The sequence below is a fragment of the Struthio camelus genome, chromosome 9, assembly GCF_040807025.1.
Source record: "Struthio camelus isolate bStrCam1 chromosome 9, bStrCam1.hap1, whole genome shotgun sequence".
NCBI lineage: Eukaryota > Metazoa > Chordata > Aves > Struthioniformes > Struthionidae > Struthio > Struthio camelus.
This window is the reverse complement of record NC_090950.1, coordinates 20,111,260-20,253,453: the sequence shown is the minus strand read 5'-3', so window position 1 is coordinate 20,253,453 and position 142,194 is coordinate 20,111,260. Positions and strand designations below refer to the sequence as shown.

Genomic DNA, 142,194 nt, shown 5'->3' with positions numbered 1-142,194 from the left:
TACCCGTATTGTAGCTCGTCAAAATCTATATCTCTGGAGTAATTAATCTTACAGCCCACTGATAACTATTTCTGTTGATGGGGTGGGTGCCTCTGAGGCCAGATATATGCTTGTGGCTAATCCTCAGAGTGCAGTGCAATGTCCAGCTCCTATGCGGAGGTATGTTCCTCTAGAAGCTGGTAGGTAGTTTCATTGCAATGATACAGAAGTCTTTGCTCGCAGTGCTGTAAAGCAGCTAAAACCCACCTTATGTCACTTAAGCATACAGTGGGGAAGCCCTGCAAACCCATCTGCTTTCTTTCTGTGTCACTAGGATGCAGCTCTTTCGTCTCAGCCCAGGCTTTGGAGTAGGAGCCCAGAGTCGCTTCCTTCTGCAGCAGAACCACCAGCATCATTTCCCTCCCATGCAAATAAGAAAGAAATGCTTGTAAAATGAGCATGCTCCCAGGCTCTCTTCCTTCCCTGCTGGGACAGATCATAAATTTTTTCAATTTTAACTACAGACAAGTGGTTCTGTGATGGGCAGAGACAGTGGAGCTAGATTTCCTAGGGCTTTGTCTTGTGGTTAGTGCATTTTTTTTTTTTTCCTGGAGCTTTTTCTTTTCCCTGCTGCATTATATTAGGGCTGCAGCACAGTAATAGATACTAGAAACCCATACCAGAAAGATCCTGTAACTGAGGAATGGATTTCTTGCAGTCTATTAAAATATCGTGTTGTCGTTTCTCCTCCCCACCCCCTGTACTACTTACACGCAGATTTTACAAACGCTCTCATGTACAGATTCTCTTAAACCTGATAAGAGCTGCACTTATGCAGTATCTTTTCCCAGCCCTTTTGTGAGGGGAGGAGGGAACACAGCATTTGGATGCTGTTACAGTGATCTAGTCCCTGAAAGAGGTACCTTTACCAGCTTTCTCGAGGCTTCTGTACATGTGTTGCAGGGACGTAAAGTGGGAACACTTTCTTCTTTTTACTTATGTTTGAGAAAATGGCTTGGTTCTTGTGCCTTACACTTGTCCTGCTCCCCAAGTTCTCCCATTCCCAGCTAGCACCAGCACATATATATGTTTTAAAGAGAGCTTTCATTCACTGATCCCAGGTGGTCTTCTCAAGCGAGAAGAACTGCAATATCTTTATGTAGATTGTGTAGATGCCCTACCTGAGCCAAGGCATGCTCTCTCTAGCACAGCTATTCTTTTGCCTTTTCCATCTCTGTCTGATACCTCTTAAGGGATGTATGTATGTCTCAGTGCTGGTTGAATCCCGAGCTACAAGCCTTTACAGAACCATCCAAAGCAGTCCAGTAATGTCCCTTTCTTCCATGCTCATCACATGACAATTTTGAATGACTTGAGCTTTTCACATTTTTGTGTAATCCCCTTAATGTGGGGGGCACTTTGGGACCTCTCAGATTGCAGGGAGTTCAGGGTAATTTTAACTTGCTGGAACACAGCAAGTTTGCACAGATCTGAGTGTGGAGCTCTGGTGGGGTTTGGAGCCGCAGTACTTGCCTGTGAAATAAGTGTTGGGGGAGGTAGCAGGTCCATTTGCCTTTCTCCTAGAATAGGCACTTAATGAATGAAAAGTGCCGTTGACTGGCACCTAATAGCCATTGTGGAGGTGGAATCAACACAGAAATAAAGGTGCGAGTGTGCCAGGGAGACGAATGTGTGCTCCTTTACAGAAGTGACCTTTTCAGGTCTGACTAAATCAGTGATGCTGTCTTTGAAACCTGATGTAGCTATTTGCTGGACCATTAGGCTTCATTTTACAATGTTACTATCAGTTATGTTTTATTGGCAGCCCATTGGCACACAGATTATTGTGTAAACTCTGAAATGCTTATCTGTGGCTTACTGCTGCTGACTTCATAGACGTTCTAATCTACCTACCTTAATGTATCTTCTCTCCCTTGCACTTTGTGAAATATTACAGGAGGAAAAAACAGTATTTTGGTGTGGCTGTTACTTGGCCTGAGTTCCTAGGCTATCACATTTCCCAGTGATTTTAAGAAGAGTTCGGACTACTGTGGTAATTCGGTTAAATTTCATAAGAATCAATGGATGATCACAGACATGAAGCAGTCCCCATAAAAGGAGTGACTAAGTAGAAGTCTCATCAGCCTCAAAAAAAAAAATACGAAGGAGAGGGAAAATGTGATAGGAGCCAAATGGTGAGTGTCATGGAAAAGGTGAGTTAGAGTTGTAATGCTGTCTTACTCCCAAAATTCTGAGTATAAAACCAGACTGGTGGGTGCCAAACGCAGAGCAGCCTAAAGACGACAGCATCTGGAAGTTGCCTTTTCCCTTATCCGACCTGCTCATTTTGGCACACTGCAGTTAATGCTGTGAAACTTTTTGCCAGAGGAAGCTGTGGATGCAAACAGCTTGTGCTAGTTTAAAATTAGATAAACTAATAGAATAAAAGCCACTGTGTTACTAGCAATGTTAACGCCTCTGGCCTAGGATCTCCCTGAGCTGGAAGCTGGATGCTGCTGGAATCTGGTGGGGTGCTCTGGGAAGAACACGGTGAGCCTGGCCTGCTGTAATGCTGCTCCCTGGCCGCTGCTACTGGCTGCTCTTGGTCCCTCTGGCTTGAGCCACTCTTCAGGGCCAAAAGAAAGAGCAGTAAATGTAGAAGGTGAATTATCCTGTTTCAGCAGCAGGTTATTGAGACTTGTGGGCTGTGTGGGAGGGTATCTGTGCTGAGGGCTGGCCTACCTCAGGGGAGATTTTGGGTCAGTAACAAGGATGAAAGGGTGATGTGATACATCATCCTTAAAAAGGACGGAAGGGAAAGTTTTTCTGACTAGGCAGAAGCTTTGCCTTCTTCCTCTGGTCCAGAGCATGTTTTTTGCTCACCCTTGACAAGGGTGAGCGCTGAGCCAAGTCTGATCTTTTCCAGCCAAAGGAAAGGAGGATGCAGGGGCACGTGGAGCACCTGGGGCTGAACACAGTACTGATGAAGAGTAAATCACACTGAAATATGGTGCTAAGCACATGTAGCCTTGTTTGCAAGGAGGTTTGGTCTCCCTGATGCATTAGTTTGCCTAATAGAAGACCTGAAGTTGAAGTGATGCAGGCAGGATGATTTGTTTACGGCTAACCAATCACCTGCTCCATCTTCCTGCATGCCCACAGTCCGTAGGCATCCTGGCTATGCTCAGGATCATGGGGCCAGGGCTGCAGGTGGCTGGCAGCTTCCCTGCCTCTGACATCTGTGAGATGCAAGAAGAAGAAGCCAGTTACCTTCAGTAACTAGACTGCAGCTGATTGTCAAAGGCAGCTTAATTTAATTAGAGCTGAACTGGATCATTATTTAATGAGAACTGAGACTAATTAATTTTTGGAGTCACAGTATGAAAGATGCTTTGTTCCCTTTGAATAGATAATTGAGGTGTATGCAGACACCCTATGCCCTGCTGCATTTGCAAAGAGTTTGTTCTGTTTCTTATCTCAGTCTTATTTGTATAAGCATTTTGGAATTAGGGATTGTTTTGTTAATGATGTTGGGTATAATTATCCTGCTTAGAAAGGCAGAATTTGTCTACGAATCAGGGCTTTGCCTACCTAAGTGTAGTGTACCTCAAGACACTAACCAGAATTGTTCCTTGATGGCGGGGACAAGGTTCTGAAACAAAAGACGAGTTATCCAGGGATAATGGGTTGTCCTTGGACTGCTCTGAGCTAAAGTGACTTCTTCCCTGGAGCAGTGTCTGTCCAGGAGCCACTGCAAAGTGGCAGGTGACAGTGTATTTAGCAGTACCAGCTTGTAGACAAGTTAACTCTCATGTGGCTTATTCTCACTTTCTTCTGCCAGAGTAGTACAGTGTCACCATGGTACTTAATCTGCCAGTCACTGGTAGGAAGAGGTTTTTATCTGTTTTTGTTTTCCTAGCGGCCTTGTGTGTACTGCTGGGCTGCATGGGATCAGAGTAGCCTGGCTGTTTTTCTCCTCGCACCCTTAAAAGCCTCAGGGACTCCAACATGTGCAAACACAAGCTAGCATCTCAGTAACTGAAGTGACATTCATTTGCGAACCATGGATTCATATTTTGAGTTTTGGCATTCCTGGAATATTGTTGTGTGGATAGGTCCTGTACACTAGTACATAAACAACAGTGTCCAATACCTAGTAGGTGATTTCCACTAGAAAGAGAAGTTGGTATCTGAGCCCAGCTTTTCTTAAAAAGTTCTTGATGAATCCTTTTCATGTGTAAAGCTCACCATAAAGAGCTTCATTGTTCCTGGGATCTGAGCTAGCATTCAGCCAAGAACAACTTTCTCTGTGCTTTTTCTCAGGATCTTCCTTATTTTGCCCATTTCTTGGGTTCCCTTTGCTCTTTCACCACCCATGTATATATGTGCACATGAATGTGTGTTAACATGTGGCTGCAGGACTTATTGTGTAGCCTTTCTGGTATGAGTCTAAGGAGACTATGTGGTATTTACAGATCTCATCATCCATGTGCCTATACTTTGTGATTGCTCTGGCACATGGATATAATGAATAATGCAAAAGCTCAGCTTTTTATCCAGCACAAGTTTCAGTGACTGCCCCCAAACTTCCAGCATAACCATAGCCCCATCTCAGCTTGTCCAATGAGTCCAGCAGAATTAAAATGGTAACTCCTTACATAACCCAGCCTCAGTGGAAAGAAATGGAATGGTTTACACTGACAATTGCTATAAGATAGTGTCTTTCTGTCAGGGTACTTCCCTGGTGCATCCTAGACTGATTCTGCTCTCCTCTCTTTGGAGATTCCTTCTTGCAGTCCAAGGTCATTTTGGGATGATAGCAAAAAAAATTCTTCAGGGAGCTGTTGCAGAAGGATGGATGTCTTGGATCCATTGTACAGACAGGGAACACTGGTCCATTTCTGCCAGCCCTAGTTCCTACACCTACATTTTCAGCTTTGCAGGAGATATACTGAAACATGTCTTCAGAGTTCCTATACCTTAGCTCTGGATCTCCAGCCTATCTGCTCTGCTGGGGTCTGTCTAGGCTGGAAGCAGTCTCTCCTATAATCATGCTTTCCTATCTTTCATAGCCTCAGGGCTGCCTTTCTATTATCTGACAGTCAATAATTTTCCTTCTTGCTCTTATATGTCTTTCTCACACCTTTCAGATGGTCCAGTCCCCTTGGTTTTCTTCAGAAACTGCTAGCAAGAGGTGTTCTAGTGTTCTTACCTCTAGGGATGCTGGTAACCACAGGTGGTTTCCAATGTTAGCTGGCTGCCAAAATGGCAAAACATTCCTGGCACCACTTGTTCTCTGCTTCTGCTGTTACTAGAGCCCTGGAAAGCCATGCTGGTGGCTGTACCAGCTGTGCTTGTGTTAGGGCGAACTGTGGGTCCTGATGGGCAGGGAACCTTTTTAGAAAAGAGCTATTGCTCTTCTCCTTTCTTGTGTGGCAGCAGGAGCAGCAACCGTGGGGCTCTGCCCTTTCTCTTACCCTTCCCAGGTGTGTCCCTTTCTCCTGCTCATGCTCCTGCACTGCTGGGAATCCTTGTGCTGCCTTGCGTGGTGAAGTGCCGTGATGTGGTGGTGCAGGGAAGGTGAGATGAGGGCACTGAGGGCTGGAGCAAGAGAGCTCAAGAGCAGGTGTACTGTGGTTAGGGCAGATGACTAACTCCATCCAGTTACTCATCTCAGAGCAGGTCTCCACTTCTCTCCTTTGCTGGAAAGTTACAGTAACTTTCCTATTTATGATTCTTTGTGCCCCTGCAGGCAGGATGATTTGTTTACTGCTAACCAGTCACCTGCAAATCACTTGCTCCAGGTGAGCTGCATCATCCAAGAACATACTGGATCTGCTGAACACCTTTCCCAGCCTGGTTTGTACAGTTCTTGGCCAGTGTGAAATGCAAGAAGCTCTCCCACAGTTTGTTGGTGTTCTGGGCTGATCTGAGAAGATGCTGAATGCACTGCTGAGAGGTGAAGAGCACCTTAAGCACAGAGCCTTGCAGGATCACATCTTGCCTGATGGAGATGATGATAACACTCTTTGCAGATAGATGAGGCTCTGCATGCCCTCCTGTCTGGTATGGACAAAAAAACAGCCCTGGCCTGACAGCCATGCAGCTATGGCTATGTTGGTCCTGGACATTACTGAAAATTGGGGTATATTAGCTTGGGCTCTTATCCAGACTTGCATAACTACAGGGTGTTTGGGCCTGAGCTTAGTCTTCTCCGGTCAGGGCAGAGCTTGCTATGTGATTGCTCAGAAGAGCATGGCAGAGCAAACTCAACGTAGTTGCCCACAGACATGCCAAATGTGTGTCTACAGAAACTAGTAATCGATCCCATCCAGGTTCCCTGCCATTAATCTTCATCTCCATCTAGCATCACACATCTTGAGGTCAACAGTGTTGGGATCAACCAAAATCAACAAAAATCGACATTGTTAGTGTATTCTCAGTGTGGTGCAGCTGTCTTTAAGTTATGATCCCTGCATAGCAATCTCCCAGTGCGATGTGCTGAATTTATTGCTTGGCAATGTTTAGTGAATAGAGTGGTGGGTGGGGAAAATCCTGGCTTCTGATTCAGATTTTTTACTACATCTGTGAGTAAAAACACACATCTGGTGCTGACTCAAAGTAAACACTTCCATTTGGGACATTTTTTCATGCTGCTTTCCTTCCTTCTCTGTGCTTAGTATTGATCTGCCTGGTTCTAGGTGGATGCAGAAATTGGGTGGGAAAAAAGGGAGTTCTTGGACATGACCAGAAATGGAAATCATATCCAATAAAACTGATCAGAGGGGGCGGGGGGGAGGGGAGGGAGTAAGTAAATTTTTTAACCTTTTATTTTAAAACAATCATTGAAACAAAGAGAGATTATTTCCCTCTTAACTTACCTCTTGAAAGATGTCACAGTGAATTATTTCATCTCCTTTAAGCAGATCCCCTGATATTGTTCCTGTGAGGAAACCAGGACATCCTCCTTACATAGTGTCTATGTCAGCCTCTGAGCAGAGGGGAAGCTGTTCACAACACTGACTCCAATGCTAAGAGGGATTTCTGAATACCTGTTTCCTCAGGCTACTTGCTTGCTGAATACTCCCCAGGGCATGAAAAATGGGGAAGTACCAGAAAAGGAAAGATATATCTCTAGCATATTATCTAAACTGAAGACAATATCCCAGTGGTAGAAACCTGGAATTTACATCAATGAGATTTTTTTTTTCTTTTTTCTGATTTAAGGACTGAGTTTGGATCTGGATTCTAAATTGTCCTGTTAATCCTGGCTTTGTGCCATATGAAGCTCTACTTAGTTTTGGATTTTTCTCATTCACAGGCTGTCCAGGTGGTAGTTGGCTGTGGTCATCTGGCGGTACTTCCTCAGATGTTTTACTGAATGGAACATCAAAGCTTAAACCAAAAGGGCACAAGAGGGGGAAAGGGAACCCACAGGTTTCCAAGAGATTTGCAGAGATAAGTAAGGCTGTGGCTTGCCTGAGGGCAAAAGGAATTCAGCATATGCCTCTGGACAGCTTAGGAGACCTTTGGAAAATGCTTAGATTTGTTCTGCTTCTCCCAGGGGTAGATAGTATTCTGCTGTTGGTTCCCTAGAGGGTTAAAGTTGAGCTAGAATGATGGAGCAGGACTTTATGCCTTTAACTCTGAGACTAACTTCAAAAGAAAGCATTGGAGAGTCATTTCTTTCCATGCATGGTCTTTCCTGCAAAGTTATTCTCAGTGTGTTTGTTATCACCCGGTGTGATATACAATGATCTGGAGGCCAGGACATGCAAGCACAGTTATGCGTACCCGCATAAACACTGTGATCCCTTACCCTGATGCCAGAGATGAATGCTTTGATTCTGGACCCTATTATATTCTCAGAACCAAACCACTCAGCAAACCTGCTTCGTGATTCCACTCAACCCTGTCATAATGATTTTAGATGAAAACCACAAGAAACGTGGTGGTTTTGGGTCTTTGTCAAAGCACAGAACAACAACAACAGCAGCAGCTGAAGACCCTTTTTTAAAAATTTATTTTAACATTACCTTTAGAGTGAAAATCTGGGTATTTACTGAAATGTAAAGAGGGTCCTGCATATGGTTGTGGTGAGAAACCACTGGATTTCATCTGGAACTTACTAGGAATGCAGGAGACAAGATGGTTTAAATAACTATGTGAAATCCTGCCATGAAAACTGAGTGCTTTTTTGGATTACTTTGCCCTTTTTTATTTTCTCTCTGTCCTTTCTTTGCAAAGCTCCATTGCCCTGGTACACTAACAAATACAAATATTCAAATATCAGCTTCTGTGAGTCCAGTGTGGGATGGTAGGTGTGTGTATGTGTAAATTTTTTTGTTTTTTCCCTCGCTTCTTCCTCCACCCCCTCTTCCCCCTGTCCGCTTCCTTTGTGCTCTTCCTAGATGCACACAAAGCTTCCTGGCTATCACTCACGGCCAAATTCCCCCATACCTGAAAAGAAGATACCTTCCTCTCCGCTGCAGGAGTGGGCACAAACTCAGTTGGAGACAGCCACTGTGGAACAAAGTCTTTTTGTGATGAGTAACAGCTCCAGAGCTCTCTGGGCAGAAGCTGGGTGCCTTGACTATATATTGTTGGTCAAGGGATTGCATGGTATTGTGCATAATTATAAAACATTGGGCAGTTGCCTGGGCTATGCACATCCTCTGGCTATAAGAGTGTGTGTGTGCAGCCCTCCATGGGGCAGTGCTGGGGAAAGGAGTGGAAGGAGGCTGCATGGGCAGGCAGCTGCAGCTGTGCCTTGTGACCCTGGCCAGTGCTGCTGGGAAGGTGGATGAAGGGCTCCAGAGTCCACAGCCCTTTTTTTCCTCCTTGTCTGGCCGCAACCCTACAGTGCACTATGCTCAGATCCTGCTGCCAGACCTAGGCTCTGCATGTTGCAATGCTCATCCTAAGCAAGCTGCGCATGGGATCTCTGGGTAGTTATAGTGTCAGCACCCCTTTATCAGACCCTTTTCCCTGCTCATCCACCATGCCAAAGGGCTGATCCCTGCAGGAGGCAACAGCAGGACAGAATGGGTGCTTCAGCTGCTGCTCACAACAAGATGTCTAAAGACAGATCCACCTTTCTTGGAGGTACTGATCCATGAAGTGATACAAAGCTAAAGCACTTAGCCTTGTCCTAGTAGGATGCCCATGGTGTTAGAATGATCAACATAGCAAGAGAAGCAAGATGGGCAACCAGGAGTGGAAGCACCTTTAGTCTCCACAGCAAAAATTCCCAGGGCTCGTCTGCCCAAGCCCTTTCTGAAATGCCATAACTGGCTCTGCCTGCTGCCTCCTCAGGGCATGAGCCTCTAGCAGGTGATATGAATTGTTCATCCCTCTTGAGCTTGGTCTCATGGTAGCAGCAGCATCTAGGTTAGAGACAACAGTGGGCAGCATGAATGTGGCCCTCTGTGCCTAGGCAGAGGGAAGTCTGCAGTCCTTTCAAGAGGTGTGAGAGCTGCTGTAGTAAAGGCCTATTGGGATTAATAATAACAGTGCACTTCATACAGAACGCATGTCTTCCTTCTCTCCCACGCTTGAAAGAGTGCAAAGGATCCTAATGAAACTAGTTTTGCACACCATAGACTGAGTTCTCTTAGATCTTTTTAACAGTTGGAATTGTGAAATATTTGTTGCATCTATAATTAGGGAGTAGAACAGATGGCTAGAGCTTAGTTATAATTAAAGTATAATGCACAGTAAAATAACCCAATGCAGCCAGTGATTCAGTGGTAACCAAAGAATTTTAATTCTCTCTTTGCTGGGCTTAAGCTTCAATTGCAGGAATTGAGACTTCAGGGAAAATCTGTTGCATCACTTATTACATAGAGACATGGCTCTATATTAAAGGGTTGTGTGGAAATTTTTGATTGCTATGTATTAAGATATATTATGTGGTCTCACCAACCTTAGCAACATGGAATCATGTGTGAAAAGGCAAGTAAATTGTTTTAACAGTGCAGAATCTGCAAGTTGCAGTCTATTGTAGAGGAGTGTTTTTTTTTAAAGCCTCTTTGCCTAATAATTGATTATTAATGCTTTAGGATAAGTTATTTAAAAGAAGGCATTAATTAGGTATTTGTAGATGGGAATATGTCTTATTTATAAAGCAGTTTTAAATGGTATTATCACTAGTAATCATTTAATGCATATTTAATATCACTTTCAAGCATTGGTCATTGGATACCTCATGACACTAGAATGTGAAGCAAGTAAATAAGGTTTCTCATTTCCTGGAAGACAGGAAACAGGGCTAGGAGCTGGCACCAGGTGAAGAAACCTGAAGAGAGATGTTATGGTGAGCAGTGGTCCAGGACAGCTTTGCAGAGCGTGGAAGTGTAGTGTGTGGGGGGTTTTTTGTTTTTTGTTTTTTTTAATTTGGGGAGGAAAGGAAGGAAGGAACTGTAATACAACCTGCCAGAGCACTCTCACAAGGAAAATGAGCACAGTTCTGGGCCTTTCCCAGAGGCTAAGAAGAGACAAGAGAAAATGTTATTATGAACAGACTATGTTAATTCTTTCCCCTGTTTTCTCAGATGATTTACTGACAAGATTCTACTTGGGATATTGTGTGTATGTGGGGGGGGAGGGGGGAGTCCATTAGCAGAGTAATGATGCACTTGCAAGGCCTAAAGATTCCTGAGAGCATCCAGATGAGCCCCCCTGCCCCTGATCCCATCCCTTCCTCCCCAGCAGGTTGGGCAGGATGCTGTAAGGTGGAAGATTTTCTCAGAGGGCTGGAGCACCTCTCCTATGAAGAAAGACTGCAAGAGCTGAGCCTGTTCAGCCTGGAGAAGAGAAGATTGAGAGGCGATCTCATCAACGTGTACAAGTATCTGAAGGGGGAGTGTCAAGAGGATGAGGCCAGCCTCTTCTCCGTAGTGCCCGGTGACAGGACAAGAGGCAACGGGCACAAACTGAACCACAGGAAGTTCCACCTAGACCTGAGAAAAAACTTCTTCGCTGTGAGGGTGACAGAGCATTGGAACAGGTTGCCCAGAGAGGTGGTGGAGTCTCCTTCCCTGGAGCTATTCAAAACCCGTCTGGATGTGATCCTGGGAAACATGCTCTAGGGGACCCTGCTTGAGCAGGGAGGTTGGACTAGATGATCTCCAGAGGTCCCTTCCAACCTAAACGATTCTGTGACCTGCAGCTCTATTCCACCAGGACCTGCCCCAAGAAGACTTGGGTAGCACCTCCCAAGGGTGAAAGGAGTCCTGCTTACCTTATGTCTGCTGTGAATTATAGGCATGCAGGCAGATGGTAGCCGCTATGCGGCTAATGCATGACAGCATGCTGGCCTGTGTAACCTGCATATGTTTGAGTTTGGGTGTTCCTCTGGCACTGTCTCAAGCTGCAGTGGATTTGGGTGCAGTGATGGTCCATGTGGTCAGGAGGTGGGCTCTGTAGTACCTGCCAAGGATGCCGTTTTTTCCTGAGTTAATCAGGACCATGGATACTCCATGGGAACCCTTCAGCAGGAGGTGGGCAGCATTTAAGTCTTCCGGACTGATGCTACATCTGAGTGACTTGTACCACCCTTCAAAGTCCTACCCTTGAGAAGCATGACTTAAAGTCTGGATGCTTTCCAGTTCTGAGTCTGTCTATATCTGTCTCAGGTGTTGGTCTAGAGGCTAAAATATCCTTTTTTGGGGGGGAGTTCTTCAGGGCAAATGAACCCCTGCCACATAGAGCTGGATTCTGTTTTCACAGCCACAGAGACTAGGGTCTCTAAATGAGTTTCATACTGAACCTGGAGAAAGAGACAGAAAACCGGTGGTCTGTAGAGATGATGTGAAGGGCAGGATTTGGCTTCTGAACTTTTTGATGAATGCTCAAAGGACGGAGAATAGAAGAACCTAACATAGCTTAGTTTTCTTGAAGCTCATGCTTGCAGGACCTTTTAAGATAGTTGGCAGGCAGGCAAGAAAAAAACGCACTTGTTCCTATTCCCAGTTTGAGGATATCTGACCTGCCGCACCATGAGATGAAAACAGCGGTGCTCAGCAATGAGACCTGAGGGACAGTTGCATTGGACAAAGATGTGTCCATCAGGTGCCTCGGAGACAGAATCATGAGTGCCAGAAGATTTGGGGAGCACACGCAGGCATCCGGGCTGCTGCCTATGATAAGTACCTAATGACGATAATGCAGTCACAGGAATCACCAGATGGCACTGTTACGCACACTCGCAGCAGTTAGTTTTCTCTGTGTGGGAGGAGTGTGCTGCCTCCAACCAGTTACATCACTTTTTTTTTTTTTTTTTTAAGAGGCGGTTTCTTGCAGAGGGCCGTTGCAAACAGTAAGGGAACAGGTATACTGCATGCTGCACCTTTCACTAGCGTCAGTTCTTGGGAGAGGTTTGATCCGGGATGAGGCAGTAGGGCTTGGGTAAAGGCTTCTGAAGTGTAGGATTGTCTGTTTGCTAAATAACCCTTGTCTTTTTGGGTAAGGAAGTGGAAGACCTCAGACAGTGTTACCTAGATGGTATATCACTTCTTGGTAGTCTGTTTCCTAGTGAAGAGCAACCCTAACTTCTACCATCCTGTGGCAATGGGACAATGTTTTCGTTTTGAAAAGCTGAAGGTTGAGTTGCGAGGTTTGGACAGCGGGTTACTCTTTTTTTTGTGCTTTGAGGGCACAACACCTACTGTCTTCAGGTTGGGTCACTGCAGAAATTAAGTTTCGCTTTGAAAACATGTGAAGTGCAGAATTTTGATCATATCTCACTTTTTTTTTTAAGGTTGCGTATATTGCCTGTTAACATCAAAGTGCAAGGATGGGGGGAATGCAAGAGATGATCTCCTTAAAAGTCATATTATCTACAACATGAAACACTGACTCTTCAGCTTTCTAAAGCTTTGTTCCAAAAGTGAAAAGGCTATATAAAGTTTTATTAACTTGTACATGTTACTTAATTGGCATCAAACTTTTACTGTCCACATACTATCATTGATTAGGTGGATTTTTGTGCTATGTCTGGAGGAGGATGGACGAACTAGCAAAGCAGACCGCGCTCTGTCCTCATTGTTTTGCTAGCTGCAAGCCTTGAAAAGGACTTCAGTGTCCCTCATGCAAGTGTTCTTCGCTCTCTGGGTGTATCTCCAGAACAGTCAGGAGCGCAATTACTACCTATGTGAACACACCCATGTTAATGCTAATCTGGGAGAGCTGGGTACTGCTGGTGGGAAGGTGTGGAAGTGCAGGTTTCAGCAGAGGATGTGCAGGTTTGCAACCAGGGCTTCCATAGCTGTTGGTTAATGCTGTGGGGATTTTTGTTTTAATTGCTACTGGTTCTTGGAACTGGCTTTAATCCCGCTAGCTTGGTTATGCCCGCAGGAGCTGTGCTCACATCTTGGATTGCAATAGAGACTAATGCTGGGAACCAGCGTTCTGCCAGCCAAGCAGTGAGTTTTTGGTACATCTTATTTGGAGATGTGAAATTCTGTTGAAGCCTATGCTTTTGTGTGCAGAGTTTATTTTCCAAAATTGCCGAAAGTACACAGAGGTTGTTCCTTGTGTGTGGAATCTGCAGGAGATGTGAAGCACCAGGGATGACAGCAGTAACAGCAAGATGTTACTAAGATTCATCTTGGCTCTAACTCACAAGGAACAGTTAGAGGGAGTGAAAGATGAGTGATACAGCAATATTCATTCTGCAGCATTTTTGCTTCCTGCATTCCTAAATGCTGGTGACTGTCTCTCAGAGTGAATGTCTCCATACAAACAACTTGCTTTCACCTTGCTTCATGAAAAGCAAACTTTTAATTTGTTTTTGGTTTGGTACTGCTGACTGTGCTGCAGCAGTTCTTCCCTTTCTACTGGTGGGACCATTTGCATACTGCTTGGGACTCTTCCCTTTCCTTGGGGAGCTTGTTCTCCTGAAGCAGCCCTGCTCTCTGCTACAGCCAGGACTTCTGAAGTTGTTAGAAACAGCCCTGACACCCATGCACCAACCTGTGTGGCAGGAAACAAGAGCAAAGTGTGAGAAATTTCTGGGACAGGTCTCGAGCGAGAGAGGCTGATTATGAGTCTCTGCTAGAAAAGTGAAGGAAAAACCACAGGGTTCTTCCAGACCTCCCCTCCTTCATCAGCCATCTACTTGTGCAGTGCCACAACAGAGGGAGGGTGGGACTTCATCTGTAAGGATACTGTCGCTGGGATTCCTGGACCCAACCTGGGCTTGACCCTACAGGCTACAATGACACTGTGTGTATTTGTGGTACGGTTTTCACCAGAATGCCAGACATATTGAACAGCAGCTGTAAAAGGAGGCCAAGCCTTCCACCTACACAGCCACTTCCACAGCTTTGATATGCAATACAAACTGACTCCCCAGAGTGGGGTTACCACCTGTCCCACCCCAGCGGGGCAGTCAAGCTCCCAGCCCAGCTTTAGCCGAGGCCTACGGCCCCGCAATGTCTCAAACGCCCTGAAACAACGGCGCAGCTGCCCTGATGTCAGGGAGGGAAATTCCTTCTGCCTGGTGGATTGTTGCTCCCTCTCAGCCTTGAAGATGGGAGTTTCTTGCAGGCGCAGCAGCTTGTGAGCTCTCAAAGACAAGGCAGGCTCTTTTGAGACTGAAGTGCTGTTAGTGAGCTGAGCATGGGATGGGAGCCTGGTTTTGGCCCTGTTTCTGGTTAATGCCACATTCGCTATTCTCTGTGCCTTACTTTCTTCCCACGCATGCAAGTGAATAGCATAGGTGCTGTTTTTTACTGTCTGGTGTGTCAGGGAGATGGCAGTGTGAATTGGAGCTCCATTACGAGTACAGCATGGGATGGAAGAGTCCTGGTGTTGGCCTCTGAGCTGGTTCCTTCTGCTCCTTTTCCACAGAAAGAAGATTCCCCAGCATTTAGGAACAGCTATGAGAAACTCTTCTAGCATTCACTGCAGTTCTTCATTGACAGCATAAGTCTGGCCTGTGGTTTTGAAGTTTTACAGTTAGAGTTTTGGTAACTCTTCTCAGTGGTGAGAAAACTGAGACTGCAGCTTCTGAAATGCATGTTCAGCTTCAAGCCCACTTTCATACCATCTCTGTTTTGCTAGACGAAAATGAGGGGCAAAACTTCATGTTGTCCACGTGTTGGCAAAAAATGACCCCATGTGGCCCTCTGCAGTGGGAGCCTCTCCAGAGCAAGAGCCATTCCCATAGCCATGCAATCGAACTGTGGTGAAAGAAAGTGTACATCTCTGAGGATCATGTGGGTGTTTGTGCCCAGCATAGACCTGAGGTACAAAGGCTAATGCACAGAAGTGAAGCCAGCCTCAAGCTCTTTGGCTCGGAGCAATCCCAAGGAAGTGTGCAGAGCCGGCACATGTGGGAGGACTCGAGCAGGATCTCATTCAGCTCACTGCCATGTGTGTTCTGGTCTCACTCCTAGCACCAATCCTAGCCTTAGGAAGTGCAAGACTGGAAAGCTGGGACTGAATAAGGGAAGTGGCTAAATCCCTCACTGGAGCTGGAAGTCTCCAGAAACATGCAGGACAACTGGAGAAAACTAAAAAGTGTTTTTCTGGAAGCTCTAAGGTTGGAACAGAAAGAAGACCAGTTGGGAGCTCCTGTTGTAGCTGTTCTGAGTCTCTTAAAGGCTTTAATAGTTTGCATTGCTCAGGCAGAGGGCTATGACAAGTCCTGCCAGATAGGCAGAGACCATACTAAGTGCATGTGGGCAGGGCTATGGACGACTTCAGGTTTTCAGCCTTAAGGTAGTCATAATCTTGGCAATTTCTGTCACCTGAGACCATGCTGAAACAGGGACAAGTGGTCTAGAAGTGGCTTGAGCATCATGAAATTGATTTTATTAGTCCAGCAAAGGATGACATCAGTCTATACCGAAGGTGACTGAGAGTGGATGGTGCTTGGACAATACAGATGTGATGGACTCCAAACTCCATCCTAAGGAGACACCAAAGGCAAGGAAACAGCTCTGAAAGTGGTTCAGCTTGCTCCATGAGGAATGCATTAGTAGTAAAGTCTCATTCATCTTTTCTCAGCTCTGAGTAGCTGTTGACAGTCCACATGAGTACAGTGCAGAGCTCAGTGTCCAGTATCATGTACAGCAAATAGCTGATAGCTGGGGTGAATTTTCAAATCCATAGCATCAGCAGTGATATTTGCAGGTTTAGCTGGAGAAGGAGGATGTGGGGAACTGTACAAAAAACCATCTGTTGGCTACTTTTATGATGTGCCCAAGATTGTGTTAAACTGCTTAACTTGCTGCCAAGTTGTCACTAGTCCTGAGCTCGGACTCTGCCACCACCAGCTCACAGATGGCTACTGACTGACTGCTCCCTGGACCATGACCCTTGTGGATGCAGAGAGCTGTCCCCATGAGGTTGTCTCGCGTGCCCCAGGGCTCAGCCCGGGTGTTCTCCACTAGCTGCTCTGGGCTCACCTGGAGGGGCCAGTGTTTGAGCACTGTGCTGTATGCCAGCACAGCCTGGGGCAAGCAGTGCCCATTGAATAACCTCCTCGCAGCAGGGTTAGGATGTGGGGATGTCTTGAGAGCAGACTGAGCAATGTGTTTTTTTTTTTTTTTAACCTGTTTGTGTTTGCACTGGGGACAAAAAGTATTGGAGAAGAGATTTCGTGTGAAATAGCAGTTTTCTTCTTTTAAGCCACAACATCTTCAGTTCCCTATTCTTCCTGTCCTTTCTCTTTCGATGCAGGGGAAAGAGAAATGTTTGTATGAGCCAAACCTAGAAATTTGATGTTTGTGGAGCAGCGGGACCAGAGAGCTCTGCTGGTTAGAGGATGCCGAGGATTAAAACATGAATTTTGGTGCAATTCCTATCACAGCATTCAGGTAGATCTTCTAACATCTGTGAAGGTCAGACCCCTGTTGCCTCCTCCCTTTCACTGCAGCTACCAAGAGGGTATCTCCTCTGCCTGCTTCTGTTCATAAAAGTCCTAAAACCTTAATATCTTTGAGATCTCTAATTTTCTGTTAAATACGGTTGAAGTTAGAAACTGTGCTCAAAAGCATCACTGACATCATTTAAAAGTTTTCCTTAGATATAATCAAGTTAAAGATATTTTCCTTTTTATTGAAAATATTTTTTTCATTCTCTCTGACTTTTTCTAGCAAAAATCCCCATCACATATCCTGTAGACTTCTTGCTTCTGAAAAGAAATTCATTTTAACTTAAAACAACAACAACAACAAAAACCCCACAATGACCACAGCCACTCCCCTGGAAACCCCAAGCTGTGAATGAAATGATTCATCCCCTGGTCTAAGGGTGGGGCTGATCCCAGGCAAATCCTGAAGCCAGCAGCTGCAAAGGTGGTTCAGAGCATGGCTGGCATCTCCTTTCTCATCCTCCTTCACTCCAAGCTGTCCTGAACTCCAGATACAGAGATCAGAACTGGAGCCCCAGAGAGCTCAGAAAACTCTTCCTCTCCTTTTTGTCTTCATTCAGGGCTGAGACTAGCATGCAGATATCCTGATGCTGAGTTTGCATGGTGGTGGTGATATCATTGTAATTCCCTAACAGCTTCTCCTAAGGCTTTAAATGTTTGCCTCCTTTAAAACATATTCCTGTGGTCATTTCAAGCCTTCACGGGCACTCATATGACACATCTCCAGCCTGCTGCAGTAGAGGAGAGGAGGGTGGTGTGCAGAGAGGGTAATGGGAGAGTGGACCACAGCTGTTTCTCTTCCCCAGACATGAAAACGACGATGGTGGAGTGATGCCCTGCATTCCTACCCACCTACACACATACTTCCTCCACATATCCCTGGGCTGCCTGCTTAATGAGAGTGCTAGAGACTCCGGCTGCAAATCCACTGGCCAGACGGATTTCCAGCATGCTAGCTTCCTTGTTTCTGGGAGGCACGTGCTCACTGCTGTCAGATCAGTACTAGCCTGCATGGGAAACGTCCTTGGTGTTCACTGCCTCTCCTGCAGTATCACAGGCTCCTTTTCCTCTCAAGCTGGCTGTCTTTGAGGTCTGGGCTACTGGGGAAAGACATCTTTTTGTCTACTTTCCCACTCTGCTGGGTTGAAGTTTACCAGCCCATGTGTATCCACTTAGATCCCCTCCAAAATCTTTGCTCTTTTGTGCCTTGGATTCCATCTCCGGATCCACCAAGGAGATCTTCTGTAAGGCAGTGCAAATGGTGTTGGCCGAATGCTTGCCTTGAGAACCTATGCATGGGGTACTGAAAATTGGTGTGCACTCCCACCCACCCACTCTGTTTTGTGTTTCCACTAGAGACTGTGCTATGCACGGAGCACCTTGCAGCTGAAAGGAGTTTAACACAGTCTAATTGCAATGGCTGATAATCTCTGCCTAAATTTATCTTAATCAGTCTTTATTGGGAACTTAAAGCAAAGTATTGGCTTTGAGCACAGGATGAGGAGAGAAGCTGAGGTGGGGGAGAAACAAGAAGAGTTGAAGGCTTTTGCACGAAGTTTCTATGGAGTGGGTTCCCCTAGCTCCATTTGTCCAGCAGGGAAGGGTGAAAGATGGAACTGTTGAGCTATTTCAAAACATGTCGCAGAGTCAAGTTGGAGGCCTGTGGCTAGTGGTGTCCCCCAGGGGTCAGTCCTGGGTCCAGTCTTGTTCAATGTATTCATCAATGACCTGGAGGAAGGGACAGAGTGCACCCTCAGCAAGTTTGCTGATGACACTAAACTGGGGGGAGTGACTGACACAGCAGAAGGCTGTGCTGCCATTCTGAGGGACCTGGGCAGGCTGGAGAGGTGGGTGGAGAGGAACCTCATTGAAGTTCAACAAAGGTAAGTGCAAGGTCCTGCACCTAGGCAGGAATAATCCCATGCACCAGTACAGGCTGGGGGTTGACCTGCTGGAAAGCAGCTCTGCCGAGAAGGACCTGGGAGTGCTGGTGGACAACAAGTTAAACATGAGCCAGCAGTGTGTCCTTGTGGCCAAGAAGGCCAATGGTATGCTGGGGTGCATTAGGCAGAGGGTTGCCAGCAGGTCGAGGGAGGTGATCCTGCCCCTCTCCTCAGCCTTGGGGAGGCCTCACCTGGGGTACTGGGTCCAATTCTGGGCTCCCCAGGACAAGAGAGACATGGCCCTACTGGAGAGAGTCCAGCGGAGGGCTACCAAGATGATTAGAGGGCTGGAGCCCCTCTCCTATGAAGAAAGACTGCGAGAGCTGAGCCTGTTCAGCCTGGAGAAGAGAAGATTGAGAGGCGATCTCATCAACGTGTACAAGTATCTGAAGGGGGAGTGTCAAGAGGATGAGGCCAGCCTCTTCTCCGTAGTGCCCGGTGACAGGACAAGAGGCAACAGGCAGAAACTGAACCACAGGAAGTTCCACCTAGACCTGAGAAAAAACTTCTTCGCTGTGAGGGTGACAGAGCATTGGAACAGGTTGCCCAGAGAGGTAGTGGAGTCTCCTTCCCTGGAGCTATTCAAAACCTGTCTGGATGTGATCCTGGGCAATATGCTCTAGAGGTCCCTGGTTGAGCAGGGAGGTTGGACTAGATGATCTCCAGAGGTCCCTTCCAATCTAAACGATTCTGTGATTCTATGTCCAGATCTCTGTGAGAGACTGAAAATGTCCAGCTCTTTGGGAAACACAGTCAGGTGTTGTGTGCACTGCCAAAATGAGCCAAACAACTGTTTGCATTTGCCCAGCCCCAGGCATGAGGGCTGGTAAGCACCTTGGCCAGTTAATGGCCACTTTTGAAGCTTTTATGGAAGTGTCCTTGCTCGACACTCCCTCCCAGCAGTGCCTTGTGAGTGAGAAGAGAGCCCTGCTTCTTCTCATGACAGTTATGTGGTGCTTTTTTAAAAATATTTTTTGAGAGAAGAGATTCTATTGGTGTGAACTGCAAGCCAGAGACCAACTGCATCTTCTTGGCTGAGGTGCTGCTAGATGTGTTCAGCACTAAAAGTAGGACCACAGGCTCAGTAGTCTGGGCTGTAACAGACTTGTACTTAACGTGTCCAAGGCACCGAGGGGCACATGGAAAGGTGCATTGATGTTGGATGTTCCCTGCAAAATTGCTTTGGATGTTGCTGAGTGCGGCTATGCTTGGGTTTTTTTGCATGTTGGTTGCTGTGCAGCTAGTGCAGTGTAAAACTGGGGGGGGAGGGGGAGGCGCAGGGGGAGGGAGGTGGGGTGCAGGCACCCAGGAGCTGGCTGCTACATTTCACGAAGCCTTTGGGATATGTGATCTGACCACAGTGTTATTCGGTCATGTGCCAGGTGAAGAGACCGGCCAAAACCAGGTCTGAATCTCTGGGTTGAAATTGTCCAACCTTCCTCTGCTCCTGGTGTCCTAGCCGTGGTGTTCATGCAGGGCTGGGAAAGGTACTTCCTGAGCTCCTGTTGAGAAGTGGGTGGCGCAAAATTTCCAGAGGACAGCCACATTCACGTAGAATTTTTTGGTGCGAGTTTTCTGCCTTTTAGGCTGGAAGTCTAGCAGGAAACATGCTCTGCCTTTAACAGCAAGCATGAAGTCTCAGCAATATACCCACACCTATTGCAGCAAGGGTCTGAGCGCAGCCTTTGTACCTCACCAGCTGGGTGGTTTATCCATGTTCATGACAGAGGAGCAGACCGAGTCCTGGGGAGGAAGAGCATGGGTATGCTCAACAGCTCTGCGCAGGCCCAATCTCTTGCTCGTGGGGCCCGAATGGCTTGTGCAGAGAGAGGCCTGCTGATCTGTATCTCCTGTTAAGGACAGCTATTCAAAGACTAGATCAGAGCCAGGCTAGCAATGTGGACCAAAAGCCTATGCTGGACCATTGCCCTCCCCTACTGATATGAGCTGACCTACGTCCCTTCCCTGTGGACATTTTCTGCCTGGGGAGAGGCACAGCTCCAGCAGGAAAAACAACAGAAAGGGAAGGGGATACAGCTGCTCAACAGCCATATTCCTCGGCTGCACTGTGTGTGTGCAAGCCCTGGTGCGATCGTCCTCTCCCTTCCCTAGCAGAGCCTGGTTTGGACATTTCGTGTTTCCTCTCCCTGATCTTGGCTATAAGGCTTGGCGTTTACTCTAGGGGTGAAAGGTGTTTGGTATTACTGATCCTCATGGAGGCTGGGCAGAGGAAGCTGTGCCCAGCAGGGAGGGAGCCCTTAACTTCATTTAATATGGATGTCCCTCATTTCCAGTCCCTTTTCCTTGGTGAATATCACTTATCATAGCAAAAGCTGCTTGGACTTGGCCAGGGCTCAGCCCTACGAGTTTACAGGATTCACAATTCACAGATGTTAGGAACTATCAGGCTGAGTGTGGGTGGAGAATGTCAAGTCTGAAATAGCTTCCCTGCCACCCTGGCACAGGCAGCAAAGAAAATGTTTCCACATGACATTCTTCGAACCAAAATTTCCTCCAAGGAAAAAGCAAAGGGGAGAGGAGAGGGGTGGGGGGGAGGGAAAAAAAAAAAGAGAGACAATCTCTGTCTTCTGAGAGCACTCCTGGCTTTTACTCAGGAGGCTGGTGTTTGTACTGACATCTGCACAAAAGATGCACAGCAGGTGAGGTATAGGTCAGCCCCTTCCCCTCTCCCTATATACATAAACATACACGTCTGCTGGAAGATGCAATCTGGTTGGTGCATAGATACGTGGACGCTATTTTTTCCTGCTGGAATCCATTTTAATTTAGCTCCTGATTCATATTTCATTCATTCTCCAAAACCACAAAACGAGGATAGGTTTACAGCCTGTACTATTTGGATGAGCTGGGGGGGGGGGGGGGAGGACAAGGGGAACAAAACAAGTTGTTTTCTGAAGTTATTATCTCTGTGGTTTTTTTTTTAATTAAAAAAGCTTCTCCCTTTGATTTTTATTTTTTTTCCTGAAGATAAATCTGCTTTTCATCTTTGTTAGTTTGTTTTGGTAGATCTGACTTTGCTCTTGTTTTCAGGCTCCTCTTCAGGCCTGAAAAATACATGATTCTTTTTCTTTTTTTCCCCTCCTACTTTTGTTTCTGTAGTGAAGATTTTTGAAAATATTGTAGCTCTCCATGTGGAAACCATTCAATTGTTTTAATGTTCTGTAAATAAATTAAGAATTTTCATATCTCAATTCTCTTAGGGAAAAAAAGCTCAAAATATTCAGAGGGAAACATTAACAATTACGTCTGATATTTCTTTTCTTGGGGTGGGGGGAAGGGGAGGCAGAGAAGCAAAAGTTCAGAGTTAAATTTAATTGAGGAATTTCCCCACATTTTGTCATTCAGCTTTTGAAACTGTGACCACAACAGACAGTTTGTGAACTGTGGCAACAGAGAGAGAGACTGAAAAATAAAATTTCCCCAAGCAACATCACACAGGTATTAGACACACAATTGACGTGGAAAGCTTTTAAAGTAAGACAAAATTCAGCACAGATACTGCACCCAGCAGAGGAAAGTCCGGCCATCTGGAGATGGTGATGACCAGCGGCTACAGCAGTTTGCAAAATCGCAAGAGCTGCCAAAATTAAACTGTGAAGTCAGGCAGAAAAGCAACCAATGACCAGTGAGATCAGAAGTTCAGAGATGCCCCAGATGAGCTCCCAACAAGAAGTGTGGCTGATGTACACCAAAGTTTATTAAGGATGTTGAGAGGAGGGGGAAATATCCGTGCAGAAGATGCCCAGCTGGCGAGGAGTGACTGGTGGTGATGCTCAGGTCACTTGATGAATCCCATTGGCCAAGTCCCTGGGAGATCCCACCCATTTGCAAGTGTAAAATAAATCTCTAAAGTTGTATCTCGTGTACCACTTGACCTTATTGCTTTTAGCCTGCTAGCTTTATATATATATATTTATTTTGTTTTGTTTGTACCCAAAGAGGGGCTCGAAGGAAATGAATTTTGAAGCGGCACCTTTCACCACCTTGCAGTATTACCCTGATCCCTGCATCCAGCGGTGAGTCTTTGAGCGTGACGTAACTCTCTCCTATCGCAGATTTGATCTGAGCGTCTTGTGTAATTGTTAACTTTTCTGCTATCGTCCAGCGGCAGCTGGGCTGCACGCGGAAAAAATGTGCCACTCTTCATGCTCAGTGGAGCTTATTATTATTTTTGGCTTTCTAACAGGTTACTGTTTAATTATAGGCATCCGTTTAAGATATCACCCTTTTCCTTTTTGGCATTAGAGAAAAATATATGATAAATAACATGAAAGCTGATAGTATCTTTTCCCTGTGTTTTGGAGTAGACTGTTACTCTGTGTGCTTTGGGAAGTGTAAGAATGGCTTTAGCTTTATATAGTGTGTTTGTTTGTATATTTATTTATAATGATCCTTTAAATTAAAAAGCTGCTGGAAAGAATAGGAACTTAATTATAAAGCTTTGAGATTTGGGAACTTAAAGGATAAATAATCATTTAAAGGATTCGGAGAAGAGAAATTTTTTGCCTTCCTTCCAAGATAGGGCATGCAGGGTATTTTTTTAATTCTGCTTAACAGCCAACATCAGAGCTTAACAACCACTCTTATTTTAGCTTTGTTGTTAAGCTGAGTTTTATAACTTTCCAGCAGATAAAAGAGCCTGCCCGCGTGAGGTATCACTGTATCACGTTGTCAGTTTGTTTGTTTCTCCCAATAGGAGATACTATATTTAAGCATGTAAATGACATGTAGATGGTATTTTTCCAGTCGTAAAGTTTGGAGAGGTGAAATCCTTTTAGCACAGTTACTTGTTGTGCTACTTTAAGGCTAGTTTCTAGCGACATTTCAAAAAAGCCCTGGCGAGTCGCAGTTTCTTATGAAGGCAATCGGTCCTCGGAAGGGTTAACTCTTAACTCATCCCTCCTCGCTGGTGCTCAGTGAAGGCTGCTTGTGTTGCATAGCTGTCTGCTGAAGACAGAGTTTGGTTACTGTCACCCAGCCTAGAGGATTACAGGCAGCTTTGTGGTCTCTTTTTCATTAATATTAATTTGTCACAATGCTTTGGGTGGGTTTGTTTTGGTTGTTTTTGTTTTGTTTCTTTTTTCCTCCTTAATCTGCTCACACTGCCATGTGCTCGGTGCCACCCTAGTGTTACAGTCCTTGCGAGTAGCGTGGAAACCTGGCAGCGAGGAGGGGCTGAGTTTGGAGCAAGCAGGGGGTGGAGGGGAAGAAGAGAAGGAGAGCTGGGAAATAGCACACGGTCCTTGACTGCAAGCGCTGCCTTGGCTGAGGAATGCAGGACGGAGCAGGGGTATTGGTTTCCCCTGCGAGACCTGCCACCGCGTGGTCTGCATGGCTACGCAAATGCACAGAGCCAAGCGCTCGTCCCGCTAAATCCCTGCGGCTCAGCTGACTTCAGTGGGGGATGTGCATGCCCCCAGGAGAACAGAAATACAATAGCGGGGCCCACCTGGGAAGGCAGATTTTGCCTGGCAGCAGTAGGCTCTTTTAACAGCCGAAGAAGATCCAATGGCTAGAAGCCAAAGCTAGACAAATTCCAAATGGAAAAGAACAAAACCAAGTAGAAAGCCCAAAGATGTACCGGGAAGGGTAGGGCAACTTCCCAGGCCCTGTGAGTTCCTGCCAGTCCTGTCCTTTGCCTCAGGATGGGACATCTTTGTAAAATACGTGCTGCTGCTCAGGCAGAAAACCTGCCTGATGCAGGAAGCATAGAATGAGATTCCCTTGGCTGTGTTCTGTAGAACTGACTATTGAAATGGCCCTTTCTTGCCTTGAAATCTGTATCCTCCAGCAAATCATGCCTTCCGCTAGAAATGCTGGTCCTTCTTCTATGCCTTAAGAGCATGATGATTTTTTGTTAATGACTATTGTAGTGTGGGAAGCTCCAGGACAGCTTGGAACAGATAGTTTGTGACATCCCTCAATCATAAAAACTGACTGAGATTTGGCTTAGACTAATAATGCGGCTCAGCTGTTATGCATGTCTGTTTACATGAACTGAGAGCGGCATTTGTCCGGTTATTAGTGGCTATGCTTTGCATGGTCGAAATCAGCTGAAAGTTGGTCCCAGAGACACTTTTCTCAGTTTGAAGACAGAGGCTCTTAAGCTTTAACTCCTTCAGCTGAATATCTTTCATGATGTGCTGAGTGATTTTCTGACTGATTTAACAAAATCGAACAGTTTCATAATTGCATTTATTTTACACAGATGATTGAAACATTTTGCTTTGATGTAGTCAAAATGCTTCATTTAGCTAATATCAGTGTGCTTATATTAATAGGGCCAAAGTTGAAAATAACCTTGTTTATATTTATATAGTGATAATCTAAACAGCAAACTGATAACATTGAGCTGAAGCATGTTGACTTTATCTTAAATACCAAGAGTGAAAAGGGTCAGAAGCCCTGTTAAAAAGAAGGGGGTAATAGGGGGTTCACTATATGATGTGTGTGTGGGGGGGGGGGGAAGCACTAGGTTGGGGCTGATACCCAGCTCTAAAACTTTCCTTTTCTATTTAGCACTGAAGGCTGTGGCTTAGACAGGTTTGCCCCCTGCTTTCTTCATTGCTTCATCTATTAATCTCTTCCCCTTGGGAATGTCCTGTAGGCAGAGCGCAGGAGAGACCATCTAAAACGTTTCCCCTCAAAAGAGGTGAACACAGATAACACTTAGTAGTGTTAACCAAAGTACTGTTACAATGCTTGTATACTTGCTGCCTGTCATTTCACAGTAGAGAAACTAACTATGCGCTACTATTATGGTATGTCCAAACACAGCAATTCAGTGCCACAGATGAGAAAAATAGCCAGGCCCTGGATTCTCAGTGTTGTGCTTTATGGCATAGGCCATTCTAGCAACTGTTTCAATAACTTCTGCCCTGTCCTTCTCGTTTAGACTATTTACGTTGTTGTTAATGCGGGCATCAAAACAGAGGCACCCCCTGCATCACACGAAAAGGCAGATAGCTCTGCTAGGATACAGGATAGTAATCTCCTTCCTTGTGGGTCCCAACTCTTGCTGTGGGTGCTGGAGTTTGGTAACTGGACATGGCAATCCAGGTCGTAGAGGGGCTGCTGGGCCCTGAGTGGGATGCACATCCCTGTGCAGAAGCGAGGGACATGCAAGTAGCATATGAATGTCTGAAGTGAGCTTGGAAAGCCATGTTACTGAGTGGGCTCTTTTTTTTTTTTTCCTTCGAAATAGAAAGACCTAAGAGATGCCTACTTTAACAACAAGGGGTTGAACAAAACCAAGTTTTTCTACTTCTCTTTTTGAAAGGATTCATATGAAATCCCCCGAAACAGTGATGAAGCTGGCTCAGCACTCGACTTCTGGAACTGGGAAGGGACAGCTGTAAGGACAAAAGCGCCTTCATTGAAGTGCCGGGTCACATACTCCAGTGAATTACTTGTTTGGACGGTACCGTGTGAGCTGGAGTTCATCCTGCACCACAGAAAACCTAAGCGAGCTCTGAGTCATAAAACGACCTAGCTATCTGAAACAGGCGGGATTTCCACCTTCCAAGAAGGGTCCACCTAGCTGCAGTTGAAAGCCACTAATGTCAAATGAAGGAGGCACTGTAATTATGATCAAAGTCCAACTGCTGAGAGCTATGTAATTAGTCTCTCTCTCTCCAAAGCCCCCTTTTTCAGCTAATGTCTGGTTGGAGGAGTGATGTTTACAGATAAGTTACTTGTGTTTTTGGAAATAATGGTCATTAGGCTATGTTTTACCTAGGAGCTCTGTTTTTGGGGCTGTGAGGAAGGTACCTGTTAATGCAACGGATTAAGGTCCTGCCTGCCTTGTCTGCTTGCACCTCTTCCTGCACCCGGCCTAATTGGTGGCCTCAAAATTTCTAATTGCTGATGTTTTGAAGGCATTCTCTGTGGCTCGCTCCTCCCTTTTGAATGAAAGGCCTCTCGCACAAACTGCTCTTTCCTCTTTCATTTCTGGCTTTATATTCTCAGCATGTGATATGGCCTAGCCTTGCAAATCTCACTAATAACATAGGCTTGAGGAACAACCCTTAAATCCTCCGGTCCCTGTGGGATACGTGCTAGCAACCTGGTTCCTCAGACGTTTCTGTGGGTTTGGGCAACCCCTTCGTCCTCCCCACCCCAACCTAAGAAACAACCAGTTATGTACAAAATCCATTTGTAAAAGAGGATGAGGGAAACTTTCTGTAAGAGATGAGCTGGGAATGAAGGAAGGGGAGGGAAATGGGGGATGGTAACATTGTCTAGGGGATGATGTATCGGAATGGATTTCAGTGATCAGAGCCTACTTCAAGCCACCCAGAACTCCTGGGTTTGGAGGGGGTCTTTCCTTGGGAGTACTGCACGTGTTACTTCATCTTTCTTCTTTGGTTCCCATGCATGTAAACGGGGCTGGCAAAAGAACTGCAATTATCAGATAGGAAAGCTGCCAACATTAATGCTCGCAATGCAGCGCGAAGGTGAAAAATCCATTGAACAAAGTGCTCATTATTACTATTAGGTAGCAATAAAACTGCAGTATTTTGGAAGGGGGCATGTTCAGGTGAAATATGCTGGCTACCCCTCCTGACTGGGCAGTGGCAAGCAGTGAGCTGCTTCCCTTCACACTCGTGAGCCAGTCGTTGTCTGGTAGGAATTCTGGTGTAAGCAGCTCTCTTCTCACTCTGATATTAGCTAGGTGGTATCGGGACAGCATTATTTAAGCTGCAATTCAGTGTAACATCTTACAGAAAAGCCAATGTTTCACCCTGTCTGCAGGGCTCTGCAGAATCCTTGCTTTCAAGCATCTGCACTCTTTTTCTCTTTCCTTATATTTCCTGTGCTGAATAGTAACCTAACTCCTGCCATGACAGAGTTGACATGTCTAATCTGCCTTCATCTTCATGATGGGAGCCCAGACTTGACATGCTAGCAGAAAGACCTGAACCCAAGAGGAGAGCCAGGTGACTTGATGTATAGAACAGAAACAGCCAGTGATACAGCAGGTACTTTCCCAAGACTCAGAGAAAGGCCAGAAATTGTTCTGAGCTGCTCATGGCATGCTCAGAGCTGCCCCTGACTTCTGGAGAAGCAGGGCTAGCTTTGCTCTGAAAAAAGGAAAAATGGAGGGGAGTAGAGCGGATGCCTTTTTTTTTTTTTTCTTGGCCTCAGAGCTCTTTCCTGTCTTCCTTCTCCTCTGAACTTTGCACCCTCCCCAGCCCAGCACAGCCCTGTGGGTGTCCAGTGTGCTGCCTGTGCTCAAGGCTGCCCACTCTGCTCCTTGCTAGGGAAACATGCTCCTTGGGGCAAGGAGCCCCAGGGGACAGCGTGAATGCTGCAGGCCAAGTCACGGCATCTGCGTTTCCCGAGCTGTGTGTTTATTTTACTTTTGAGGTCTGTTCTTTGGTCACTCTCCTGCTCTTGTAGCTCAATCTCATGAGAAGATAAGAAGAGAAGATAGGAGCTTTGCAAAACACTGCTCAGTCTCTTCTTAGTAATTCATTAAATCGTTTTTAGCTCTTAACTTCTCTTTTTGTGGCAGATTCCCTGCAGTCTGCCTGTCCCCTTACTGCCCTCTTCAGTCTGTCCCCACTGGACCTCTCTGTTCTGTGTCAGAGAGATGTGGTTTTGCCAAGGATGCTGCTATCCTTTCACAGTCAATGCAGAGGATGGTGCATTTCTCTTTTCCTCTGTGAGACTGCATAGACTCCTCTGAGTCTATGATATTATCTTCTTATGATAATAAGAAGATACTTGTCAGCTTGGAGGTCCTTTTAGTGCTGTTTAAAGGATTAAAGTGGGACCAAATTGACCGTTTTCTGTTTTTCTGAGTTCTGGAAGGAGAGTACGTGACGTCTTTTATGTGGTCCTTTTTACTTTGAGGAGAGAATACCTAACTCACAGGATCTCTCTCAGCTTCAACTTCCAGAAAAGCCAAAGAGATTAAAGAATCAAGTTCTCAATGGCTCATCTGTTTAGATATGCTAAGGGTGCTCATGATACATGCTATAAATATAATCCCCTGCTGATTTGCATGGTACCTCCCTGCTGCAAGCTAACTCGCTATGGCTTCTTTCAACAGACGCAAGGATTTAAGGCCTGATAAAGATCAGAAGGGCTTAGCTTTGATTTAGGGGAAAAATAAAATCCTTTTGCGTTCAACAAGTGTCCCAATGTGTCCTGAGTCCTTATGAAAAATAGTCCATAGGTGTCATAAGGGACCAGGGTGGGAGGGAGGGATGGCTGGTTTTGGATTGAAGGAAAAAACAAGGAAATTTAGATCTCAGTTTGATACACTTCCAACAACCTGAGCTCTGTAGGGAAGCTGCTGAGTTCTATGTGATGAACTACTCTATGTGCCTGCCACTTGTTTTCAAAACCTTGTCTGATACAAATATGCACCCACATAACACATTCCAATCTGCAAATAAAAAAAAGGAAACCCAAGCTAGTTTTTCGCTTCTATGAAAGCCATCCTGGCCCCATAGGAGTGTGGGTGGGAGCCAGTGGTTACAGCTCCACAAAAATTTTGACTTCTGTTTAATTAAAAAGCTTTTTCTTTTCCCTCTCCTGTGCATATGTGTTGGGAGACAGAGGCAAGAGTCCCTCAATCCCTTTCAAATTACACAGGGATAATGGACTTGGTTAGCGTTTGCGCTGAGATGCATGAAAACAGCTAGGTATGTAGCTTCACCTGAGTATCCAAATCACTTAAGCAGTTTTAAAATGCTATCAAGTATCTGACTGTCCTATGTCTCTGTGAATTTCTTGGAACTTACAGATGGGAGATTTCCCACAGCTGCTTACTAAACTCCTTGGGGAAAGCCCTACACTAAAATTTTTGGGTTCACTTTTGCTATTTGAGACAAAATGGGACAGGAGAGAAGACGTGGGGAATGTGGCACAGCATGCTAAATCCAGGATTTATCCTTCAAAACCTGGAACATAGCACAGGGAAGAACAAAGTCAAGAGGACTTGGATCTTGGATGCTAACGAAATGAGTGGGATGAGGTGAATTTGACTTCCCAGGACTTCCCTGGGTGTCGAGGTGACAAGTAGCTCTGGAGGGGAACAAAGCCACCCACAGTGGTATGTGCATTGACAGGCTTGTAGTGGGGTGAGCTTAGAGAAGGGCCCCTTCCCTATCTTCCTCTGATGTTTTACCAGTATTGATGAGTAATGCTTATGCAACGATATGCTGTTCACCATGTCTAATAGCTGCAGATGTCATAAATCCAGCAACCACACTCACTCCTGGTTTAGTGTTCTGCTGAGAGGAACCTCTTTAGGATTTCAGCGTTATCTTATTGGGACAAAGTTTATCCCTTCAATCAGTGTTTTTAGCAGATGGGGTGTGTGAGAAAGAAAGCCTTGACAAATTCTCATGAAAATAACAACGAAAAAAAAATTGGTTATAATAATTGAAATGGACTGGGATTATTTTTGAGGTGCTGTAGCACATGATCAAAATTGAAATAATCAGAAGGAATATGTTCATTATAATACATTTCTGAGAACTGTTTGACCAAGTCTGTTGATAATAGATAATACCCTTTCATCTGCTTGTGTAGTTTCATGAAAACATCTGCATCTTTTCCTACAGCTTACTTCTGCATTCTTGGTGCCTGCTTGTAATGACTTCTTATTGCGTAGCACTCTATCACCCTGTAGGATTTTACTGAGTAATATCCTATCAGGTGTTTGTATGTCACAGGTGATCTGGTGTGTTAAACAGTGATGCACGCTAGCAAGGGGAATTCAGTTGGTACACGGAGCCATAAAGAGAACAACTAGTTCTACGAGTGAGAAGGGGGAAACCCTGCAGTAAGTGATCAGGTTCAATAAGCTCTTTGCAACATAAAAATCAGTCTACTTACAAAACCTTGCCCTGGGAGGAGGCTTCAATGTCTGTCTTGTTTAGCAATGCTTGCCCACCACTAAGTTGCTGCATGCTAAAAAATTGCATGCAAAGAAGCATATCTTCAAAGAGCTGGACTCTGCAGGAGGCAGCTGCTCAGTTGTATATTCAGTCTGCACCACCAGCAGTGATTGCCTCCATGTTCCTCCAGCAGCAGGAGCCAGGGCTTGTGGGGCAGAACTGCGGGGCTGCTGTGCTTGCTGTCGCTGTGGACTATAATGTGGGTGCGACAGCTGTGAAATCTCAGCTTTGCTGGCTCTGAGCATTAACACGGGCACGAGGTGCTCAAATACCACAGAATTAAAAATCATGATGTTAAACAACAAAATTCCTTTACATTTTCTTCTAATTTTGGTTGTTCGGATTTGTAAGTTTCCCTCTTCAAAGTACACAGGCTAGAAACATCATTCTTGTTTTTCATGGGCACTGATGTATTCAAAACCTACCAGGAAGGCGTGCTTTGAGACAGTCACATCACAAACAAAATCATAAACCACATTAGATGGCAATGAATTGAGGAGCCAACCCTGTAATTTCTTAATACCAGGCACAATTGCAAAAGTAAAGTTATTGTGAGCACTCCAAGTAGCATTCCCTTACACACTAGCAGCGTTTCTGTTAAACAATTCACTTGTTATTGTCTTCCAAGACTCTAATCTGCTCTTAATTCTTTGTCTTTCACCTACTGTCTACTATTCTGTGACAAAAAAGAATACTTACAAGAACTTTTCTCTGAGAGAAGGATTCTCTGCCCTTGGGCTTAGCAATAGCTGGCCTGCCATGCAGGCGTTACATGCTGAAAAATGTAGCCATCACTATATTTAGTAAAGGCTCTGTTTTCCCACAGAGGTATCGTTGATGACAGAGGTAGAGAATGGAAGTTATTTTTTGGCCCCCAAAGGCCACTGGATTTCAGCAGGTTGGGTGTGAGGAAGACAAGTGGGAACTTCAACCAAATTCACAAATTCAAATCACAGGACTTTACGCCAAACATCTGCTTTGCTAGCGTTTCAGTTTTGCATTTTGAGAATTATTTACTGACATACAGGATGCTGCTCTTTATAGTTTCCTGCTTCTAATGAGTTTTGGGGGTTTCTTTATTATTATGATTTATTTGATAATTTTGTAAAACTCAACTGCTCTGAGAAAGTATGATAGGGGGACTTCATTAAAGTCTCCTGAACAGTTTACAGAGAAAGGAACTTGTGTAACTAAACAGTTACCTAAACTTCTTTTTGAAGAGCAGGTGCCTAGGGGAGCCAAGAGTCTTACCTTGTTCAACTTAAAATGTCAGGAGTCCTTTGCAGTAGGCGCTCTGAGACCTTCCTATCTTAAAAACGACTGTGGCTTTCATGCTCGCTGTCTGGAAAAGCTGGCCCTCTCTTCTCTGCTTATATTTGGATGACTAAACATCCTGCCAGGTACAATATCCCAGGGCTGAAAACCAGTATGGGCTGCATGACTTCTGCTTTGCTTCCTCTGTGTTTGGGGGCAGTGTTGAGGCCTGCGCAGGATGTCCCCTCACCAGCCTCTCTCCCTGCCACCTCCTCACAGTGGCTGAATTTGGAAAATATCTGTCCTGGATGACCTGAGACAGCAGCAGCTCAGCACCTGCCACTTGGCATGCTGTGGGGCCCAGTACCTCCCCGAGGGAATATCTGCAGCACTGCAAGCACTCAAACAAATAGACCCTGCATGTTGTTTGGAAAGCCCTGGGTGGGGGGGTGATCTGATTCCCTTGCACATCAAAAAGGCTGAAATCTCAGCAGGTTTAGAAGAAATTCTGCACTAGGTGGAATGTGTTAGTGTCCTGGAGAACATATCCCCTTAACACTGCGCATAGGGACACGGTGCAAGCAAGGAAAAGCCGCTTGAAGGAAAATTGTGCCAGGCTTTATACAGAGCTTAAAATCCTCTGCAGGGACCTCAGCGCAAACAAACAGTACTGCAAGCACAGCCAGAAGCAGACATGCTGTGTGCCTTTCTGCTATGTCTTAGAGCCTGGGTATTCCCATTGATTCAGGTCAGAAGAACACACTAAATTCATTGGTTTCAATCATAGCAGAGATGGGAGGGAGCTGAATCCTACATATCTGATTTTGTTTTTCTCTGGAGCATTTTGGATGACTTTACTGATGGTGAAAGGTTTGGAGGAGATTGACATGGGGATCGAAATTTCCCTACCAGGGAGAACAGACAGGGAGCCCCTTGCTCTCTCTCCTGCTGACTGGCCACCCCGATGGGGACTTTATCCACAGTGGTGCTCAGTGCAGGAGGGAAAGGGCAGGCACTCAGTTTAGCCCATTGCAGAGACCTGTTCTGAGAACTGAGCTCTCGGAGCACCTTGGTCCTCACTCACAAAGCTACTGTCAGCAGCTAAATCCCAGGGACACAAAGGGGAATTGGACACCTGGGGATCTGAGGGGATCTGTGCTATGTTTACCTGTTTTTCGGAGTTTATCATCACATAATGGAAATAGTCACTGCTTCCTCCAATAAGACTCCCAGCAATATGCAGAATGAGGCATATGTGCACATCTCCATGTGATCAGGAGTGGCTGCATGCTGTACTGTGTCTTTACAGCCTCTGAGGAGCTACCTTGGAAGGGCTGCATGTAAATGCACCGTATCTAATAGCACGTTTCTTCCAGCAGTTTTCATACACCGTATCTCTATGTGTATCTGATATTAAACAGAAGATGATGTGCTTAAAATGACCTGATATCTACTTAAGTGGACACTATCTGTATACCACAATCTGGAATATGTAAATTGGCAGTATGAGGGTCCCTCAAATGATGCTCCATCACTGTATTTCCTGAGAAGTGCTGAGCTCTGACTTAATCTTTGCATGCATGAGCATTAACATGAGATTGTTTTTTAGGTTCTGACTGTATCTTTTAACAGAGGTGCAAATTAAGTTTTTCTGTGGTTTAACCCTGTTACTCTTTGGGGGAAATACTGTACAAGTTTTGCTCCCTAGACTGCAACAGTTGTGCTTTTCATCCTCATAATTTCATTTTTGTTATGTTAACAAACAAGCCAGTCAGGAACCCAGAGAGAGCTCCCTGGCAGCTGCCCAGCACAGTGCGTGTCCCTGGTTTGGAGGACCAGCCATGCTCATGGCGAACTCATGGTGTAGGTGTTTTTTCTCTGTTTTGCTGGGTGGTGTGCTGACTGTAGCTGGCACTCACTCATCTGACACATGGTGCTTAGGAAGGGGTGAGCTTAGGACATTGGGCGGACTATGGGAAGCTCAGCCTAGATGATATCTAACTTGTCCTTGCTACATAAAACAAGAGGTTGGACTCAAATGTACTCACAGTTATTTCCTCTCCAGACAGCTCCAGAGCTCAGGTTAACTCCATGTCTGAAAATGTGCTTGCATGCAGATAAGGGATGATGTATAAACCAGACCTCGAACACAGACCTCGAACACAGGCCAGACTAGCAGTGTGGATGCAGCCAATGTCTTTATTTGCTGCCAGAGTCTGGCTGCAAGTGGAATTTTCTTCTAGGTTTGGGCTCTTTCAGTCTTACAGTATCTAATTAGAGCCCATTCCAGATACCCTCACTGCCTTTCGGAAGCTCTGATGCACTTGGTTGAACTATTTTATCATCTGTAATAAATACCGTAATTTCTCATTCTACTTTGTGGTCTCTGTATTGGTGTGTTAGAGGTAGACTGGTGAAACTTGAGAGATGCTGATTGCACTGAGTACTGCAGAATTTCAGGAGACAGCAGCTAGAAGAGGGAAAGCCCAGGCCTCCTCATTTCCTATGGGAAATATTGAAAGCAAGCTCTTTGTGAAAAGTGGATCTCAGTGAACTGCTGTAGATGTTGTTCCTGGGTAAACGCTGTGCTCATAGAAAAAACACTGATAAGCTCAGACGGAGGAAGTTGGTTCAGAAGGCCTCAAGAAAGGCAGATTTCTGTGAGGGTACTGGTGAAGGCCTGTAGTAGTTGTGTTTTGTCATGACCGTATCTTCCTGAAGATGACCTAGTACAATCTAATTTCTAGGGTGTTTTTTTTTTCTTTTAAAATTTCATGTTGCTGCGGAGATCTAGATAACTAGAAAGGAGACGGATGCTTTAGTCTGCTTTAAGCATTAAACACCTACTTCTCCCCCTGCCTTCCTCCTCCTCCTCCTCCAAAGAGCAGCCTGACAAAACAGCATAGTCCCTTGTGCAGTATGGTGCAATGACAGTAATCCTCAGCTCTCCTTTGTCTGCTTGCACACATGATGTTGGAGCACCTGCTGCAAACCATTACTAAAGGTGCATGAGGACTTAGCTGGGTGACTTTGGCACCCAGCAGGTGCCACAGAGTCATAAAAGATGGTCTCTGTTGTTTTTAACTGTAGCTGCAAGCCAGCTAGTTGCAGTGTGAATGCAGCTGGGAGACAGAGGCTAAGGAGTGACTGCACTGTTTTAAGCAGCGCTAAGCCCTGCATTAGATGAGGATGGCATACATCCTCAGTGAAAGTCTGTGCTCAGTGTGTTATATGCCGAATGGGTAGGAGGCATCACTGAATTTGGCTGGCTGTAAAATTCTCAGAGCTGGCTGCAAAAAGCCTTCAGCAAGGCTAAAACTTAAAGGTAGACTCAAATGGATGTTTCAGGTTGGGTATCTAAAACTGGGCAAATGAAGCTCTTAATATTTAGACCAAAGATTTTTTTTTTTCTTTTGACAGAATTTAATGTGCTTTGTGACTTCTGAACCGTTTGCCTGTAAAATTTATCTTAGAAGACGGATTTTCGAATTTGGCTTAAAAATACCTCAGAATTTTGAAGGCTCGGTCTGGATTTTCTGGTCATGTCACTTTTGAGAAGACTTTCTCACTTACCGCACCAAAAGCTCTCACCTCCACCCAGCAGCTCTGACCGCTCCCTCTCCAGATGAGCACTGCTCTTACCCATCTCTGCAAACAGGTGCAGGGAAGGGATTGATTGGAGAAGTGAGTTACAGAATAATATAAGTGAAACTGTTAGCTTTTTAATTGCCTTTTTGTTTTTAATGCTTTTCAAAAACGGATTGATGTTTTGATTTTCTTTTACTATTTACATTTGGAAAGTCTCAGGATAATGATTCCCTGGCAATGGACTGAGTGGGTCTCTGTGGGCTTTACAAAGGTAGCGGTATTGCTATCCTCCAGGAACGGAAAGGCAAAGATGGAAAGGTCATCCAGTTGGCCAGAGGTTGAGCTGAGGATGGATTGGTGTCCTGAGGCCCAGGCTAGCACTCTGACCCTTTGCCTTCCAAGTGAGTTGCTTGGGCTCCTGGGTGGTTTGCTAGGGGTTATACAGAAATCTGTCCCCCTGACCTGAAAGCATCAGTTGCAGAGGGCAGCGGAGCTTCTTGCACAGTGGGAGAAATGCTGTGGCAGTGCTTACACCTCGGCTAGAGCTTGGTCTCCCTGCTGAGAAAGGGAGTGGGTGTCTGAGCTGAACAGAAGGGGAGGGGATGTCCGCGACTGGGTGAGGAGGTAGTTTCCAAGGATGGGTGAGAAGGGGAGGGTGGAGAAGGGGGTGTCCCAGCTTGAATGGGAGATAAGAGAGGTCTGGGAAAGTTCACAAGATGCTGCAGGAATCCTTCTAGGAAAAAAAAAAAAGGGAATGACTTTGCTTCAGCAAAGAGATGATGGTGCCCCTAGTGCTATCTGAAGCCCTGTGGGTAAAGAAATGCTTCTAATATTTATTTAGAAGCGGTCACTGTTGTCAGGTTGATAACAATGAGATCTAGGTAGCAGATGCTGTGGCTTCCTGGTTTTGCTCGGTTTGCTGAAAACATTCTGAATGTGTTCTGCTTCCAGGAGCAGTTTGAAGAGGTCTGCAGAAAGCAGGTGATGCAATGCCCCAGTTGTGAAGCCGCTGGCAAGATAGTACTGGGAATGCAGAGGGAGCCTTTGTCTCCCAGGGAGCTCTGCTGCTGGCCCTGGAGCAGGGCACTGGAGTGCTGCCCTGGGCCGCTGTGATGTAAGGTGCTTTAAGGGGACTCTGTGAATGTGAAAATGTTACATCCACTGTAGGCATAGTCACACCCAAGATGACACTAACTGAAAGAAGATAATGAACGGAAAAAAATTCCCCTTGCACTTTTTGGCATGGTGAATTAGGAGGATCATTCTGTGCAGTTAGTTTCACTTTCCTTGGTAGCAGTCAGTTTTGTCCTCACCCTGAAGGCTTGAGTAAAGAGCAACTAGAGACCGGAACCATACCTTGCTCCCCACTTTCCGTTCTGCGCACATACATACACTTCCAAAAAAAAGGAATTTAAGTCACAGGGAGCTCAGGATGCACTATCATTGTAGGTTCTAGCAGAACCCAGAGTTTTTCTTAGCAATGCGATCAGCATTCATCTGAGACAGAATTGCTTTAATTCCTCTGTGTCACATCTCTCAGTTGAAACAGAGCATGCACAATGCAACTGTAATTTTTCTAGAGAACGGGAGGAAGCTGATAGTCCTTCCTAGGCTGGCCTTGAAGGATGCTGAAGGACCCTGTCAGTGCAGTAGAGCCTTTCACTGCTGTCATTCACCTGTTCCTTTCTTGTGTTCCCTTCATCTCCTTGGTTGGTGGCTACTTCTCAGAAATCTGAGTTCACCTCAGCGCAGTTTACCTTCTTCAGTTTTCTATTGCATGTACTGAAGGCTCGCAGTGGTCTGGTGCTGCCTTTTCCAGCTTGGCAGTGACTGGCCCATGTTTCTCCCAGCTGCCCCTTCCCGCAATCCATGCCACTGCCTATATGTTTTTCAGTGAGAATGCAGATCTGAAAAATAAGCGATCTGGAAGAAAAGGGGAAGACTGGCCATTTGAACTATGAGTGAACATTTTATTCTGTCTCAAAAAGTCCTGTGTGTCCGTGTTTGTTATTCCTTATATTCGCCTTTCCAAACCCACGCATCTATCACTCTTCATCTGGAGCTATTTCATAGGACTAAGTCACGGGACTATTGTTATATGGAAGCTAAATCTGAAGGATTCAGAGAAGATGCTGAGAATCTAGGTTTTAGAAACTTGAATCTGAAAGCTGGGCTGGAAATCTAAAGAAGAAGAATAAATGCTTGTGAATGCAGCTCAGCAGGCCCTGCTTCTGCTGGAATGGGATTCCTGTGAGAACAGTCTCCCTTGGACTCATGTGAGCCAAGACCTTGGAAGATGGAAATGGGAAAAGGGATGGTGAAGTTCAGTTCATGGTTGGGGATCTGCTTGTTTATAAGGAGATACAGAAAGAGGCATAGATAGAGATGCAATATAGATCCCGAGAACTCAACAAAATTCAGGCCCTTGAGAAGGCTGAGGGCCTGCCTGTCTGCTCACTGGCTTTAATTTTGGTCCCCCCATTTGTGGCGATGAACCTGTTTGATTACAGAAGGTCTTTAACAGGCACTTCCAGGGCGTGCTTTGCTGGGCGAGGGTGCCTGGCTGTGGCTGTGGGGGATAAGCATGCTCCACGCTTAGGGGAATTCCAGATGACACTGCCTGCCAGACGCATGCTTGTCCCATGCTGCCAAACCCCGCTTCCTTCTCTTCTTGCACAGCTGTGTGCTTCATTAGGTAACGATGTCTACAAATCACTGCAGTATTAAAATGCAGAGCAGGGGGAATTCCAGCACTGTGAGCACTGCCAAGTTCCTAGAGTTTTAACAGTGCGGACAGAAAAGCAGCCCCCTCCCCACTCAAGATCTAAAAATACAACTAAAACTGAGATTGAGGCAATTAAGTGTAACACCTACGAACACCAAATTGTTTGTTTACTGTGCCTTTTGATGCACCTGGATGTACAACTGGAGAAAGCAGGGACCAGCACGTGTATTGGAATTGCTAGCGTCGAAGCAGGGACTGGTGGCTTCTCTCCTCCGAAACTTACTCTGTCTGACCCATACCCCGTGACGGTATAGGACTAATAGACTCACCTATGCATGAATAAATGGCTGTTAAGCTGTAGGCAAAGCATAACTGTTTGCAAGCATTCAGGGAGAAATATATAGTTTTTTAGCCTGGGAATCTGAGTTTGAATTCTACTTCTGCCCTAAGCTTTGAGTGTGACTTAAAGCACATCAATACCATTTCTATAGCCTAGATTTTCATAGTTGAGCATCAGCATTTTGGGGCCTAAAGATAAAATAGGTTTTGTTTTTGTTCCTCTAGGAAGCGTAGTGCATACTGTACTTGAGGAAATCGGGTCCTTTTTGAATTTATCTAGCTAGTCACTCAAAATCACTACTTACTTTTTGAGAAGCACCAGGATGAGACTCAGGTGACCAAGACTGTATTTCTGGCTGCATGACTGGCTTGCTGAGTAATCATGAGTAATCCCATGACCTCCTGGTGCCTTAGTTTTCCCACAGGTAAAATGGGAGTAATTACTCTGCCTTCTTTTGTAGAGCACTTTGAGAGCTGTGAATAGAACAAGCCATGTTAGATATCATTATTTAGACATTATTAATTATTTTTGGTTCATTTGCCAAACATGGAAGTGCTTTCCTCGTGAGAGTAGATGTTCTTCCCTTTTCATCTAGGTTTGCTAAGTGCTTTGCTGACATGATCCTTTAGAGGAATACACACTGTAAAAAAAACAGCAAAATCTCGAGCTTACAAAGACAGGCATTTCTGGCCTCATGTGCTTGTCAACTGTCCGAGGAGTAAAGACCCTATGACAGAAAGCTGTGCAGAAGAGCAGTGAGAGATGCCTGGAGGGGAGAAGCAGAAAGCAGCATCCTGTAACTTTGACAGTGATCAGAAAAAAAGATCCAAACCATTTTGTTTGTCCCTAGTGTGATCTCTTCTCTCCACAAGGGAGAGGGCACAGTACTGATTAGCCATGAAGTTTACCACCTATAAACCATATTTTTCCTGAGAGTTGGCACACAGTCAGGGAGAAAGGAAAACCCTCAGCTGAAGGTGCCCACCCCACAGGTGATGAGCTCCTGCAGCTCTGAAGGAGTCTGCAGAAAAGTGGAGGTGCTCAGGTCTCCTGAAACCCAGACTAGAGATGTCACTGAGATGTCTTACTCATCTCTGATTTCTCTATAAACCCTGCTATTGACTCAGGGGCAGCTCAGAGTAAGCTCCAAGCCTGTTTTGGAGGGGAAACCAAAGAAAACCATGCTATCTCCTGGCTGTGACAGTCCATCTGACTTTTGTAGAGAGGTGACCAGACTCAGGCATGCCCTGCAGCAGTGCTGGGCTAACCTACCCCAGACCTGACCCCACACACAAGAGTGGGCGGCATCTGCCTTTAAGGTGAGGGCTGGCAGGGAGTGTCTGGGCATGCTCGGCACCACACCAGGCTCTGCTTTCCCTGGGGCTGCCTGCCTTTCCCAGTGGTAAGACGGGCCTTGATATTGCAGGTTTAGCCCTTTCTCAGGAAGATTGCGTGCGCTGAGAGGTGGCTTCCTGAATGGGAAGCTCCACTATGTTGCAATAGTCAGTTTAGTAGGTTTTTTTTGTCATTTTTTTCTGGTGTGGAAAGTGGGTTTTTTTTGTTGTTGTTTCTTCAGTGTCTTTGGTACGAAGGGAGGGAGTGGAAAAATGTGGTGAAGAGTGCAGAGCATGTGGTCAGAGTAAGATTTTGGGAGCTGAAAGGTTTTTTTCCCTTCTGTGATTGTGAGGAGTTTTTGGGGTGTGGGGCTGAGCTGCTGGGCTTGGTTTCCCCCTGTGCTGGGAGCCCTATGCCCTGGGGAGAGGAAATAGCTGTGCAGGTGGGCTGGTGCTTGGGAAAGGCAAATGCTGCATTCATCACATTTATTTTCTGTTTTTTTGTGAAGTTTAACACTTGCTGACCTCTGGGAGACTGTGAAGTTGAGTGCCATGTGGGCACAGTTGAAGGAGGGGATGTTGCTTTTGCTGTCATGTTTTCCCTGAGGTCTTGTTAATCAGTTAATCAAGGCAACCTGAATCACCTGTGGTGCACTTAGACCTTGGTGTGCTGTAATGCATCACTTCTTGTGAAATTATCAGGAGAAAGCAAAACAAATGAGTCTACTTGAGGTTGCAATCTGCATGGTGAATCTGGAAAAATGCTTTCACCTGGAGTTTAGGCTGTGTTTTTTTTTTTTTTCTTTCTTTCCGTAGCCTTTGCAAAATAAATAAGATTGAGCTGAACGAAGATCCTAGTGGGAGATGGATGCTGGCTGTGTTCTGTTTTGTGAATCAGTTCAGGAGCTGTGTTGCAGTGCTGTGCTCTTGGTGAGAGGTTACTTCTCAGAGGACACTTAAGCCATCATTTCTGATCATTAAATATCCCCTGGTGATTTTAAAAGGAGTAGGCTCATGGGTGCAGTGTCCTATTCAGCTTGCAGTTGATGGGGATGATAGATTCCTCTGCAGTAATGCATAGGTGCAGTTAGTGCTCTCCAGTTCTGGCCGCAAGTTGCCTGCTAACTATTTCAGTAGTTAATGTGCTTAATTAAACATATAGATTGTAGATTAAGGGTGGACCACGGAAGAGTTACTACCATGCTTTGTCCCATTGTAGTCAGTGGTACAACAGCCTGTCTTGGAAGTGTTATCTCCTACAGTGCACTTTACCCACAATCACACATCCTAAAAGGACTGTTGTTTAAATGTGTGTTAATAAAAAAGCCACTGGGAGGAACAATTCAGGATTTCAGATATGCAAGCTCCTGCTATCTTGTTGGGAACTTGAGGAATATTTCACTGAACTTAGAGAGTTTGCTGATATTGGAAGAAGAGAGTTTGCACTGGTGGAATTTATGCATAGTTTTTTTTTTTTCAGGCTTTAACTTTTATTTTCTTGTGGAAGAGCATGTTTCAGCATTTAGGTAAACTGTTTAATTGACAGAAACAGCTCTACCAAGTTAAAGTATGCTCGTTAAAGAAAACGGCACCAGCTTTATACTTTAATAAGATCACAGGGAAACAGAAAATTTAACATGCATGCAGCTTTATTCTGAATCAAAGTTAGGGTTTTTTTGTAGTTTGACAGCTCTTTCCCACCTGAGAGCAGGATGCACCCAATTGAGTAAAAAGCATTGCTCGCCCTCTCTGTCGTGTTGTGGCCTTCTCACAGGTGCCTTGCATAGGTTGGCTAACTAGATCTGCAGCTTCCTTTGGAAATGGAGCCGTATAGGTAGTCAAGTTGCTGCAGAGGGTGTTGGAGGAGTCTCTCAAAACTGAACAACAAACAGAACAACAAAATTCCTGATTTTGACACTCCATGCAGCTAATATCTCTCTCCTCTCCTGCACTGCAGGATGTGGGCATGATGGAGCGTGCTTGGCTGGAGCAGGTTTGTGGAAAAGCAGCTTCTGCTTTGCTGCTGAATGAGACTGCACAGGGCCAGAGTGAGCAGGGCTAAATTGGCTGCTTCATCATCTTGTGACCTAGCACTTTATGCAGCTGTGAACCAAAGCAGGTCATGGCATGTATGAAGCTCATTGCACTGAGACTTTTTGATGGAAAGAAGGTTTTTGAGGAAGGCTTTTTGTAATAGCTTTTGTTTGGCTAGGTCAATTCCTCTGTAAGTAGTAATGAGCTAGTGTGGCTGGTTGTTGTCGTTACCTTCACACTGAATTCCTAAAAAGTGATTTGAATATTTATCCACCAGGGCCAGTTGTGAGTGGAGTTGATAAGTGGCAAATAATTCTTAAAAAGTGAGCACTTAGGTGGTCTGGGAGAACATGTTTGGGGGTTTCCCTGCTAGGTATTCCTGGGAGGTCAAGGCTGGGTGCAGAATGTCGAGCAGCACCTGGGGTCTGTGGATTTAGTGGTAGAGCAGATTTGGGGTTTAGGGAGCATGTGCTGTGTGCAGTGAGCACGGTGTTCCCTCGTGCTCCTCCAGGAAGGCTGTGCAAGATAGGTGGGTCCTTTCAGCAAGGAGGTTGCCTGTTGTGGCTGGGGATAGCCTACAGGTCAATCCTGCACCACTCTGGGTGGGCTGGGGTGCTGGGCAGCAGCAGCAGGAGTCAAGGACAGACAAGATGATGCTGGAGACATGCAGAAGCCAGGCAGAGGCAGGTCAAAGGATTCTTGTTTTCAAAGTGTTTTGTGTCTTATATGAGCTGGTTGTAGCCTCTTAGTCTTAATACAATGTAAGTGAAGTGTTTTTATGTTATGGTGGTTGTAGATGCCTGTCCACACCATCATGGTTGGTTGGCTTGTGCCTGGCCCACAGGGTTTTACCTTTGCTGTCTAGTTCTAGGGTTCTCTAGCCTTTGTATCACTCTGGAAAGGATGCATGTCGGAGGTTGTCCTTTCTGTCTGTCTCCATATTGTCTGCCAGTCAGGTTTCGTGGCAGTGGTGGCTCACAGGTTTAGCTATGCATGAGACCAGGGGAGAGCACAGTGTCCCAAGAGCTCTTCCTTGTGTCATACCTTTCCTACTGGATGCTTCTGCAGCTCACAGCTCCTTGAGCATGCAGCTTGGGGCCCAAACAGCCGAGGCAGCCACTTGGGTGACGCCAGCCCCAGGCCAGGTCTACTTTCCTGACTGCTGTTGGACTGCCTTGGGCCAGTCACCAGGTGCAAGCTGTTGAAAAATATGCTACGTTTCAGTGCAATTGCTAGCAACGGCCAAAACAGGGGCTCTCATCTCTTAATTTTAAAGCACTTGTACAAATTCAAACAAATAACGTTAGGGTTTGCTTCCCAAAGCAGGCACGTGTTCTGCAGTCCTTGCTGGGCCTGAGGAGGCAGATATGTGAAGAAGAAGAATTGTGGATCTCTATCTAAGGTCACACTCTCCCTGTAACTCTCCTTAAATGCTCATTGTAGCACAGGTTCTCAGTGTACATAACATGTTTAGGTTAGATCAGTTCTTCTGGGTTTCACTATGGCACTTCTGAAAGTGCTGTACCAAACTGAAAGCACGTAACTTGTAATTTCTGGTGCTTCGTGGGGTAACTGCTGTTCTCAGAGGACTTGTGATTATATATTCATGTTGAGTGGGGGGCATGTGTTCACACTGGCAAGACAGAAAGAGCTATTAGTTACAGCACTTTTGAATTTTCAATCCCTTTGGATTTTTTGAACTTTCAAACGCGTTAGGTTTTTTGTTGATCAGAGGAGATTAGGAACTGAACCGGTACCTCCACCTATTTGGAGGTGTGTTCAGCCATGGCTCTGAAGCCAAAACCACTTGATCCCTATTAGGTAGGGAAAACTGTCTTCTCCTTTTAAAATGGAATCAAGATCTGTGAGCAGCAGAGGTGAGGAAAGCCCTGCTTTTTGTGGGTGTGAATCTTCAAAACATGATAAAGGCCGTACAAATTTTGTCAAAAGAGTCAGTTTTCTCTCTGACAACAACCAGTAGTAGATGCTTCAAGAAAAAGTAGAGGAAAAGAACAACTATAATACGATCCTTCCTCTGAAACACTCTTGTTAATTTTGGCAGCTAGCAGATTAGGGTCTTCCCTGAAGTTCATTCAGACTGTTATGTTAAACAGTACCAATGAACCTGTCTTCCAAATGTTATTGTAATTCTTGGAATCCACTTATACTCTTGGCTCCTGTAACAGCAGTTTCTTTGGCAGGGAATGCTGCTGCTATATTCTATGCTGGAATATTGTGTAGAAACAATTCTTATATAAAAATTTCATGGGGTGCTCCTTGTCCTTTTAGGATGGAAAGCAGTCACCTGACTGATACTTTAAGTTGAGTGGAGAGTTTTTGTCATCTGTAAATATACTCAGAAATTTCCCCTTACATCCCTACAGCAGTTGAGTATTTTGACACTGGCATAAAAGCTCCTGTGTTTGAATTTAGAAATTGGCCAGTGGGATGAGAATGTGCAGCTGCAGAATGCGGGAGTGCTCTAGCTTCGTCACTGCCTTCTCTTGAGCCCACCTATTTCTGTGAAGCTTGTAGGAGCTTAAAAGGATAAAAATGGCCAAGGTGATTACCAGACTTAGCAAAAATCAATCCTTCAGGTTCAGAAGCTATTGGAGGTGAGGAGAAGGCAGTAGACAAGCAAGTATAATTTGACATAAATTTATTTCTGTAGGAAACCAAGTAAAAACAAGGTTTTTCAAAGCTTTAGGATGGAAAAAAATTCTTATTTTGGTCCAAGACCTCAGCTGGAATGGATAGTATAGGTAGGTGAAGTCCCCTAGACCGTGCAAGGTCATGCAATCTGGAGAGGTGGCCTGACAGGGAGGGTGGAGTCACACATTGAGTCAGGCTGATTCCTGATTACCCTTCAATGCTTTACCTGCTACACAGCACTGCTTGTTCTATATGCAAAGTTCATGTTATTTAGGGTAAAATGGAAGGTTTTTTTTCTGTGGGATTCCTTATGACACAGCATCCTGGTGGACTCTAAGGGGTACTTAGCTTATTGAAAAGGGTGATCTAATTCTCTCCCTTCTAAATACAGCATCTGCAGTAGTGTGGAATGTACATTGTACAGCTGTGAATGTTCCAGGCATTTAGTGTGTCTCCTTTTTCATACAATAGCTTCTATTTATGGGTTTTCATGTAGTTGGGTCATGCATTCAACATTTTTTGTGTATGTTTTTTCTCCTTTTTTTTTTTTTTTTTTTTTAACTTTAAGGTTTGTAGAAACTCCGAGCCGCTTCTCCTGGAAGGAGAGTTACTACCGTTCAGCCATGTCCCAGAACTCACAGCCCAGGGAATTCCTGAGCCCAGAGGTGCTACAGCATATCTGGGACTTTCTGGAACAGTAAGTAATCCTTAAGGAGAGTCTACGGTGGGGAAAAAGGCATTTTGGGACAGGGTGCCTCTATATTAGGTTGTTGAGGGGAATAAAGGTGCGGATTCTGGAGGCCTTTGTACCTATTTGTTAGAAGATGCTGGCCTGAGTCTGTGAGGATGGACGGCTCTTGAGCTCTGAAGAAGTCTTTCGTCCAGTCTGTGGTGGACACATGCAGAGGTCATGCATGATGCTAACTTTCTTGGAAACCTTGGTTATTGTAATGACTGCTTTCCATCACTTAAGGTGGGTGGATGATGTTTTCCATGAAGGAGCTGGAGCCATGGCTCTGGGCAGCTTTCTGTATATTGAGGCTCCATGTTTTCAGCCATTGCTTATGGTCAGGAGGGAGAGGAGGTGGAGGTGGTGCGTAGTTCACTCTGTCAGGTCCCTTGAAGGAAATAATACAGTCTATGGTGTCTTCAGCTATTACTGGAGGAGGGTTTTTATTAAACTAACTCTGTTTCCTTTCCTGACTTGCCATGACTGATGCTGAGACAGTTACTGCTATAAATCCTCCATGAGTTCTGTCTTTCAGTGATTTAACTCCTGTGCTCTTACCTGATTTTACTGGCCGTGCGAGTAAAAATGTCCCTCCAGGCCCAGCCCTCCTCAGGGGCTGCTAGTATAGCAGGTGGTGAGGCTAATGTTGAGGAGAAATCACTTACTTTGCCTTGGGAAGAGTCTGTGATCATGTCTAATGCCTCGGTGACACCCCAGCAGATGGGGGAAAAACAGAAGTTGGTCTGTTATAACTGCCTTACTCTATTCTTTTCAGGCCAATATGCTCAGTTCAGCCGATTGATTTGAATTTCATCGATGAACCATCTGAAAATGGCCCTACAAACAAAATAGAGATTAGCATGGACTGTGTCCGAGTACAGGATACAGAGCTGAGTGATCCAATGTGGGTGAGTCTTGAAAAGCATTTCCTAACCTTTGCCTTCCCTGGGGAAAGATGAGTTTTGCAAAAGTTATTCTTGTTGTGTTATGCCAGGGTTCTCTTCCTCCTTCTTGGTGGAGTTGTGGCTGTTGTCTCTGAGCAAGGAAGTCCCTTCTCTCTTTACCTGTTGTTTTTCCTCTCACAAGAACTAGTCTGGGGCATGGGTCTGTGAAGTGAGGGGTGGTGGCAATTAACAGCAGTGTCAATACTCTCTGGCTTAGCCAGACATATGTGCCCTGTGCCTTGTGGCTGCAAGGGGGAGCAGGTTGGCTCTTTACCTGCTCTTCCTCCTCTGCTAAAGCAATGGTAAGAGAGAGGGAGGAGGAGGTGAACAGAAAGAGGAACCATGGAGTCTCTTGCATTTGTCCAGCTTGCTTGGCTCTCCCTGCTTAGAGCTTGTTTCTGTGGCCTGAGGGTTAAAATAGTTGATGTTCTGGGTGATGTTGCGTTTTTCCTAACCAAAGGCCAAGACCTGAGGGTGTTCTTCACTGTCCTATTGTCCTCTTGAAGGCCAAATAAGAATGAAGACTTGGTTTTAGGCCATTGCTGTTTTCCTCCTTCCTTTTTCTCCAGATAAGTGAGGCTGGAGAGTGTTTCTAACAACTCTTGGTCATGAGCGTCTCACCAGTGTGGCTGGAGACTGCAATGCAGATTGGGCACTGGTGGTTACTGGTTCATTTGCCTTTGGCACAGACAGACTAGCTCTTTCTTATCGATAGTTCTAGTGAAGAAGTCAAGTATTACTTTTGCAGGCTGAGTGGGAGGCAGTTGTCGTCCCTCTTCTGCCTCTGTTCTTCCTGAATTTATATGTTTGGGGGTAAAAATTATGCATGGTTGTATAATATGCATGAACTTTTGTGTTGGTGTCTGTGGGATTTTTTTGTTCTTCTGTGTTTCCATCCTGAGAAACTGACAGTTCCCTGGATTACCGACTACCAGTTTTTATGTGCTCTACCACATGGCGTTGATTGGCAGTCTACATGCTGGCAGTGCTTGTAACTCAGAGAATCGCATCCATAAGGAAAAGAGCTCCCAGGTCTGATCGCAGTCCCCATCACAGAAGGCTTGACCTATTACTGCCCGTCTGGCGTGGCCGCTGAAACAGCGGAGGACAGGGTGGTGTTTTCCTCTTCTCTTGCAAGGTTGTGAAGGATAAAAAGGCTACATTGAGGTCAAGTATCTGCTGGGCTAATGTGATGAAGCTACTCCGAGTGCACAAGGGAGGGAGGTGACTAATGTCAAGTCTGGTTACTTCTTTATTTTTGGATCTAAATAACCATGTATTCAGGGTGGACTCGGAGGGGCAGGGTGCAAGACTTCAGTCAGCATCTGGATCTGAAAGGACATTTCTAATCTTTCTCCCATGTGGTAGCACAGCTCCAGTAAAATGATGTCCTTTCAGTAGCTGAAAGATTCTCCATGTTTAGAGAGCCTCCTGGCTTTCAGAGTGGGTCATGATGGTCTGTTTGAACTAACTACATTCTCTCACAAAACAGACCCCAACTCTTCTAAGTCTGTCAGCAGAAATGCTGCTCTCTCCATGCCCAAAATGTGGGCTTGCTGCACACACTGTGAGTGTTAGCAAAGCCTTCCCATTTCCAGTCTCTCTGCGCAGTCTGTGGAACACTGTGGTAACTGGGCAGGCTTGCTCAAAGCCCTTGTTCAGAGTCTCCCTCTCCTGTCTGTGGTGTGGAGAAACATTGGTGGAAAATCCCTTCTTCTTATCTTGTCTGAGCACTGTTGAAATGAGCACTAGGTCTGGGAGAGGGAGGCAGAGGCTTTTGCTGTGAAATTATTTCTTGCTTATGAGAGGTTTGATCTTGGCCTTGCAAGGAGGCATCTCTGAAGAGGCTGAGCTGTATGGTGCCTTTAAAGAATTATTTTTCCCTGACACAATAAAGTTGAAGGGAAATTCCATCCCATCCTTACCCTTACTGTAAGGCTGTGGCTCAGATACTCTGCTAAGGGCTGAGCATTCTCATGTTCATTTATAAATTTTCCAGTTCTCCTTCACTGGAAGACAGCACCTTCATTCAGTTGAGTGCTGCACAAAAGCCTTTACAAAGCAAAATATGCATCTCAAACTTGTGCAAACAGCCTGTCTTTTAAAATGAGGGCACCTCTTTTTACTCCCCTTACCACTACCACCTCCCTATAAATTAGCAAACATCCCTGACAGGTGACAACTCCCCCTTGCAGAGAAGTCAGTGTTTGCTTTGCTGTTTCTGGGGCTCGCAGCCGCTGCAGCTTGCATTGGCAGGGAATGTGTAGCCTGGAGCAAGGTGTTTGCTGTTTGTCGGCTTTAATTTGAAATACCTTACAATCCTCTTCCCCTCCAGCTTCTCTTTTCCTCTGGATAGCTTCAGGGCAATAGCTCCCCTTGCACCTGTCTGTCGTGTAACCTCAGCCATGTCACTTCTAGACACGAGGTGCCGCACGCACCTGATTGCAGCAAAAGAGTTGAAGAGGGCAGATAAACACAAAGGAATGCAGCAGAAACAGAGGGGCCCTAGGAGATGAACAGTGAGATCAAGACAGACTGCTTTTTATTACTAGATTTTTTTTTTTTCTTGGGGAAAGAGCAAGGCCAGCTTTTCTTCAAAATGTGCTACCATGTGAATCTGAAATGGGCACAAAGCAAATAATAAACTGGTTCATTCAAAGCATTTGACCTTCCATGGACTTTAAGACAATCACAATTGGCCTTTAAAATAAACATTGTACCTTTTGTGCAACTTATGGCTGAAAAGTGAGACTTTCAGCTATAAAAGATCCTTGATCCAGCCCTGGCCAAGTCTTGCGTTGGTGAGAGCTATGACTTTTTAAGTGCAGTCACTTGTTCACAACAGACTGGAGAGTGGGGAATGAGCTATGGCTTCAAACCAGTGCCTGAAGAAGCTGCTCTCATTTTCCTGCCCATAGGTAGAACAAGTCCTGCCCTGCTCAATACCGATGAGTTGTGTTCGTTGCCTTGAAACTGGAGTTCAGTGTGGAGAGACCTGGAAGAGAAGGTTGAATGAGAAAGAAACCCTTCTCCTCTTGAGCTACAACTTTATTTCTTACTGAGCTGAAACTTTGCAGTTCTCATGCATCTCAGGAAGAAATATTCTTCCTTTGTCCTGCAGAAGAAAGAAGTAGGAGAAATGGGAGAACTGCACTACCTTTGGATGAAAAGAGCTGGAGGGGAGGAGGGTTTGTGGGCCTGGTGTGAAATTAGGCAGTCAGCAGCCTTCCCCCATTTGTACGCCTTGTGACTAGCTCTTTCACAATGTCCTGTGTTGATGGTTTCTGGGCAGCCCATTTGTGAAGCTGTGTTGGCTGTGCCTTTTTCCACGGCAATGATGTTAACCACAGGCAGATTGGGAACCCCCTGCCCCAGTAGAAGTATCTCTTTTCACGTAGTTGGGAAGAGGGTGCTGGTAGTCTGTGTGGGGCGTGGAGAAGACTTAGTCTTTGCCATGGCACTGGAGGGGGAGGGAGCTACGGGTGGTCGGGAAGGTAAGTTGAATGCACATCCTTGTGGCCCGCTGGGTTTTGACGAAGAAGCTACTCAGCAGCATCTTAGGCAAGCGAGGCAGGAGCCAGCAGCTGTGGGATCTGCAGAGGGGTGACAGGAGGCTCACTCGATTCAAAGGGGACGCTGCTCCTCCTGCCTGGAGGCAGGCTGATCTCTAAGGTTTTCTTCTGTGGTGTTAGAAACCAGGTGATGTTATATGAAAAATGGGTTTCTTTTGAATGATTAAATGCCCTTGAGCTACTGGGAGGAAGGGATCCAGAGACCTCTCTCTAGGATTGCATATGTGGCAGTACAGTAACCTCTGTATCGCCTTGGAGCTCTCATGGCAAGCTGTTAGCCTGCTGGTTCACTCTGATGGCTGTATACCAGGTGCAAACTTGTTTTCCTTTGCCACCTCACATGAGTACCTTTGAAGTAGCCCACAGATGCTAAGATATGCTATTTTAGACCCAAACGAAGCTGATTTAGGTTAAGAAATTCAGTGGATGACGGTCTGAAAAAGTGTCTTTTTGTTTTTTGGGTTTTTTTGTTTTTCTCCCTCTCTTCCCCCCCCGCCCCCCCCCACCTTCCCCAAGGGCCTTGCAAAGTAGGGAAAGCTTGGAAAAGTTCTGGTCTAGAAAAATGAGTGCCTCCATCACAGCATTGTGCAGCTGGGCTCCAGGGACCCAGAAAACCTTTGTCAGTGGGAGCAGGAGTGCTGTCCGAAGTGATGGAGCAGTGGAGGATCAGCCCCCTCCCCCATGTACATACCTTCCTTTCATGCCCCTGAGCTAGCCATCCTCCCGCAGCCCCTTGCCTAACCAGTTCAGTGGAATGCCTTTTCACAGACAGTCGCTTTGGTCAGAGTTTTCTTAACCTGAATCTATCCCTCCTCACAGGAGAGGAAGAGAATTTCTCATCGGTGCTGAGGAAGGCAGACTTTATTCTTCCTTGACTTCTGTCTTCTGCTGTTGTGGGTATTTGCTCTTGTGTGTCTTGGGGAAGCCCAACTGAGCTGCATGCACTGCAGAGCTCCCCAAGGGTCTGGCTTTTCTCCTGGGGTGCTGGTGGGGGAGGGGGGGATAATGTCGTTTCAGGAGCACGCAGGGCTGAGGAGGTCCTTTTGGATTGGGATCTGCAACTTCATGGGCTGTGAGTGTCCCAAGGCTGGTGGCTAGAGACTTCACTGCTATAAACTTTCCGCCTAGGAGGCGGAGGAAAAACTAAACTTTGGGCAAGACTGTGGATGCAGTGTGGTAGGACATGGAGGTGCTGGGGCTGGTGCTCTCAGCCTTAGTCCTTGTTGAGCAGTCATGCCCATTACTAGATCTCAGAGTTAGTGTTTGATACTTCCCAGTGGGAACAAGAAACCTTTCTCAAGCATCTTCTTTAACCTGCTATAGGCTCTCAGAGGAGCCACCCCACATCAAGGTACCTTCTCGTGTAGCAACCCACAGACCTAGAGAGGAGCAGGTCTTTGCACCTACACAATGTGGGTTGGCAGTTAGCACAGGATACAGCCTACCACTTATCTTTCTCAGCCTTACCCTTGAATAAGCCAATTCAATACGTGAAGTCAGTGGCCACACACTGAATTTCTGTGCCCTTAGGAGCCTGTCACCTGTGTAGGCAGGGGGCTGTGGTCAGGGGCAGCACCAGGACTCTACTGTGCGAGTATATGATAGACAGAGAACAAGCAACCTGTTGCCCAGAAGGGATCGCAGTGTGTCTGTTGCGCCCTTTCCAATGCATTAATATTAACGCACAGGTTCTGATCTCAGTTAACTTTAATTGCTTGCTTAAAAGCATTTTGCTGGATCAGAAGAGAGCTCCACTTGCTGCCAGGTAATGGCTGAGGAAGTAGATGAAAGCTGATTATGGGTTGAAGAACTAAACGAAGGAGAGGCTGTCCCTGCATACAAGCAGGTAGCGTGGGCACATTGGCATGGCATGTGTGATGTGGCTGAGAGATGCAGGAAGAACGTCTCTGTGGAGAAGCTGACTAACATGTGGTGCGTTCTTCCCCTGGCTCTGGCAGGTGCTGAATTTAGTTGGGAAGTGGTTTTGCACCTGGAGGATAAAGCCAATTTGATAAGCAGACGCAGCAAAGTGAGTTGTGTGGCCATTTGTTTCCATGCCTAAGTATTCCTGAATTGGCTATAGAAAGAAAAGGAGGACTTTGTACAGCACAGATATGCGATCAAAGCTTTTATTAATGTCTGGTTTGTGCTTCAGAGAGTTTGAGGCTTGCCAAGTTTCTCTTCTGTGTGGGTATTTGTTTGTTCCGTAGCTGTGCAAAAAAAGTTGAGATTATGCAAAGGTATTTCCATAATGAGCGAATGTATTATTCTGTTGGAACCTTCCCTGCAGCACCTCTCTTGTTGGCAGTTGAACTCATAAGCTCTCCTGATTTAGACTTGGCTTTGTAATGCTGCTGAATGTTTAATCTTGTGCAGTATAGGTCCTTCCAAGTGATCCACTAATCACGTTTAGGGCTACAGATTCAAATCCAGAAATGGTCAATTCATTTGGTTGAAGGACGCACATAGAGAATGCATTTGTGCATTCAATTTAGGTAAAACAAAACATGAAGATTTTTCTCATTCTGAATGCGTAGTAGGGCTCCAAAGCTCTTTCTGTTTGTTTAAAATTTTTTCAATGGTTCCCTTTCCCTTGCTGTTGAGTGCTGGTTCTGGCTGTGGGCCAGAGCTGACTGCATTTCTTTTTGTAGGAAGGCAACCAATTAATGAGTACGGAGACAGTAAGTGTTTTATTTTTAGTGCCACTTCCCTGAATTCTTAATGATTTTGAGAAAAACAGGCGATCTGTCTGCTGTGGTATAGGTCATTTTGGAAGCATATTTAAAGTTCCTTTAAATAGTCTCACCCTTTAAGTATCTTGCTTTATATTCAGCTTGGGAGGGAATAAACTAATTTTAAGCTAGAAAGCAAAAACCTATTGGAAATAAGCCGGATGCAGTAGGGCGTTTTGCAGTCTGCTATACTATAAAGTCAGTGGCTGAAGTGAGTTGCATGTTTGTTCTGACCTGTCTCCTCTGGAGAATTGGCTTTAAATCCCCAGCTCATATTGGTGCATGTAGTTGAGATGAAGATTGCTGCAATTGCAAGTCCTCTGCCTATATGCAAATACCTTAGAACAAAAGAAGCAGTTGCTTCAGAAAACACGTCTTCCCAGAGCAACTAGGACTGCCTCCGAAGGTTTCCATGGTGCTGCACGTGCTTGTTGCTGAAGTATGAAGCAATAATGCATTAGTGCTTATTTTACATCTTTAAAAGGTCTGCACAAATGCTTAATTAAAAGGGATCTTGATCTCAGAGCAACAGACCGTAGGCACTTTTGCCTCCAGAGCAAGTTTAAAGTTTATGCTGTCTTGCAGGGAATTTTACTGTATATGTCTCTATACAGTTGATAGATTTTTTTTTTTAATGGTAAACATACTCCCCTTATTGTTTGTTGAGCTCTAACCCAATCAAAACATTCCCACAAGTGGTAAAGCCTTGCATCAGGCTGGTGCAGCTGGCCTTCCAGCCAGCTGCAAAGCACAGCTCTATGCAGCCAGAAGCAGCAGAGTGGCCATCCCCAAAGTTTGAGTTCATCCGGATTTGTCATCCGAGTTGGGGGCTGGGGTGGGAAAGGAGGCCCTTCTCTCTTTTTGTCTGTAAGGAGGGTGCTAAATCCAACTGTGCCTCTCCAGGCATATGAAAACGTTGCTTTGTGGCCACCCCTTGCATCAGTGCAGGGTGATGCTGTGTGGGAGCTCCCTCATGGCGAAGGCGAACCGAGGGTATGGCCCCGTGAGAGCGGCACTCTGCTGTTTAGTCCGAGGTGGCCCAAGCACCTCTGCCTGGCAACCAGCTGCAGTGCCTAGCTTTGCCTCTTGAAAGTCTCATCTTGTATTAATTCAGCTTCTTGCCTTGGAGAAGGCCGGGTGCACCAAGAGTCTTGCTAGATATGTCACTTTGTGGTTCTATGGATCCTGCCTGTGGTCCCCTTAATGACTGCTTTTTTCCCTTCACTATTTTGTAAGAAGGCTTTTGGACTAGGTAATCCACTTTCCCCTGGATGTATCTGCTGTCTGTCTTCTGCATCACCTTCGTTGATTTGATAGCATTTAAATTAATGAGGGAGTGAATTGTCAGGCAGTCATGGAAAGTTAAATCAGTCTCTGCGAAGCGTGGATTAAGGAGTGGTTTGTGGCCTGTGTTAGTTCACTTGCTGCTGAAGGAACCCTTCGCTAATCGGCACCTGAATTTGCAGAGTTTAATGAAAGATCAAAGGAGTTCTGAGTAACAAGTGTAACTAAGTTGACTTTAAAAATGTTGACTTTAAAAATGTTTGGGGTTTGTTTGTTTGTTTTATCTCCAGCCTCTAAACACAAGGAAAAGATTCCCCAAAGCACCCTTCTTTCTCTGGGCACGACTAGATAACAAGGAACTTGCAGTGATGCATTTAAATTTAGGCAAGTCAGAAACTAAAGTGGTGTTAAGGCAGGCGGAAATACCATGCAATTCTTCTGGGGAAAGTCTCTGGCGAAATAACTGGGACCTGGGATGCAGTTCACAGCATGCGTATTAACTGGTAGCGGAGTCGGCAGCAAACACCACCCGTCTTTGCTAATGGGGGAAAGAAAACACAGTCTGTGCTTTGAAGACCTCCTGGCCCAGAATTGGGGAAAGCGCCTCCTTGGGGGTGGCGCGTCGGAGGCCGCCAGCCACCCTCCTTAGGGTGGCGTGTCAGGCACGGATGTGGTCTCCAGCGGCTGTTGTGATACCAGCGGTGGACATGGCATATGAGAGCAGCCAGGAGGGCACCTAGGCAAAGGCCCGCAATGCAAAATTAAATGTTTTTGTATAGAAAAAAACAAGGAGCAAAATACGCTCCCCGGCTGCCTTTGGCCGCTGGCTGGGAGCGTTGCGATAGTGCCTGGAAGCCCTCAGCTGCGATTAGCCTCCCCCCATGCCGGGCCCGGAGGCTTTACAATCGCACAGCAAACACGAGACAACAGGTGGGTGTCATAAACAGACTGGGGGAATATAAGGTGACGCCGATGCGCTCGTGTGATGAGTGCGGATGGCCAGCAACTGCAGGGTCAGGGTTTCACCAGCGGCTGTGGAGACTGATCTCAAATTATTGCAACCTGATGACTTCTTTTTAATTTTTATTTATTTATTTAAAATACTGAGTTACTGTACGAGGCTGTGGGGGAAGGGAGCTGGTGACATCGTTCCGGCCAGCCTGTACTAACTGCTTTGACTGTGCTTTTATTAACAGTTGTGCATTTCCTGTAAGTAATCTGTAGTTTACACAAGATAAGGGAAGCACAACACTTTCTCCTCAGCTGGTTACGTAAGAGCAAACCTGGACTGTCAACAGTTGCTTCTCTTGTAATTAAAAACAAAGGTTCCCTAATCTGTCACTATCTCCCGCTTTTCCCTTTCAGCTTTCTCTTTCTCTGGCTGGAGCGTCTTGTCTCGTGCTGGAATGTGGGTTTGTGCCATGTGCCGAAGCCTCCTGCCGCCGTCCCCCCTCCAACTGCAGGGTCTGGGGCTGTTTGCACCCACATGGTGACCCCACAATTTGTGACTTTTTCTCTCTTTAGGTGGCTTGTATTTGAACTCTGTGGGGGGCTTCTGCCGGCAGGCTCGTGGAGGCAGCTGGACCTGGGCGCCCTTGCTCTGCAGAGCACGGCTCCTTGTCCTGGTCACTTGTGCGCCTCGTTTTTCACGTTTGCAAATTCCGTGGCAAGCGTGTGTGTGTGTGGCATGCTGTGTTGAGCACCCAAAGCTCTTCAGGCAGAAGTGCAGTCTGAACGTTGAGGGCTGTTATTCAGGCAAAATAGTTGCTGACGGCAGAGGCTTGAACCCCAAAAGGCAGCCAGTCTCTGTGCAAACTCTCTGCTCAAGTATCTGCTGACCCGTAGTTTTGCACCCATCAGTGCAAAAGTGTTTGCTCAAGTGTCTGCTGACCAGTGGTTTTGCCTGCTGACCAGCAGGCTTGCAAAAATCTATTTGCCCGCAGACGGTTGCTTCCTTTTTATCTATAACTTTCTAGTGGAAACAACTGCTCTTTAATTATTACAGTAGAAAATAGTGGAAAACTAAGATAGATAAAAGGAGTGCCAGGCATAAAATGCAGGGCAAAGCTTTCTCATGATAAATGGTCTCCACACTGAGTTGCCCCACACCTAATGCTTTCTGGATGCTGCACAACACACAGCGTTGCCTACTTGGTGTCCATCCTGCGTAGCAGCCCCGGCTGTGGGCAGGGAACTGCTCGTTGTGGTGGGGATGGCCTCCCTAGGTGGCAGTGGGAGAAAGAATTTGAAGGGGTTGCGATCATGCAGAGGGGAGGAAAGAAGTGGGGACCTTGCATCATCTTGGCTGGAGAGATGAATCTCTCTAGAGGAGTGTCTTGCTCGCTTATTAAACGGCGCATGGCAGCTGGAGGGCAAGGGTCCTCAGGGGCTGTGCACACTGTCCTAAACCAATATTGCATAGCAGTTGTGAAGGGAACTGGTTTTGTTTCACAATTCCTTTCCTCCTTCCCTCTCCCTGCTCCCCCACATAGTGTTATCTCTTGACATGATGCCATTAACTCCCTAATTAGCCCTAGGGGTGTTCTGGGGAGATAACAAGGCTATAGGAGCTCAAATAAGCAGCGTGTGCAGATGTTTACCCAGGGTCGGAGGGCAGACCTGTTGTGACAGCCGATTGCACTGGAGAGGGCATGCTGCTCTGGGGAAGGAAAAGCCAACCTGTGCTGTGGGTAGCAACCAGGAACAGGGCTTTTGTGTCCTCAGCAAGTCATCTTTCCCCCCACAATTTACAGAATGGACTGCACCTAGTCTTGGAAAAGTGCAATTTGAAGCCCTTGAAAGGAAGGATTGATCTTCAATATGAAGCCCTTAAAAACAGGGTATGTTTCTAGTCTGAAACTTCATGCACTTAAAAAACAAAAAAAAAAAATTTTTTTCTTGTTTTCAAAGGAAATTCTGGGCATCAATCCCATACCTCAGTTAGTGGTAGGGAAGCCACAAGTGCATCAAGCTTTGCCACCACATATAGCTCAGATCTGGATAAAGCAGAGCAATTAACCCTGCAAGCGCTGGGAATGCAGGTCTCTATCCTACATACGGATAAGCTGCACCTCCCATGCAGTGCCACAGAGAAACTGGCCCATTCTGCGCATGAAGCTGCAGCTGGTTGCTTTGGTCAGCAGTGGGCAGGAGGTTGCCTCTCAGCAGCATCTCTTTCTTGAGTAGGTGAAGGTAGTTGGTTTTCAGCTGGTTGTTGTTATTGTTGATGTGGTTTGGTTTTTTTTTTGTTTGGTCTTGCTGTTGATTTTGAAAGGGGAAGAATATTTTAGAATTTGTTGGGGAGTCCCTTCCCCCCTTCCCCCCCCCCCCCCCCCCCGGGCTTGGTTTGAGCAAGGCCAGCTGACCAGCTCTGCCACAGGTTTCAGGAAGGAAGGGTGGCGTTTTAAGTTTTTGAAGGTTATTTTCTTATTGCTCTTTAAGCTGGCCACGTGCTCTTGCCATTTATCGTGTGTGGCCCCATAAAGTCTTCACTGGAAAAAACTCACAAAGCGAATTGGCAGAGGCACATTTTTGAGCATTCAGCAGTTATTCAGATGTAACAAACAAAAACCCCACGTTCTATTTTTTCCTCCTCCTTCTGTTATCTTAGTCCTAATTTGTAAACATTTCTGAGCTGAGTGAATGTCACAGTCCGTGGTGACGCGGTTGATCCAGGTGCTATTTTTATCATGGTGTGGAGAGGTTTGAGCAGATTTTGTTGTTGTAGTTTGATCTGCAGGAAATTCTGCATGAACCACCTAACAAGCAGGAAGGTGTGTACACATGCAAACACCCCATTCTACAAGAAATTACATAATCTCCAATTAAAAAGATTTGTGGCAATGACATTTTTAATCGTCATGACTTTAGCGCAGTTATCTTACAGTTGGGAAGGGTTAGTGAGGACTTGCCAGTGATACCAGTGAGATGCTGGAACAGAGCAGCATGTAACAGCATGGGGAAAGCGTATTCAAAAGAGGAACCTGAATTAATAGTTTGGCTTGGCTGAGGCCTCGCTTTAGAAACTTAGTTTTTTTTGTTTGTGTATTTGTTTTTCAACATGCCAGTGGGATCCACAAAGTGTTATTGGAAACTTTCCAGAATAGCTGAGGCAGTCATGCTAGTGTTCCAGCTGAAACTTTCAAATCTAGGAAACTAAAAATCAGAATTGCTAGTTAAAGTATTGGAGGTTAGGATCTCGCTTTAAAAAGGCTTCCCTTACAGAGGCTGAGAGCTGCTTTGCTTTTAAGTTCAAATTGAGTATCCAAAACTTGAAGCACAAGGTATTGCACAATTCCTGATGCTTTGAGTTGATTTATTTTCCAGTTTATTCTTTTTTAAAAAAAGACTTATAAAAAGATATGACCTCTATCTACAAAGCGTGTCTTGCACTTTGACTGCATGTTAACAACACAACTGATGTTGATGTTTTCTTTGGAAAGCTGTTCAGAAGGCTCAAATAAATGATAATTATCATTGTCCCATTGCTGACAAGTGAGCATGTAGTTTGAAGGGGGGCTCCTCTTGGTCACAAAGCCATTTAAACATATTCTATTTCTGGAAGTCAAGTTTGCCTCTGAGAGTTTAAGAGATGCTGCCTCACTGCTATTACATAGTTGGAGACTCTTCTGGGTCTATTTCCTTTTTACCTCCTCAAAAGGAGTAAGGGAAACAAATATGGAGCCCTGAGACGCTGTGTGAGAGGCACGTGTGTATCTGGGCTGCACCACCCAGCGCTGATGGACGCTCGCGGATGCAGCCTTGCAGCTCCGAGCTGCTTTTGCCCGTGTCAGTTCTGTTCCCTCCTTCTGCTCTGGGTAGGGAGGTGGATCTGGGGATGCATGATTTGAAAAAAGCCACGTATCCTGCATCTACTTCAAGAGGACCATACAAGCTAATGCTTCTGAGACAGAGAGCCAACTCTGGGCTCTGTGTATAGAGGGCAGGGATTTGTGTTGACATGTCAATATATTCATGCTGTATATGCTTCTCTTCATATTGCCATGCAGATATCTTTGGATAAACTTTTGCATCTGGGTGTTGCTTCACTCACAACCACCTCCAGCCACCTGTGGAACAGAAGATAGCAGATACTTAACATAACAGTGTTGCATTAATGACTTGGAACTGGAAAAAAAGGAGGATCTTCTGAGTTTTATAGCACAGCTAGTAAAAGAGGTTTTTGCAGTGACTTGCTTGGTTAGGAGATGTGTATGTATATGTATCTTTCTTTTCTCTTTTCTTCCACTCCATAATTTTTGAAGTCACAGGCCAGTATCAAAAACTTGACAGAATTAAGGGGTTAGAATGGTCACAGTCCTCCAAGATTAATGATCCTATTAATACTTGCAGTGTAATTTTTTTTCCTCATTATTAGATAGCAGAGAATCTGCAGGTGACTTCTAGCTTGATGTCCAGCTCCGTGCAAGATTTGTAGTTGTGCTGCTCCTAAAGGGACCTGTTTAGCTAACAGCTGCTCCCTGGAAACCTTGTCTATATCTCAAGACTAGTACTTGTATGTGGGTGTCTTTTTTCTTTTCTTTTCTTTTCTTTTTTTTGCTTGTACCTGCCTTGGATGAGGTCACATAAATGCACACAGCTTAGCCCCTGGTGTGAAGATGGTAAGAAAGGGAAGGGGCTGCAGCCGTGGTAGTTGCATTGTTCCTGTGATGCAGGAAACCTGTTATGTGCTCAGGAGTCACTTGCTGGTAGCTTGGTAGGTAATTGAGGAGCACTGCAGGTGTGTGGAGCTCCAGCCTGAGCTGAGATGTTGCTGCTGGTGGTAGGTAGGACTCCCCTTTGCTTGGGAGGGCTCTGTGTACAGTGTTACTCCCTGGAGGCGCCCTCCAGTGTATTGTCCTCAGCAAGAAGGAATGGGGAAGGTGCACTGCAAATGCTTGCAAACTTTTGCTCTTGTGCCTAGGAGCAGTCTGAGCCATGCTCACGGGGTTACAGCTAAATGAGATAACTGAACTCTTTGCTGTGGCAAGGAGCTGTGCAGGGAAGGGAGGGCATTGCGTTCCTGTGTTGCTCTGTCTGCTCTGGTGCCTGCCCTGCTCCTTTATTGCTCAGGTGTTTGTTCCTTCCTGAAAAAGGTTTTGCTGCCTCTTATTAGTGCCAGTTTTGTGAATGCATTGCCTTCCTCTAGTCTGGAAAGAGGCTGGTGCATGGGTGCAATGTCCTTTAATTTGTAAGTGGGCAGGAAGTCAGTGGTGGCTCCTTCTGTAATAAAGCGGAGCAGGTTACCTAGAGAGCTGTTCAGGAGCCTGTATTCCCAAGCAGCACAAGTGATTTGGCTCCATGTGAACCTAGTGTGCCTCTTCTTCTTCGTACAACGAAGAAATTGGGGTTAGATGATGCTCAAAGGTGAGGGAACCAGTGTAGCTGGGAACAGGACCAGCTCCTTGGGCAGAGTGCTCGGCTCTGCAGAAGGCTTTGGCTGGGCATCGGGCTGCTGTGGCAGAACTGAGGTGCCATCCCGGCTCTGCACCGGGAGGCCCTCTGCCTGCCGCAAAGCACCCGCAGGTCAGCCGCTCGTGACTCGGAGCAGGAGGTTTGGTTTTCGTCATGAGCGGTTGCAGTCATGAGGGTAGTTATCAATTGGCAATTGATCTGCTTCAAAATAGGTCCTCAAATAAAAGTCCTGAAGCACTGTCATTAGGCTGGAAGGGCAGGCGGTTGCTCTGATCTGGATGTTTGGTTTCCCCTCTCCCCCTTCCCCACCCCTTTCAAAAAGGTGTTTTGTTTCCCCTTGTTTGACGGAGCTTACGCCGCGCTTCAGAAGCAGGCAAAATTAGCTGTCTTTTGTTCTCTCTGTGCATCCCGCTGGCTTGGTGAGACAGCACCAGACCCCTTGCAGTGGGGCGTTGCGAAGCCGTGCTGCGAGCAGCCTAGCACCGTAGCCGTCCCGGCAAGACCTTGCAGCACGCCCGCTGGCTCCGCGGACAGCGGTGGCTGGCTCCAGCCCATGCTCTGGGGCTCCTGGTGTCTCTGCTTCTGGAACTGCAGCAGGAGCAGGAATTTAACTTGTTCCTTCTGACTAAAATCACAGCGTGACAATTTCTGATCTGCCTTTTTATTTGCTCCGTTTTCCCACAGGTTGAGTCTGGCTGGACTAATGAGTTAGCTCTTTTCCTAGCTGTCTTTTCAAAAGCTTAGTTGCTGTGGGCATAGTGTTCAGGTCGTTTTTTACTGAGGAGTGTCTGGTAATTTGAGTGTATATTTCTCTCATATATTAGTTCTGCAAGTGCTTAGAATCATGAGTCCCTTAAACTTTTTTTTTAAACAACTTCTATTTGTAAGTGAGTGTATTTTAAGACTTACTACAGTGATGAGAGTGGAATGAGTTAGAAGCAATTGCAGAGCAGAGAAGAAATGTAGTTAGCATGAAGTCCTGTAAGCGCAGGAACTAGTAGCTGTGAGTATGGGTGAAAGAGTGTGTAGAGAATAAAGCATGTAGATGTGTCATGGTATATGAAACAGTAATTGCTTCTCGGAAGGTTCCTCGGTATTTTTGTCCAGAAACTGCAAGCCGCAGCAACCAGAGTCACAGCTGTGTTGCTGCGCTGCCGATCTCAAACGCTGCATCTTGATCCCTTTTTGAACAGTTTGGGATTTGGTAGCAGAGAAGCCTGTTCCCGAAGAAGACCCTGGAGTCTCCTCAGAAAATAAATAAATAGAAGTTTCTCCGAGCCTCATTTTGAGTGACTCCATGGCTATCTTTTGAGTTCCCAAACTTGAAAAGTGACGGGAAAGTTTTAGTTTTCTTTCTTTCTTTTTTTTTTTCCTCCTGTGTGGTTTTTCTTTTTCTTTTTTTTGGGGGGGGGGTGGGTAGGTCTCCCCCCCCCCCTTCCCTTTGCCTTTTAGAGATTGGTGATAAGGAATTCTAACTACTTAATGAGATGGGAGAGGCCTCTCTCCATTGGAGTGGAGGACTCCAGGTGGCACTTTGACAGATTGGACAGGTAAAGCAGGAGAGCCCCACCTCCTCCTCCTTGCCTATAGTTAGGTATATAAGGAAAACTTAAATTATGCAGAGAGGCACACTCTTGAGTCCTGTTATCTTCCAAGTAGCATCACATATTTTTAGGGTCTTCGAGGGGGTGGGAGGTGTTTGTCAAAATCCTGGAGCCTGAAGAAAGAACAGCAGCATTGATCAATTTGACTGCTAACATGTTGTACCTGGAAAACAATGCCCAGTCCCAGTATAGCGAGGTAAGGATTCTGGGTTTGAGCTATGATACTTAAAATATATTTTATTTTTAGTGAACTTGTGCAAATTTCTTCACCCCTGTAGTCTTGAAGTTAGGTATGGAATATACTTTTTTTTTTGGAAACTTTTTTGCAAATGGCAAGCAGAGTTTGTTGGGCTAGGTATTGGAATGAGAATGAACTTACAGTCTTTGTTTGGGACAGTAAATATGTTTTGAGCACCTTTAATTGGCCAAACATAATTTTTTTTTCATTGGAGAAGTCAGGCAGAGTAATCGCCTGCTGTGGACAATGCATGCAGATTGCATTCCTGTAGTTGTAGGAACGGTATCCGTGTTGACTACGTTATAACTCATTAACTAGCCTTTTTATTGCCGAAATTGCCGCTCATTGTTAGAAGTGAACAGTGTTTAGGAAGTAAACTAAAAATGCATTAGAAACCCCATCTTAGGTTACCTTTTTAAGTAAAATAATATGCAAACAAAGGTTGTCTGCCGCAAATGTTGTGTTAGCGTTCACACCAATAACCCTTTTACACGGTGCTATTAGTATCTTGTCCTGTGATTTGCAGCAGCAAGATGTTTTACATGGGGTATCTGTTTAAACATATTATATGAGGATAACTTCACATACCATATATGCATTTTGCTTTCTGTGACCTTTAGCGCTAGATGGGTGCTGGTGGAACAGGAGCTTAAAATTCAGCTTAGCTTTTTATTTTAAGTCGCCTGGGTAGATATTTTGTAAGGTGGAAGTAGAGAGCTGGCACATACTGTGCAAATCTTTGAGGAAGTTACCTGGGGTTGAGGGAGATCTAACAACAATATTGGTTTACATTCCAGAGGAGACAGCAGCTGTGTTGACACTCGTCTGAATGGCAAGGCGGCAGCAGCAGCAGTGTGTGTGTGCGCGTGCGAGTGTGTGTGTATTCCTGGTGAAAATGCTTCAAGTGGAGTGCACAGGATATAAGACCTGAAGCAGGCAGAAGCTCAGCCACTTGGAAAACAAAACAAAATAGGAATTCCAAGGCTGAGCGTACGCATAGGGGATGTGTTAGCCGGAGAGGGAAAAGCCTGTTAAATGTGCACTTGGGACTTGCACACCTGGGATGGCAGGTTTGTAACTCGGAGAAAGCAACACGGTAAATTGAAACCTGTGTGCTTTCCAGGTCCCTTCTTTTTCAGGGAGTGTAAACATGCGGTATGTACTTGGTTCCTAACTGCCTCTTCCACACATAAGACAGTAACTTTGTGATTTCCACCCCCCCCCCCCTTCCTTTCCCCCAGGTTAATTATAAACTCTTAAATGCGGAGAGAGCACTTCTCAGGCAGACTGTTTGCTTGGCATTATTTGTCTCCTGCTATCTGATCAACTTTCGCTGAATAGCAGCGGTTGGGTTGGGAGTCCCTATGGTTGACTTGCTGGGCTCATCTGTCAGAAGCGATGCACTCAGTGTTCTTCGCTCCGCTTAAATGCTGTTCATCACAGCAGCAGTCAGTGGAGTTTTTTTAAAAGGCCTTTGCTTTTATTCCCCCCCCCCCCCCCCCCCGCCTTTTGGATTTGAATCCTATGCTCTGACTTCTTTCATCGGTTGAAGTGTTGTATGCTGTGGAAGGAAAACCTGATTAGCGTTGACTTGACTTTATTTCTGAAGAGCAGCATTTCTAATGAATCCTCTCAAGAGAAATGGAGACTTGTTAATGCTCAATTAAAATACATAGGATGGGCAAGGTTTGTCACCACCAAAGCTCGAAAACAAGATGTAGGCTTTGGCACAGCATCTTCAAGAAAGAAATATGCCCTAGCACTTGGTTTGGAAATGGAACTAGAAATTTGATGCAACTGTTGTTAGATATTAAGGAGATTGAGTAGAAGGTGGCCGTATGTACTCATGAAAAAGTTAGCATATAGGATATATGTGGTTGAAGTCAGCCAAAGAACTTGCATAGTGTGGAGAAAAAACGAGTCAATTTTTCCACTGAACTCAAATTTTAAAAGGCAGAATGGGGAGCCTCTCCTTCTGTCCAAAGCCTGTTTCTTTCCCTCGGTGCTAAAATCTCTCTCAGGGGTCTTTTGCCCACCTGGCCCCTGAATGCTTGCTGTGTCTGTTGTACGTCCAGCACCACCTACTCACAGGCATTGAACTCCTGCCTTTCCTGGCAGCCGGCGGCTGCACAGTGTGCTCCACCCCGCAGCCTGGGAACCTGCCCTTATGCAAGCCCTAATGACAGGCTGTGCAGTGGCCACGCGGAGGCTGTTGTGATGGCCGCAAGCTAACAGCAGCGCAGATGTGCCGCCGATCCGCATGGGGCCTGCGCCTGCAAGTCTCTTTCCAAGTGTCACAGTGGAATTTGGGAACTTCTCCCAAATGAGCAAATGCTGGTTAAGAGTGGAGAGAGAGAGAGAGAGAGAGAGAGAGGTGTTTGAGAAGGTGCTGCAAAAGGTGCATCATAGCCCTCAAAGCTAGGAAATGGATTCTAACCCAACTGCTTCTTCAGTTTAATCTAATCCCGCATTTGGTATGGATTGATTGTAAGAGTGATTATGCTATTTGTTGGCAGAGTGCTGGACTCAATGACCCTGGAGATCCTCTTCAGTTGGTTCCTGTGTATTTGTGACTAGGAGATATGAGAAGGAGAAAGATGTAGTATGGCTAGGATGGTTGTAATGAGATGATGAGGTGCTGCTGAACAGGATCCCTTTGGGCCTCGGATGGTTTTCCTGTGTGTCCTCGCGCTTTGCGGGTTTGGGTGTTGTGTGGAGGCATAGGTCACGTAGAAAAGCTTGCAGGGAACATGCACAAAGTTGGAAGTGCTTATAAACCTGAAACCCTCTATATGAAGAAGGTGTCTGCAAGTTTGTGCAGTCTAGTCCAAGTTTCTTGGGTGCCATTTGGGGATGTCGGGAAAGGAGGGTGAGAATAATAGAGATTCACTTTGGGGACTGATTCTTCAGGAGTTTGGCTAAGATGGTGATGCACAGAGTTTGGAGTGTGTGCTAAAATCAAAGCATTGTGACGAGAATAAACACATTTTGTTAAAACACTGATAAGAAATATGTGCTTGCTTTTTTTTTTTTTTTTTTTTAAATCTCCCTCTTCAGTCTTCCCACAGATCTTCCTGCTCTTTTTGGAGGAGAGACAATGAGTAGCTTTCCATTAAGATTTTATCATAGTTTTGGGAGGGAAATGGGGAACCAGTTTTATATAAAAGACTTGGAAACATTTATATTCTGGTTTATGCCTTTTTTGGCAACGTTTCCTCACACTGGAAATTTAAAAAGCTGTAGATAGATTGTTGCAAATATCTTTGATTCAGGTTTAGGGGAGCCTATTTAGAAGTGTCCTTCCTTGCCCCTCTTCCCCTTCCCCCCCCCCAATCTTTTTAAATAATAATTCAGATGTGTGTGTTTAAGTGCCCAATGCCCTGGGTGCAAGTGTTGCCTCTTTGAAAGAGCAGCCAGGTGGGGCTCCAGAGGTGTCCTGGAAGGATGTCCTAAGGGAGCTGGGTCCCTTCAGCAAGGTGCAAGAAATGTTCCTCTGTCTGGTACATTGTTTCAGCAAACATTAGTTTAAGATTGAGGAATCTGAAAATTGAGACAAATGAAACTTGTTCTGAGCACCAGCTTTCTCGGCATGCACTGAAAGCATGACTGAGTTATATTGCTCTTGCTGTCAGTGTGTAGGTGGCTGTGAACTGCCTGAGAGGACAAAGTCGTGGCTCCTCTGACGCTCCTTTCTTTCCTCGGCTAGTTTTGAGACATAGCAGGGGTAAACCTCACCCAGCAAAGGCTCTTCCCTTCCTGCTGCCCCCTGCTTCATGGCCTTTGGCCAAACCCCAGGGGGAAGGATACAGTCTTCGGAGGAAGGCCCACGGTCGCTGCCTGGGAGATCAGCCTTCCCACTCTGCCCAGGCTGTGGAGGTACAGGGGATAAAGACTCATCCATGCAGTGCTCTTTGCACCCTACATCTCACCCTACCCCCGAGATGAAAGCACTTGAAGGATGCTATGAGTTTTTTGAGAGGTATTGGCTAGACCTGAGCCATGTTTTTTATCTAGTCCTTCCACTCCCTATTTGTAAAGGTATCTCGGGGCTCTGCTGGCTCTCCAGCAGCCAGAGAACAGCCTGCGAGCCTTGGGAAGAAACCTCTCTACCAAGTTAAGGTATGAGTGCCATTTCAGTGGCTTCTGAATATTGAAGTGGCGATACTACGCCTGCAGGTTAGGGCGTTAGGAGCAGGAAGCAAGGAGTGGATTAGGGGTTGTGTTCCTTGCTGGTGTCTGGCTGCAGCTACAGTTCTTGATTATCTATCCTTTGTTTTTACTGTGATTGCACTTAAGGGACTAAAGTTTTTTTTGTCATGTGCCTAACAAGCTTGCACAGATGTCACATGTCTTAACCTCGGGTTGTGGAGGTCTTGTACATGCATGTACAGGCCATCTATAACTAGGTACTCTTTCTTCTCAGTGGTTTTTCAAACTCCAGTGCAGTTGGCAAGATTTGCCCAGGGACAGAAAAGCTAAGGTAGACTTGTCTATGGCTGTATCTTTTGTTCTGAGACTCCCAGTAGCTCCTACTATCCCTTTTACGTCCCTCAATGAAGAGGATAAAGTACTTTAGAGAGGTCTGCAGCAAGGAGATGAGACCTGCCTCTCACTGTGTGCTCCCATCTCTTTTCCTCCCCACTGAAACACCAAGCCCAGTCTGAGGGAGAAAGGCAGGGACAGGGGAGAGCTGAGTCTGGTTCCCCCAGGGGTCCACCTGCCTACTATCCAAGCAGATTTGTCATGCTATGGGGAGTCTTTTGTTGTGCTGGAATAGGGTGCCAAAGCACTTTGACATCAGTGTTGACAGTAGAAGCAACATGACCATGTGCAGAACAGTGAATGGAGGGTGTTACTCTAGAGAGCTCCTCTCCTTGCTGAGGATGGAGGGACTGGACTGCAGGAGCATAAGGCTGTGAGCGTAGCACAGAAATAAACTGTAACTTGCATGTGAATGGAAAGAATGAATGAGGGTGTCCTTTAATAGGCATAAATGAAACCTAACAAAGTTCTGTCCATCTGGTACAACTTTAACTTCTGAGTGTGCTGTGTGTTGTGACAATTCTGCAGAAATCACTGTGGTTTGGTTGTATGTGAAGAGACACTACCATTCAGTATGTGCTTAGGTACACAAGCATGTTTTGCAGTTTGCATGGTAATATATGCCTTACATTGGAAATCAGAATAGAAATCGCACTTCCATTTTAAATTTTTCTGAGCTCAAAGCAAGGCTTAATAATAAGTTTGGAATTAGGGGAAGAGGATTTTTTTTTGAGTTGTTGGCAAATTACTATATATTGCTTAATTTGGTAAGAAACTAGTTTTTTTGTAACTGTCCTGTAAAAAAATATTCACCGTAAGAGATGGAAAGGAGCAGCCATCACAGTGCAGTGATGGCGTTTTGCATCCTGAATCAGCAGTTGCTATTAACTATCCATTTTTGTTTGCTTCTTTACAAAAACTCTGGGAAATAAGCTACTAGAGCCACTGTGTTAAATTGACTTCAGTTGAGACCAGATGAAATAATCCAAATACTTCATACTGAGGAGTTTTCATTGGAGAATATAAAATCTGCTGTTTGGCTGCTCTTTTTTCCTGATTCTGATTGTTTCCATCTTCCACATTGTCACCATCACCTGAATTCTCTGGTTTCTTCTGACAAAAGCCTAGTTATGTTATTGTGCAGCTCCCTTAGGAGTTTCTATTTCATTTTATTTTGTCTTTTTTTTTAATAACAGTAATGGTTTTAAGTCAAGTGAAACTGCTTCTCTTCTCTCCCCTATCCCTGAACATAGAGAAACAACAAAAGCAAGCTTTGTCTGTCTCAGGACTGTGTATGTGTTTCTACCCATCTAGTGATGACTTTGGGTTGCATCTGTCAAGTTATGCCTAGCTGAAGGTTTTATTTCCAGTCATTGCTGTTTTTCGTAATACAGAAGCATCACTCATTCCCCATGGAAGATACTGCATTGGCAACAGGAAGGCTGTGCATGGGAGATGTGAGAGAGTGACTTCTGTAAACCAGGCACTTTGCTCTCTCTTCTGGAAGACCTTGCTATAACTAGTGGAGAAACTACTTATTTCATTATTGTGAAGGTCTGAATAAAGGCAGGTGTTGCCTGGCTCAAGGCAAATTTTAAATTCTATTTACAACATGTTCCCACTGAAAAAAAAAAAATCTGGGAGCGCTTCAGAAAGGAACTCCTGCACCTATGGATTTGCACTAGGCATTGTTAAGCCCTGATATTTTTCTGGCACGGCCTCCAACGCCTCTTGAGAATGTGCAGAGTAGGCAATAAAATACGTGCGACTCTCTTAAACCAAGGTTGCATAAATCATCAGAAAGGAGAGTAGCTTCTCAAATACCCAACAGTAACACTCCACTCCATGCTCTCAAGGGGGAAAGTGAGCACAAACTCTTTCATTTATGTGGCTTGGCCTGGATTAGCATCAAGTCACTTTTGGTATCCCGTGGTATCGAGAGGAAAATCATTACTCTCCAAAGGTGTCAGTTTGACTTTTTCAAATTGCATGCTTTTTCTATGTTCTTTGCCATCTCGGTGCCATGATTGACTTGCATTTCCTTGACAATTAATCAAGGCCGTGATCTTTAGTGATACACAAGCTCAGCCGTGTGGGTGGGTCTCTTTAAGTGAATAAACTTACTGTTCTTCAAAAACTTCCTGTTTTGTTTTTTTTAGTTATATTATTAAATGATTTCTGAAGTCTTTCCCAGTCTTTAGTCTCCTAAATGGAGCTTCCTATCAGACCTGTACTGCGCTGTGAGAAGACGTTGTGGTTGTAGGAGGGAGTAGAGAGCTGCTTTCCTGTAGGGGAAAAACCTGGGATGAAGCTTCCAGAGAACTGCACAGGACAAATACAATATGCAAGCTGTGATTTAACTGTGAGCTACTGAGAAGGAACCGCAATGAAATTTAGGGGGTGTTTGTTTCTTATAAACCGACTGGCACTTAGGGGAGAATCTTATTCTCGTCTGAAGAAGAGCCTATGAGAGGCTTTCCAAGTTTACCTTAGTTGCTTGCAATTACGTTATGCAAGCAGCAAATGTGGGAGTATAGGATTTGAGATAACTACAGTTTTATTTATTTAAGGCTTCTAATATTAGGAATTAAATCAATAAGAAATGATTGTTCAGAAAGGCTCAGATTAGACATGCAAAAGCTTTAGTTCCTCGGTGTTGGTAAAGTGAACTTGAAACTTCTTTGGGAGCTTGAGTCTAGACTTGATGACTTTTTTTTTTAATTCACTGACCAGTGTTTTGAGCTCCCTTTTCACTGGGCACAAGCAAGTGGCAAACACATGGGAGGGGGGCACAGTCTTTTTAATGTTGGCAGTAGGGTTGAATGATTTTTGGAGATGATCCAAGAATACTCAGTGATATCCGAGGTGGTTTTTTGTTTTTGCAAATCCTCTGCCACTGCTGAGGTTTTAATAGTACAGCTAAGGGAGGAGTGCTTTAACCAGGACATATGTGCTGCTATAGACAAAGCACAGCATGATTGTGGTGGAGCACTGGAATAGATGGCTTGAAGTGTGAAGTGCTTCTGAGCTTGTGCTTAGGCGTCCGCTGTGTTTGGAAGTGGACCCAACTGGCAAGGCTGAGCATGCTTGAAACTTAATGCATTGATTGAAGCCTAGCAGTCTTTTTGGGATTGATTCCAGAGTTTGGATCCGGATTAAACTTTTCCCCCAAGGACTTTGGGAAGTGGTATATGAGGGGGGCCTGGTGAAATTTGAGATGATTCCAACTTCCTCAAGATGGCAAGAAGATGAATGTTTTTACCAAGGGCAAGAGAGTGGGAGGAAACGCCCAGTTCAGGCAGGGAAAGGGAAATATTTTATGGTGGGGTAGTGTCTGGGAATGAAAGGGATGGATTGTGTCTCGGCAGATATGAATCTCTTACTTTTAATCCACGTTTAGGAAGTAAATACAAAGAATGCTGCCGACTTCTGGGAACAGGCTGAGCGGAGGAGGTGCAGCGCTAGGCTTCTTGGTTGCGCTGCTTAGGCGGAAATCTCTATGCTATGGCTAACTGTGTAAGAGAACTGATGTGTAGGGCTGATGCGTAATGCTTCAGCAACATATGTGAATGGAACAATAGGAATAGGTGGAAGCACTCTCTCTCTTTCTTTAGCTTTATATGACTTAATCATGCTGTCAACAACCATGTCGAGTCAACAAGTGAATCTCTCAGCTTCATGGGAGATGACTTGAAGTATTTCATCATTGTGCTGATTTTTTAATTTTTGTGTAGGTAACCTCATAGCTTCTTGGTTGTGCATTAGAAAATAGCTTTTGGGTTTGATTGCTCAAAGGAAAGAGTAACAGTCTGATCAACTGCTCTATAAAACTTGAATCCTGCAAGTTTTTCAGTTGCATTTCTGAAATCATCAATAGCTTCTGCAAGTCTTTACTGTGACTTCTCACTACTGCAGTTTTACTCTGCATTTTATTCATAGTATGAAAAGAAAACTGCCTGAAAACTACTGATGGTGACTGAATAGAACTAAGCAGATGTTGGATTTACCACCACCCTCTTTCTGTAGCAGATAAGCATGCAAGAATTTATTGAAGAGGAAGCTAGAAAATACACTGGCTAAGTGTGATCTGGAAAATATTAGTCATTTTGCAAGCAGGAAACTACTTCTTGAATATTGAAGTGGGAAAACTGTTGAGACAGCCTTTGTCAGTCTGCTGTGCTGTGTATCTGAAAGTAACTGAATGTTCAGGTTGGAGGGGTAGGGAATTAAATGTGGTGTTGACTGGAAATTAATAGGTATGCTGTTATTCATGAAAAATGTGGAAGAACTCTTTGTGTAAATGGCTACTGTAATTGCATACAGTCATGGTAACTGTGGGAGCAAACGACTAGAAATGCCTTCCAGTTAGTTTGGTTAACTTATTGCAGTAGGCACTTAGATAGTTTTCATAACTTAATATTTGAAAGGAAAATGAAAAAAGAAAGTCCCCATCTTTCTGCTAGCACGAGCGATTTAATATTGAAAAACAAATGTATCGGCTTCTCAGTTTGGATAGTGAAAGGCCTTTCCAACTGAGTGCCTCAAATGCAAAGTTGTACCTTGCATTAAGCAGTCATGGCATAGTGTGTCTTAACGTATACCGAAATCACCAATATCAAATGGTGAGGGCAATACTGGAATGTGATTTTGATTGCATTATTAGATGCTGGAGAGTCCATACTGAACTACCTCAGAAATCATGGGTGCATAAAACTTCTGATAATGCTGCTATTTAAATGATTAAGAATACATTATTAATGGCAGGAAGGCTGATGGAGTGAAGACGGTGCAGAAGAAACACTTTCTTTGTGCGCACGTTGTGTGTTCAGTGCTCCCAAAGACCCAGCTTTTGGGGTCTGGAACAGCCTGCTGCAGGCACAGCCTGCTGTTTTTGGAAAACAGCGTATAACACTCCTGTTCATCTCCTAAGACCCAGCTGAAAAAGCGAGGAGAAGCTCTGTGTTTCTACTGTATGTTGCAGAGGGAGGGCAGCTCGTGCTGCTGAGTTGGATAGGGTGGTGTTTGGGCTCTGGGTGCTGCTGTACTCAATGGCAAAGGCAGCTTGCTGCTTCTTGGTGCAGGTCAGAAGGTACTCTAATATACAGGATAAACCCATGTGTTAGAAGGCGAAGCCCTACCTCCTTTTGTTCTCTGCATTTGGAACGTGGTCGGAATTTGGCAGCCGGTCCCCTTGATGTCCCACTCAGTCGTGAAAGCTTCTCAGCTGATAGTGCTGCCTTGGGTTTGTCGTTCGCTATCTCAGGTTTTGGAGAAGGTCATCCAGGAGATTATGCTTATTTTGGATGGAGGAATTGGCCAAATGCACTAGAAAATTCTGCAGTTCTTTCTTTTAATCCGTGAGGAATCTTGTGCTGGAGTATAACCCTTTTTCTTTGCTTGCTGTAACTTGTTTTAATTTGCCCTTTGCCCTCCTGTAACTCCTCTTAAGAGTTTTTATACTCTGTAGTTGCACCATGCTTCAAAGAGTGGGTGTGGGGGGTTTATGCATGTGGCTTCTTCTGTTTTCTTGTGTTTAACAGCTTGATTTATTTAACTTGCAGATGATGTGAATTTCTCATTTTAACTAGGATACTAGCTAGCTGGACTATTTTATCTTGGTGTCTAAAACCTGGTGGATTCTGGTTTTGTTGGGTGCAATGACAAATTTGGGAGCTGACTTCAACTCCTAGTGCTGTTCTGACCTGGAGCATTCATTGTCCTGGTGCCCTGTGGCCATACTCTGGTAGTTCGTGTCTGCTGCCTTTCACTGTGGATGACACACAGATATCCTGTCCAGCCTAACGCTGCTCTCAACACAGTAAAATGCTGCATGTCCAAAATGACTGATAACCATCGATGATTACCATCCGGTAAAGAGTTCAAGAAACAAGGCAGCTGTAATCAGTTACGGGAGTTCTCCTGTACAGTCTCTCTTTCTTTGTATTTTAATCAGTTCCTCCTATTAAATACAACTTCTTTCTTTGATCCAGCTTTTCAACATTGCTGCAGAAACCCCAGCACACGGGGGTTTCTGTATGACCAGCAAGCTATGATCATTTAGTACTTTTCAGCCATTGGAATTAGGCAAAAATATCTCACTGAAATCTTGCAATCTTCCTCTATTTTTCCTGTTACGGGTCTTTGTCTTCAGTTGTGCTTAGATCTCTTGTGAGGGGATGCCTTTCAAAATCTGTTTGTACCTTCTGGCTCTTCAGATCTTTGACGTGTTGTCCAGTTGGTAACAGGAGAGCTTTTGGCCTCAGTTTTATGAAGCTGAGTGTTAGGAATATTAATCAATTTGGTATAAAATCATGAAGTTCTGATGCCTCATGGTATCTGACATCTCAGAGATGCGATTGTGTGGATTTTTTTTTTGTCTCCGTGTTTATGTATTTTCCACTTGCATTTCAAATAGATTGCTGTGCACAAGCCCAGAGTAAAGAAATGACAGTGTGTGTGTGTAGTATGTGGGGGGAAGTCTTGGACTCTTTCCTCTTTTAGAACCATCTGAACTTTCAAAATAAAGTACAGCCTAGATGTTCTAATGAAAGCCTACTGAAAATGATCAAACATTCAGAAAAGAAGCAGTGTTTTCTATGCAAGGAGAACTTTTTTTTCAAGAACCCAACTCAGAATCGTGTGTGTGTGTGTGATGAAAACCTAAAATACAATCCTAGAGAAGTCAATTATACTGTTTTTATAGGCATTGGAGAGTGCTTAGAAAAACTTAGAGTGTAAGTGTCCAGACAGTGGGATGCCCTGTCATTCTGATAATCCTAGAATTAGACAAGCTCTTTTACATGAACCTGTGGCAGGTGGTAGGAGTCAGGAATTACAGACATTCCTGCTTTGGGCTGTGCTTGTTTTAAAAGGCACCCTGCTTCTGGCTGAAAAATACTTTCTGCTGTGTAAAAGAAAATGAATGTTAACCAAGGGACAAGACTCAAAGTTTAGCTAAAAAGAAAAACAAAGTGTATGGGGGAGGGGAGACGTGACACACATTGTCAAACTTACAGCCTTTAGGTGCAGATATAGAAACTTGCCCTCATGTTTCTTTTCATGAAATTGAGTTATTTTTTCAAGCCTATAAATACCCACATAAGTGCGCTTTTACTTGAATGAGCAGCTCTGCAGAGGTCAACAGAAAGAATTGTGACTGAGTGGAGGCACGCATGGGCTGCAGCCTTAGTGGGTATGGCTTTTAAAGTTGTGCTGCTTATGTTAGTCTAACGAGTGTATGGGTAGCATGTAATTCAAACTTCCAGTGGAAATCATCCAGCCTGTCCTCCCTTCCCCGAGCATACAAACCGTGGTGTTCCCCTAAGTGATTGTGTGTGTTTCTGCCTCACTAACGTGCACTAATTTCTCCTGTTACCATGCATAGCTTGTTGTTTCTACCAAGTTGGCCACTGTCAGAGGTTGACAACTACTGGGAGGGACAGGATGCTGTTAGGTAGGCAGGGTGAGCACTGTTTTAACCTTACATATCTGAACTTTAAACATGGTGGCTTGATTTCAGAATGCCACTTATATTTAGATTTGTGTTTTGGTTTGAGTGGGGTGGGGTATAAGGTTGGGGTATGCGTGTGTATATCTTCTTCTTTTTCTTCTCGCTTCCCTTCCAGTTGGTTGAAACGAAGCACTCTTACGTTGTGCAGTATGTGTTTGGGCTGTGTTGGAAGCCGTCCAAGTGACATGCTGTGGTTATCTTAGTTCTTAACATGTAAGATTAACATTCGGTTATGCTGTAGCTGTCCCTAATAACAGGGACCAGGATTTACAGGGCCTAGGGCCTCATCTGTTCCAGTGCAGCCCATCGCATCAGGAACCTGTAACATGACTGGGGTGTGAAATAGTCTCCTCTCTTCCTGGAAAAAGCCATGACCCAATAGTAAGATTATTCAAATCAGGTAGTTTGATACAGTGCTAAAAGCTCTGATATGAGGTAATTAGAGCTTAGGTTCCCAGGCCCCAAAGCTTAACTGATATCTAGATAACTTTGGTTCAACCAAAGGTACAAACAATTATTTGCTCCTTAACTATTCACATAAAGTGCATGGTACACGTTATCGTTATACCCAAGTGCTTCCAAGGTCTTGATGCGTATAGCCATTCAGTAGCTCTGGGAGGAAGCCTCTTAAAAATAGACTTGCCTGCTTTGTTTCCATTTTAGAAATGGAGCTGGAAGGGTTGCAGAGAGGCATTGCACCCTGCTGCTGGCCCCCTGGGGTCTGACACAGCAGGGATCTGGACCTAAGCTTTTATTTCAGCAACTGTACTTTCCCTCATGGCTAGAAGGGGACCAGAACGATGTCCAAATTGAACTGGGGTTATTCCTTTTGAAAGGAGTGCAAACCACATATGTGTTAGCTGGGTGGAAAGTCAGTCTGGCAGGAAAATAATTTTTTATTATTATCTGTTTTATTCAATGAGAAAAGAGGCTAGAGATATAAAACCAAATTGCACCTTTAGTTGTGATGGGTTAGTTACATATCTCTTTCAGCTTCAGTCCTGATCTTAGCTGAGGGATATGGGTGGAGTTCTTTATTTCTTGGCATTTCTCTGTAATGGCACAAGGAGCGCGCCTACATCTAGTGTTGTATCAGTTGCCTTCTGAGCAACTGGCGAAGCTGCACAGCCTTGTGTTCAGCGATATCTTGATTAGTAATTATGATAGAAGCACTTCTGTTGAGCTCAAGTGCTTTATTTCCACCTACTAAATCTTCTATTAGGAAGGTTCTGAAAACTAAGTTGACTTAAGTATACTGTTGCATTTGAGGCATCTGTCTTTTGAATTGGAGAGGCATCAGGCACGCTGGAAAAGATTCCTCCTGCTGCTCTTAAAAGGTCTGTTCTCAAACAAGAGTCTGAATCTTTACATTGTCCAGCATTGAAATACCGTTGTAAGCTGGTTTCTACTAGTCCTGGTGCCTTAGTCATAGCGCAGTTAAGGGCAAAGCACAAAATTAGCAAAATGCCTTGCAGAATCTTTGTTACCAACATTCATGGTAACTCACTGTATTAGTTTCATCAGCTGCTATCATTGGAGAATAAGCATCAGAGGTGGTGTTTGCAAGGCTTTGAGCAGTTGGAGAATGTTCTTGAGCTGCAAAGATCCAGTGATGAAAAATAAACTTTGTTTCTTGGTAGGCATATACAATATTAATGGACTTTTTTTGGAGACACAGAGAAGGATTTTTGGCAGCAGGAATAGAAGCATCTAAGTTTTTTTTTTTTATGCATTAATAGGGTAACTTTTCCTTTGTTTTTTCAAGTGGAAAAAACTCAAAACTTTCTCTGAAAGGTTGATAACTGGGTAGTTAATAGCTAGAATTGTGTATTTTAGGGGGTTTTTGGTTTGGAAGTCCCCTTGAAAATTTTTCTTTACTGGTGTGACTTTCCTCATGCCTCAATAGTGGGGGTCTCTTTGCAAATATATCTCATAGCCTTACTGTTTAGCCTATAGGATTTTAAAACGTGTTGTAGTCCAAGGGCTTGGGGGGGATTCTTCTTGCATTGCAGGGTGAGAAGGGCCCTCTTTTGAGTGGGGTGATGAATCTTCCTGCAAACATCGACTCTACCTTCTGCAGCGAACATTTGCATTGCCCTCTTGTGGCAGGTGCTACAGGACGACTGGGACTGGCAAGGCTTTTTGCATTACGTTGTCCAGAGCATTCCAAAGGAAGCTACATTTTTATGATAGCATAACAATGTTAAAATAACAGTGGTTTTTGTTCTTAATAATTTTTCTTTGAATTCAGCAGTGTCGCCGGTGAAACTATAGCTCTTCCAATCTAGAAATAAGAGTTAGCATGAAAACCTAAAAGTGAAGCTGATGGGATATAGGAAGTGAAACTGGTAATTCTAGATACATCATTGAAATGATGTTCCAAAACAGGTAGTATAGCAGCTAATTGCATCCCTCTATCTGCAGTTAAACTTACTTGAAAAAAAATTTTTTGTAGTGCTTCAGTGAAATTAATAGTGTCAAAAAGTTGGTTGTGGGGAATTGAGAACAAGGCTACTGAAAATCAGATAACCTGTTATTTCTGCCTTGCATGCTTTTTCTTCTTTCCACTAAATAATATTCTTATTCTGCCAGGAATAAGAGCCTGCAGTTTTCCAGAACAACCCCACAGCAAAACCCAAGCATGTGCTAAACTCTGGGCTACCCAACTGGCAAGAACTAGGTTCCCACTTAAATGTTGCTTTCTGCAAATGGTGAGGAGGCTGTGTGTGTGTGTGTGTGTGTGTGTGTGTGTGTGTGCAAACACACACCCTGCAAACCCTCCTTCAGGGCGATGTCTTGCAGCCTTGCACAAAGCCCTTGATCTCTTTGTTCTTGCACAAGCTCGCAGTCCGCAGCGCGGCTGGGGCACAGGAGTTTTATTGCAGCGTGAGCTGCTGCGCAGTGAATTCCAGCGTGCCGCCTTCTGCGGGCCTGCTGCCCCTCTAATTGTCATGTTGTCAGAAGGCGTGTGCCTCCAAAAGCCTTATCTGATTCCTACCAAAGGGCTTGCAAGCAATTCAGATGTTGACCCCTTGAGCACAAACAACTCTTCCAGCCGCCTGCCTTGAGGCATAGCTGTGAGCTGCTTCGGAGGTTTAATGCAGGCGCGCGCGCACGTGTGTGTGTGTGTACAAGCCTAGCGACTGGCTTTGTCACTGGGTCAGAGCACCCGCCTGGGGCGGGGAGAAAGGGGGCCAGGAAAGGTGAAAGGTTGGAGGCTGGTGGGATGTGGAGGGAGAGGAGGGGAGTCAAACAGCTGCTTGTGTCAGCGCTGGGATAAGTGCAAGGAGATTAATAGTTATTTAAAGAGCAAATGGGGACATGGCATTCAGCTATGGAATGTGAATGTATAAATGCAATGGAATGGGTATTCCACTGTTAACATTTAGACAGATGGTCCCTGGACTGAATGGAATGAAAAAGATCCTCGATTCCCTTAAGGATATCTTAAATTTTAATGGGGTACTTTTTTTTTTTTTTTTTTTAATTGACTTCTCAGCAACATCTTCAGCATTTCCAGACGGCGCTGTCTTGTTAACGCTGCCTGCTTGTTTGGTCATCTTTCTTGATAGTCTTAAACAGCCTGGGATTAGAAGGAATAATCTTTAAGTGAAAGTTAAAACACAGTTGTTGTTTTGCTGTCTGTCTGTCTGAGCTGCTTTAGGAGACTGTTTTCATCATCGTCGTCGTCTTTTCATCATTCTGCTGATTAGGGAGTGTGTCTGATGCTAATCTCCATGAGAAATGAAACAACTGAGCGATACTTCTGCAGCCTTTTAAGAAGTCTTTAGGTCTCATTAGGGTCAGGGAGTCTAGGACTAATTTTGATTAAATGATCGAAAAATCTTTTGCTGTTGTTGATTGTGTTTTGGGGAGGGTTTTTCTTGTTTTGTTTTGGTGTTTTGATTAAATACAAAATTATGGATCATCAGAATGTTCTTAGCAATGTATGTTCACGTGCTGGCATCCACTAAATAGAATTTCCTTATGGGGAAAACATGTGCCAAAAGTCCATTAAATAAGTCTTGGTTTGCAGAACTACCTGCAGGAAATGAGACACAACTGTCATCTGCATTGTCAAAGCTGTGTTCTCCTCTTGGAGAAAAACATCTAGTCTGGATTGGTCTCACCTGTGACAGCTGTTTAGCATGCTTTTAGCATTCTAGGGTATGTTCAAGTCATCGTGCAATTGTGGGCACTTGCTGAATCTCACAGCACCCGTTGAACGGGTGAGAGTCTTCCCTACCCCAATAAATGGGGAAACCGAGGCAGGGAGGGTAAATGACTAACCTGAGGCGACATGGAGAGTCGCTGGTTCATCCAGGATTAGAACTCAATACATAATTGCTTTTATTACTCTAATGCCTGAAGGCCTCAGCCAAAATGGAGGCCCATTAAGTGAAGTGCTTTTTACACAGTGAGGAGCAATCCTTGCCCTGAACACCTTACAGCCTGAAATAGGCCAAGGGTGGAGGGGGAGGTGAAGGGCACAGGAAGGTGAGGTGACTTGCCCAAGGGGACACGTGTCACTGGCAGAGCAAGGGAGAGATCCAGTTCTCCCTTCCCTCTGCCTGGTGTGTCCTCCTGAAGACCGTTCCAGCTCCCAAGATGGAGTGCTCCAGACCGTTCCCCACCAGGCCTTCTCTTCTGCAGTGCACTTCATAGCAACATCGCCCTGTCTCGCTCCTCCTGGAAGATCATGCATGCCTCACTGAAGTTCCAGGAGTACTGGGCTTCCCTTGAGCTTTTAATTAAAAATCCTGTGAAATGTCACCCTCTTCCAGTGAAGATGAGAGAGAGAGAGAGAGAGATATGAGGAACAGCTCCACTTGATGGCTCAATTTTCTCTACTCCCTTTTCTTCTAGAAAGGCAGCTGGGAAGATAAAGTATCTGGGCATAGGGAAGATGCCTCATCCTTGGAAAGGAACTATTCAGTTTTCTTCTACGGATGAAGTGACTGGAGAAAGTGGGTGTTTAAATGACCCTTCCGAAGGCCCTGGGGAGCTCAACAGACAACTTTTGATTCTCTTTTGGGTCTTGCGCAGAGCGATGAAGTGGTACTCAAAGCTTCAGTATAGCTGTTAAGATTCCCAGCATCAGGAAAGCTTTTAATTGTGATCTTTCTGTTGTTGCTGTTACCCAGGGAGCTTTTGCCCTTTGGTTATATAATGTGCAATTGTCCTAGAACTAGTCTCTAGAAAAGGGATGACAGCTGGAAAGAAGAGGAAAGTAGGGAGCAGACTAGCTGAAGTACCATGAGATACATGAGCTGGATGGCTCTGAGTGGGTTGAACATGGTACTGCTTGGAGAGGAATGAGATGCTTGGACCATTGAATAAGGGGAAGAGCCTGCTTCCCTTCTGCCATGTCATCTACTGTCTAATTGTAGAGCTAGGCATGTTCATCCCTGCACGTTCCTTGAGAAATCTCAGAGGTGCTTTGGCCAGGTACCAAAAAGCCTTTTGGATGCTGCCCTCTGTAAACTGGGCACAAACAGTGCCCTTCCTCAGATAAGGCACAGGGTTGAGAGTCTGTATGCCTGGCCCAATCAAGTGTGCTGCTTACCCACTGTCTTCTTGCTAATGGTGGGCAGGGTTGAGCTCATCAGAGGAATGAAAGAACGTGGTGATTCTATAACTCTGTTTCTGCAGAATACTTTCCCACCATCCAACTATTTGTGATTTTAAAACAGTTTTAAAATCAGAGTTGTTGCCTTGATGGATTTTTTTTTTTCCCCATGAACTTGTCCAGTGGTTTTTTTGAACATGTATAGGCTTTTAGTATCTACAGCATCATGTGACAGAAAATCCCATGTTTACCTGGGCTGTGTGAAGAACCATCATGTGTGTGTATATTAAAATATCATCCTGCTAGTGATATTTGGTTGTGCCTTATTTCTTGTATTAAGAGAGCATGATAATCATTTCCTATCTGCTCTTTCATATCACTTAAGAATTTATACGCTCATAATGCATTCCCCCCTTTCTCCTCATTGTCTGTTTTACAGGCAAGAGAGTCTTAGTCTACTTAAGTGTTGCATAGCTGGCAGGCATTGACTGGTTTTTGCTCATTCCTGTTGTGTTTCTCTGAACTTTAAGTTCCCCTATCATCTCTTTGAGATGGGGGACCAAGACTGCACATAGAATTTAAAGGCTCATGCATGTGACTTTCTGCTAACTTCTCCCTGATCTAACCTTTACCTTTATGTACTTCATTCTCTCTATCCTCCTTTTTTTGATGCCTTCAGCTGTTTCATATGTCACTTGTACCTGGAGGCTACTTTTGGGGCACAGCCTTGACTGCCATTTAAATGCTACACGCTGTGCAACTGCTGCCACTTACATATGTGGAAAGGTGTTATAGGCTGTGAAATTGTCCTCTGCTTGATGAGGCTACCTTGAATTCCTCAGTCCTATGACTGTCTGTGGCTAGTCACTGGGAATTGAGTGCAGTGTATAGGCCTGATTAAGGGCTATAAACCTCTTCTCCCAGTGATTCACACTTCAGTTGGTGGCTTCAGTGCAGGTACTAGCTGAGTAAGAGCTTTTAAATATCAATGTGGGTTGCAGGGATGGATCTGCAAAAGGAGAAATGGTCTCTGGATAAAGCTGAAGACTATCAGAGACTGCATAACCTTACACAACTTAGAGCCAGTTGCCCTGTAATGAACCTGATATGTATGTGTATGTATTTTTTTTCCTATTACTTTTTATTATTATTTTTTAATTGGGTTATAGTAACCCCTCCAGATAGATCTGGATCTGAGTGTGTTGCTCGACACATAGGCTGCCCGTCTCCTCTGGTGGTTTGCTGTCCTGCTAATCGCCCCTCATTAGATGCAAGCTCTTTTCTCATCTTGACTGCTGAGCTGGTATGTGACTATGAGAAGATTTTTAAGTTCTGTTTCTATCACCTATGTAAAATGGGGTATATTCTTTGCAATTCTCCTGATTCTTTGCCTGAAGCATGTAGGGTGGTGCTGGGAACACACTGTAAACCCCACATGGCGAAGGCTATGTTGTGGTGCGATGAGCCAGCCTGTGCTAATGGTGCTTTTGTAACACTTTTGTGCATCTCTCTGCTTCTAGCCGCAGTACACGAACCTGGGGCTCCTGAACAGCATGGACCAGCAGATTCAGAATGGCTCTTCCTCCACCAGCCCCTACAACACAGAGCACACACAGAACAGTGTCACGGCGCCCTCGCCTTACGCCCAGCCCAGCTCCACTTTTGATGCCCTCTCGCCCTCCCCAGCCATCCCTTCCAACACAGACTACCCGGGACCTCACAGCTTCGATGTATCATTTCAACAGTCCAGCACAGCAAAGTCGGCAACGTGGACGGTAAGGGCGCAGCATAGCCTTACTCTTTCTCTGGTTTCAGTCCTGAGGCCAGTAGTGACACTAGATACGATATATACTCAGGCTTGTGCAAGAACAGAGTGGCCTATGTCGTCTTTAGTGCATGACATGTTACGTGCAGGAGGGAGAGATTTATCTTGGCTGCTCTAGGAGGGTGTGGTGGGAATTTAACCCTCAATAATTTCATTAAATCCCAGGTGAAAAAATGTCCTGCAAAAAGACAGCCACATAAAGCTCATGCATGATGAAACAGTGGCTCTCCATGTGTGTCCAGCAGATGTGCTGGAATAAAACATTGAGCAGGAATAAGAACGGATTCAGTGCTTTCCTCAGCTTTTAGACACACACAGGTTTGAGTCAGCGTTGGCGCGAAGGGCTGTGCCAGCAGGACAGAGGTGCGGAGTGGCACTAGTGCTCCCTGTGCTGACTCGTGGAGCCAGGCTTCCTCTCTCACTGTGTCTTGCCTTCCTTGCAGCTGGTGGGGAACCCCAGTGTCGCCAGCTCTGCTCAGTCGTCCGGTACTTGGATGTGGGGTGTGTGGGTGTGTTTTTTCATTTTTCTTATTTTTTTTTTATTAAGACATTGATCCTGTTGTCAGAGTAGTCTGTTTCTTATCAAACAAAGTAGAGAACTTGAAGGCCAGATCTTGATCTTTAGTGGAGTTGATTTGATTGTTCAAACTGTAGGAATTTAGGAGTACTGTATCCTGAGCTGTGAGAACCATATGTGCTGTAGTGTTTTAGGGCTCTAGAGTAGAGATATTCTGAGTGGAGAATATTGATATTCAATGTTTACTCTCATCTATTTCAGACACTCAGAGTAGGTGCTGTGAATCATCTCCCTGTAGACAATTTCCCTGTATAGTCGATGAGGAAAGTTAGTTAAGTTTTGAACCTCTGTGTAACACTAGAGTTAGGTACCTAATTTAGGCACCATATTAGTAACCCCTGCTGTGCCTGATAATTAAATGAGTAAACTAGAGGAATCCTCTGTGGAAGAAACTATTCTTTTTTCCTTCTTTCTTTTTTTATATGCACTGACTTTTAAAGCATAAGCTCAAGTTGTAGCATCACCATATTATGAACTGTTTTATTTTCTTTCAGTCAAAACTTTCTTGTGATAGTTTTTAATGTGTATCACAATTATCCAACACCCACTTTTTCCATCTTCAAGACTCATGATACCTGAATAAAAGCACTGATTCTGTTTTTACAGAACAAAAAAGATATACTTTACCAAAAGCTAAGTGTATTAAAATAGTGAGGGTTTTTTTGGTTGTGTTTTTTTTTTTCCTCTTTTAAATCTGAGGAACATTTTTGATCTCTAATTTAAATACGGTTTAGCAGGAATTGCAACTAACATAAAAACTTCAAACCACTGTGTGACAGTGAAGCAGTAGAACCTGTGTGGTCCTTTTTATTGGCTAGATGAAAAGAGATGGCACATGACAATAAAATTACTGTAAGTTTGCATTATTAATCTCTTAAAAGCAAATTTTGTCAAAAACTGGTAACAGTTATCTTGAGAAAATTGTGTGTTCCTGGAGTTAAAGTGTATTATGTCCCTCCAAGAACAAATTTTCCATTTGCTTATGCCTAAATGGGTGAATAATTTTTAAATGACATTGAAATGCATCTTTTCCCTTTTTTGTATTGGGAATGATGCCTTGTAATTCACGCTTGTTTTCATGTCCAGGTTTTTCTGCCTACATTATATATAGTATTTATTTTCATTTCCCTTTAAGGAAATAGTTGGTCAGTTTTACTTTCCATTTCTCAGAGTAGGAAAATGTTGCCCTTGGATTTTGCAGAGTGCACTGGGGAGTCCTTTGAAGGAGATGCAAAAATAAGTTCTCTTTTGATACGTGTGTTGCAAAGAATTGCACAAGGCAGTTGTAGGGAACCGGAGCGTTTGATGCTGTCCTTTCAGCTACAAAAAGCAGTCTTTTGAAATGAGTACTGAATGTATTTAATGTTTTTTTCCAGTAGAGCTGAGGAGGAGGGAGGTACCTGCAAGCGTAAAGCTGCAAGTAGCTCCCTGGCCCTGTGGGCTGGCACTTTGCAGTCACCAACCATATGCAGCCGGGGAAAAAGCACATTTATCTTGCCCTGACATGGACCATGCTACAGAGAGATGATGTCTTCCATGTTACTGTGGCAGTCTGCCTAGGGATGAGTTGGTGTGTTTTAGTAGGGGAACTGCCTCCTGAAGAGCGCCATGGTCATTGAAGGGCCAGCGCAGTACTGGCTGGCCCAGATGTCCTCATACCACATGGAGCTGAGCGACCCAGATTCGGCTCCTTGTGCAGGAGCTGGTGGTGTGCTGCCTGTTTGTCATGGTTGATTACAGCCTGGCAGTGGTTGCTGGGGACCTTCAATCAATATGCATTTCACACTAGAGCATCTTCCCATCTTCAGAGCTCTGCCCTTCTGCTAATTAATCCACCAACTCATTTCACATGGGCTCTTGAGCAGTTGGTAATGCGTTCAACAGCTTTATCAGTAGGGTGGGTGGAGAAGGACGTGAAGGCTCTCTTTCCTGCTGCTGTCCTGAGAAATGTGGAAATGTGCAAAATGATGAAAGAAGGAGCGATTGCCCCATCCTCTCAGCAGAAGCGAGTTCTTTGGATTGCTCATTTCTCCCCCCCATGTGACTTCATATGCTTTGATTAATGCCTGTTGTCTTTTTCTTTTTTCTTTTCTTTTTTTTTTTTTTTAAATGATGGATTAGGAACTTACCCAACTGGAAGGGTTTCTTCCACTGCAGTGACCTATTAAAAGTTTAATTACTAGATGGCCCCACCCTTATTAAGAGTCCAAAACTTGAAAGCCTTGTTTCTTAGTGCTTTTCTTTCCTCTTGCTGTTCCCCAGGGCAACAGTATTAAGTAAGGAAGCTCACTGTATCACATTTTCCCCTACTTGGGAGTGGATTAGCTGGGATGACCCACCTTGCCCTGTTGGGATGGCTCGGTGGTGGCTGGTGGTGGATCTGGTGACCTGGCTGGTGGGGTGCTTGACTCTAAGCCGCCTCCGAGTTTGTTCGGGACTGAGTCATGGTAGATTAGGTCATGGGAGTGAAGGCTGTGAGCTTGGTGAGAAAACTTGGTTATTTCTCCTGAAAAAGCAGCAGCTGCTCTGAAGGGAGGATATAGAACTGTGAAATGCTTCAGAATTTCTGTTCACTTTGTGCAGGTAGCTCATGATTTGCATGCTTCGGAGAGAGAAACCTGAAATCATAGGTAGATCCCCTCAGGTTACTTTTTGGGAGGTATGGGGGCACAAGGGAGTAGTAGCTGAGTAGCTGTCTCTGAAAACAGCCCTGAAATTATCTTTTTCCTGAAATGTTTTTCAAGCTCTCTGGACTCTTTCTTTGGGGAAGGTTTATTTTCCTGGGTCAGCAGGCCCTCTCTGGAGGACAGCTACTGACAGATCAGCAGTATCTGCACGCAGTAGGTCAGAAGGGAGAGGAGTGTAACATTGGGATGGTTGCTTCTCTGCTCAGGTTTTTGATGGGCTCCTAATTAAAGGAAAACTGACCAAAAATTGCAGAGAGAAACAGTGGTTGCTGCTAGGTAAGAGGGTGATTATGTGTGAGCAGTTCACTTTGGAAAATATTGCAAATTTTCTCTCTAAAGTCCTTCATGACCCTAAGTAGGAATTCCAGTAAAACATGCTGTCTAATCAGGTTAGCTCTTCATTTGTATGCAGTGTTGAACTAATTAATGATGACAAATTGAGATTGGATTGTGGAGGACTTTATAAGCATCCTTGATTATTTTTTTAATTAATAACCTGAGAACACAAGTAAGAATATAAGTAGGTTAATCAGTCTTTTCAGAATGAAAATCTTTAACAATTGACGCTCTACTGAAGTGCTTAAAAACAAAAGCCTTGACAGTTTAAGCTGAAAAAAGTTTCTCATATGCCTAGTGGGACAAGGAGCTCATGTTAAAATAAAACCTTCTTGAAAAACCAAGCTGTGAAGGAAGAAGTATCTATCCTCCTGTAATGAGGAGATAGAGAATAGGTTGTTACGGTCGAGCGAGAAGCCATGTGAATTGGGTGAAGTAACAATGTATCCTGAATCAAGCGTCACTTATTGTGGGATATTTCCTCTGTGAGAATTCCCATATACCTGGGCTTGCAATACCTCCTCCCATTTTTGCAGCAGCAGAAAACAAGCCATTTCAAAAGTGTTCCACCTGAGACTTTTTCTTTGCTGAAGTAAGTTGGGTGCAGATCTCCCCACCCACTCTGAGTCTAAATAAATAAATAAATGCATGGACTTTTTTGCCTTAAAGATTTGGCAATCACCTGTCACTAGCAGAACCTGTTACATGGGGAAGAGCATGATTGCAGTAGGAAAGTAATAACAAACAAAAAAAAAGTTGTAAGTTGAAATAAGTAAAAGTTAACATTACTGCCAAACTAGAGCTATCAAAAAAATGAATCGGATCCACCCATCCCCATAAGCAAGGTATCACCTTATAAGTCATGAGACTTTTAAAAAGATAAACAGGTTCTTCTTATTCTCCCCCAGGTTTTTGAGCCTTTAGGGTGCATCTAATAACTCTTTAAAAGCTTTTCTTGGTAGTCATGAGGGCTAAGGAAAAAGAGGGCAGAAATAGCTTTGAGTTTTTAAATGAAAACTGAAATTTACTGGCAAATTCTGAATTCTGTTGAAGAAAGACACCCCACCCTGCAAGACTTGCATAATTCCAGTGTTGGCAATACCCAAGTTTAGCAGTTTATCCTCATGCCCTGCAGTAGGTTGGAGCTGAGCAGGGTTGGTCCTGGCAGTGCTTTGTTATGAAACAGAGCTCTGACAAGCTGGAATCCATCCTGCAAGCAGCCACACTGGTGCCTCTCGTGTTCTCCATACACTCAGCTGTATCTAAAGCTATGCGAAACCATTTAGATTCCAGATTCTCTCTCTGCTAGCAAAGCTGGATAACTGTACAATATGCAAAAAAGCAAATAAATGGCTTGTGCTGGCTGAGGGGAGTGGATTTGGAAAGGCTGCATTTTAATGAAGGCAAAGGGAATGCAACTAAATTAGTCCACACTGGCAATAACAGATTTCCATGATCAGGAATACAAATGTCTTGGCTGCATTATCTCAGTCTCTCGATTTCAAATCGATTCATTCGATTTCCATTTCAGATGCGTTGAGTGTCCTGAACCACCTGGTAAAATCAGGAAGTGTTTTGTTTTTCCTCTGTGTAAAATGCTTTTGAGAACTGCACACAGATAGTGAAGCAGTGAGATGGCAATTAGATACATGCATCACCTTAACTCAGCAGTCTTTAATTATGTGTTCAGTGTTCTCTTAAAATAATCAGATCTGTCCAAGTAGTCCATTGTTTTGATAACGCAGGCAATGTCCAGTATTGCCCTTGAAGGATGAGAAGCCTGTTGCTCATCACCTGTCTACATTGTGTGAGATTTTTTTCTTTTTTTGAAGGCCAGTGACTCTTTCTCAGTTAATTTAGATATGGGGCATTATTAAGTATTCATGCGAAATTTTAGCTTTGTTATTCCTCAACTATGCAGTACTTGCACAATCTAGTTGTCTTCTGGTTAATGCAATTAGAGCTTTCTGATTTTTCCTTTGAATATTAATTTTAAGGCTGCCAGGAAAAGGGGAATGGAAGTGGTCTTGTTTCAGGTCTTTGAATTTCCCTCTTTTTGGAAGCACCTAGACAGCAATGATGTAGGCTTTAGCTCTTTGCACAGGGCAGTTGCAAAGGTCCATGTAAAACAGACTCATCAGTGCAGAAGGCTTGCATACTTCTCTAGGAGCACTGGAGTCTGTCATCTTCCAGACACTTTGCTAATCCTTTTGTGGCTTTAAAGATAGATTCTCTCTTTAGCCCAGCTGACTGCCCAGCAAAGTTAACTTTATTCAAACTTCTGTTGTCTATAGCAGGAGCTAGGAAGGGAGAGGCTCACTGTAATCCCGAGGGAGAAGAGCAAATTGACAGGAGAAGGCAGTAGGGGAGGAAGTGGTGTTGCAGCCTGTGGCTGTGCAAGCTGTAGGCTATGAGAGAACTGATGCAACGGTGTGAGCTAAGTGCTTGGCGCAGCACTGCTCCGAGCAGGGCAGGAGCACTTCCATATTTGGGCATTTGTCTCGGGTGAGAAGTGGTAAGAATGAGCTTCCTCAAGCTCTTTGCAGTCATACCTGCCTGTTTGAGCACTCTCCTGCTTATGACTTCCTGAAGAGGCTGTTTTCATATGCTCCTTTTACCTGCGCAGAGCAAGCGGGGAGGTGGGACAGGGTTTGATTGTAATGACAGTTCTTGTTCATGAAGAGGTTGTGATCACGCTTTCCTGGCTGAAGAGCTTGTCAATTGTATTTCCCTCTCTATGATAGTCTAGGCCCTAATATTAAGGCTTTGGATTTCTTTGAGACATGTGTAACTTGTCCTAGGTCAGCTACCTGGAAAGAGAGGAGCCAGGCTTGTTGTCTTCTGAAGGAGGTGCCTTTCTCTCACGGCAGGGAAGTGTTTTTAAGCTAGTGAAGCTGGGAAGAACCAGTTCACCTGTGAGAACCAGTTCAGGAGGGGCCTGGTGAATTCTATTTTGTTTTTTATGCTTGGGTAGAAGGAGATCTGAGTGCATTAGGTTCCCATTAAAATGTAGTTGTGCTCTTTTCCTCAATCTCATTGTCATGTATATTTTGTTTTTATTACCAGTTATCTTTTTCTGCTACTCCTTAGAAGCAGCTATGGAGATCTGTGCCATAGTTCCCCTCCCCCCCCCCCCCGAAAAAGCTTTTTGACTTGAGCTGTCCCTTTCCTTTTTTTTAATTATCTCTTCCTTTTTGTTTCTTTTGTTTGGTTGGTAAATCGTATCTGGGTAGTGTAGTTGCCCTATCTAAACTGCTGTTACTGTAGTGATAAGTTGTGTTATGTTCTCTAGAATAGTGCCCTCAATGATGACAGAACCGTGTCGTGGCATAAAACCAGGTTATAAAGGTGCAGCCTGCAATACCCAGGAAGGGTGAGAAGGGAAGTTCTTTATGATAATACAAAGTGATATGTGCTGGCATTGGCAACAGAAAATTTGGTCTCCAGATTCACAATGCCATGTGCTCTGCTGTTCAAACAGCAGGTTGACTTTATGCATCTTTATGCATCTAACTTTAGGAGCCTAAGGTAGGACTTTGGTCAACCTCGTAAGGTTGTGGGGGCCAGGGGACAACAGTTGTGGGCGCGAGGTCTTCTCTGCAGAGTCATTTGGATGTGACTGATGGTGTGATCAGACGTAAATTGATGGTGTGAAGTTCCTTTCCTTTCCAGTAGAATTTAGTATCTTGGTCACTATGCTTGTGCTGATCCTCTCCCAATATAACAGGAGACCAGCTGGAGATTGCTACAGGCATCTTGGGATCTGCAAATGCAAAACACGGAGAAATGAGGGATAGACATTGTAGGATGGAGAAAGTAGTCATGGGGAGGGGTTGTACTCTGCTGGCGTCAGAACCCTCTCTTCCCCCCCCCCCAAGCTGGCACAATTTGTCTAAGACTTTGTTTTTTGAGGGAAAAAATTCTGAGAATTAAGTGCGAGAATCATTTTTGGTAATGAGAATTATTATCATTCTCTTAATGAGATTTTTTTGTCTATGTGGAGAGAAAAAGTGTTACTTAAACATAATTTTCATCAACACAACTTACATAAAGAAGCCCCACCTATTTTCATGAGAAAGGAATAAAGAGAATCCTAATCCTGGATTAGGTATCTTTCACTACACATATATAAAACAACACCGTGTGAAAAGGGGGAAAATATATATGTATACATGTGCGCACACACCAAACATACCAATGTGCCTCAAGCAGTATTACCAAAGGAATTAACTTTACAAGAAACAGCCACAGCCTGGAAAAAAGCCATTTTTCAAATAGAAGCTGAATGAGACTTGTGGTTTTTGAGAGCTATGAGAAGAAAGGGTTAAAAAAACATTGCAGATAAGAATAGTTGATGTTGTGAGATGATTGAACATCTTGAAGTAGGGGAGGGTCACTGTTTAAATTGTCCTTTTTTCCTCCTCTTAGGTAAAAACTAGATCCTACTAAGAACAGCATGTAGGATTAACATAGTACTTTAAATCTTCAAAGTGCCGCACAAACATTACTTCCCTCATCAGCAAACACCTTGGCTTGGTAGAGAAATCAGGAACGTAGTCACCATTTTAAACAAAGGGAAACCAAGATGCCAGAAGTGCCAAAATTTCCAAAGCAGCAGAGTGTGTGTTTTTTTTGTTTTGTTTTTTAAATGCTTTGGGGGTTTTTTTGTAGCGTTCACCATAGGGACTGCCTCTAGGCTGGTTTCTAAAAGCTGCAGAGCTCTCATGGATTTCATAAGTGCTAAGCATGCAAATTGCAAAGAGGCCCTGCATGTCTCAAAGGAGGCATTCGAAGAGTTGCCTCCATAAGTTTCCAAAGGTCACAGCAAGCTGGGCCAGAAGGGAGGCAGCCCATTCCTGAGCAAGGAGAGTTTCCTAAAGCGTTGCCAATTCCCCCATGTTGTTGGATTGTATAACTTAAACTGTGTCAATTTAACCTCATTTGAAGCTATTTCAAACAAACAACCCCCCCCCCCAAACTTTGTACAAAAATTACTTGAGTGACTAATAGTTTACTTTCAGCGGTGTGCTGAAGTAAGCCTCGTTTTTGTGTGTGTAGCATGGGTAATGCTGTGAATGCTGTGGGTTCAGCTCCAGTCCTTGGCAGACCATACGCTATGAAGATATGTCCTACTTTTTTTTACGTGTCTCAGGTAGAGATGGCTTCTGTATAGGAAGAGCATGAACTTTATTATGCAATGGAAATCTTTTCATGAGGTTTTGCTATGTACAGGTATGTCAGATTTGTTATTGTAAACACAATAGGATAGCTACCCAAATGAGAGCTTAGCTCCTCTTGTAAGTAGACCTGCGTGGAGATATAGCATCTTTGTATTGGTACAGACTGTACATTTCCAGTTATTACAGATTTTAAACACCAGAGCCTCCACAGAGCAGGGCTGCTATTTCTCCTTCATTTTTATGAGATGTATTCTGTGATTTCTTTTTGAAGAGAGCAAAAGACTGACTTGTCTGATTAAAAAGGAGTGCTTCATGATCTATTGATACACATTAACCACTAAAATTATTCTAAATTCAGCCTGGTGAGCAGGGAGCTGGCCTGGGACTCTGGCAGACTTGTCTTCTCCATGCTGCCGCCTCCTGAGGTCGTGTCTCCTCTTGTGTTGAGGAGCAGTCTAATGTCCAAAATACTCCTGAATTCAGGCTGCCTATGGATTCCCCTGTCTCCCTGATGGGAAACTTCGGGATTCCTCTAGGGAAAAGCCTGATGTCAGTTTGAAGTGTCGCACAGGCTAGGCTCAGATAGCGGGTTCGAGGACAGGACTTGGCCACCTCTCCTGCCTGTGTGTGCTCTCATATGCCCTCAAGTCTAAGACACACCAGCTTCCCTCTGAGGAGGAGAAGCTACGATGCCTGGAGATGTTCTGGTAGTGAGCAGCACAGACGAGAAGTGGACTTGGCTCCAAACCCAGCCTAGGAGCTGCTCCTGCCCTGTGATTTAGATGTAATCTGGGTAACGTTGTGCAAGTCATTCCCTCTGCTTCCATTTCTCCCCCTCCTTTCCACACGCCCACCCATAGAGTCAGGATGGTGTCGCTGTGCGTGATCGCTTGTCGTAAAGCACTTGGACCCCCAATGTGAAATGCTAGGGGATGGCTGGGCACTGCCGCTTATTGCGCGTCTGGTAGTGGAAGGCTTTGCTTTCAGGCCTCTTTTGACCTGTTGTTGGGATGCTAAAATATTTTACAAACCAACTTTTTACCAAAGCAAAAAATATCTCCTGGCTAAAGCTGGAAACTGCCCGAGTCCCAGCTAGGTCATTGCTCCCCTGCTTCAGATCTAGAGCTTTACCAGGGTCAGGCCCACCAAGTAGGAAGACTGCTGATGCCCACATCACCCTGCCTGTTTGAAGGCTACAGCGTGAAGGAAAGCCTCTCTTCCTGTTTATGTAGATGGAGCACTATGGTATACAAGTGTTGCTACGTTAGCTACGGTGCTGAGCCTGAGCAAACACACCCTGCCGCTTGTCGGGGCTTATTAGCGCAACCACACGAACTGTGGCTGTGCAGTTTTGCCTGGGAGCTGACTTGCTCCTGACCACCTTGGAACGCAAACGGAGCGAGCCCAAGGTTGCCTTCAACCATGCGCGGAGGTTTCCTCGGCCGCTTAGAAGATGTGGGTCTGAAAAGGATGCCCGGGGGGTTACTGCCCTCAAGAGCGAGGGGACGGAGAGCAGAAGTGGTAGTGCAGAGCCCAGAGGATGGCTGGGAAGCTGTGGGCAGGGCAGCCTGCCTGCTCTCTTTGCTTTTTGGTGTCAGCATCTTGATGGGTGGGAGAGAAAAAGTGTTCCCGTGAGACGTTCATCAGGTGGCAGAGCGCTAAATGACATCTGTTCATTAATCAGCGAGGTGGTGACTGGTTTTATGATGAGTTCCTTGTTTCCTGTCTCTTCTGCTGCAAACCACTCACGTTATTCACTCTTAGTCACTTTTTCTGGCCAGTCTTTGGTGAGTTTTTGTTGGCATATGAGTAAAGGGGACTCCTGCAAAACTTGTTTGCACAATTTTAGACTTCTTACTAAAATCTTTTCTTTTGTGGGTGTCAGTTTTGTAAAGAGGTGGTGAGGGCCTTAGGAAAAGCTTTAGAAGAGCCTTCGTTGTTAATTCCATAAAGATTAAAGCTTCACAAAAACAAAACACATGGACCGATTGCTTCAAAATTGAGCTTCTACAACAAATTAATACATTTAATCTTTATTCGGAATGCCCTTAGAGTGCTGACTTCTCTGATGAATCAGTTTTACAGCTTTCCTTTGCCATACTCTTGTAAGGGCTGAAGAGGTTGGATTCCTTCTCCATGGGTATGTTTTTCAGCTGGCTGATCTGTGCAAAACACAAAGGGGAAAGGGAGTTGCGCTGGTGCCAGTGGTGCTCTGCAGGAGCGTGGCGGCACGGGCACTGGCTGATGGGAAGAGCAGCTCTGCTGGCGAGCTGGATTCCAGGTCAAATTTGCAGGAGCAAAGGTTTGGGAGGAAAAACAACCCTTTCAATGTTGCGTGCGCCTGACATCATGAGCACAGGACGCTCTGATGCTGTTAGTCACGCTGCTGATTGCAATCTGTTTAATGGGACTGGTTTGTTTTAATATGTTGATACTTTGATATGAATTTTGAAAGGTGTTTTGGGAAAGCGTCCTCAAACCAGAACTTTTAGGGCCTCCCTCCTAAATAGGGTTGCTTGCTAGTATTTTAAGATTGGTATAGCATATGGTCAAGACTTACTCTGTTGGCTAGCAATTTGGATTGACTAACTCTTGACAGCTTCCCTCTCTACTGTGCAGTTCAGAGGTGCTGCTAACCAGCCCCTTGTCTGCCAAAGCCAAACTCTGGCAAATGTGCCTTGCCCTGAATGTCCCAGATTGCACCTAGTCCAAGAGGTGACCTTAGCATAACCTGCTGGCTGGGGAAGTCAGCAGTGTGAGCTCCCATGAGAAGCAGGGCTGGGCAAACAGGCAAACGATGACTGCCAGGGAGTGGTGCAGGACCGTCAGGTATTGCTGTGTGCTGGGGGGGGCTCTCTGACTGCGTGCAGCTTGCTGCCTTGAGCCTGCCTGCATGGATCAGCAAGGGTGTAACAAACAGTTCACTCAACTTTCTCCGCCCCCCCCCCTTTATTTTTTTTTTTCTTTTTCCACTGGTCATACCAATCCGATTACACCTTCGAGGGATCATCCACCCCTAAAGCTTAATTAAGGAGCTCTTGTCTGACTTGTCACTGACTCACCTGCCACTGTATGAGCTCATGTCTGACTTGTCCTAGGAAGATAGTGAAATATGTCAGGCTTCTCTGAAATATAGCTTTTTGTTGTTGTTGTTTTATTGCACCCCTGACATTGCTGTTGGCTGCTGCATAGGTGAACAGAAAGATTATTGCCCCAGCTTGGGTACGTTTATCTAAATTCAGTAGCTCACCTTTTTGTGTCTTGTAAAAACAGATGGGGTTTTACTTGCACACCTGTAGGTATGTTAGAGTTAATAAAAAAAAATAAAAATTAAATAACCTTAGAGTTTGGGCTTCAGGCAAAGTAGGTGAAACGATGTGTTTTGGAGATGAATGCTCTTGCAGGAGGCAAGATGTAGCTTGCAGGAGAACATCTGCAACCAATCCATTCTGTATGAGATGGGGCCAAGACTTGTTTGTATCTCAGTACCTGTTCAAACATGTTGTAGCACAGCAAAAAGATTTTGAATGCATTGAGGAAGGGTGGGTAAGAAGGGAAAGAGACATCAAGCTGAATGTTTGCTTAATAGCTTTGATTTCTTCATTAAAGTTTTAAGCACTTTAATAATTTGATTAGTTGCTTTCAGAGCAATGTAGAATACTTCTTTTAAACAAAAACAAAAAAAAAACAGGCAAGAGAGGGAAAAAAATCTCATTTTGATGCTGCAAAATTTGCTCCAGGCCAGAAAGTAAGCTCATCTAGTAACCGTTTACTGCTTTGTGCACCCACCCTGAGGACTGTCTGTAGAAGGATGTTCTGTGATATGTTGATCAAAGAGTATGTAGAGATTCAGTTACCAGGTTGACTCCCTGAACACCAGAATATTACTTCCCAATCAAATGGTCATTGCCACCTACTCTGATCCGTTGAGTTTAGTAAGAACTAAACGTAGAGTGAATGTTTAGCAACTGCAGTTCACAAAGCTTGTCTGCTAGCCTTTAATTGTGCACTTGAAATGTCTCTTTCTTGAGGCTTGTGGCAGCACAGAAACAGTTATATGACTAAGTAGCAACTGAAGTGGTGAGGTTTGTAATAGAGGTTCTCATATTCAGCTTAAGTACTGAGCTTTGCATTATTTTTTTTAAGTAGACCCCCAAGATGCATGTGCTGCTGTATTTCTAGTTTGCACGTGCAACTAAAGTTTTGCATGTGCAGTTTGTGTGTGAATCTGTGGGATCTGTTGTCTATGGTCTGAGCAACAGCTGTTGCTCAGATCCTTCTTCTTGTCATGTGTGCTGGATTCCTTCCTAGGGAGCTGGGGGGACCAATTTGTACTGAATATGGTGGAGAAAATGAAAACAGTGCTTCTAAAATCCTGCTGCCCTCAGAGGAAAAGGGCACCCATTTGAAGGGGTACTCTATTCTGCCTGGACAGGGCTGTTGCGCTACCTGGGTAGTATTTTGCCAGCGCTTGACACCAGCAGGCAGCTATTGCAAGAGTCACTAGACTAGAATGAGAGGAGTGAGAACCACTGACTTCTTGCACTGCCTAGCATTGAATCCTGCCTTGACTTTGTGAAAAGTACTTGCTTAAGCAAAGCAGCTCTGGCTACGTGCTAATGCCCTTCAAGGCCCCAATGCGCAAGCAAATTAAGGAACTGTAGGATGCAGAATCACCTCGTCTTCTCCCTTTGGTGCAGACCGGGCTATTCTGTTGTGCATTTGCTCATGAGAAAGAAGATACTCTTATTCCTGCATTTGTATGCCTTTGTCAAGCCCCTAGTGATTCTCAGCACTGCTTTTCACTTGTATTCCCTGGTTGGCTACCAAGAAAGCCTTCTACAGCTTGTCCATGCTCAGCAAGTGGACACCCATGCTAGAAGTGCCTTAGACTTCATGCCATGCTGCATGGACTTGTTAGGCTGCATCTGGAAAGGGAACTGCCATGTCTACGTAGTACTACCTCAGTGGGCCAGCTTTATTAGCTCTGGCCCATTGCAACTTCACCTTGACAGTCTGGAGGTGGCTCACCAATGGCCTGGATGCATCCAAACCCATTTCCCCAGCACGTCACGCTCTAGGTTGGCATGTGCTGAGGCATCTGTCCCTGCAGCGGTGGTATGAGCATGCCTGCAGTGGGCCTTGAGCGAGAGCACTGATTACTCTTATTTGCCCTGCAGACAGCGTCCTGGCATGTAGAGGCACTCAGGGCTGTGTTCACATGGTGCAGATGGTGGCTCAGCCCCCATGCTTTGGGCTTCATATTAGATGGCTTTAGGTGGCCCTCTTGTCCTTCATAGGACAAAACCTCTCTTTTGGAGAGAGCTTCCAAAACTGTTGGCCATCCTGGGTTTTGTTTGCTTGCTTTGGAGCTCCCATCCCAAAATGGAAGGAGGTGGCCAAAGCTTACATGCTTGGAATGACACACTCTACTTAAATGCTGGCTTAGTTCTCTGTTATCATCCTACCCCTTTGTAAGCACTGTCTTGTCGCCAGGTTCCTCCAGCCATCCTTGTATCAAAACTTCTGCTAGCTCTTTCTCTGAATTGCATGATGTGATTATGCCTCCCAGCCCACAAGTACAGTGTGAAAATGGGCCCCTTTTCCTTCTGCAAAAGACTTCTTTTCAAAGAGCTTGCTATTTGGAGAGGCGGCGCATGGACAAGCATACACCAGGCTGTGTGGGAATGGGATGGGGGAACTGTGTTTTTGGGGGTTTTGTTTTCTTCTTTTTCCTTTTCCCTTGACTGCATGAGTAGCTAAAACCTGTAACCTACAGGAGTTGGAAGCTCCATGCAGAAAATTAGCTTAGGTTGGTGGAAGACTTGAGATCACATTTTTGTTGGCTAATTAAAGGATTAAAGGCACAGAGATTTAGAGTGAACTGTCAGCGTGCTACAGAAAAGAGCCTTTGATGGTTGAATCCGACTTGAGATTAAACAAATTGCATTTAAATAAGTATGTGGCAACAGTTATAGTCTAGCTGGGCCTCTGTCACTTGTTGTCCTTCAGGATCAGGTAGCTGTTGTGCTGTGACGAGGGCTTCTGCTCATCTCTAGTGATCTCACTCCTTTCTGAGCTTCTCCCTCTTTATTGTTTCTATTGCCTTTAAACTTTTTTGAGATGGGGTAATTTCTTCTCACCTAATGCTGTATGCAGAGGCCCAGTGCCCATGCACATTACTTTTAGACAATAATCCTGCTACCTATCTTAAGTATTAGCATAGCTGCATCCTAGAGATGCATGTTGTCATGTCTCTGATTCTGTTTACAGTTCTTTATTGCATCCTGGCACTTTGCTGTTTGCGATAAGAGATTTAAATACTTATTCCTCCACAGGCTCTTCCCTATTGCTCAGGTGTGAAGCTGGTGGACAGAAAGAGTCTTTTGGGTTATGCCAGCTGTGTAATGGTGTAGTCTTCTACATAGCCATTGGCCTCATGGCTGTGGCAGGTAAAAACCTGGAGGGATACTTAGCTGCCCCTGGTCTGGTTCTGCAGGCTCAAAGTTCCTGCTTTGCTTGGTGCCAGCTGACTATCTTCAGTATGCTACGTTTTTAGTGCAAATGATTTGCCAGTGTTGGACCTCCTCCTCTTCCCTCCCCTGCTTTGGATGGCATTAAATTCAGAGCGGCTAATGGGCAATAGTGCAAGACTTACCCTTGTCAACATTTGCAGTGGTGCAGCTCAGAGATTCACGGCTTGCACAGAAGCTTGCTTTCTGCAAGGGCAAAAACTGTGCTGCAGCACTCAGTAGGACAACAGTGCATACTGTCTGTGCTGGGGTTTGTGCCTTTCTCTGATGCATCATGCATGAGCTGTAAGGAAAGCAGGAGTGCTGGACTGTGTGAGCCAATAACTTATTCTGATGTTGCAATTCTGTCTTGTTTTGCTTTTTTTTTTGGGGGGGGGGGGGGGAGGAGGAGGAGAGAAGGGGGCTGGTCTCTAGTTTCATTAAACCCAAATAAGATTATGACTTTTTTTGGTGTGAAGATGGAAGAAATCACAAAATTCCAACTCATGAAAAGCTGCTGGAATTCTAAAAACACTTAGAAACATGGCATCGCTTACTTAATTGGGTGTGGTTATTTGGAAAATCTGACCATAAAACAATGTTTCCCAAGGAACTACTCCTGTTTTCATTGTTACCCACTAAAAAGACTGCTTTTGAGGGTGGGGGCAGGAAAGTAGTCTTGCTTCAAATGGAGTAGGTCTGCTCACAAAGCATCCATGGCTTAGTGTCTTCAGAACTTGCACCTTTTAAGCGGAGCAATGTAGAGGTGGTGAAGTCTGCAGAGACAGAGAGCTGTTTGGTGTTTTTCTTGGAAAGCCATCTTCAGATTTGCGGTCATGAGGATTTGCATCTAAATTCACATTCGTTTGTTGTTATGTTTCCAGTTAGGTCATACAGATGATGTGATTATCTTTCAGTTAGCAAGTGAAACAAATCAATCGGCTAGGTACTGAGAGATTTGCTATAGTCTGCTTCCAGTAATTTATAGATCTGTAACTTTGTCATGGAGCATTTGGGAGATTATTCCTGGCAAGTTTATCTAGCAGACTTGTAGATTTGCTTGTAAAGTGCATCCAGGACCATGCAAACATACTTTATACCTTTGTGCATTTTTGCTGAAATTATAAAGCAGCCTAGTAATCTTCTGAGACGGATCTTGTCTATGCTATGTTTAAGCTTTCCATTTCTCATGTGGCATGTTACTGCATCCCTCCCTTTTTTGGCTTGCATGTGAACTGGGATGTGGTTTCTCCTCTTCTTGGTGCTATGGGATGAAAAACTGAAGAGTTTGATTTTAGAGGAGGGATAAGGAGAACAGCTGGTAACATTTCCTGAACTTATCACAAACCTTCCTCCTGGCTGGCATCTCACCCTGCAGAATGCCTCTCTTCCCTGAGCTGCTGCAGTTGCATAGCTTCAGGGCTACTGGTGAGCATGAGAAAAGCTGGAGGAGAACCCTGAGCCTGCGAAAAGTTTGTTGCTCTTACTAGAAGAAAAGTGGCTACTGCAGCAACAGAATGAGCAGACTGGGGGTGCGTTCTGGAGATGGGAAGTCTCAGTGGTCTGATAGCTACAGCAGTCACGCTGCCATGTGCCTGAGCATGGTTCTTGACAAAACTATTTCCCACAATACATAGGAAAATCAAGGTCCCAGTTCAGTAGGGCACTTCAGCGAGTGTATAACCTCTAGCACGTGAATATTCCCTATAAAATCTGTTCAGTTCTGTTGGAGTCAGCAAGACTGCTCCCATCCTTAAAGGTAGGCAACTGCTTAAACACCTTGCTGAATCATGTCCCGACTTTGAAAGTAGGCTCAAGAGAAACCACATCAGTTGACTCAAAGACTGTGCTTAGCTAGGTCGTTCAGGATGGAAGGAAAGGGCTAGGAGAGAGTAAGATCTGGATAAAATACAGAGCACAGGACCTCGCAAATATTGATAGTATGTAGTGACTGTGTTTTTGTCCGTCTTTCTCACCATTCATCCCCAAAGCTGAACTGTATGAATAAAATGCATATAGGTTTGACTTGGTCTCCATTCATCCTCACTATACTGGAGCTGCTCTTGTGTGTTAATGATCTAGCTTTTGCCCGAACCAGTTACTGCGTGTTTTTGTTCCCAGTAAAACTGTGAATGGCTCCGTTAGATGTGATTGTTTTTCCTAATCCTTAAATTTGCTCTATGAGTCACAACTAGAATACAGCCTTGTCAGATTGGTGAATCCAGAAAATACAAGAATTCTTCCAGAAATGGTTTGGTTCAGTTTGGATGCTGTGTCCTTCTCTAGGAAGAAAAAACAGCTCTAATAGGACAGTGCTCATAAGGAAGAGGAAAACTTGGCCCTGCTTGCTGTCAGCATGCTGGTTTGCTGCCTTGCTCACCAGCCAGTCTGCCCTGGCCAGAAGAGCTTTGTTGGCTTTTCACTTTAATTATCAGTGAAGTGCTCTGCAAGCAGGAGAACAATATTTGCATAGATGTAATTCTGGAAATTGAGCGTAATGTGATCAGGAAATGGGACAGGCCCTGGCTGTTATCATGGAAGAGACTTGCTGGTACCTGTACTTTGTTTCAAATGTAATAAGATCTGACTCAGGAAAGTTTCCTGGACGTTAATAGAGAAAACTCAATGCCCTTTTGGCAGGGTACTTGCACTAACCTTTCTGAAGGAAACAAAAGAGAGTTTTTGTAAATTCATAAATCTGCTCTGAAAGGGCTGCTCTACAGTGTGCTGAAGATTTAGAGGGAAATAGTCTCCCTCAGAGTAGAAAGGCAGGGGCGTGTGTGTGTATGTGTGTTCAGGACTTTCTTTTTCTGAAATAGAAGCCAAGGAACAAGGTGCTTGTGTGTGCTGCCAGTGAAATATCAGTGGGAAGACATGATGCTACTTGCAAGGTATGCACAAGACAAGACCAGAGGCGCCGCAGTGCTTGATTACTGTCAAGGACTCGGTTGGAACTTGCCTTTGCTCTTTGGCCTGCAGCGTTTATGTAGAAATTGGGGACGCTGCTGCTTGCTTCCAAAGCTTTACCTTGATGGGTCCTGCCCACATCTTAGGCGAGGGGGGGAGGGTCAGAACTGATGAAGTAAACAGGAAAATTACTCACCTTAATGATGCATTTCACTGGCACTGCTGTTTTGAGAGCCTGTCAAATTTAATACTTTCTGTCTTTCCTCCCATCGCCTCCCATATGTGTGATTAATACTCTGGTTTATTAGAAGGATGAACTGGAGAGGTGTATGTACTTTCTCTCAGGTGGAATAAATGAGGGGAAAAAGGGTAGCGAATAGGGGAGAGAGAGCTCCTTTTCCCATCAGAGTCCTTCAGTCTTTGGTGAGAACACAAATAAGGAAAAAAAGCTAATTGATTGACTTTACTGGTGGTCCCATATATGAAAGAATCAAAGCTCCGCTCGAGACCCTCAGACCCCGGTTTGTGGAGAGCCCCGCTCCACTGAGTGGAGTCGCCGGTTCCTCTCTGAGGACCAGTGGAAGGGAGCAGTTTGGCATGCTGTGTCACAGTATGACATTGAGGTGGGACTGCCTGACCCAGGCAAGAAAGTGTTCATTGACCTGCTCCATCTTTATTCAGTCCATTGTAGAGGCATTGAGTATCTTGCTCTGTGCTTAGGAAAAAAATGGTTGTATTTTATCTGTAGATTTTAATAGGTGTGATAAGAGCCATGTTTCACATATGGTGGTCTAAGATGTTTCTCTGTTTTCCGAGCGGGGCGGAGCTGTGTTATCCCAGAGCTCTTTCTCTGGCTTTGAATAATCTATATCTTTGGATCGAAACACTGAGTGGAAAAAAAGAGCTGTAGGGTGGTTGTGGCAGAGCACTAGGGTGTCACATACAAATTCAGGTTCTGAAGGTGTATCTTTGACCATTTGAGGAGACTATAAAGCTTAGCCAGATCTGCCAGCTTATCTTCTGGATGAATGTAGCTGAAAACTCCCTCCTTTTGAAATAAATTTAGCGTGCTCTGTTTGTATTGAACTGTCCTGTCTGGAGATGTCCTGCAGTTTGTGCTGGTTATACGCTGACAAGAAGGTTGGTGGGCTACCTAAGATGAGTAGGGAAGTTGATCCTTCACGTTGATTTTTGGGAGGAGGAACCCAACATGGCCATGTGCAGAGGGAACAGGCTTGTTACGTATGGGAATTTCCACTGTGTCTTCAGTAGTACTTTAGGGAGGCAGGGAAAAGATAAGTTGTACTTATGTAAACTTCTTAAGGTGTTACTTGCCCTTTAAGAAAGGCTAACTGAATCAAAAGCCTGAGTTAAGATAGAGGAAATAAGAATCTGTACAGGGGGAAAAAAAAAAAATCCATCTGGAAGATGGTGTTAAGTATATTGGAGGTTAGAAGACCTTAATCCTGTTCTTAGCTTTCACTTGCGTCTTGTGCCTGTAGCTGCCTGTCAGAATGAGAGTGCGCGAAGGAGTCCAGCTTGTCTCTTCTGAGCCTCTTGGTTCGTTCCTCCTAACGTGGCTAGGAAGATGGGCCCATGTTTGGCACACACTCTCTTATCCTTGTAACATGCTGACCCTGTGGCATTTTGCAAGTAGGTCGGCTGTTTGGCCTGAGCCAGAATTTGGGTGGAAATCTGTCACCGTTTAGCGAAGTGTTGCATGGCTGGTATAGTTTATGGCAAGGTGCCCATTAGCCTCTAGTCTGACTCTTCCTTTAGACTGCTGGCTTGAGATGTTGCTGATTGAAAAGACTGTACTGCTAGAACAGCTTCAATATTTTTTTTGCTTGTTCTCTCCTCCAGTTCGGTTTCACTCTACTGTAACAGGTACTGCACTAACGATGAGTTTACTCTCGTATTTCCTCTGCAATATCCGTAAGATTCCCTTGTTCACAGAGGAGGGAAGTAAAATGGGCTTTGGAGGCTTAAATTTTGGACTTGCATTTCCCCGTTCCCTGCTTCAGAGCCTGGGTCGCAAGCTTGGTGTGGAGATATCTGAACCTATGTCTGAGCTGTATCCCAAATTGATGAGGTGCAAGTCCATTTTATAGAGAGCTGCAAGGCTTGGTCTGGCTGTCTGGAGCTCTTATAGCTGGTTCATGTTGACGGAACAAGGCTGAATTTGGTGAGAGGAGGCTTCTTTTGCAGAGCTCTAGGGTTTTAACTGTCAATTGCTGCTTATCATAAGCATATGGAGAAACAGTCAGTAGGGGCAGTCTGTGTGCTGCTGTCATTCTTCCCTTCTAATGGCCGAGCTCCTGGCCTTTTGACTTTCAGCAGGGGGCAAAAGTGACTGTTAAATTTTGGGTAGTGGTGGTATTGCGCCTGGAAGATGTGCTCGCTCAAAGTTGATGTCCAATTACCCCAGACAATATTTCCTTTGACTGGTTAGAACTTGGAGTTTGGCTGGTAGGGTGGAACTTGCTGGAACGTGTGCACATGAAATGAGTGAGATCTGGAAGGCGAATAGGAACCAAACCTCAGCCGCCTTCTTTGGCTGAACCTGAGACAGATGATTGTGAGAAGGCTTTAATCCCCCACGCCAAGCTAAGAGGAGGCTTGAAATGACCAACCTGGGCTTCGCTTATAGTAGTTTGTGAGCCGAGCAGGTTCTGGTGCTCAATATCTGAGGCTGGCGTTGGACACGTGACGCAGCAGCAGTATATGGTGGGGTAGGTTTGCTGTGGGGAGCTCAGAAATGCTCTTTTCAGTTCTTTTTTGGAGTCAATTGAAAAAAATTCTGGTTTTATTTGAAATACAAGTTGAATCAGACCTTTTTAAGCCAAGGCTCTTGCTCCTGATGCAGAGACGTGCCCGCTTTGGCAGCGCTGTTGACCAGTGCCTGCTTAAAGTCGAGCATATGCCGAAGTTTTTGCTGAATCAAATCTTGGAGTTTTTACCAGCAGCTTTAGCGAATAACTTCTGATGTAAAGAGTAAAATTTCCTGAAAGGATTATTGCTTGTTATGTCACTGTTGCATACTCTAGCTGATATGACTGTTAGTACCATTAAATAGACTTGTAGTTTCATGTAAAGAAATGTGTGCAGTCATCTATGCACATACACTTAGATTACCAGAAAGTAGGTGCTTCTCTTTTATGTAGCTGCACATACTTTTACCTTCAGTATAGCACTTCATTTGCCCTGGATTCCCCTTCTGCTAGAAAGATATGAAGCAGCAGAATGTCTTTGAGGATACTGGAGTGGTGAAAGGAAAGAAGAAATGCAATGAAATTTTAATGCAACTCCTTCTCCATTCACTGCAGTGATTAAAATTCTTGCTGTCAAATCTTATTGTATCATTATTTTTCAGTAATTGGAATTGACTTTTTTCTCCCCATTCCAATTTAAATGTTTTTAGTCCATGCTTGTTCACTCCTCACTATTTTAGAACTGTTCTGCCAAATGCTAAAATTTTAATAGTCTTTAGGTGATCTGAAATAACATGAGAGTGGGCTTTCTACAGTGCATCGTTCCTGGCCTAGTATCTTGTTTGCTAGACAAACTGATTGCTTATGCTGCTGTGTATTTGTAATACAGCAGCCACAAGGAGATCTAGATGTTGACTGAAGATGCTGAGTGCTGAGCAAAAACAGGGTAAAATGAGCCTATGCCCAACATTCCCCTCCACCCCCCAAGAAAAACCCAAACCTCTCCACAAAAAAACAAAGAAAAACCAATAATCACAGTATAACAGTATAGTATAAGGCACCATGGGAGGCATTATCTGCAAAATTATCCTAAAGAAATTACTTTCAAGGAAGAAGGTACCACACACTTAAGGTTTTATTGATGGCCTGTGAATTGGCCGTGTTAATGTCAGTTAATTGACAGAGCTTATGAAAGCATATTAAAATGATATCATTTGGATGTGCAAAGTCATGCCCAGGTGGGAGACACTTGGATCCTACGGAGGTCAGTGCAGTGTTCAAAGCCTGGTAGTTTTGCGAAGGGCGTTTGCTGTTGTCTGTTACATAGCATCAGCAGGAATTGTGCCATGTTTGGGACACAGTTTTTGCTTTCTGTGCGTGTGTAAACATATGTTTGCAAGAAGAGATCTGAAAAGTGTAACTTGAGTTTTGGGTAGTGTAAAATAAATCCTCCCCGTGGAAGTGACTTCATTCAGTGAAAATTCCTGTGTGTTTTGTAGTGTGGGGTGCCTCTGTCAGTGGACCCTGTGCATGGGGAAAAAGTTCAGATTTGGCACACCTTAGGCTTTCAGCATGTTCCTGGTAAATCCCCTCTCATTTCATCCTTTCCCCTCACTTGCAAAGTTTCCTGTGCAAATATCATTATTAGCATCTGAAACTGATTTGGTACTCTCCAGGACTGGCAGAAAACAGTGGCTGCCTGCTGAAGTTTCAGTTCAGGAGGAGGCAGAGAAACTGGGTACAATATACAGAGTGTGAGCTGGGTACGCAAGGTAGGGATTGCAGGAGTCTTATGGTTTTGTTTTTTAAAGAAATAAATTTCCAAAAGATTAAAAAAATAAACTAGCAAGGGGAGAAAACTTCAAATTGTAAAGAATTCCTTTGCAGCCATCACTTTATATTTAAAAAAAAAGAAAAAAATCCACAAAATCGTTCCTAACTTGCTTTTGTAGTTTTCCACCAGGCCTTTTTTTTTTTTTCTTGAAATAGGATACTTTTCAATTCACTTTTTAAATTATTATTTTGTAAAAAGCATTGGTTTTTGAGCCAAACTTTCAGGGATTGTCTTCATCTGTTAATGAAATGAGTCTGTAGATGTGAAACTGAAATGTAAAAGCCCTTGGATGTAGAGTTTTCAAACTTGTAGGTATTTCACAATGTGGAAGTCCTAAGGGGAAATATCAGAGTTATTTCTGTTATCATTTTGACTTTGCTGCAATGATTAGGTAGAAGTGTTTCTAAAGCAGATAGCACATCCTGATCAAGATAGGCTCCTTCGAGATTTTCATTTGAAACTAAAGGTAGAAGCTGAAGTATGTTACACGATTGAATGATCCAGTTTCCTAAGGTTGGTGCATCCACTGGATTCTCCCAAATTTGATATTTTGGGGAACTTCAGGGGGTCTCTGCAGCACAATCTAATGTGTTTCCCCACTAGACACACTGGTCAGCCTACTTCAACACCATCCTTTGGTATGGGGGAATGATTATTTGCACAGTGATAATAGGGGCCTAGGTTGCGAGTGCAGTGTCGAGAATAGCAAACGTGTACATATAGGGAGGAGGGAACGAAGAGTTGGTCATCTTTGCCAAGGTGAATTGCTTGTTACGGCCTGGACTGAGAGCGCAACTTTATATCTACTGGCAGAAAAAAATGCTGCATGTTTATCCTTTTGCCTTTGGCTGGAGCCTAGGCCATGCTGGAGCTTTGCCAGCTCAACTGATTGCAAGTGTCACTATCAAACGGCTTGAGGTGAAGGACTAAGCGGCGATGGCCTCCTGAATGGGGTCCAGTGCCACCATGGTGCACTGCAGCATGGAGCAGCGCCGCAGAGCGATCTTGGCGTCTCCACTGGGAGTAGGGGAGCCTTCTGCTGAAAAGCTGAAATGTGTCAGATGAGGTAAGGAGCCTTCTGCACTCAGGCTTGGCAGCTGGATTTTAAAGAGGATGTTTCCTTTCCAGCCTTATGATGAAGCTCCTTTGAAATGGGTGTTTAACTCTTCTTCGAGATACTGATTTTCCCCCAGTAAATCTAACCCAGCAATTTCTGCTCCCGTGCCCCCAGACCCAACCCAAGGGGCTCTGGCATCACGGGATCCCCCACGTGTACCCGGCCGTGCTCTTTCTGAATTGCTGCTCGCCTGTGGCCATGAAGCAACATGCGGCTCCGTGTTGCAGACAGACATGGGGAAAGGGTGAGATGATCCCCCGCGGGGCTGGCGGTAACGAGGGGGAACCGGTGAACCAGATCCCGTCCTCCTGAATTCTTGCCCGCAGGCTACGTTTCTCCATTCTCCTCCTCCCTGCCGCCCCTTCTCTTCCCCATTTACCTAAGCAGGTTGGTGTGTGTGTGTGTATATATATATGTGTGTATATATATATATATTTTTTTTGGTTGTTTTTTTTGTTTTGCTAAGGCTTCCAAGGTGCAGCAGCGGGAGTCGGGCACAGGGTTGGGAGCGCTGCATGCCGCTGTGCCCCGAGGGACGGCGGAGTCGCGGCGACACCTTCCTCGGGGCTCCTTTTTCTGGTGTGCAGCCTCGAGGCTGGCCGTGCCCGCCGCGCGGGGCTTGCGTGCCGTGCCGTCCCCCCCACCCCGCCGGGGCCCACCTGCCTGATGTCAACATCTCGGTGGGTGAGGCTGGGGCAGGAATGTGCCGCTCCCAGCCCGGCTCAGGTAATTAATCCCTGCAACTGACAGGTGGCAACAGGCGGCCTTTGGCTGCGGCTCTTGGGGAGAAGCGCTCCGAGGAAGGATTTTAATAGCTCATCAGCACAATTGGTACGCGGCCGGCGAGGAGCGGGCCGCGCCGGGGCTGGGGAGGGGGCAGAGGAGCTCCGGGGGAGACGAGGTGCAAACGCGGGCACGGCCACAGGCAGTTTCCTTCCCCTTCCTGCAGGCGCAGTTTCGTGGCTGGCTTGAAAGATGCAGGGATGGGAGGCGTCTGCTTTTTTTTTTTTTTTTTTTTTGTTTCCGTTTCTCCGCAAAGGCAGCCTCCCCGGACAAATCACTGTCCCTCCCTAAGGGGGAAAAGAGGATGACGTGTTTTTCCTTTGCCAGGGGCGCAGGGATTTGGTAAACGTCTTCAGAGTACGTGGAGGAGCTGCGTCAGCTTCCCTGTGCTGCTCCAGCCCTCCGCAGTCATTGCATCACGGTTGCCCCACGAGTGGGGATTGCTCACAGATATTTCTTGCTGGCACGGCGGACTATTAGTCAGGGTCTTGTAATCCTGCAGACTCCACCTGGGCAGGTCTAGGTGCACGCAGGGCGAATGCCCTCCCCAACCTGCCCGTTGTCTCAGCGGTTTGAATGTCTGCGGCATCCACTGGCAGCAAAGCGTCTGCTCTCTCTGTGCGGTGGCGCCTGGTGAGATGAGGACTGCTTCTGCCCAGAGCTGCAACAAATCAACGATTGAGCAATAGGATTAAAATTCTTCTGAAGTGAAGCCTTAAATCTAGCAGGAGAACTGCGCATCTGCCGCACTCCTAGGAAAACTCCCGTTAGGTTTCGTTGCTGGGCGCTGAGTCCAGATTAATTCCTAAGTGTGTTTGTGCATGCCACCTACACGTGTGCCTGGTCCCTACTCCGTAACAATTTTTTGGTGAACACCAACAGTTAAATTCCTGTTTGTCAAAGCAAAAATATCAAAGGTACATGTGTAAATCATGATTTTATTCTGAATGGATAATTTCCGTTCTCCTTCCTACTTTTTTTCTCCTAAATGAATAAGCCTTATGCAGGTTATTTTCTGTTTCTTAATGACTCTCCTCGTTCTCATTTGTGAATGCTTTGGAAGTTTAAGTAACTTTCTCACTCTTGTAACCTGTTTTTTGAGGGGGAGGGAATCCCCTTCCCCTCTTTTCACAGCAGTGGTTTGATGGGGGAAATCACAGATGACCAGTGGCTTTGCAAACATCGCATAAAATGAATCCAAAGTTTAACTGAGTTGAGCTAAAACGTGACTTTCTGAAAGAAGCTTGAGAAACGTTTTAAAGCCTTGTTGACCTGAGCAGAAGGGGCTCGGAGCTGTCATGCTTGTAAGTCAGCCTCTGGGATCTCCTTCAAGTTGACATTCATCAGCATTCCCGGAGCTGGCTGAACCCCGCTCCTTTTAAAGACTTAGGGGCCCATAATCCCTTAGCTAGATCAGATGGTAAAAGAGATATTAAAGAGGTAAATTTCCAGAGTAGTATTTGGGGGATTTAGCTGCATCAGAGTTTTTTTTTGGGGGGGGGGGGTAAATGCTCAGTGAAAAGCCACTGCAACTTGTGTTGCACAAACAGAGCACCTACTTTCAGCACGCTTCTTTCCTTCCTCGCAAAAATGCTTCATTGGAGAGGTGAAAAGTGTTTTGTTTTCTCCTTTCAACCCTTTGTTGACACACCTTCCGGAGAAGGGGCTTGCTGAGAAATCAGACAGGTGTTGCCTGATGGTAGCTGGCGTGTGTGTATTGTGATACTGAATTACCAGCCAGGGTGCCAAGACTGGGTAATACAGTATGTCTGCACGGGCAGGTGGGGAGGGCAGGGCTGCAGTCATTGGAATGTTTCCCCCCGCCCCCCTTTCCTTTTAAAACATATTATTAAGCAAAATGCTAAATTTACTGCTGTTCTTAGCAATCCCTTGCAGTCTGTTTATTTGGACATGACATTCAGCACTTGAACCCCAAAGTCTGAGCCAAACCTCTTTCCTCTCCCTTCCAAATGTGTAATACGTTGCCAGGCTATGTTCTTTTGTTTTGAATAACTTTCTGCTCTGTACCTCTAACAGAAGTGTTCTTCGTGCTCCTCAGGCTGTTGGCACAGCTTTTGTTCCTGCTGCTAGGTAATGACTATCGTCATTTCACTAAATGACAGACTCATTTATTGGATCAAGCTCTTTTTTAGTATTTTTTCCGCCTTGCTAATTTAATTTGCCTACTCAACCAGTTAACAGAAGTATGTTGATTAATAGTCTTGGTCTGGATTTCTAAAATACCTGAACTGAAGTGGGTTACGCTTTAAAGAGTTACATATGGAAAGAGACTTGTTTCTTCTTGGAAATTTCACTCTGGATTAGTGCAAAACATTAGCTCTGCTTCAATTTTTTGTGTCATCAGTATTTTCTGAAGGAGAATTTTGTCCCTCCTCCCCAAATACTAGCATGAAGATGCTGAATTAAACCTTAATTAATTTCAGTCTCATGACCCCATGCTGGGAATTGCTAATCTCATAATCTTGTCCCTAATACGACGGGTGTCTGTCAGTTCCTGTAGCAAAATAGCAGGCGGGCTGTCGGTCACCTCCTGCAGGGTTGGAGCATTTTGGGGACAGTTTGGAAGAGGCACCTGTGTTAGGAGGTGTGATCCTCTCTTGCAGGCGTTCTTTAAATGCACAGACGACTTCTGCCTTGGGGTTTTTTCTAATGCTTATTTGCTTTGAAATCTATATACAATATCCTGTCTTACTCCACGGATATTGCTGATCCAGTATGAAGTTGCTGTGACCTAGTTGTTGGCTCTATTTATGCCAGTAGCTGGCTAGGCATCAGGTTACCGATGGTCACAGCAAGGTTGGCAGGATCGGAAACTCAAGCCCTTCACTGTCTGACAGCAGGTACCCCATGGACAGATTTACACTGGTCTTAAATGACTGTCCCCTTGGTGACTGCACGCTTATGGGTCACTTTGCCTGGGGTGCATCTAAAATCTCTGCCAAGCCGCAGTATTTCCAGACGCTGAGCCCTGTGCAGCAGCTGTGAGACCTGAACTTCTCTTATAGTTGGATAACGAAAGGGCTGCACAGCCCTCCTGTTGTCTTATCATCAGAGCTGGTTCAGCTTTCTGTGCCAGGTACTGCGTCTTGCCTCCTGGTGCCCTCATCGCGTCCCAGAACAGAGGTGAGCGGAGTGTGCCGTGGTGGGCTCCGAGGTGCCCCACTCTTCTGGTGTGCTGAGCTCAAGCAGGTGTCCGTCCAAGCCAAGTGCTCTTGACCCCTGTTGGGAGGCCCTGTGCTTTGGGGCCAGATGCTTTTTGCTGGACAGGTCTCCTCATCGTAATCCGTTTGCACTTGGCTGTTTACTTTCTGTGAATTCAAAGCACAGGTCTGGTGTCTCCCTTACTCGGGCCCTGTAGCTGTAGTTGGAAGGGTTTGGCAGTTCAGCTGTGTGGCTGAAAAAGGCAGAAAGGGAAGCTGATTTCCTTCTTTTACAGCAGAGATACTGCATTGCGTGTGACCCAGACCCTAAGTATTCGTACTAGTAATGAGCGCCTCTCCTGTCCTTCTAGAAGTTGTGATTTTTTTTTTTCCCCTCTCTTGTCCCACTATATTTCTATCTTTGAAGATACGAGACTTAAAATTACAGGCAGTGTTGCCTTTCAACAACACTTACAAGCCCTGACCTCCGCTGATGTGAGGGGTGTATCTCCTTCCATTTGTTCAATTCTCCAAATGCCTGCAGATATCGGACACGCTTGCTCCTCTGGGTGTTGTGCCCTCCCTGAACTCTTGCACTTCCATATTTACGCTTTCATTTCGGCCCACTGTGTTTAGATTCCTGGTTTCTTTTCACTTCAGTGACATTAAGACACCCAAGCAATTCGGTGGCTTTCTGAAACTTTCTTTCCTTGAAACTACAGCAATGCATGTGTTGGGAGAAATGATGTTTTATCAGTTTTTTCTTTCTTTCAAATATAAATGATTCTTTTGCTACTTCTTCAGAGATGAAAAAGATGATATAGTGAGCTCACACTTATCTTAGTAAGGAATTGCTTTTTAATTAAAAAACAATAAGGAATTTCAGGTTAAAAAGATGTATGATATAAATCACCACCTAGATCTGTTTCGCAACTTTTTTTTTGTAATTGTTTGGCATGGTCCCCATTTCCGCAGGCTGGGTAAATCCGTTGTGGGTTTAATCTCTAGCCTGCAGGCACATAAAATACATTGCACAACTTGATCTTTGCATTTTAATTTTTTTTCCCTTAACTTAGAATACCTGTAGCATCTCCTCTGCCATATGGCAGGATAGCGTTGAGTGAGGAGGGAAGGGACTAGCTTGTCTTATTTTTAATCCCCCCTCTCCTCCCCGATGTCTCACTCCCAACTTTGATTTGCCTGTGCTTTGCAAAGTGTACACTTTGAAATGCAAATAATCAGTGAATATCACTTGCTAATCCTTCTGTTGCCACGTCACCTGCCGCCCACCCATGCATGTGCCAGCCCTACCTACCCTGGCAGGGTGGATGGCCAAGTTGTTCTCTCGACCTGTATGAACCTGTTGGTGCTTTATTTGAACAGTTGGGACTGGGTCAGGATCAGCCTCAGCTGCTAGAGACATTTTCAAGAGAAAGCCACCTTGGGGCTTTCACTTTTCTTTCTCTGTAAGAACCAGAGAGGTGGAAGTGGGGAAATGCCAGCAATTCCTGTGGGTTAAGTGGTTAGAGTTGTTGGGAGAGCTCTGTGCTCATGAATCTCTGAACACAAAGAGAAAATCGAGTGCTTCTGGAGTAGGGTGTTGACTAAAACTACCTTATTTTGGAGCAGTCTTAACAGCAGAGGAGACTCTCCAGTCCCCTTCACAGGGGACATCCAGAAAAATGGGTTCAGGTTTCAGTGTACCCAACCACATAAGAGTTTGCTTGTGACTGTTCTTGCTAAGCCCATATACTTGTTTCAATTAAGCTTTTTCAGGAGCAACCAATGACTTCAGTGATTAAATGTTTTGCTGAGTAAAGATTTCTAGATGTGAACACACTTAAGGGTAATGCTGCACCAGTGCCTGAGGGCTGAATGTCATGAAATTGAAGAGAGACTCTAATATGCTCTTCATTAGCATAGTGGACATGAGTGTCTTATTCTACTCAAAGGTGTTTTGTTGTCACCATCCTTTGATGTGCAATCTCTGTTGTGGAGCTGGCTCTTGGATTCTGCTCCAGGTCCTATCACTGATCTGGTCCTTTAACTGTTTTACTCTTGAGCCTTGAATTTCCCCTTTTATGGACGCCATGCTTTGAGTTTAGAAGTGGAGAGGTTGCTTTAGAGGTGATCAGCAGAGACTTGAGAGGCCTTCAATAGATGACAGAAATGCAGAATTTGGCAGAAATCTGAGATGGGGGTCTTGCTTTCAAGTACTATCCAGTTCCAGAGTATCCACATCTTTTTCATCCCATTGCAAAAACAGGAGTGCTTTGTACAAAACAGAATGAACCACTTGAAATGTACGTTGTTGCCAGTGCTTCTAGGATTACAAGGTGTTGTGAAAGGAATGGTTCCCCCTTTAAGGAGGCGGTAACGTGCATCTCATGGAAGGGGCTGGTGGGGGTGTGTGCAAGAGAAATAAATATTTTTGAAGGTGATTGTCTTTGGGAAAACTCAGTTGTAGATTTATACTCCACTATTTTAAAACTAATAAACACCTGGGGGGTTTCTGTTTGTTTTTGTTCCCCCCCGCGCCCCCCTTTTGTCTGGAGGTACAGCTGTTGTGTGAACAAGTGCAATGCGCATAGAGTAGCTAGTGCATTCAGTGATGTGCATAAACCCATCTCCTTCTCTCTGTCCTGCCTCCATCTCTGGCTGCACATCCTGATTCTCTCTTGCTCTTCTTACCCTGGTCTAGTATTCCACTGAACTGAAGAAGCTGTACTGCCAGATTGCCAAGACATGTCCCATTCAGATCAAAGTGATGACCCCACCGCCCCAGGGAGCAGTCATCCGGGCTATGCCAGTCTACAAGAAAGCTGAACACGTCACCGAAGTGGTTAAACGCTGCCCGAACCATGAATTGAGCCGAGAGTTCAACGAGGGTAAGGAGCGCAGTGGCTGATGAGCGGCTGGGACGGGGGGTTCACAGCCATACCTGCAGCGAGGCTGCAGGAAGGGAGCAGGCCTATTCCCCCCCAGTAAATCCTGTGCCAGGCCATAGGATGACCCTGGGTTTATGTCCAGGTATAGCGGAAATGCTTTTAAGGAGCAAACCTGCTGGAAGCAGACTTCTTGCGATATCTTGTATAGCTTTTTGTTTCCTGTGCTTAGTAGGAAGCTTCATGCTATACTCAGGCTGTTCCTGTGGAAGCGGGTCCTTGGGAAGAGAGGACCAGAATAAACCTCATGCCTGCCCAGGTTGGATGAATGTCCTCATGGCAGGCAGTGTCCTTCTGACTCAGGCAGCCTTTCCCTGCTCCACTTTTTCTCCCTTGGTGAGAAGCAGCTGTTCCTCTACTCAGGAATGAGCTTCCATGTTACTGGGACATGGATCTAGTAACAGGATGCAATATCATCTCAAATCCCTAATCCACGCCTCAAAGATGGAGGAGCTGTTTATCTCTGACGGGATAGCACTAAGTGCCAGCATCAACTGCAGGCAGCCTTCCTGTACATTTAACAATAATGGTTCATATTCATATTTTAATCTTTTACTCACTTCTCGTATTAGTGAGCTAGCAGCTGTTTTAAAAATATCCTGGAGTTTTCTGCAAACTAAGGGGCTGGGCTACATTTTGCCTTGGCCACTTAAGTTCACATAAATTCACATGAGCATCTGTTGTATTTTACATATGCTATTTATCCTCTACTATGTAAAAAATAAATAAATAAAAGCACACACACACACACACACACACCACTCGGTTGTTGTCAGTTAGCAGGATGTCTCAGGAGCCTTGATCCCTTCGCTGGTTACAGCGTAGCCAGCTAGATGAGCCCAAAAATAAGCAAAGCCTTGGGAACTGAAAATCAGAGCTGAGTGAGACAGTTCTTTGAAATAGTCTTTTATATTAAAAAGTGCTTTTCTGACAGAACTGTGTTTTTGAAGACTGATATCTAGTTCAGTGACAAAGTGTTAAGGAGGAGGAAAAATGAAAACCCTGAATTCTTACTTTGACATGATTCTATCTCTAGAAGTGTGCTATATTTGAGTAAGAAAGGAACAATTCAAACACAAAGGGAATTCTGTAGATGAACCCAAAGCAGCTTGTTTTCCTCAGAATTTAATTGTTTGTTCTTCAAACACTGAAGAAAATTTGTAGGAAGGAAATTAATTTTTGAATTATTGGAAAGGGGCCTAGAAACAAAGAAGATCGTGTTCCCTTCTTCCGCTGCCGTAAGCAAGCATGATTTTTCAAGTTGACCATTAATTAAATGCATATTTTTCTTTCAGCTCTTTTTGCTCTTTAGTATCAAGAGTAGTGGAGGGAGCAGAAGAGGGTTAGTAGCTGATTGGAAAAGAGTAGGAATTAAGACTTGAAGGAATTTGCTTTGTATAGAGCTTGGGAGGGGGAAGGCTTTCCGCTGGTGTGAAAATCCACATGGAGTTACCTACTGGAGGAATAACTGTGAGCTGCCACTCAGCTGACGTTCGGGCTTGTTTAGTGCAGTAACTTGGGACACTCATGTTCAGGCTTACTCGCAGGTTTCCACTGTGAGCGTGAGAGAATCTGTGGACCCTTTGCTATCTGCAAATCTGTCTTCACTGAAAAGCCTCTCTCCTGTATTTTGCTGCCTCCTCCTTGCAGGGCAGATTGCGCCTCCCAGCCACCTGATCAGAGTGGAAGGGAACAGCCATGCCCAGTACGTGGAAGACCCCATCACCGGGAGGCAGAGTGTGCTGGTTCCCTATGAGCCGCCTCAGGTATGTTGTGAGTCCAGAGCAGTGGCTGCCTTGCCTAGGAAGGGGTAGGCGTTGTAACTGTGGTTGGAGGAGATGGGCTCATGTGCTCATCCCATCCTCATCACAATAAATCCCTTCTTCCTCTTTGTCAGAAACAAGGTTTTAAAGATCCTCTTCCCTACTTAAGAGCAGGAATTCTTTATTTTTGGTTTTATTTTTTAAGGAAGCCTCGTGATTGCAGCTTATTTCTTGCTAGTCTGATCATAACACAGTTGTGGGAGTGGAAGAGATTTTAAGATGGAGAGCTTGGAAAAAGCAGAGCTTTCCATCTGCTGTCTCTCCATCTACTTTTGTTTGTCTAGGTTGGTACAGAGTTCACAACAGTCTTGTACAACTTCATGTGCAACAGTAGCTGCGTGGGAGGGATGAACCGTCGCCCGATCCTCATCATCGTGACACTGGAAACCAGAGAGTAAGTAGTCCATCAATAGCCCTTTGCTTGTGAGGTGGCTTTCTGGCTCCTCTTCTGCTCTGAGCAGCATTGCAAGGTGCTCAGAGACAGTCTGATGGAAGGGGCTATGGGACATTTCCAAATTGCTATGGGCAGGAGTTACAATGGGAGGTCTGGGTCAGTCTGAGCATTATCTGGTGTGAATCACTCAGACTCTGTCCTTGTCCCTCTGTCTGTTACTTGGAGGAGGTGATAAGGGTGTTTTTGATGCATGTAATTCAACAAAGAGGTTCTTAACAGTGCCATGAGTATTGTTATTTAACCCACCTGTGAATAGCTGGATACCCTGCTTCCATGTCTGCCAGGCAGAGTGCTTTCTAGCCCTTGCTTTAATGTGACATGTTTTCCTGAAAGAGGAAGGAGATATGGGAAGGTGGTTAGGGTCTCCTCCCAGCCTCTGATTTAGGTGTCACCCCTCCCATGGGTAGGTATCATTTAAGAGGATCAAAATGGGAGCAGAGTTAATACCAGGTTAAGTGTGAATACCTCTTATACTGACTGGCACGTGAATCCATACGTGTGGCTGTTGTTTACAGAACATGTCTAAGGTGACCTGCTAGGAGATGGGACGCATCAGTACTGGGGTAGAGGGGAGAAAGGAGAAGTAGGTGCTAGCTGCGAGTTTGGCCGGCTGTGTGAGCTTGAGGATGCGGACGAGGTTGCTAGGCCGTGTCTGAGCCTCCAGTTGACGCTTCCTTTTTTTTCCCTTTCTTCCCAGTGGGCAAGTCTTGGGCCGCCGATGTTTCGAAGCCCGCATTTGCGCTTGCCCAGGCAGAGATCGCAAAGCAGATGAGGACAGCATCCGAAAGCAGCAAGTCTCCGACAGCACAAAGAATGGTGATGGTACGAAGCGCCGTAAGTAGCTGGCAGAGGTGGGCAGATTGCACGCCATGCAGTCACAGGGTGCAGATGTGATCCCAGCGCTTATGCTGAAAGGACGGAGGTGGTGCTGTGCATGTGCTTGGAGGCAGGAGGGTGTTTGTTTTCCCAGGGTGAGTTAATCTGAAAAATGGACTGGTGTTTGATTCCTTGAGGTGCTGAGTGCAGCTGGCTATTCTCAAAACTGCATTTGACAGTCTGAGTTTACAGCCTCCCTTGCAACGCTGCCTGGAGTAATTAACTGTTTCAGATAGCCCTGGTGGTGGTGGTGGTGGGGTATCTCTGTGCTCTGAGGAGTAAACGTACTCATCTGACATGCAGAATGTGGAAACTCCGCTGGGGTTTCCAGCATATGTGCAATAATGGCACTAAGCTGCACAGCAAGGCACCAGGCCTTAACAGGAGGCAAAGTGGAGGGCTTTGTTTCTGCAGTGGGTTCAGCTTGCTTCCTCTTGACTTCCCATAGTGGATCACTGATTGCTGACAGCTACTGAGCGCTGTAATGCAAAAGTCTGATGTTCCTGCAAAGAGCCTGTACTTGTACCTGATCTGACTTGCTGGGGTTTTGCTATTTATCCAGTGCTCCTTTGCTGATGTGTTTCCGCATATGCTACAGCCACCCAATGTATGCAAGGTCATCTCTGCCTTGTGGGGTCAGAAGCTACAAGCACAATTCTGGACTGGCTTAGGCAGAGACTGTTCAGAACCCTGCAGGTTTGAGCCAGCCTGATGCCACTTGACGTTTTGTTTGTTTGTTTTAATGGGACACTTTTTGGATTTCTCTTCTAGCTTTTCGACAAGGTACTCATGGCATACAAATGACTTCTATCAAAAAAAGACGTTCTCCTGATGATGAGCTCTTATACTTGCCGGTAAGCTCTCTCTGTTTTTGCTTTTACCTCATGTTTAGTGTCTTCTCCACTCCCTTGAGGCAAGTCAGCTCCTCATCGAGACCTCAGAGAGAAGAACTATTAGTGGATGGGGTTGAGTTGTGGATTCCTCACTCCCTAGCTATCTATTTTAAGTGCATATTCCAAACAAAACATGAAAAATACCATTGGCTGCTGACTGAAAGTGGCTTGTGCAAAGCACCTGAGAATGCCCCAAGGGATCTGTCTGTCCTGGCGTGAGAATGATCTTTGAAACCTAGCTGGGTTTCCTGTTTTCTTGGTGTCAAAGATGGGTGTTTCTGTAGTTTTTATGTGTGTCACCCTAATGGAAAGAGTGACAGACATGAACTATGCTGTAGTAAGTGTAGGATCAGAAAGGGCAAGAAGTGTCTGTAATGGCCCATTGAGCTGCTTCCCCATGTGCTGTGTTTAGTTGGACCACGGTGCCCTTCGTTTTAGATCTTCCCCTTTCTCTAAAGGTATGTGAGATTCAGCACCAGGTCCACCTATGTCTGAGGTAGGTTAGGACTTTGTGTCTAACAGATTGGATCAGAATAGTGCTTTTGCTTGGTATAGATTTACATCAAGCCAAATGACAACCCCAAGGTATTTATTAGCCTGCAGTGTCAGATTATCAACTCTTCAAAATTATCTGCTTACCTCTAGCATAAGGCTTAGCAGTTTTATTGCTTATGCATAGAGTGTAAACAGAATATTTGCATCCTGCTGTGGTGGTGTTTACTTGACTTTACCTAAAACTCACTGAGGTGGCTGTCAGTCTAGATGCAGTCCTTTCAGGATTTTCTTTTACAACCCCTCCCCCTTCTTTTCCCCCTTGATCCAGGTGAGGGGACGAGAGACATATGAGATGCTACTCAAGATCAAAGAGTCCCTGGAACTTATGCAGTACCTACCCCAGCACACAATTGAGACTTACCGGCAGCAGCAGCAACAGCAGCACCAGCACTTGCTCCAGAAGCAGTGAGTATGAGTGTGTTTGCAGTGACCTTTGCAGTGAGGATGGTGGGGAAGGGAGAGGAGAGAGACACAAAAAGCTTCTGCACAGCTATGCAGATGCCCAGCTGTGGTTAGCCAAGGGCCAAGAGCTCCTAGCTTGCTGCGTTGGCAAAATCCTTTCCAACAGTGCTGCTTGGAGCTGCTTGTTAACTGCCATTCAGAGCTGGTAGAAATTCATGCTAGGAGGTAAACCAAAGCCAAATTTCTGGTCCAGAAGTTAAGAGATTCTGAGTTTGAGGTCCGAGTTTTGTAACCTGTCTTCTATAGTGGGACAAACTAATCCTCCTTCCCCAAATGCAAGTCCGGACTGTTTTCAGGATTTTACTACCCTATCTAGTCTTTTATACTAGACAATTCACCTTTTGGTCTCGGAAGATATTCGAGGAAAGGCCAAACGCCTCGTTTCTGCCTTCCAGCTGGAGCTCTGAGCTCAGTGTCTGAGCTGTTCAGTCTTAGACTGAGCTGAGGTAGCTCCATCAAACAGCCTGCAGATAGAAACCCAGTGAGCGTTTATGACTGAGCTGCGAAGCTCAGGGTGGGGTGTGCCCTTTTTCTCATCTTCTGTCTGTGGGAAAGGGAGAGAAAACGGAGCCATCTCCACACCTCCTCCTTGGAATCCATCAGAGTGCTTTGCCAAGAGCACATGGACCTGGGATTGTGAGCGCCAGCTTGACCGAGCACTCTAATGCCACTGGTTTGCTGCTACTTTGATGCTGCTGGAGGGCAGATGTCTGTGTCTCTGTGGGGTATAAATACTGAGTTTCAGGTTCCTGAGCTATAAAAGTGGAAGTTAAAGATTGGAAGTGAGGGTGACTTGCTCTGTGACTGGTGGACACGTCAAAGTAACACTCTTTGGGTGCGTTTCTGTTAAAGTATTTTTAAAAGATGTACTTTGTCTCTTACTCTCCAAATTGTGAGTGAGAAACTTTCCATCATGACAGACAATCCCTATCTGAATGTGACTGGTTGTGCTGCGCCAGGACTGCTTTCAGTGACGTAAATGGAAGGAGAGTGAGGCAGAAGGGCCAAATATGTGTTTGGTTTCCATTTTCCCCTCTGTTCCTCCTGTTTTACAGTTACAGAGACTGGATTAGAGAATGACATCCCAGACAGACCGTAAGCAGTGTCATTCATGGGACATGCTTCACCTGCTGTACTGGGTGACAGAAAGTAGCAGCACAGGCTGTAGGTAGCTGCCAACGGTAGTGCTTAAGATCTCAGTCGTTCCTGCTGGTAAGCTCACACATCTAGAGGCTGTGGGTATAATTCATTCCTTTGCAGAGGTTAGCACAAGGCCAAGGCACCACATAAGTCCCACTTGAGCTTGTAGGGATTTATTTTGGTGCCTTGGCCTTGTCTCAGGACTTCTGCAATACCACGGCTTTGTGCCAGATCTCTGCATATGTTCACATTTTGACCTGTGTTTTTTAGTGTCAGCTGGAGTCTTGTAGAGGTGTTAAAAAAGCCTTGTGCTGAAATGGCTGGAGCATCCAGAGGCTCTGAGCTTTTTTTGAGGCACTTAAAAAATAAGGAGTTTATCAGTCATTTGCACCGTTTGTATATACAGTAGCTTGTATTTACTAGCTGCTAGGCACTGCGGCCTTTGTGCACTCCACTGCTTGTCTTCAAAGCTCCACCTGAACTACAGCCATTTCAGTTGAGAAATGGTTTTATAAGCAGAAACAGACAGCAGCAGATGACAGCTTTCGTTTCGTGCTGACAGTTGCTCTTGCCATAATTACTGTTTTCATTCTTCCTATACCGATAGGATGGGTTCCTGGCAACTGAGGTTGGTATTTGTGTTACCTTCAAGACCAGCGTGCAGGAGTCCAGCCATTTAATTTAATGAAACTTCTTTTGGCATGTCTCCTGGCATTGGTCCAGGTATATACTCATTTTTCTCAGCTGCTGAGTGTGCTGAGATACTGGGGAGAAAGATTAAGAGAGCTTTTAAGGGTGCCAGGAGGGGGAAAAATACCTGAGTGCTTGTCCAGGGCTACTGCAGTTGTCTCTGCCAACAGCCTGCCTCCAAGCAGGGTCGTCCTCCGCTGAAACACGCGTTCAGTCATCAGCTTCTTAGGTACAGTTGGGTTTCTGGTGCATTTGACTCATCAGGATATGAATTAATTTCTGAAGAAATATGTGAGATAAAAAAGGACATTCTGTGTGAAGGAACTCATAGGTCTGATTACAACCCAAAAAGGAACTATAAGGGAGTTTCAGATCTTGACCTAAGAACAGAGAAGAAAGACACTTCATAGGAACGGTCTTGGATAAGAGCGATCTTGCATGTAAGCAGGTTAAGCGAAGTGCGCGCTGTATATCTGATGGGAGATGTTCTGCCAAACTTGGAAGCACTGTGACTCCTTTGAGTCTGTTCTGGCTTTAAAAGAAAATGGTTTCAGTTTATGAATAGGGGTGTATCTTCAAAGCTGAGGCTCATTTTGCATTCATTCAGGGTGTATGTTAAAACTGGAAGCCAGAGAAGTGTGTGTGCAGTGACCGAAATCTGTATGTGTTGGAGAACCTATAGGTCCTAGCGGGGCTCTGTGAGGCCTGGGTATTTGTCAGTTGCCTTTGGCTGTATACTGTCGAAAGGGAGCAGCATTCATGCATGCTCCACAGTCAAACCTAGGTGGAGAAATTGCTCAGTTTTTCAGTTGCTTATCTCTTCAGAGCAAGAGTTAGCGTAGAAGAGCCAAACAAGTGTGTGGGAGGGAATTTCTCTTTAATTCCTATGCCATGGAAAGCTTCATCCTTTTTGAAGAATAGGAAGAGGAAGGATGAGATTATCATGCTATAAGGTACTTGAAAAATAAATAAAAACCTTTCACTTCGGAAAACAACCGTGTAACTGCTTTCGTGCACTTACACACCAGCATCACATTTAGCAGGCTAGCAGAGGTAATTGTCTTACTGTTCTGGAAAGTGAAAGACAAAGCTGATGACAATCAAAAAGCTTTGCGTCCCACAAGATGATCAAAAAATACTTCAGTGCATATACGTTGTGCCAGACCGCATCTTCCTCTGTCTCATCTCCTCTCTCTGCTTATTTCTTTGTGCATGGCTTTCTCTTACTTACTGTAATGCCAAATACCTTCATGATCATAGTGGGAAGATTTTTACCTGCAGTTTCTGTTCTTCCTTTTTCCCTGCCAAATACTTGGGCCTATATCTAAACAGCAACACACATTTAGAAGACTTCCTTTTATTGGTCTGCCACTAGTTTAAAACATGGCTTTGCCAGAGAATCCTTGCTGCCAGCGATAACAGAGATGGCGCATACTTTAGGGAGAGGTTTCCTCAATATTCCAATATGAGATACACTTACCACCAGTATTCCTAGGGAATATCTGTCCAGTGTCTAAGGATTTCACTGGAAAACACTTCTACAGGTTCAACAAAACTTCCTATGACGGATTTCTCCCCACTAAGCACTGTTTTCAAAACAATTTCCATTTGGATTGGCCATAGCGTGATTGAAGGGATTTTTACAAAGTCTTCCACGGGCTGCTCGGAAGAGGGCTCTTATATCTCAGCCAATGTTTCTGTCATAACAGCAGGGCTGCAGCTACTAGCCCACTGGCTGCCTTTCAGTCTAGTGAGCAGTGCAGCTCATTACCCAAACAAGAGGGAATTCACGTTGCAAGCAAGGTGTGACAGAGCAGAACTATCCAATGCCTGGAGTGCCCCATCTGAGAGGGGAGCTTGCAAGGATCCCTGTGCTTACTGTTGCAGTGAGGGGGTTGGTCGGGAAGGTGCTCTTCATACCTCCATCTAATGGTTCTCATTTTCTGTGTGGAAGTTAATAGTTGATTTTGCATGGTTTGGTTTTGTAGTGCTTTGCTTGCATGTTTTATAAACTCCGGGCATTTGGATAGTGTTCTCACTAGAGAATTACTGAGGTGAAAGTAAGCCAAAAAAGTGTGGGATTAGTTGTGTGAAAATGTGATGTTTGCTGTGCTGGCTCCAAGCATGCAGAACCTTCTGCCTCAGCTGGCAGCACCAGGGACCCCTTGGCTTTACTATGCAGGGTCCCTTGGCTTCGAAAGGTGGGAGTAGTTGAGATGTAATCAATACAACCCTTTCCTATAAGCACCATCTTCTGTTTAGCACCAGCTTCTGGGTTTTTTTTTTTTTTTTAAAGTAAGCGAAGTTTGAAATGAACTCAACAGAAGCTGCTTCTCTCCTCCTCCTATTCAGCTAAGTATGCTTTTCCTCTTGTATCTGTTCAGCCTATTAAGAGTGGCTGGGAACAGTATCAGAGTACCATTTGCACTCGTGAGACTAGGACACAGAAATCTAGTTATTTTTTCCTTTTTTGCCAGTCACTCAGTTGTACCTGCATCTTCTCAGCTTTCTAAATTTCCCTATTGTGTTTCCTTCTTGTAGGTACTAAGACATCTGCTTTTCCCCTCCTTCAAGTCCATACTGTGATCATGAAGGTGGAAAGTGACTGTTTCTCTCCTGATGGTTGATAAAGGGTCCTATATATTCATCTTTTCTTTTCTCTGGTTCCTTCTCTACAGTCTACTTTCGGCCTGCTTCAGGAGTGAACTCACGGACTCAAGGAGAGAACCTCCCAAACAGACCGATGCCATCCTAAAACATTCCAGCCCCCCAAACCCATCAGTATATCCATAAATCGAACTGGTGGGGTTACTTTATCCAGCTCACGGGACTAGGAACAGTGGGGCAACTACACAGCCTGATAGAAACAGTAAATAGAATAATCTCCTGAAGGGACTCAAACTTTGCAAAAACAAGAGACACTTCTACATATCTCTTAGCTGTAGTGGTAGCACTGAGAGGTCTGGAACCACAATGTTGTCTTTACTGGTGTAACTTTTTCTTCTTGTTTTTGTAACCTGTTAATATTCTTTCCTGTTACTTCTGTATTTGTGAAACTCAGCAGAGTTTCTCTGAGCAGGTCTCAATTTTAAAATGCCTCTTGTCTTGTTTAAATTAAAGGTGTATTCATGGGCTGGGGGTGGGCAGAAGTGGGTGGGTTGTGTATAAATGGTCTGTGATAGTCAGTTGGGCCTGTTTTAATGCTGGTCATGCAGTAATAAGGCAAGTATTTGCACTGCTGGACAGAGGGAGGTGATAATTATATTAATTGATACTGGTAAGAAATCAGATTCTTTTTTTTTCTCCCCCCCCCCCCCCCCATAGAAATGCCTACTGATTTGACATCATGATTTGTTTCCCCTTAATTCTAATCATAGTCTGAGTGAAAATCCCTCAAAACTACAGGAAAGACTGGGTGGCTTTTTCTGACTTTGTACCAGCGCTGTTGGGATTAACCCAGCTTTGCTGAGCTCTAAAAGGTCCCTCTTCCTCCTGACTCTGTGGGCTCAAACCAAGCCCTGCTGGTGGTGGATTGAGATGTGTGAGATGAATGAGAGGGTGGAGCCTTTGAGTGATGACGTCTATGGGGACTCATGTGTGGTCCGGTGTTCCTGTCCCTTTGCAGCTGAGGGTGTCAAGGGCAGACTGTCCATAACTGCTGATTGCCCTCCTTGTGAAAAGGAGTTGTAGCTTGCCACCTGCCTTGCAGACTTTCAGCAGTTATTAGATGTTGCTTTAGAGGATTCTTCAACCCTACTGTGTTTTGCCCAGTCACTAGAGACCTCACGGTTTAAGGGAAAACAATGCTAGCATATGTAGCAGTTGACTCAGCCAGCTGGCCTCAAGCCATGTCCACCTTGTCCATTAATCCTGCAGCCAATGACTGTTGCTTTTGCTTGTTGTCTCTGTAAAGTATGTCCTGGCTTAGTCATTTCTGCGCATTTGACTGTTTCCCAGCAAGGACTTGTAAACCCTCGCACTCCTTATATCAAACTCTGCCTCTGAAAGCTGTTCATGCGGGGCTTGACAAGGTGGATATGAATGCTTTTAAAACTTCATTTCCAAGTGCCAAGCCTAGACCAGCAGGAAGGAGGAATGATCAGTAGGCAAGCAAAACACTGGAATTAACCCTGACTTTGCTGATTGTGGCAGTAGGTGCGGATACTTGAGGTAAGGGAGGAGCTGATTGAGGGCAGGCATGGTGCCTGTTTCTGGGTTTTCCTCTCACACGGAGAGGGACTCACACACTGTCACATAAAAAAACAGCCTGCAGCACTGATAGAGAAGTGCCCTTCAACCCATGTTCTCAGGTCGCATCTCTCCTGGGGAGCCCTCTGATTTTCATAGCTGCAGAAAATAGAAATGCAAAGAAGTTACTGAAGAGTCGCTGGGAAGGGTGCTCCCTCCAAGGTGGTGCTGGCCCAGTCCAGCACTGGTTGGAGACCAGAGTTCAGATGTAAATGCCAGTGCTCAGCAGCTGCTAGGAAACTCTGCCTAATGGCTGGATAGATCCTGATAGGAGCTTCTGTGCCTGCAGCACAATCTACACTGGATTCCCTTGGGGCAGATGTCTACTCGACTCGAACTTTTACACCCTCGTGTGTTAGGAGCAGCCTGAAGAAAAAGTGCCTTCCAAAAACAGAATGGGCCTCCTGGCCACCCACCAAGGGAAAAAGCCTGATGCACAGTGGAGGAACGCTCTTATCTCTGAACATCACATCATCTGTTTCCAGGCAGCAGAGCTGTGCTCTGAGCAGGTGATGACTCGTACTGATATCTCTTTTGAGAGCCCTATTCCGTCTCTGGATGTCGCCTTCATCATCTTAGCAAGACTTGTTTTACCAGGGAGGCAAAGGGGGAGGCTGATGGAGAAGACACAAAAATTGTGAATTAAAATAAGCAATAACTAATTAAACACTAGCAGGGACTATTTCATTCAGTTCTAGCTCTACTGTTGCTCCTTGTGTAAAGTTAGCCAAATCAAGTGCCTCTGCTTCACCTGGAAATCCCAGAAGGTACTTCCAGATCACAAAGAAAGATAAACTTTACTCTGTTTCTTTTTATTTGCGAGAAGAAAGGCGATGTTCATCCTTCTTTCCCTATGAGAGCTGAGAAGATGCATCTGTGTTGCTTTTGCAGTTCAGGATTACACTTAGCGCCATCAGTCCATGCTTCCAATGAAGATTCATTCCTGGATCTTGGTCTTATCTGCTTGTGGATGACAATATGGAAATACTGGGATTGGAGCAGTACTTATTTGTATAAAGAGTTGCTCAAGGGCCTGTCCACCAGCGGGTTCAAGGAGGCAACCTACCAGAATATACGAGGCACCCACAGCCCCCACTAAGGAGATCTCTGCTCAAGTTCTAGTTCATCTGGCCTGATCTGTGGGAAATCTCTTGTACCGTCATGGGCAATACCTTTGACCTCTACCAAGAGAGCATATAAAATGTTTGGATCCCACTGTCCTCTAGAAAGTCTTTGTTATTTGACCTCCTCGCCTTCAAGAGGGTGATGATTATGAATCTGGTCTTAATGCTGACTTGATGAGCTCTCCAGCTACAAGGTGGTTATCTAAGAAGGTGCAGGTTTTTCCTAGCAAGCAACCTGGAGCTGGAAGCAATTGGAGTTCCTTTTTAGTCTGCCCTCTGCAGATAAAAGCAGAAAACCTTTTCCAGCTATGTTGTGGTTGCTTCTCTGTCATCACTGGTGCTTCGGAAAAGTAAGCCTTTTCCTTTCAAGGAATAACCAAGCAGATTAACTAGGCCACATCAGTCAGCCAGGTCCTATCAGCCTGTGTATATCCACTCCCTGTACTGTAGTTCCATTACCTGGAGGGCAGATTGCATCCACTGCTGCCTCAGGAAATTCCCGTACCTGAAATCTACGTGAAGTCGTTATCTCCACCCTCGTCCCTGTGCTGTTCTCCCTGTCTGCCTAGTGACTATCAGGGCTCCTCCTTTCCACACTACCAATCGGTCACAGAGCCTAAAAACCGCTTGTGTGGTTGAAAAATGCCCTATTGCTTGCTGTAGAGGAGCAGCTGTTTGAGATGTGGAGAGCAAGCGCATCTCTCTGCTTTTTTTTTAATGTCCTGTTTTATGGGCCTTCTAAGCTGATAAGTGCAATTGAGCAGCATCTGTGACACTTGTGTGCCATCGCAAAGGGTAGATCAGACCTCAGGGTCGTGCCGCCCAGTGGACGCCCCATCTGAAAAAACATTGCTACTTGGCGTGTAGACCACACGTGAACATAGGATATGGTCCTTGCTGTGTTGCTGTTTGCTGTGGCTACTCTAAGGAAAGGCAGGCCTAGATTCAGACAGCTTTGATGCTGCTTGGATCTCTTCCAGTTGCAGCTGGCTCTAAGTTTTCAGGGATAGCGAACAGTAGGCACAAGGGCTTGGGTGAAGTTTTAAACCCTCTGTACCTAAGCTGCCCTATTCTTGCACTTACTGAACCTTTGATGTATTTTTCATTAACACTACTTTGAGGGTGCGTTCATCTAATGTGAATGAGAACTCTAGGACTTGTCTACTCAATCAGGTAATTGGTCTATCCAAGCAGTTTCCTACCTCTGGTGAAGGGCTGATATCCAGTAATCTGGGCAAGTGCAGAAGTGTACAAGGTAACCTGTAAAATGAACTGTGCTTCATATGTGGGAGAGGAAGTTCCTTCTTGACCTCTTGAGATGATCACGATATTCCTTGAAACATAAGAGTTGGTTGTCTTCATATGAGCTTGCATAACTATTAATGTTATTGGCTAAATAATTACATAGCCTCTTGAAGAGAGAAAGATCAGTTGCAGAATGTGACTCAGTGCCTTTGCTATCAGACTATTCCAAGAAGTATAATAGTCTCTTAATTGAAGTCCTTACACCTTAATATTAAAATGCATTTCATTGGCATTAATATCAATGAAATGTTAATGCTCCTACTTCTAATCTTTCTTGAGACATAGTAAGTATAATTTTAATAACAATCACTGTGCATGACATTTTAATAATACCTGTTTTAAAAAATTGAGAAAAAAAATCAATTTATTTTTAATGAATCCTCAACAAACATGTAGTCTGTGTGTTTAGTACCAAAAAATATTTTCTCGTGTTTCTGAGGCTGTTATGTTGATGTGTGACATGAATTTTCAATAAAATTTTGCATCTTGGTTTCTCTTTGGACTTTTCTTTGGCTCGATGGATTTCTGCAGACCTTTCACATATCTGCTTACGTGGTGGAATAGTTTTGCTGAAATGCACATGGATGTGAACAAAAATGTTTTTATTTTTGTTTGCTGTTTTATTTGCTTGAGCTTGATTGAAGATTAGCTCTACTTAGACACTCTTATGAGTACAAATGAGAAAAGAATGGGGTCCTTAAGCAATGAGTGAGAGCATGCATTCATTTTGTATAGTGTAGGGTGCTTTGAGTTTGGCTGGTTTGCTTGTTTTCCTGCAAAGTATACTGCGGTGGCCTAACTAGTCTTGTTGAGATCGCTGTTGAAGGTGTAGACAGCAAAGTTAAGCTCATTTCTGACTACTGTGGAAAATGATGTTTTGTACCAGCAAGCACCCAAAAAAATCTGTTTATAATCATGAACTCTCTAAATAAAACCTGTCCTGAGCTTAAACAGTGGAAAAAAAACTCTCTTGGGAAGTTTCTTTTGACTTGATTCAGAATTTCACTGTGGGAGGGTATTGTGCATGGTGACCTCCTCACTTGCATACCCCAAAATCAAGTAGATTTTGTCCTAATAATCTGCTCAGTTGTGTATTAATTTAAGCTGAAGCTCAGTTAGGAGAGGTGCCTGGACCTGTAAAGTAGAAATATTAATTTAAGTCCTAAATCCAGAGGCCTCTTAAGTTAAGGATGGTGTCAACCTGACTTGAATTTCGTGGCTGGTCTCCATTTTTATAATTGGTGAATTGAAACCTCAAATCTGAATCATTCATTTCACCCTGAAAAGTTGGGCCTGAACTTCGTGGCTTGGTTTCACTTCCCCTTGGGAGTTGTTGCCGTCGTTAATATTAATTGGTGAAGCTGCTTGTGCTTTCCATTTCCTCAAGTCTATGAAGTTTGCTGGATCTTGTCCTGCATCTTCACTGCCAAAGGACAGTTCACACCCTTCTGTACCTCCTGTAATTGTGTAATTAGGTAACATTTCTTCAGGGCCTTAGATACTCTAACCTGTTAGCATAGATGTTTTCTCCACCCGATGTTGCAAGTCTTAAAAGTGCAGGAAGCTGGAGACTATGTAATTGCATGAAACTTGACCTTGGGTGCCGAAGGTTTTAATAAGTTATCCAAGAATAAGTCTTTTCTTTCCTTTACGCTTATTTTAAGTAATAACTATTCTGTCTGCATAGACGGTTCCCAGGAATTGGTGTAACCAGTTATACAAAGATGAGTAAGTTTCCCAACGGGAAATAATAAGGAAAGGTGCCCTTTCACATTCACTGCAGGGTCGCTACAGTACAGCAGAATAAACACTCGAGCTTCATCACTTGCAAGCCTGTGTCTTGTTCGGGAAGTGTGCCCATTTCCCGAATGCCTTTGCACAGCCTTGAAAATGCCCCTGGTATGCCAGGGCTCAGCCCAGCAGCAGGTTTGGAGAGAGAAAACGTGGTCTCTTGTGACATGGCAGTGTTCTGCCAATTGTGCTGTTAGACCTGCTTAATGATCATTTTCTGCATATTCCGGATAAGACCCAACTCCAGATGGGATGCCGCAGTTGTAATTTGATCTGGGAACAGGGCTGCGATTCATGAGCAGTCTGATCCTCCGTGCTGCAGATCACTTACGCAGTGGGATTGCAGCTGGGACCACTGGGGCTGGGGAGGGAGGGGGAGAGCGCACAAGCGAGCTTCTCTAGCCAGGTCTGTACATGAGAAATGTTGGATGGAGTTTGGGGCTGTCTGGACTTGAAGACTAGCACATGAATCTGATATTCGTCACAAGCAGCCTGCAGTATTTGGATACCAAATTCTCCTTAATGTCAGCAAAAGCTGTGTGCGTCTGCTATGTGGCTTTGACCATGTCAGTAACTTTCCCTAAGGAATACCGAGTCAGTCTTGAGGAAAGAGCTTCTGGTTGTTATTATATGCCTGGATTGCTGTATATATACACCTGGGAATAGCCTGATTATGTGAATAACTAGGAGCTTTGGAAAACCAAGAAGATAACTGTATCTGGCAGTCAGATTTTTAGAGGTAGTTAGGATAGTTTGAGATAGCTTTCTCAGTTCTTTTTCTTATGAAAAAGCTTTTGACCACAAAGAGAGCTTAACTTAAAAATATTGTTTCCAATGTTTGGCAGGTGGTTGCTGGGTTTGTATATGTTCTTTTCTCCAACTGAAAATGTTCTATAGGAACAACTTCTCTATAAGAAAGGAGGAAAAAAAAAAAAAAGAACTGAAAGTAAAGCTGCTCTTTGTCAGTTTTGCAAACTCTTTTTTTTTTTTTTTTTTTTAAATCCCCAATATATCTGGGAAAATTCTTAGTTCCCATTGGTTACTTCTCCAGTGATCTTTAGCTGTGACGCTCCCACATTGCTAGTAATTTCACTAGCAATGGTTTACCACTGCCTCAAACAGAAAACGTAGCCCTTCTGGATGTGCGCTAACAACCAAAGGCTGTGACTCATGTCCTAACATCTCCTTGGTTTGCAGGACCTCCATGCAATCACAGTCATCCTACGGTTCCAACTCGCCACCACTCAGCAAAATGAACAGCATGAACAAACTGCCCTCCGTCAGCCAGCTAATTAACCCCCAGCAGCGCAATGCCCTGACCCCAACCACCATCCCCGATGGCATGGGAACCAACAGTAAGAAACCCTCACTGCCGCTTCTCCTGCTCTGCGCTTGCTCCCCACTTCTCTGGTGAAAGAGACTTTTGAGTCTTGGAGATGCCAGGCTAGTGGCTAACATTAGTCCTAGGGATCCTTGAGCCACTCGCAACAACAAGGCTGGGAATCTGGAGAGCCAAAAATTGCTCCCTGCTGAGCCACAGGGTAAAGTCCCCTGTCTCCTCCAGGCTCCAGCTTCCTGCTCTGAGCCTTGCTTAGCAGTGAACAGAGCTGTTACTTTCTGCAAACCTGACTGGCTGCACTGTCATCTGTCTTTCAAGCCTTGCCCTTTCCTTTTCCAGGAGAGGAGATGCAAATGTTGGCAAACTTTTTTTTCCCTTGGTTCAATTAAGACACTTAATTTTAAAGGAAATATCTGCAGCTTGTGGCAATTTAACCTGCTTCCTCCTGGCTGCTGAAGAGTGCCCAGCAGCCCTGTAAATCCAGGATGACAGACATGATTCTGGGGGCTGAGGTTTTTGAGAGTGCTGTGCTCTCACCCACACCTGTTGCTGATCCCCTGTGGGTGCTCAGTGTCTCTGAAAACAAAGCTGTTTGGTGTATTGGGTTACTCTGCTGGCTCTGTCCCACTCCTTTTCTGCAGTAAAGAAAGCTGAGATGTCAGCAGCTTGCTTAAGTTTCTGGTGAGCCCGTTTGTAACGGAAGATAACCCAGGCAAGCAAGCAGAGGGAGCATTGCTTACAGTTGCTGTAGTGAGGGGAAAACTTCTGAAGGACTATCTGTCATCTGGACCCTACGTGGTCACTGGGGGCCCTGCCTTGAATTCCTGGTGAGCTCTGTGAGGAGCTCTGCACCGAATTTAAGGCTGCTTTGGTTGTAGGATGCACATGCTGTTTCTTGGCACTGCTGGGAGTAAACTGGTGGTCTGGGAATGCCTTGGTAACGATGTGCTCCTTCTGCTTCTCTCCTCTAGTTCCCATGATGGGCACCCACATGGCCATGACCAGCGACATGAATGGTCTCAGCCCCACGCAGGCGCTGCCTCCTCCCCTCTCCATGCCTTCAACGTCCCACTGCACTCCCCCTCCTCCGTACCCCACAGACTGCAGCATTGTCAGGTGAGCTGGAGCAGGTTGCGGAGACTCATGTTTCTTATCCATGGAGAGTGGAGGCCTCGTGTTGTGCACCTGGTCCCCTGGACGCTGCTCTCACCCTGTTTTTTCTGGAGCGCTGAAATCCAGCTGTTTGTGGCAGTCCCATGGCCAGCACGCTCTGGACACCAGGCCTCAAACCCCTATCCGTGAGCAGCTGAGAGAAACAGGGACATTAGGACTACAAGAAAGCCAAGGGCCCTCAGGATCTGTTGGACTGATGGAGCTGAGAGTGCGCGGCACTAGGCCAGGGAGACTTGCAAAGTGCGTGGTGGTGTGCGTGTTTTTGTTTCTTTATTTTTTTTCCCCTCCATAGCCACACAACAAACTTTGGCTGGGGTCAGGAGTACAACCAGCCTCTCTAGACACACAGCCCGTCTGCCCTCCATGAAGTTGAACAGACTGGCAAAAGCTCCCCATAAAGAGGAATACTTTATGCTTAGGGAGGCACATACTGTTTTGGAGTATTTTTTGTGCATGATGTGTTTGAACCCCAGATCACCTTGGTGAAGCCCTGCATCCATGCGGCAGGCTGCCTTGGGCCCAGCCACCTTCTCAGGGAAGTACCTCAGTGACTTGGCAGGAGGGCCCTTGTGAGCCTTCCTGCTCCAAGATCTGGGCTACAGCTTCAGCTTTCTGCTAAGGTGAGGTGCTGCCATGTGGGTTGTCTGCTAGGAGCTAAACTGAAAGACTCACTTGTTTCATGTGGCAGCCACATGGCTTGATGGCTTGGGATGTCTTGGAGAAGGTCAAGCCAAGGGTAAAAGCTTTGTTTCCTGTTGCTGCAGGTTGGCTGCGTGTTTGGTTTTTCTGTGGTTTGGGCTGTTGCAGCCAGGGTGATCCTTTTTTCTCTCTCCTTCCTTCCTTCCTCCTCTGCAGCTTCTTAGCGAGGCTGGGCTGCTCATCCTGTGTGGATTATTTCACGACCCAGGGGCTGACCACCATCTATCAGATTGAGCATTACTCCATGGATGTAAGTAACTCCTCACTGTTTCCTTTATTTGCACTCTTGGCCCTGCTGTAGGAACTGATCAGAAATCCAGACTCGATTTTTTTTTTTTTTTATTATTTTTATATAATTAGTTTGAATTAAGGCTGTCACACACCAGGGAAGACCTCTTGCAAGGTAAAGAGGGGCAGGACTCTGTGCCAGAGCCATAGTTGTAATTGCCTTGCCTGGTGTAGAGATTGTGTCCCTCCATCACCATCCCTTTTAGCCCTAGGAGTGGCCCCAGCCCACACCCCTGTTAACTCTGCAAGGCTTGGTTTCAGTTTACAAAACTCTGAAACACCTCACTTGCCTGCAGACAACAAGTAGCTGTCCATAAGTGGTCTGCATTTTGCCTCCCTGCTTCTATTTTCTAGCCTTACCTTAATGATCTTGCTACTGGCATCTCAGTGCAGCTCTGGTTTTTCTTGCATGGCTTCTGCTGAAGGGTTGCTTTCTCCTCTCCTGTACCATCGCTCTCCTCAGAGCTGGCCGTCCCCTTTTTGGCCCAAGACTGCAAGGCTGTGGTGCTTTTGTTTCTTAGCCTGGGCTGCCTTCCTTCTGCTGCTTGCTGTAATTAGAAAAGCTGACCCAAATTAACCAAAGCTGATAGCTGGTTTTTTTTTTTTTTTTTTTTTTTTTTAAGAAGCCAATACTGTTTATCCCAGAGTTAGGTAAATGCTACCCTCAGGTTCTATACATGCAGAGATGATGGGGGGGCTTCAGATTCCAGGTATTCTGATGTTAGGTTTCTGTCTTAAATTTTGGTTATGTTCAAGTAATTAAGGCAGTTTCTGGAGAGTCAGACCAAGAGCTTTAAACACAGGAGCCCAGACTTTCATTCTGAAATCCTTTTGCAGGCTTTGAAATAAACATTGAAGTTTTCAAAGCCATTGAACTTCTGCAGGCCAGCATGACCCACCATAGACAACCAGCAGAACTCACCAAGGTTGTTTTGGAGGCCTTCTAGTCAAGTTAAACATCTAGCTTTAGGGCCCAGGGTCTCATGCATATGAACATGTGTTTCATGCTGCTTCAAAACAGACCTCGTCATCAGTTCTTGTTGCCTCTCAGCTATGTGTGCTTGTTCAGAAGTGGTAAGCCGGTGAACCACCACCTTCAGGTTACTGGTTTGTTGTCTTTTATAGTGCATCACAGCCACCTGGATTTTGGCAGGGCTTTACAGGTTCTTAGGTGTTTTTACAGGGGCCCAGAGGCTGCTTCTACCCGAGCCCAGACCCCCTGGATTTCCCAGAGATTGCTCTGTTAAGTCCTCTTCTTTGCCTTGCAGGATCTGGTGAGCCTCAAGATCCCAGAGCAGTTCCGCCACGCCATCTGGAAAGGCATCCTGGATCACCGGCAGCTCCATGACTTCTCCTCCCCTCCCCACCTCCTGCGCACCCCAAGTGGCGCCTCCACTGTCAGCGTGGGCTCCAGCGAAACCCGGGGGGAGCGGGTCATCGATGCAGTCCGCTTCACGCTCCGGCAGACCATTTCCTTCCCGCCCCGTGACGAGTGGAACGACTTCAACTTTGACATGGATGCCCGGCGCAACAAACAGCAACGCATCAAGGAGGAAGGGGAGTGAGGTCCACAGACCCCACTCCACCCCGCCTCGGCCACAAACTGCCCAGCCCTTTGTGTGTCTTCATCCTGCTTGGTACTGCACCCCTGGAAGAAGGGCAGAGAGAGCCTTCTTGCTCAGTCATGCTAGTTATGCCCTTAATCCTGTTTAGGCCATGTCCCTGGACTTGCGACCTCCACCCCAGCTCTTGCAAGGGAAAGAGCTGAGTGAAGGGGGAAGGCGGGTGGTGTTTCCTTGAAAGCCGTTGGCCTTCTCAAGAAGGTGGTATTTTGTCTTACATTTTTCTTTGGGGAGAGGGCTTCTTTTCTTGACTCTTGAATCCTCATACACCTTGTGGGTGTCCTGACCTGCAAACTGTAGCTCTCATCCAGCAATTCCGCTTTGAAGAGCAGGGAAATTCAAAACAAAACAAAAAAAGCAAAAAGCAAAAAAAAAAAAAACCAACAACAACAACCCAGACCACTCCAAACCCTAAGCTGACAGTTCATCAGAAAAAAATAAATGGGAATGAGTCTGCTGAACGTTGCACTTAAACAGCCTCTTCCCACGGAGCTAAGTGCTCTGTTCATGTGTAGTATTCTCCAACGGAGATAGCACATGCACTTTGCTGGACAGGCCAGCGCTTATGGCCACCTGCAGCCCGTTTTTTTTCCCCTTTCTTTGTCTTCTCTGGGAGGAAAAAAAAAAAAAAAACTGTTGTTGTTTCTTCTTCTCTTGATTGAATGTACATTTATGTGTATATCCTGATTAGCTAGTTTCAGAATATAAACATAAATAACACCTTTGATCACCCTGACCTGTGTCCTCTACCCAACCTTAGCCATTCTGTACTACTACCAAACTTTAAGCTAGAGAATTAGGCTTTGTCACACATGTAACCTGGTTAGTTTAGCATAAGGAAACCAGGATCTGCCTGCCCACCCTCTGGTTGTCACAGAGGGCCAACTGGAAGCTGCACACTGCCTTGTAGGGCTTGAGCTACCCTAAACCCAGGCAATCCTTTATTTAGACCATGTTAGAATGGTTTGTGCCAAGGAAAGTAGAGCCATCTTTAGATGCATCTCTAACAGACTGACGTCTGTTGCATTTTGTTGCTGGTGACTGTAGACTATGTGATGAGGAAGTAGAAGCAGAGAGTAAAAAAAAAAAAAAAAAAAAAAAAAGTTTCCCACAGACTGCCTTGGAACAAGTACTTTTAAAAGGTTCCTGGAGGTATGAGTGTTACTACTGCAAAAAGTCTTGTTTACATTAAAAATTTAAAACTTTTCTGTTTTTTCTTCATTGGTTAAACAGCAGTTGGGCTCTGAGGCATTTCCTCTGTGATTGCCAGTCATACTGCAGGCAAGTAACGGAGCGGAGTGCATGTTTCCACGTTTCCCACAGCAGTGAGACGCTAAGATGTAGAAACAGATCCAAACTGAGGAGCAAAACTGCTTTCAACTTGGCTTTCTCTTTTTAACAGTAAGCCTGGATTTTTAGATTTTTTTTTGACTGGGGAAAGATGACAAAAGCAGCTTTTTAAATGAGTTGCCATCCTACCTTGCTACAAACAAATGATTTCTTTTCAGTGCAACAGCTGTTTTCTGGGCCCTGCTGTGTCACATATTTCATTTAAGCAAGGTATTGTTAGTATCCTGCTTCATCTGCACATCTGTCCATTGTCCTAGGTCTAAGATGCATTCAATGACTGCCTTTCGGTAACTGTGCAAGCCAATTTTGGATAGCCCAGAATGGTGATGCAAGATGGTTACCCTGTAAAGTGTGTGTGTGTATATATATATATTTTTTTTTTTGTATGTGTAATTTTTGTTTCCTAGAGCATAACATGACAATTTTTATTTCTTCTTGGGATACCGGGTCTGCCAGAACCACAATAAAATGTTGTTTGTTTTTCTGTTTTTTTTAATTATTATTTTTATGCAAAACGCTTACAGTATACCTTGTAACAAATGACTCGCCACTGGACAAATATATTTGTATTTTTCATACTGAGATTCCTGTGTTACTTTGCAGTTGAGGGGGGAGGGAACAGGGACTGAAAGCCTGTTTTATCATTTATTTTGTAACACTTCAAAGAGCAGCGTCCTAGATTTCAAAGTATTTAACATGCTCAGTGTGAAAACTTACTGCTATTTTTTTTTCTACTATGCTACAAAAGAAGCACATCATCCTGCTCTTGACTCAATGCAAGAATTAATTCAGTGGGGCAGTGTTAGTGTGGGGAAAGTCTTAGTGTGGCTACTTTGCAAATTCTTGGAGGTGACCTAGGTTGTGCTCTCCTCACCTTCATGGTTTTGCATTTCCATTGTGTAATCCTTCCGAGCTGCTTCACTATTGTATGAAAATTGATTCAAAAATACTTTCATTTTTAGGAACTAGGAAGCTTTTGACTATAAAGGTTGATACAGTTAATGCTGTGCCCGAAGTTGGGGCACAAGAACTTTGGTATCTGCTTTTTTAACTCAGCAGCGAGATGGAGCTTTTCTGCTACATCATTAATGATTAAAATTTATGCTGTGAAAAATGTTCTTTCTACTGTGCACCACTATGGAGCCCACTTCTGTGTAACTGGAATCTTCAAGTGAGTTTGAACTGCTGTAGCTTTTACCCTCCTCTGTAGAGCTGTGATTTTTGTTTTGATACATCAAAGCATATGGGTTAATTGAGCTGAGAATCTGCCAATGCTTGTAGCAATGACAGTGTTGCCTGCACCAGGACTTGTGTGTGTTTTGGAACACCTTGTTGTTGAAGTCAATGAAAATAAAAGCCAAACTGAAAATGACACTGAATTTCCAACCAGCTTCTTTTCTTGCCTATGCGCCTTCTTGAAAATGATCAGGAGACTTTGCTGCTTCTCCCTCTGATCACCTTGGGTTTATTGTAGCCTTCGCACATGCGTGCGGTTTTCCAGTCTCCATAGACTGTCACTGGTGATTTCTTTTGCAGTTGTGGCTTTGACTTCACTGCACCTATGCTGGGTAATGTTTTGGCTGCGCTGACTGGTCAGAGGCCATTGACCTTCATGCAGACTCATGCTAGGCTCGTTACTTTGCAGGCTCTTGATTTGTCTGCCAGGAAGGTATCTGCCTTGCTATGACGACTGTAGAGAGGAAAGCCTACCTGCTGCGTACTTCATTTGAGAGCTGACTTCATATTCACTTTTAGAAATGAAAATATCTATTTGAATTTCTTGCTTCAGTCTCCAGCTTGTGTTTGCAATATCTTTTTTTCCCATAAGTTAGAGAGATCTTTCATTTCATACCATCCATGGCACAAACGTATGTTATAAGGTGTTACCAGGCACTTTTTGTTGTCTTTCTGGCAGATTGAATGAGTCAACCCTAAAGCCTCTTGCTGGAAGGTGAAGGTTTCTGGCTTTTGTATCACTTCCTTGGCTCTCTTCTGCCCTCACTTCAGGTTACTTTACTTCTGTTTTTGCATGGGGCACCAGGAAGTGCCCCGTGTTTGTTCAGCTCAGACACAGCTGACCTTGGACCACAGCTTGTGCCCTTTCCTGGGGAGGGAATGTATGCTTTGAGAAGTGAAGTTCAGTGCCACCCTTTCCCACCTCCACGCTTTGTGTAGCGCTCTCCTTTGATCCTCTCTGGACTTGGGGATTCTTGCCCTCCTGATTTTAACCTATACCGAAGACTTTGTGCATCATTCTGTGTATCTTCTCCCCTACCAAAGCCATTGCCTTTTCCTTTGCATCTCAAAATAGTTGCTGTTTGGAAGAACAGCAGTGCTGAACTGCTGGGGTTGCTAACCTGAAAGGACTGAGTAGCTTCAATCAGCTGTGGGCTTCAGTCCCTCCATGGACCATCACAGAAACCGTTCATGGCCCAAATTAATCGGACAATTCTGTATAGGGTTCCATTTCTACCTCTTTGTCTCGCAATTTTGCTGGAGATTATGGTTTGTGGATTTTTATTATTATTATCATTTCTTTTGGAAGGGGAGGTCCAAAAATCCACAAAGATCTCAAAAGAGGAAAAAGGCATTGCTTCTCTTGGGTGTTATTTTAACATTTACCATTAGGACAGAGAATGCCTCTCTAATTTATTTGGTTCTGGTTCTAGCCACTCTTTCTTTTGTCCTTCTCTGAAAGGATTAGAGATTAACCAGTCTCTAGATAATAATATCCAATGGCATCATTCCACTGTTGCACTCTGACCATCAGGAACTGCTTGGCCTCAATGTGGAAAACTAGTACGTTACCCACAAAGAGAGAAGTGCTACCACAGTGAATGCAAGAACATGTTGTTTCAGCTGATGGACTCCTTGCCTATAGGTGAGCAAATCAGATCAGGTAAAATGTGATCAGTTTCCATTAATGAGGTAGGTGTGAAACATGCTTGCTGGCAATTGCAGTAGCTGTCTGCTGTGATCCATTGCTGGATTAGGAACTTATGCATTTCTTATGGTACAGCAAGGATTTCAGTGATGATGATTCAAAGCTGGTACTCTCCCTTTTGCCTTCCTCCTATGCCTGTTTGAATTTTTCCTTTGAATACTGGGATGTTTGATATTAAGTTTGGCAGGAAATTTTCAGTGCGGGATCCTTCACGACCTTACAGCTTTGTTTTGCAAGCCTGGGAAGTCTGGATGGGCCTCTGAAGACTTGCATATGCCCTTCTATACAATTTTTAAAATATGCTGAAGTCCCCTGGAATGAAACATACTCAGACAAAAGAAAAATTGGCAAATGGTTGGGTGGAGCCTGAGAAGGGTGTCCTGCTCATCATGTTCTTCCTGTCCTCCCTGGATTAGCAAAATCCCCTTCCTTCCTGATGGCAAAGCTGCCGAGCATGCACAGTGATGAGAAGGCTCCAGGACCTGGTTTCCCAGTCTGCCTCTTTGCAACTGCAAGCTGTTTCTCAGCAGGAAAACCATGTGGGCAGCCCAGCCCTAGTATCAAGAGGATGCTTCGGATGTTTGGCCTTCCGCTCACTGAATGGCCTGCTGCAATATAAAATGTGTAGCTTATACCAACTGCTGTGTGACCATTAGCAAGTGACTGAGGCAGGCCAGTGCTTTAGCTCTGCAACGCTCCCCTGCACGATCCAGCTCATGGAGCAGCAGTTAAGTGTCCACTATCCTGAGATGGAGGAGGCCTGTGAGCATGGCTGTCTGAGCAAGGGCTTTGCCCATGCTGAGTCTTTGCCTTTGTCAGCCAGTACTGGCAAAAAGGTGCCTCCTGGTCAGGAGTCTGATGAACCATTGCAGTGTCTGCATGTTCACAGCATGCAAGTTCCTGGCTAGGTAGTCTCCAGCTGCTGAGTTCTTAGTCCTGAGAGGCTTTGGTGATCTGCAACCCGTAACAGCAGTGAGTTGTCTTCCTGCGCATATAGCAATGGGTGGAGGCTGAAGTTTTAGATCCTTATTGTTGATATTTGGATACTTTGACATTGAAGGACAAATACATAGGAAAAAAGCTAATCTTTATGTTCTCTGTTGCAAGGCCTGGCTGCAGCCTTCTCCTAAATTGCTTCTATAAGAATAAGGAGGTAAGTTTTTATTCAGGGACATATGGCAGTAGCCCTTTGCTGTTGCCTTGGTCACCTCATTTGGTCCCCACGGGACTGGTCCTTCTTCTAGTTCTTTGTACTTCCATCTTCTCCCAGCTGTATATACCATCCCTTTCAGCACAATATCAGTACTTTGTGACTTTTTTTTGTTATTTTGTTGATGGTGCTTTTTGTTTTTGTTATTTTGTTGATGATTCTCTACACAAGTGCCCTTTATTCCATTGTGGGGTTGGAGCCCCTACACAGCTCTCTCCAGTCAGTGTCTGCTTGCAGCTGGGCTGCCCATTGCCATGCTGCCCTGCTGCCCCACTGGTAGTGCTTGCTTGGCTCAGCCAGCAGGGCAGCACTCCCTGCCTCACGGGCATTAGATAGTCTTATTCTTTTTTTCTTCTTCTTCTTTTTTTCGGGGGAGGGAGGAAGCAGAGAGGAAGAGCAGCTGTTTTTTTTGAAATGCCTTCACTTCCTTTTAAACACTCCTGCAGAGTCACGTGTTTTGCTCTTCGGAAACATCAGCTCTGCCTTCATGAAACAACCCAGATGCCTGAGACTGTGGGTGAGTAAAGGCAAGGTTATGTGGGAGCAGGGGACGCGAGACTGGAGTGGGGACTTACCAGCTGCCTGCCCCAGGGCACAGCTAAGCTTCGTAGAGCAGCTCTGGGGACCAGCAACCAGGCAGACTGTGTCTGTGGCTTTGATACCGAAGGCTGAATGGTCCCCATATCACCCGAGGAGATTGCTCGTGTACAGCGTTTCTGCCTTGGTAGCTGCAGTTACAGCTGTACTGGTCCTTGCTCCTCTACTTTAGCAATATCAGACACAGGCCCATTGGCAACTAGATTTCAGCTTATGGGCAGCAAAGGACAGACATCAGATAGCTGTAAGATTAAATGTTTGGTGAGCCTGTTCAGCTGTTTTTTCTCACTCCCATTGCAATGCACTGGCCTTTGCATGCAATAGTACAAGTGCCACAGCCAGTGGCTTTTTGGGCTGTCCTGCTTCCCCCCATTGGAGTTACATGCTTTAACAGGAGGTGGGTCCTGCTGGCATGCACAGCAATTAGTCAGAAGCAGCTGGGCTGATACCAACCATTACAGCATGCAAGGGAGATGCTTACATTGTCTCTCTCCACTGCCTAGGGTAGGAGATGAAGCTCCCTGTATCATCAGTGGTAAAAAAGTCCCTGGGGAGCCATTCAGAGCATATTAACTTCCCACTCTGAATCATGCCCTGGAAGATGTGGTCTCATTATTGCCTGCATAAAGGCCATGGAAAGACTAAGCTTGTTTGTTAGTATTAAGCAGGACGGCTCTATCCATGTGATTAGCTTTGCCTCAGTCTAAGGCCTGTGGTTGCAGTGTAAGATGCTCATTGCACTGCCATGTGCAATCTAGAGGCAAGTAACTGGCTGCAGGGCTCTGCAGTAGGGCAAAGAAGGTGATGCAAGGTCCAAAAAGAAAAAAAAGAAAAGCTGGAAAGAATCAGCAGGCCTGAGGAGAAGCTGGTGCTTCTCCCCTTCTATTTGAACTGCAACTTTTCTCAAAACCGGTGTCTAGCAGCAGACATCAGAAAAAAAAAAAAAAGCAGCAGACATCAGGAAAAAAAAAGATACAAACTCAATGCAGTTTAAAAAAAAAAAAAAAAAGAGAGAGCGAGCTCTGGATGTGCTGAAGCCAAGCAACTTCCGAATACATCATCTCCCACCCAGTCTGGTTCCTTTGTGACAGGCATTTGTAATGAGGTCTTAAAAAAAAAAAAAAAAGAAAGTAGAAAGTATAAAAAAATTTTTAAAGCCCTGATTATCTGCATATCTGCCTGCGGCGCCGAGCCGGGGCGGCGGCTCGGGCTGCCCGGGGAGGCACTGCCCTCTAGCGGGACGCGCGCCGCGGCCGCGGCCGCCACGGCCCCGACGGCGCCGGCTCTGCTGGCGGCCGCGGCCGGGGCGAGCTCCGCGGCGGCAGGGCCAGAGTCAAGTCCCCTCAGCTAGAGCAATACACATCCCTTCTAGCTGAGACAATGCCAGCAGGTATTTTGCAGGGAGAGCACACTGCAACCAGGAACTCCCACAGCTCCACCTGGCTGGAGCACCCACGGCCGGCTTTGGGCTCCCACGCCACGGCGGGAGCCAGCTCAGCGAGTCTGGGTGGGGTGCCCTGTGCCCTGCCAAGGCTGAGCCCGCCTGCGGCACCCGGGCACCCTGCTGTGCACCTGTGCTGCTCAGGAGGGTGCTGCGTGCAGAGCAGGGGCTCTCCCCCCCATGGCCTCCCCAGAGGGCTTTTGGCTCAGAAGCCACGAGCTGGCTCTGGAGCCATTTACCTGTTAGTGTGTGTGCTGTAAAAGCTCGCTGAGCTTGTTTTGCCCACATGTGGTTCTGCCCGAGAGGAGGCCAAATGTGAGAGCAGCCCCTAGCCCTGCACATGTTCCCACCGCAGTTCAGGCTGTGCACCAGCTTTTCCAAAGGGACATTTTTACAGATCAGAGGGCAGAAGATAGGGAAGGTTCATTGTTACCCCTGCCTGGGGGACCGCAGGAGAGAGGCCCCATGTTGGATTGGGAGGTGGCGAGGGATGTGTCTTGCCCCTTGCTGGCAGTCAGGGGCAGTGCTTGCCTGTGATCTGGTGTCTGCACTGATGAGCTCCAGGCAAACCCAGTCCATGCTCAGACCACACTGGCTTTCTCCTTGATGCTGAAGCTGGCGCGCCTCATCGCTTACCCCTGCTCCGGCCTCCAGGTCCCAGCCTGGCCTTCCTGGGGAAGGTGGCTGTGGCCTGCAGGGAGACCCTGAGGGAAGGGTGTGTTTGCACCGCTCATTTGCGCCCAAAGGTGTGATCTGCAAGCTCAGCTCTAAGGTGTGAGTAAGCATTTGTCAAGGTTTTTTTCCAGTCATTCAGCATTTAGTCTGAGCATTTCCAAGCACCTGGCCATCTCCAGTCCTTATTTGCACTTTTCTTTCCCCTCTCAGCAGCAGAACTGCTGCTGCAACTTGAAGCTGGGCAGGAGCAGTTCTGAAAGAGAAGGTAAGATGCGAAGGTAAGATGCTGGGGAGGTCCCTTAGTCCCTTGGAAGCAGGGCTGAGACACATCTTAGAACTAGTTACCCTGTCCAGGTGTGTTCAGGTTTTTCTAGGACAGGCTCTGATTTCCTTTAGTTTTTCCTGAGCTTCCCAAATGGCACTCAGGAATCTGCTGTGTCCTTCATATTTTCTTCTTGAGGTTGCCTGGGGTTTTTTTTTTTCTCCAGTGAGCCTCATTCCCTTTATGAGTTTCTTTGGTTAATTTGGCTCCCAGTTCCTTGGAAACCTCCTCTGGAGACAATGCTGAAGGTTTCTACACATATGCTCCAATTTGTAGGCTCCATAGCCCTCAGCACTGGAATTGGGTAAGAAATGTTACAACAGACTCTAGTACTTTATAGCAGGGATGTTAGGAAACAAAATATTGCAAAGTTCTACTTGAAAAAGCCTTTGATTAATTAAAGGTGTGAGTACATAGTTGCATTAAATTACCCATGTGTCATGGTGCAATGTGAGATAAATGCATTGATTCATTAGTTCAAGGACACATTCAAGCAGCTGGTGCTAAACCTAGAGAGGAGAGTTAGCAACCTGAAGATGACCAGAAAATTTGCCATGGCTTTTCATAAAAACCAGACTGAGGGGGGATCATGTCAGATGCACGGGGCAAGGTGTCTAAAAGGTGCTGCGATGCCCATGTTTCAGAAGCCTGGCCCAAAGCAGGCTCCAGCACCCCTCCCCCTAGGACAGGTCCGCATGTGGCAGTTTTTGGCCCTCCGAAGGGTGATGCAGAGCGCCTGCACGCTGAGTGAGTACTAAACCCTGAGCAGCAGCATGCGTGAGCCATTCCCCT

General features: G+C 45.1%; 1 protein-coding gene and 1 long non-coding RNA gene across 6 annotated transcripts in view; both read left to right on the top strand.

Moving 5' to 3' along the window:
* Positions 1–22,190: 22,190 nt before the first annotated feature.
* On the top strand, positions 22,191–133,966 carry TP63 (tumor protein p63). 4 transcript variants are annotated; one of them, XM_068954450.1, is made up of 15 exons: positions 22,191–22,602; positions 22,765–22,841; positions 45,236–45,364; positions 46,173–46,305; positions 81,327–81,581; positions 112,138–112,324; positions 114,032–114,147; positions 114,489–114,598; positions 115,356–115,492; positions 116,306–116,388; positions 117,251–117,387; positions 128,940–129,097; positions 130,053–130,197; positions 131,110–131,203; positions 132,510–133,966. In XM_068954450.1, the coding sequence occupies exons 1-15, from the start codon at positions 22,564–22,566 to the stop codon at positions 132,804–132,806; spliced, it is 2,097 nt and encodes a 698-aa protein (XP_068810551.1). In that variant the 5' UTR covers positions 22,191–22,563; the 3' UTR covers positions 132,807–133,966. The 4 variants fall into 4 exon arrangements, with proteins under 4 accessions (XP_068810551.1, XP_068810554.1, XP_068810553.1 ...); XM_068954453.1 differs by lacking the exons at positions 22,191–22,602; positions 22,765–22,841; positions 45,236–45,364; positions 46,173–46,305 and adding an exon at positions 49,754–49,835; XM_068954452.1 differs by lacking the exons at positions 22,191–22,602; positions 22,765–22,841; positions 45,236–45,364; positions 46,173–46,305 and adding an exon at positions 61,883–62,143 and having other exon boundaries at positions 115,356–115,480.
* A 4,782-nt stretch (positions 133,967–138,748) lies between these two features.
* LOC104148801 (uncharacterized) overlaps positions 138,749–142,194 on the top strand; it is a 7,455-nt gene continuing 4,009 nt past the window's right edge. The window contains exon 1 of one of the 2 annotated variants that reach the window (XR_011142777.1): positions 138,749–138,884. This is a non-coding gene — a long non-coding RNA (uncharacterized lncRNA). The remainder of the gene's footprint in view (positions 138,885–142,194) is intronic. The other variant, XR_695205.2, reaches the window with a different exon arrangement.

Bases quoted from the DNA above. Each gene is read 5' to 3' on its own strand.
- TP63 (XM_068954450.1), top strand. From the start codon at position 22,564: ATGCCCAGCTGGCGAGGAGTGACTGGTGGTGATGCTCAG. The intron at 22,842-45,235 runs GTGAGTCTTTGA...TTTAACTTTAAG, and splicing joins CCTGATCCCTGCATCCAGCG to GTTTGTAGAAACTCCGAGCC. The intron at 114,599-115,355 runs GTAAGTAGTCCA...CTTTCTTCCCAG, and splicing joins GTGACACTGGAAACCAGAGA to TGGGCAAGTCTTGGGCCGCC.